This window comes from Phyllobates terribilis, unplaced genomic scaffold (assembly GCF_046119375.1).
Source record: "Phyllobates terribilis strain yellow unplaced genomic scaffold, ASM4611937v1 Scaffold_1__5_contigs__length_1240528914, whole genome shotgun sequence".
NCBI lineage: Eukaryota > Metazoa > Chordata > Amphibia > Anura > Dendrobatidae > Phyllobates > Phyllobates terribilis.
In genome coordinates, this window is record NW_027362761.1 from 741,010,223 (window position 1) to 741,154,401 (window position 144,179).

At 43.8% G+C, this 144,179-nt stretch overlaps 1 protein-coding gene across 1 annotated transcript; it reads right to left on the reverse strand.

Moving 5' to 3' along the window:
* Positions 1 to 1,996: 1,996 nt before the first annotated feature.
* Positions 1,997 to 102,546, reverse strand: LINGO3 (leucine rich repeat and Ig domain containing 3). The gene is made up of 2 exons (XM_073636855.1): positions 102,370 to 102,546; positions 1,997 to 5,367 (listed from the first exon to the last, which is right to left on the reverse strand). Exon 2 carries the CDS (start codon positions 5,333 to 5,335, stop codon positions 3,518 to 3,520), a length of 1,818 nt encoding a protein of 605 aa, XP_073492956.1. The 5' UTR covers positions 5,336 to 5,367; positions 102,370 to 102,546; the 3' UTR covers positions 1,997 to 3,517.
* Between the last annotated feature and the right edge of the window lie 41,633 nt (positions 102,547 to 144,179).

A 144,179-nucleotide genomic window follows, 5' to 3' on the forward strand; every position in this document is an offset into this window, starting at 1 on the left:
AACACTGCAAGGATATGAGTAGGTCAGATAATCCCCTAAAATTAAGTTGGAAGTAAATTGAACATAATAAAATAATTTTTTACATCTAATTTTGCCAAAGTATGCCGTAAGTTGCTTGTCTAGGGCAACATTTTATATTATCATGCTAAAATGAATGTAGGCAGGAATGTTGCCATTATTGTACCTTACACCCACCAGGAGAAATAATTGAGAGACCCCATTTTAACTATTCAGTACAATACAAGTGACTAATTATAATTAAAAACCCAGCACAGTATTGAACGCAGGTCATATTGTCAGTAAAGATTAATAACAGATTGTTTCTTAAGCAACTAATAAATGGTTAAACTCTCACCGGAAGTCCTCTGCTCTATGACAGCACTTTATGTAGGTGTCAACTGCTAGACTAAATGGGTCATGTAATAATGTTCTATATTGGGCCAGTCTGAACATAGTCTTGCAGGCTGTTCCTGGCAGTGGATAATACCTCCTAAAGGTAGTTCAAGGAAGGATAACCACTGAACCATGGTCATATAGACCCACAGCACAATGTGCACAAGAAGCAAAGGCTACCTCATCTGGTCAGAAAGAAGAGCATCTAAACGAATTGTTGAGAAGGTAGTGTTGGCTATGATAGAAAAGTACTTTTTGCATAGGGAGCTTCACGGTTGCTGAACAGTCAGAGTATTCATGTAAGCTGAGCCTTTAGTCTGCTACAATAGAAAAATGTACTTGGCAATACACTATAAGCCATTTTCAAAGATCCATATGGTTTTGTAACAATATTACAACATATTAATACCATTGTGAATGGACAAGTAAAATGATTTGAGCAACTTTAGCAAAAGCCAAATTGTGATGGCTGGATAATTTAAAAGATTTCCAAACAGCAGGTCTTGTTGGGTATCTAGTGGTTAGTACTAGAGATGAGAAAATCTCCCAAAAAGTATGCCCCAAAAAGACCTCGGGCCCAAAACATAATAAATGGAGAGCAAGGAATAGGTTAAAAATAATAAAAGATTATACTCACCTGTCTTGGACCTGCTATTCATTTGTGCTGCCGTCTCTGCTTGCTTTGGATTGGTCTTCAGATAGTTTTGTGGTCACTGTCCTCATGTGGTAACATAAAGCGTAATGCACATCTTTGACCCCACACCATTTGACTGCATGAGGATTAGGCAGCCATGGAAAATCATAGACAAATCTGATTAAGCGGAGAACCAGTGTGGGGAGCTGCTGCTGCAGGACAGTTTAGGGGTGGTCCTAGTACACGTGACCTCTTTTATTTAAAACTCTTCCTGGCCCTCAAAGGAATCCAATCCAATTTGATTCACTCATTCTAGTTACATTGTATATGTGCTCAAGGCTCTATGAGGCATTTAGTAAGAAAGACAGGTTAACCTGGCTGTTCAGATCCCACCGAAGAATTTTTGATAAGGTTAATGTTGGCTATAATCAAAAAGTTTCTAAATTCAATCAATTAATTTCAAATAAGTATTAACTCCTTTTTCCCACCGAGAACATCTACAATGGGTACGTGGGCATCAGAACATGACCATAGATCAAAGGCTAATTGAAAAAGTAGCTGCCAGCAGCGGATCTTGACGATTTATCTGCCCAAGTGCATTCAATGTGGCAGAACATTCCTCAGAAAACCATTATTAAATTCAATGATAGCAGCCAAGGCATGTAAGTGTGTGTATTTCTGCATGTGGCACTCATACACAATATTGAATAAATCGATATATTTAGAAAATTGTTTCTATTTTTCATAATTTGCATATCATTAACATGTCTATACATCCTGTGATTTCCATAAATCCACAACTTTTTTTTCTTGTTGCAATTTCAATGTTGAGAAGTGTAATTTTTTTCAGTAGAATATGGAAGGTAAGCAAGATATGTAAGTATCTCCTGCATTTCTGAACACCTTGCTGTATTTATTCCCTTCTGAATTAGGGAATATTGATGCCCACATGGAATGTAACAATAAGAGTTCTGTGTATATTTTGTGTACATCATTTTTATTCTGTTTATTTACTACAAGATGAACTTTCCAGCCAATGTAGCCATAATTTAATACAACATATGTGTACATTTGTAAACTATATGAGTTTTTGGCTATGAGAATGTCACCAGATCTCTGTTTTAACTGAATGTCAATCTTTTACCTCCAATTCTGAATATTTCTATGTTTTTGCCTACTAATACCTAGTAACTAATCTCTTATAGATTTTAATACTAACATCCTTTTATTAACTGCCCAAGTATACACAATCTGTACATTATTTGAATAAGATGTGATTTTACAATGGGATTTCAGATTAGAAAATAGTAATTTTTTTTCCATAGTTCATCTCAATTTGTCATGTGACAAAAGGTATCAATGTGACATTCAAGCCTCAAATTACCCATCTATCTAGTCTGTCCACATTACATGGTTTTCTGACACTGTATAGTTTTCTTTAAAATCCTTTATCTGTTTTTAGAGGCTCTTCTTGCTGATTTCTCTGCTCCTAGTGCATGCTTATTTGTACGCTTAGTCTACGCCAACCCCAAGCTTGCATATTGATGGCAAGCAAGCCAATAATCCTTCTCTCAATACACCTCTAGTGTTCAGCTGGTCATCTCCACCTTCGGGCACTATTCGCTGAGGATCCGCGTTTAGATTAACATTCTACTCACATGAGCGTGCTAGATGCTTTTTACAAAACCATACGTGGAGCAAACTATGGTGGTTGGAACCAAGCATTCTCATTGAGAGCTTGAGAAGTTTGGCTGTGCATGTCACCAATGATATCCATACATTGGAGTGACCGGAAGGGATTAACTGACTGGATATTACCAGAAGTTTGAGAAAGCTGAGGAGTTAAAATCACAAATGTTCAACATTATAATATTTTAATAATGTTCTTTTTTTCTCAGATGGCTCAATATGTCTGATAATTCCTGAGAAATCTCCCAAATGTGTTCATCATTGTTCTATATGTTTTATGAATATTTTACATTTGATATTCTTACATAGACCTCAATAATATTTTTTATGTGCTGGGATGAAGTTATTATTTATAAACCAGTTTCCATTTTTTTTAAGGCCAGTTATGTTAACCCTGCATGATTGTTGTATAATTTCTCAAACACAAGTAGACTTCCTTTTTAAATGCATTTTAATTTTTTGGAACTTGGCATCATATTGGTTTTTAAATTGATTGTAAGTCAGTGCTCATTACTTAATCGCACCTTATGGGAGAGGCACCTGGCTTCTGGAATGCTCAGTTTTAAATATCAAACCAACCCTGCTATAATTTACAAAAATAGCTGAGTTTAGCTGGTCAGGGCAACTTATTTGGCAAAAGCCAACAAAAAGCCCTTATTGTTTATTTTAATGGAAGAAAGATCATGGCATAGGTGAAAACACTATCTAAGCCCGTTAATGAGGCACTCCTTTGAACTCACTACTGTACATGTAATGAGCAAAATATCACAGTGTCCAATCCATTAAACATTCAGTAACTTTTCATATCATTTTCATATTAAACTTTCGAGCTCCACCTTGTCCTGCAGCAGAGGCCGGCCCATCGACCTTGCGGAAGGAGTACTCAACTGAGAAGTTATTTTTGTGTTGTCCTCTTCCTCTGCTCCATACAAATAGTAGAAGAAAGCAGAATAGAACCACTCCCAAAAAGGTAATGCAGCCCATAGCTGTTGATACTAAGATTGTTTTTAGGTCCAAAGTAAACTTTAAAAAAACATGTGTGTCATTGTGGTAGGTATCATTGTATTCTGCAAGGTACAGTGTTCGGTTAGCATATGGTGAATTATCACCTTTTACAGTCAGTGTAGCAAAGTAAGTGTCATTTCCTCCTGCATTTGTGGCAATACATATATATGTACCACTGTCTTGAACCTGAGCATATCTTATTTCAAGGGTACCCTCTGGCAGCACAGTAGATCTTCCTACACTCCTGCTAGTAATCATCCTTCTCTGTGGTGAAACCCAGACAATGAGTGGAACAGGTTCTCCATCAGCCCGGCAGTGAAATGATACAGGCTGTCCTTCATGAGCTATGATATGTTGGAGCTTCCTGTCCCTTATTTTGGGTTTTTGGCATGTAAAGTATTCAAAAAGTATTGAATCTGGGAAGTCACACAATGCATTACCTTGGATTTCAGTAGGGGAAGCACATACGGGCTGGTGGCCATCAAAATTTAATGTTTTCCTTCTTTGCAAAATCCATAGCAAACGGCAGTCACAAGCTAGAGGATTGGCATCTACTCTTAGTGTCTCTAGAGTATTGACCGACTGAAAAGTGTTCTCTTCCAGAGTTGAAAGCAGATTATTGGAGACATTCAGCAGGCGAATCTGTCTCAATCCATAAAATGATTGGGATTCCACAACAGTTAGAGAAGCTCCAACCACATGGAGCTCCCTTAGCCTTACAAGATCTCTGAAGGAGCCGCGCTGAATGACTCGAATGGGATTGTAGGAAAGATTTAGATATTCTAGGTATGTAAGACTCCTTAGAGCAGCTGCTGGCACTGAGGTGAGATTGGTATAGGTGATGAAAAGAGAAGTAAGATTTAATCCTTGGAAAGCAGTTGGGCAGACTTCTTCTAAAAAAGACCAGCAATCAATTTCTAGTTTTTTGAGGTTGTAAAGCTTCTGAAAATTCTGTTCCTCCAAAGAACTGATGCCCAGGTGGCGGAGCTTCAGGATCTCAAGGCCTTGCAAATAGAAAAGGGAGTCAGGTGATATAGTGGTTAGATTGCATTTCTCAATTGTCAGTTCCTCTAGGCCTACCAATCCAGAAAAGGCTTTCTGTGAAATATACAACAGTTCATTGTCCCCAACCTCAAGGATTTTCAAATTACGAAGGTCCTGAAACATAAAGTCTAAGAGTATGACAATTTTATTTTCACTGATATCCAGTAATGTTAGATTGCTCAGTCTGCTAAACACTCCAGTTGGAATAAGTTTCAGTTGATTGCCTTTCAGTCTAAGAGTTTGAAGATAAAAGAGGTTGGCAAAAGCTCCTGGCTCTATTACTGAAATAATATTTTCACTTAGATCTACCTCTTCAAGCTGTGGGTATGAGGCCAGCTCACCAGGATTCAGGCAGCGTATTCGGTTCTTGCTGAGGTCAAGGAGTTTTGTTTCAGATGGAATCCCTTCTGGGATAGAAGTGAGGCGTTTACGGTGGCAAATGACTGACCGGATCTGAGGTGCACAATCACAGCGAGCAGGGCATCCCAAAGCCTTTCTTTCTGAATATAGCAGCAGAAGGTGGAAAACTAGGATGGAGGGCCAACATGATGCTATTTTATTAGGCATCATATTATCAGCGGGGCTACCATTTTGTCAGGCACCTAAAAATTAGAAACAGAAGTTAATGTACTAAATTAACAAATAATGAGTTACAATGGTTTTTTAAAAATCCCAGAGTACCCCTTAATGTCACAGCTGTAAATGTGTTAAAGGGAATATCTCAGCAGGTTTTTGCTACCTAACCTGAGAGCAGCATAATGTAGGTGCAACAACTCACTTACTGATTTGCTTGGTGTAGTTATGATAAAATCAATGTTTATCAGCAGGAGATTATCACTTGCTCTCAGATTGTCCTCTATATTCATGAGCGCTGTGTAATCTGCTCCCCACCACTGATTGTCAGTTTTCTGCCTATGCACAGTGTACACAGAAAGCTGCCAATCAGCATTCAGAGCTCAGCATTCAGAGATCTGGTAGACCTGCAGCAGATAAAATACATTTTAATCAAAACTGCAGCAAACAGCTCAATAAGTGACACATCGCTGGAATCAGGGTCTCTGTCCCTACATCATGCTTCTCCCAAGTGGGGTAGCAAAATCCTAGTGACAGATTCCCTTTAATATAATAGATTTAGTATTACCTCTTGAATCCTCCTCTGCTCTAGCACTAATAGCCCCAATGTTCCTGCTGTGATGAGTTCATGTCCACCATTCACTTGACCACTGCTGCCAATTACTGGCCTCAGGGATTAAATGCAGTAAACGCCGCTGAGGCCAGTGATTAGCTGCAGTGCTCAAGTGAGCAATGGATGTGCTGAAAATCTGCAGGACTGGCAGGGACCACCAGAGTGGCCAAGCTGAAGCGGAGGGGGATGTACTAGATAAATAATGCTTACTTTATTCTTTAAGTATATTAGCAACTGTTATCCTACTAAAAAAAAAACCAGACACTTTACACATGGATATACAAGTTTTTAAAGCATGCAGCCATTTAATTTGGATGCATAACATTTTTGGCTTGTGTAATATGGTTTATGCACAGTGTATAATGGTTCTGATCGCAGCACTGAATGCGCTCACTACTATGCAGTGCTGATGTGTTCACCTTGATAGAATAGAACGTCTGTAATGTAATGAGCACGTGCTTCATTTCATTTCTATAAGCCAACATGGCTAGTAAGTGAAAGGGTTAATTCTCTTAGCAAGAGAGAAAAAAACAGGAATTTTCCAACTAAAAGAAAATGGCATCTGTTGCTTTCCTCTAATCCTGTCTAATGTCTGAAAATCTGCAATATTATGTTACATATAAATCCGAGAGATATAATCTGCAGGAGCACCTTCATGAGGCTGCAGTCTGAGTGTCTCTAAAACCCCGAAGATTTGTGTTTTGTGCCATTTAATCTGCTCAATCTTTTACACTGGTGCTCAGAAAGTGTTACATACAGTAGATCGTACATTCTATTTTATATATTATAGAGTGGATGAAAGGTAAAAAGGTGAATGACCACATAATCATATAGAATCCTAGAATTTTAGAGTTGGAAGGGACCTCCAGGGTCCTCGTGTCCAACCCCCTGCTCAATGCAGGATTCACTAAATCATCTCAGACCCTATATTCATAGGTCTTTATATGATTGATATTAGCCATAAAATGATACTTAAAGATTAAGTGGAAACTAAACTGGAGTCAATTGAAGTTATTGTCACATCAGTACACCCCTAAAATCAAGCCTTTTTCCACGATTTAAAAAATAAAAATGAAGATCTACTCTTAGAAAATGAGAGTATCATCATATGAGAACCCCCTATTATTCAATCTATCGTAAGGAAAAAACAAAATCACTCCAGCATAGTCCATGCTCCACACAAGAGCTGTTCTATTTGAAAGATAATGTAGTTAAAGAATAATCAGAGAAGATTACATGTACTACAGAAAATCGCATCATTCACATGTAACTTCTTGATCTTGAATATTAATTATAATGTCACCATAAATGATTGCATCCCTGCTGCTGCGGCTGCTGGCAAGATAATGTATTCCAATTTGTGTGTCTTTTAGTCAAGGATTATAAAATGGCAGTTTATTTGCTTCATGTCTTTGGCTTCCAGTATCACACGGAACTAAATCCTACAAAGCACAGCGGGATTTATTATGCATTAGAGTGTGCAATATCATGATGCACAAATGGATTCTAGGGGGATGGAGGTCACTTAACCTGAATGCAAGTGTTATGCCAGTCACTGTGAGGTTTGCCAGAATACTGTTTTATTTCATCATTGCAATATAAGCGTGATATGGTTGTGCATGCTTTTCAAAATGTCCTATTAAGTTGCATGATATCATTGCTGTTGGCTGGTGAATCTGTGCAGATTATCTACAATAACCCGTATGCTTTTATACTACGGGATAAAATAATAGGTTACTCACTTAAGCTGAATGATATGATGATGGTGCTGCAGTATCTTTGAAAGGAAAGACCCAATAGCCTTGAAACATGATGTTTACAGTGAATATGAAATTTCCTTATATCTTAAAAAGCATATATGCAGGTATGTTTTTTTATATTCTGCACCTTTCATTTCTGAACATTAAAGACAGTAAACTATTTGCATAGCAAAATAATATATCCAGTGAATGGTTACAGTTCTCACCTCTCTTACACTCTCTCTATTCATATTTATATAATGTGGCGGTGTTACACTTACTGTAAATCATAAGTACAATTAACGTCAGTTGCTGTTCCTAACCTCCTCTTCCTGCTCCATAGTAAATATATACATCTTACAGCTCTTCTAATGTAGCTAAACCAGTATGAATAAGACAGCAGCACAGATCTCTACTGGGTTTCCATGTTGCACACATCAAGTCTATCCCTTGTCTCTCTCTCGTTAGGTGCAAGAAGTCTCACACAGTTGTCAAAATAGTGAGACAGTAGAGATCCGGGACTTCAGCCACTTAGGTCTCCTTCTCTTGCAGGGCCAGATAGTTCATTACTAAAGACAAAAAATGTTTAGATTTCCTAATAATGTATATTTGAGAAAGTTTTTATATATTCACAGTCATTGAAGAGGAGCGGACCAACATTCCACAGGCCACAATCAACAATCTGATCAACTCTATGTGAAGGAGATGTGCTGCACTGCGTGAGGAAAATGGTGGTAACACCAGATATTGACCCCCCACCCGGACCTCCCAATACTGTAAAACCGCACATTTTAGAGTGACTTTTATTGTGGCCACCCTAAGGCACACCTGTGCAATAATCATGTGTCTATTCGTCATCCTGATATGCCACACTTGTGAGGTGGATGGATTACCTTGACAAAGGAGAAGTGCTCACTAACACAGATTTAGACAAATTTGTGAACAATATTTCAGAGAAAAAGGCCTTTTGAGTATATAGAAAAAGTCTTAGATTTTTGAGTTCAGCTCATGAAAAATGGGAGCAAAAACAAAAGTGTTGTGTTTAGATTTTTGTTCAGTGTATGTAAATGTCATTGGTTTGAAGGGTATAAGTCACTCAAACATTTAGGAGGCATGTTTTATGTAACATAGGCTTAATTGATTTTATGGCTAAGTCGGTTATACATTTTATGGTTTTAGATTTGAATATAGTACTATATTATCTATTACCACAGTACTAGGTTGGATATCATGTCAGCCCATGTAGACTTGGGTTGTATAAAGCAAAAGTGATGCTATCTAATGTCTATCAGAAAACTCCTTCAAGATTGTTGGAAGACCATTTCCGGTGACTACCTCTTGAAGCTCATCAAGAGAATGCCAAGAGTGTGCAAAGCAGTCATCAAAGCAAAAGGTGGCTACTTTGAAGAACCTAGAATATAAGACATATTTTCAATTGTTTCACACTTTTTTGTTAAGTATACAATTCCACATGTGTTAATTCATAGTTTTGATGCCTTCAGTGTGAATGTACAATTTTCATAGTCATGAAAATACAGAAAAATCTTTAAATGAGAAGGTGTGTCCAAACTTTTGGTCTGTACTGTATATATATATATATATATATATATATATATATATATATATATATATATATATATATATACATACATACATAAAAAATGGTACCAATAAAAACTGCAGCTTGTTCTGCTAAAAAGCTCTGAAAACAATAAAATAAAGTGGTTATGGCTCTCTGAACATGATGGAAGATATACATTTTTTTACAATAAAAAGTGATTTTCTTATGCAAAAGCAGCAAATTGTAAAAGTTATATAAAATGTGTATCACTGTAATTGTATTGACCTATACTATAAAATTATACCATTATTTCATATGTCAGTTGAAACACAACTATTAACTGAAACAGCTGTGTAGGAGGCTTAAAACTGGATGAGGAACAGTCAAACTGTGATACAAAGGTGAAGTTGTGGATGACAGCTTCATACACCATGGCAACTGAGCACAGCAGCAAAGCACAAGGTAGTTATACAGCATCAGCAAGAACTCTGTCTGGCAAAGATTTTAATCAGGCTGCAGTTTGAAGATGTGCTCTTTAAGCTCTTTTGAAAAAGCAGTGAGAAATGGGCAACGTTGACCACTAAAGACACAGTAGTCCACCAAGGAAGTTTGTGCAGCAAATGTAAGACACACCATGCTTAATTCGGGCCTTAACAGGGCTACCTGTGTTGTGTCTATGGAATAGCTGCTGGCCAAAGGAGAGAGCCTAAGGGGAGAGTAGTCAAACTAGCCAGGTCAGTAACTGTAGGGACAGAAATAGGTGCAGAATCAGGGGACAAAACTATAGTGAGGGAAATAGCCAGGGGTCAGATAACAGAAGGTCAGTCAAGAGCGGAGTCAGACAAGCTGTAGTCAAAATCAGGAGGGATTACGGAGATTATGAGATCTGAATTAAGGTGGGTTAGAAACAGGAGATTATCAAACAAATGTCTAAGTTAAACCAGAGTAAATGCGTTGGTGCTTGGTGACAAATGTAGACATTGATGAAGTAGTTCCAGCTAAGGATGTAACACATTGGTGATACATGAGATTAAACCCCATTTGGACTCCATTACCCTGTACTTTCTGTAGATAGTTAACAATTAAACCTTAAAAAAGATTAAATACTGCATTTTATAGCAAGCACCATTAATGAGAGAGTGGTTTAAAAAAGCTGTGATACTAGGGGACATCTCAAGGGGAATGTGCTACAGCACATCTGTTGTGTTTTTAATGAGAGTCCTAGCAAGTGAGCAACGTGCTTTGATTTATTCTCTCATTTTAATACAACATTAATGAATTGCCAAGAGTCAGTTAATTATGATTTCCAGTCTTACAATATGTTGTACAATTCATGTTACGCGGGCTAAAAATCATAATATTAACACAACACAGTGGTTACATCATGTCCAGTCACGTAAGACAAGCTGTATTCATTTCATATTAACTAAGAAAGGTCATTTTACTTTTAGGAGTTTTGAAAATTGTCCCTAGTCTGTATCAGCCTTCAAAACATATTGTGATATTATATGAGAATAATTGTGCCAAATAGTGTAAATCTTTGAACTGAATGTCGAGGTGGATAAAAGGACCATCGAAGAGGGCAACATAAAGCTACATGACATAACCTCCAGGACTACATTGCCAATTCTGTTGCCAAGCAACCAAACAAGGGCGACTTTGGGCTTTGTGACTGCATAAATAATGTGTCTGGACATAAGAATCCGAAATCCCCTTATTGAAGAAATAGATCAAGACATTCCGTGAGAGTGCCGTACCCACAGAACCTATGTAAGCATTCATCTGCTAGTTCTACATGGAAAAGATATTTTCCCTGCAGAAATAAGTATACATCATGTATCCAAAACATTGGCACTGCTTATACACAAGCTGAAAGTGTTAATGTCACCATACGATAAATAAGCCCACATTACAGCACAAGAATATAAAGCTACTCGGGGAATATATCATGTAGTGCACTTTAGCTATTTTCATCATCATCAGTGCAAAAATATGAATGAAGCCTAATAATAACCTCATACATACTGTACGTACTGTATACAGCCTCACGGTGCCAGTCACTAACACAGTTGGTTGTGGCTAGATATACCAACTCTATTCATTCACACTTCGCCTATTCCGAGTTACCCTCAGCCGCACTGATTTTCCAAAATAGTTGATACCAAGGTCAGGGCAAAGCAATCTGAGTGCCAAGTGAGAAAATGTAATATTGTCATATTGCCACATTGATTTGTATCTATCTGTAAATATCCAGGATTTAAAGGAGTTATCTGGTTAAAACAAGTTATCACATCCTCAGAATAGCAGTTAACTTGTTGATCGATGGGGGCCTGCACTGATCAGGAGGATGGGGCACTTTTTTCCCTGTTAGAGTGGAGCAGCAGTACACATGCTCGACCACCGCCTCCATCATTCCCTAGAAGGCTGCTGAGTGATGGGCTTGGCTTTCTCTGGTAGCCCAGAATGAATGGAGCAGGGGTCAGGCGTCTGACCTGCTGCACCATTTTGTAATGAGGATAAAAATTCCTATAAAATAAAAGTTCCCAAGTTTACTGATCAGTGTGGGTGCCAGCAAAGGATGGGTGAAAACACTGTTCCACATATTTTCAAAAGTTGTCAGGTTCAGGTATGAAATGAGCCATATATTAATGATTTTCACCTCCTGAATTCAAATCTGACAATGAAACTTTTTAGTTGACTCTTGTTTCTATGATATCAAAGACTTTTTCTTATACTTCTATATATAATTAATGCATAAAAGTTTAAGTACTTTGAAACATTATTATTTTTGTAAACATAAAGATGCAGAATATTTTGTTATGCTAATTTTCTGATATTTATTTAGAGGAACATTAACAACAATTCAAATAACTAAAACATGTCTAAACACTATTGAGAATTATAAACAGTTATAAACAGGTATAGAAACTGCACTACAAAATTTGGTCCTCATTCAGTGACAACTCTTTTTTGCTTGTCTCTTGTACTCCTGCATCAGATTATTTCTTGCAAGTAATCTGCGAGCATTGATGGATTCCTTTTTTCTTGATATCTTTTCTCCATATCTACAATATCTTGGTGAAATCTCTCACCGTGTTCATTGCTCACTGCTCCGCAGTTTGGTGGAAAAAAATCTAGATGCGAATGTAAGAACTGAATGTTTAAGGACATGTTACAGCAAAGCTGCTTATACAGTTACTGTAGGTCCATATATATTTGGACAGAGACAACATTTTTCTAATTTTGGTTCTAGACATTACCACAATGAATTTTAAACAAAACAATTCAGATGCAGTTGAAGTTCAGACTTTCAGCTTTCATTTGAGGGTATCCACATTAAAATTGGATGAAGGGTTTAGGAGTTTCAGGTCCTTAACATGTGCCACCCTGTTTTTAAAAGGGACCAAAAGTAATTGGACAGATTTAATAATTGTAAATAAAATGTTCATTTCTAGTACTTGGTTGAAAACCCTTTGTTGGCAATGACTGCCTGAAGTCTTGAACTCATGGACATCACCAGACGCTGTGTTTCCTCCTTTTTGATGCTCTGCCAGACCTTCACTGCGGTGGTTTTCAGTTGCTGTTTGTTTGTGGGCCTTTCTGTCTGAAGTTTAGTCTTTAACAAGTGAAATGCATGCTCAATTGGGTTGAGATCAGGTGACTGACTTGGCCATTCAAAAATATTCCACTTCTTTGCTTTAATAAACTCCTGGGTTGCTTTGGCTTTATGTTTTGGGTCATTGTCCATCTGTAGTATGAAACGGCAACCAATCAGTTTGGCTGCATTTGGCTGGATCTCAGCACACAGTATGGCTCTGAATACATCAGAATTCATTCGGCTGCTTCTGTCCTGTGTCACATCATCAATAAACACTAGTGACCCAGTGCCACTAGCAGCCATGCATGCCCAAGCCATCACACTGCCTTCGCCGTGTTTTACAGATGATGTGGTATGCTTTGGATCATGAGCTGTACCACGCCTTTGCCATACTTTTCTCTTTCCATCATTCTGGTAGAGGTTGATCTTGGTTTCATCTGTCCAAAGAATGTTCTTCCAGAACTGTGCTGGCTTTTTTAGATTTTTTTTTAGCAAAGTCCTGTCTAGCCTTTTTATTCTTGATGCTTATGAGTGGCTTGCACCGTGCAGTGAACCCTCTGTATTTACTTTCATGCGGTCTTCTCTTTATGGTAGATTTGGATATTGATACTCCTACCTCCTGGAGAGTGTTGTTCACTTGGTTGGCTGTTGTCAAGGGGTTTCTCTTCACCATGGAGATCATTCTGCGATCATCCACCACTGTTGTCTTCCGTGGGCGCCCAGGTCTTTTTGCATTGATGAGTTCACCAGTGCTTTCTTTCTTTCTCAGGATGTACCAAACTGTAGATTTTGCCACTCCTAATATTGTAGCAATTTCTCGGATGGATTTTTTCTGTTTTTGCAGCTTATGGATGGCTTGCTTCACCTGCATGGAGAGCTCCTTTGACCGCATGTTTACTTCACAGCAAAACCTTCCAAATGCAAGCACCACACCTCAAATCAACTCCAGGCCTTTTATCTGCTTAATTGAGAATGACATAGCGAAGGGATTGTCCACACCTGTCCATGAAATAGCCTTGGAGTCAATTGTCCAATTACTTTTGGTCCCTTTAAAAACAGGGTGGCACATGTTAAGGAGCTGAAACTCCTAAACCAGTCATCCAATTTTAATGTGGATACCCTCAAATGAAAGCTGAAAGTCTGAACTTCAACTGCATCTGAATTGTTTTGTTTAAAATTCATTGTGGTAATGTCTAGAACCAAAATTAGAAAAATGTTGTCTCTGTCCAAATATATATGGACCTAACTGTATGTTTTGAGGAGATTTTCCACCAACTCTTCATAGTTATCTGCTCTTGAGTTTCCCAAAAATTTGCTACCACTAATGTGAATGCTACCCATGCAGCCTTTTCCTTGCCCTGCAACAAATGGAGAAACTCCTCATCTTGAAGAAGCTTACAAATCTGAGGTCCAATAAAGACTCCTTTCTTTATCTTTGCTTCATTCAACCTTGGGAATTTATCAATGAGATACTTGAATGCTTTTGCAGTTTTATCCATTGCATTTACAAAGTTCTTCATTAGCCCCAACTTGATATGCAATGGTGGTAACAAAATCTTATGTGGGTCAACAAGTGCTGGATGCAGGACATTTTTACTGCATGGCTGAAGTGAATGCCGGAGAGGCCAGTCTCTTTTATTGTAGTGATACTTTCTTGCACAGCTAGCTCACTGACACAGAAAGCAGCAGTACTTTGCTCATCCACCCTGGAGACAAAGTTAGAGGGCAACCTCCTTTAAGTCACCACAGAGGGGCCACAAATGTTGGTCATAGTTCAGGCACCTCAACAGCTGTTTCATGTTGTCATAGGTTTCTTTCATGTGAAGTGCATAACCGAGTGGAGTTGAAGGTAGCTCATTACCATTATGCAGCAAGATGGCTTTTAGGCTTGTTTTGGATGAATCGATGAAGTGACTCCTTTCCTCTGGATTATGACTTATCTTCAGAGTTTCCATTGAACTGTTGATATTGTTGCATGCCACAAGATCGCCCTCTATAAAGAAATATTCAACAACATGATTTTTATCACAGTTGTGGAACAAAGAAATCCGAACATTGCTTGCTAGGAGATTCCACTGCTGTAGCCTGGAACCTAAGAGCTCAGCCTTATTGTTGGGCAGATCCAAATCTCTAAGAAGATCGTTCAATTCACTTTATGTTATAAGGTCTGGTTCAGTTAAGGTTGCTGACAGAAAGTCTGGGTCGTGAGAGGAAGATGTTTCATTACACCGAGCGCCCTCTTCTTCCTCACTTGACTCAACTGAAAATGCTTTTGGTGCTTTTGGAACTGGCAGTTCTTCTGTATGTGGTACTGGGCTTATTGCAGATGGAATGTTTGGATACTGTAAAGTCCATTTCTTCCTTGTGCGGGGGGTCACGCGTGCAATAGATTTTAAGTGCAATAGTTAAAAGTGCAGTTATACAATGACCTGAAGCTGATACTCATATTCTCTAGCAACATTTTTCCATGGTATTTAATTCATCCATCCGTTTGTGTGCTGTCTGATAAGTGTGAACAGAGTCATATTCTCTAGCAACATTTTTCCATGGTATTTAATTCATCCATCCGTTTGTGTGCTGTCTGATAAGTGTGAACAGAGTCATATTCTCTAGCAACATTTTTCCATGGTATTTAATTCCTTGCTCCTGTGTCTTTTTGTCTTTTTTTTGCTTTTGTTTTCTTATTTCTATTTTAAAGTGTTCAAAGCCTTCTATTTCACTGTTTTATGGCCTTTGTGTTTATCTTACATAGCATTGCCTGCTCTGGCCTTGTGCTAATTGGTTAATTACTCAGTATGACCAACTGGTGCTGGAGCTTGTAGCAGACATTTCATTTCATATATATTCAGCTCTGGCTTGGGATAGCACGCGTGCGGGGTCACGCGTGCAATAGATTTTAAGTGCAATAGTTAAAAGTGCAGTTATACAATGGCAGTTGGACAGGGCAGGAGTCAGTTAAGGTGCATAAAATATTCATACAAACATGCTTCTCGGTCAGTCATATTGCATTATGCATTAGTCTTATCAATCTGCTTTTTATTTGTTTTCACTGCTGCTTCCTCACAACTCACCCGCCCTTTAACACATTCTGTGCACTTTCTCTATATTCACCCCTCCCTTCTCCCCTGTCCCATATATAACTCTGAGGCTCTACTGACATTTCTCACCCACTGCAATCCATCCACTACCTCCATACAGCACTCAAAACGTTCATACAAAACATTGCACCACCTGCTCTTTCTCTTTTTTCTTTTACTTGTCGTAGGCGACATCTCCCCCAACCCTGGGCCCCCCTCCACTAGCATACATTACTCTCCTCCAGCTGCATATAGAAACCCTGCTAATCTTATTAACGTTCAGTGCATGCCCTCTCCTATCGCTTTCCATTGTGCTCTCTGGAACGCACGGTCTGTGTGTAACAAACTAACTTACATTCACGATCTTTTCCTCTCTAATTCCCTTAACCTTCTGGCTATCACAGAAACCTGGATTCATCAGCCAGTCCCCACCGCTGCTGCTGCTCTCTCATTTGGTGGGCTGAAATTTTCACACACCGCCAGACCTGGCAACAGACAGGGTGGAGGTGTAGGTTTGCTCCTTTCCTCACAATGTGCCTTCCAGGTCATCCCCCCGGTTCCCTCACTCATGTTTCCTTCCTTTGAAGTGCACACCATCAGACTCTTTAAACCCTTTTCCCTGCAAGTGGCGGTCGTGTATCACCTCCAGACTCCTCCCGCCAGTTCTTGGATCACTTTGGCACCTGGCTTCCTCACTTTCTATCCTGTGACATCCCCACCCTCATCATGGGCGACTTTAACATCCCCATCGATGATCCCCTCTCCCAATCTGCCTCTCATCTACTTTCTCTAACCTCTTCATTCCGTCTCTCACAGTTTACTAATTCTCCTACCCATGAAGACGGGAATACTCTGGACCTGTTTTTTTCCAGTCTCTGCTTGCTGGATGACTTTACCAACTCTCCTCTCCCGCTCTCGGACCACAATCTTCTTTCCTTCTCTGTCAAGAATTGTCTCCTCACCCGGGACACCCCCATTTACCACACTTATAGGAATACACTTACCATTAATACCCAGCAGCTTATGGACAATCTCCACGCATCTTTAGCCCCCATCTCCTCCTTCTCCTGTCCAGACTTAGCATTGTCACACTACAATACTACACTGAAGAGTGCCCTAGATGAAGCAGCACCTTCTGCATGCAGAAAGACCCAACACAGACAACGGCAGCCCTGGCACATGATGCAAACACATTTTCTTCAACGTTGCTCAAGGTGTGCTGAGCGTCAGTGGAGAAAATCTCTTTTAGCAGAGGATTTCATCCACTATAAATTCATGCTCAAAACCTATAACTCTGCCCTTCATCTGGCCAAACAATCCTACTTCACCATCCTCATCACTTCAATGTCCAACAATCCAAAACGACTTTTCGAAACCTTAAACTCCCTCCTGAAACCTCAAGCACAGGCCCCCATCACCAACCTCAGCAGTGAGGATCTGGCCACTTATTTCCTTGAAAAAATCAACCACATCCATCAGGACATCTCAGCCCAATCTCCTCAGCGCCTGGATCCCCTTCCCTGCCAGACTTCAAGCTCACTTGACATCTTTGAGCCTGTTACAGAAGAAGAAGTTACCAACTCCTCGCTTCTTCTCGGCCTACAACCTGCAACAGTGACCCCATTCCTTCACATCTCCTGCAGTCTCTCTCACTGGTGGTCATCGTTCACCTGACTAAAATATTTAACCTCTCTCTTTCTTCAGGTATCTTTCCCTCCTCATTTAAACATGCCATCATAACCCCTTTACTGAAAAAAACATCCCTGGACCAGAACTGCACTGCTAACTACAAACCTGTCTCTAATCTTCCTTTCATCTCTAAACTCCTGGAACGCTTGGTCCACTCCCGTCTAATCCGCTATCTCTCAGATAACTCTCTCCTCGACCCTCTACAATCTGGTTTCCGCTCTTTACACTCCACTGAAACTGCCCACACTAAAGTCTCTAATGATCTACTAACAGCTAAATCTAATGGTCACTGCTCCCTGCTAATTCTCCTGGATCTCTCTGCAGCATTTGACACTGTGGATCACCAGCTCCTCCTCACTATGCCCCGCTCTATTGGCCTCAAGGAAACCGTTCTCTCCTGGTTCTCCTCGTACCTCTCTGACCGCTCCTTCACTATATCTTTTGCTGGCTCCTCTTCCTCTCCTTGTCCCCTTACTATTGGAGTTCCGCAGGGCTCAGTCCTAGGCCCCCTTCTCTTCTCTCTATACACTGCCCCTATTGGACAAACTATCAGCAGATTTGGGTTCCAGTATCATCTCTATGCTGACGACACCCAATTATACACTTCTTCCCCTGGCATCACCCCTACCCTAATACAAAATACCAAGGATTGTTTGTTTTCCGTCTCTAACATCATGTCCTCCCTCTATCTTAAACTGAATCTCTCCAAAACTGAACTTCTTGTGTTTCCCCCCTCCACTAACCTAACTCTACCTAACATCGAAATTACCTTGGAGGGTTCAACCATAACTCAGAAGCAGCACGCCCGCTGCCTTGGGGTCATATTCGACACTAACCTTTCCTTTACTCCCTATATCCGATCACTCACTCGCTCTTGTCACCTGCATCTTAAAAACATCTCCAGAATCCGATCTTTTCTCACCTTTGAAACTGCTAAAACTCTGACTGTCGCTCTTATTCACTCTCGTCTGGACTAATGCAACTCTCTTCTGATCGGTCTCCCTCTTACCAAAATTTCCCCTCTCCAATCCGTTCTGAATGTGGCATCTAGGGTCGTATTTCTGTCCAGCCTCTTCACCGATGCCTCCACCTTGTGCCAGTCATTACACTGGTTACCCATTCGCTACAGGATCCAATATAAACTCATTGCTCTCACCCACAAAGCTCTCACAGTTCTGCACCACCTTATATCTCCTCTCTCATCTCAGTCTATCGTCCTACATGTGCCCTCCGTTCCACAAACGACCTAAGACTAACATCCTCCATAATCCGAACCTCGCACCTCTGTCTCCAAGACTTCTTCCGTGCTGTGCCAGTTCTCTGGAATGCTCTACCCCAGACGATCCGATTGACGCCTAGCCCCCATGTCTTCAAGCGCGCTTTAAAAACCCATCTCTTTAAACAGGCCTACCACCTCAAATACCAAGTTAACTAACTTTCCCCTTTTCCCTCCTAAATACTATTCAGAATCTACTCCCTACTGTTTATCTGTCTCTACACCCTCCATGCACACGATAACTGCACTCGATACTTTATTATTGCACTTTAACATACTGGCTGATGACCGGATCATGCAGCTATATATGAAAATCCCTATTTACTATAATTGCCAGACCTGAAAGAACAAGCACTTTTCATCTATTGTGTCCCCCCTTTTCCTCGTAGATTGTAAGCTTGCGAGCAGGGACCTCACTCCTGATGTAACTGTTTAAACTGTCTCACCTTGTATTGAATCTATTGTCTGTACATGTCCCCACTTAATTGTAAAGTGCTGCGGAATATGTTGGCGCTATATAAATAAAAATTATTATTATTATTATTATTCCTTGAAACTCCTTTCCTCATGGGGGGCACCATGCAGAAATAGCAATTGGTAGTGTGACTGGTTAACTCTCTCTAGATAGATTGCCTCTTTCCATGCAACCACTGGGTAAGATGTTACGCACATCAATTGCCCCATGTGTGTAAAGCCCAACTCTTCTCCTTATTTCCTATTCTGCAGCTAAAATACAAGTTGTAAGCTTTCCTTATAATGGTAGTTAAATTTCTCCTCTGTGACGCAAATGTGACTTCTCCGTATATGTAGAAAATAATATCCACTTGGTTAATGCAAGAACGAGGCATAACTGAAAAAAACATATAGAAACATGTCAATATAAAACTGAGCTATGAAATCCTAAAATTGTATACCTTAGGCGTCTTTCAAACGTCAGTGCTTTGAGTACATGTGGTGTCTGTTTCCACACGTACTGGAGACACTGATACACATAGACCCATTCAAATTAGTGGGTCTGTGCACGTCAGCGTGTTTCCACGGACCATGTGTCCGTTGGCAAAACACACTGACATGTCCGTTTTTTACCCACAGCACAGACTGCAAAACGTCCCACACACATGCACACTGATGACACACGGATGACATCCGTGTGGCATCAATGTGACACTTACTGGTGCCTGGAAATCAGTGGAACAGTTAGCGCTGTTCCCATGCACCGGGTGCTGAAGCGATCACTCATCATTGTCCTCTGCCGGCGCTGCGATCAGCACTAGCAAGGGACATGACCGCTCATGCCGAGGAGCCAGGGAGAATGACTCACTGCAGCGAGTGGGCCTCGGAGCTGCGCTCAGTGAGTGACAGGACACCGCTCGCTGCAGCGAGTCATTCTCCCCGGCTCCTTGGCGTGAGTGTTCAGATGGGTTACATTGGGGGACATCTTCGAACAGGTGAGTATAAGGATTTTTTTTATTGTATTCTTATTTTTACACCAGGACACAGCAGGAGCAGACTACTACTCTCATCATTGTCCCTTGCTAGCACTGATCGCACCGCAAGCAGGGGACAATGATGAGGGCAGCGTTCAGCACCCGGTGCTTGGGAACAGCACTAACTGTACAGCTGATTCCCAGGTGCCAGTATATGTGATCCTGATGCAACACATGGACGGCACACGGTTGCCACACGTATCACACACACAGATACAGATATCTCCAGTACTGTTTTTTCCAGTACCAGAAATATCCGGACGTCTGAAAGAGGCCTTACTCAGAAAGCATGTACAGTTGAAACCAGAAGTTTACATACACTATATAAAAAGACACATATGCATGTTTTTCTCAATATCTGACATGAAATCAGAATAAACCTTTCCCGTTTTAGGACCATTAGGATTACCATCATTTTTAATATTTGCCAAATGCCAGAATAATGAGAAAGAAAATGTTTTAAGCCATTTTTATTACTTACTGCAAAGTCAAAAGTTTACATACACTAAGATTGCTATGCCTTTAAACAATTCTGGACTGCCCATATGATGATGTCATGTGTATTTTAATACACACCTGAAACACAATGCTTCTTTGTGCAGCATCATGGTAAAGTCTAAAGAAATCAGCCAAAATATCAGGAAGAGAATTGTGGACTTGAACAAGTCTAGCTCATTCTTGGGTACAATTTCAAGATACCTGAAGGTGCCTCGTTCATGTGTACAAACAATTATATGTAAGTACAAACAAGATGGAAATGTCCAGCTATCATACTGCTCTGGAAAGAGATGGGTTCTGTGTCCCAGACATGAACGTGCTTTGGTCCGACATCTGCATATCAACCCAAGGACAAAAGCAAAAGACCTTGTGAAGATGATGGCGGAAGCTGGTAAGATTGTGTAAATAACCACAGTGAAACGAGTATTGTATTGCCATAGAAAATATTAGAAATCTCTGAAATCCCTCTCACCCAAACCCCCTCCCCTATCCCATTTGCTGTAAGGATGGGAGATAGCAATCTAAAAAGCTGCTTCTATGTAAAGTGGCAGTGTACACCAGAAGTGCCAAACTTAATTATCCAGGATATGTCAATATAAAGGAAAAAAAAAAATTCTTTCAGCTCACCATTAAATGAATTCCTATGGCTTTGGGTGTGGACTCCAGGATGGTGCTCGGATAAAGCGGCTGTGGTAATCAACAAAAAACAGGGATCCAGCAACAGACATCCAAGTGAGAATATGAATGTGTGTTAAAACTTCATGTTTATTAGAATTCCTTTAAAATCATGCTGTTAAAATTCTGGATCCAGGGGATTACGCGTTTTGACCACAAATGTCTTTAGTCATAACCAGACTAGACTAAGGACAAAAATGTCCTTAGTCATAACCATGACTAAGGACATTTTTGTTCGAAACACGGAATCCCCTGAATCCACAATTTAAACTGCATGATTTTAAAGGAATTCTAATAAACATGAAGTTTTAACACACATTCAGATTCTCACTTGGATGTCTGTGGCTGGATCCCTGTTTTTTGTTAATTATCTAGGGTATTTACCATACGAAAGGGACATGTGTGACAAATAGACACCTTTGAACATATGGGTCGGGGACGGAAGGAGTTGTGTATCTTATTAAGTGGTAATGAGTATGCCACCTGAGAGAGATAGTCAACTTCTCGTTAAGGCTTCAAAGGGAATCTATCTCACTCCTTACAATAGCCAGGACGTTCCCAGCTTCACATGAGGCAGACGCTTGGGCAGCGTAATGAAGTATGGAATATTGTAAGTTCTATAATTCCGATTGTGATGGGACACATTTTTAGCGGCGGGGTTAACTAAGGAACAGTATGCATATTTTTCCATATCTGTGAGCCCCGCTGTGAGCTGTAGCGCAAGAGGGCAAACATAATGGACAGCAGTCATGTCATGTTTGGTCTCTAAAGAAAGGTAAAATAACAATGAAAAGTATGGCATCACTTGATAACTTCTGCAATCATCGAGCGAGGAGATATCACCGAAATTAGAGATTTGATAAAACCATGAAGGGTGGAGACCAGCCCACGTGAAGTCAACACAGGGGTGTGTGTGAGTAGGGATCCCCTTCGGCATAAAAGAGCAAGCTGAATATTGATCTATGCTCATGCTGGGAGATACATATTTGTGTAAGCAGAGGTCACGTTCCATAACGGTCCATTGGCGTGCTCCCCTTCAGCTAAACTGCATTGTCTCTGCGATCGGTATAGCAAGTTTCTTCTGTTAATCCAATTTATTTTGTGTAACTGTATATGCTGTATTGTTTTGTCCCAATTTGTAAAATTTGTATATTTTTCATAAACACTGCCTCCCTTTGAATTAAATATAAAATGTAATAGTTTTGTTTCTTCAGTTCTCTAATCGTTCCTTCCCCGAAGCCACACGCTACCGATAAGGCGCCCAATCAGGCCTGTGTTTAAAACTGATTGGTGGTGGCTGTAGATAATCTTTCTTGGGTTATCGTGAAGCTAGCAGTGATCGTACAAGGGTGTATACATATATTCCATGTGTTGGAAGGAGATGTGCATGCGCTCACTGTTATCTCTCCAATAACAGTCTGTGGTTCCCTCGGTTGATCGTCGGCCAATCGTGGCAATTGTCCGGATGATAGGGGTGGCAGAGAGCTGTTCACTCCAGAGATCACAGTGGGTGGTCTCTGCGAGTAATCGGGATTGTGTGTGACGATCCCTGACATGTATCAACATGGGCTGAAAGGCCACTCTGCCAGGAATAACCCATTACTCCAAAAGAAACATAAAAAAGCCAGATTAATGTTTGCAAATGCACACAGGAACAAAGACCTTAATTTTTGGAGACATGTCCTGTGGTCTGATGAAACTAAAATTAAATTTTTTGGGCATAATGACCATCATTACGTTTGGAGGAAAAAGGGAGAAGCTTGGAAGACTAAAAACACCATCCCAACTGTGAAACACGGGGATGGCAGCATCATGTTGTGGGGTTGTTTTGCTGCAGGAGGGACTGGTGCACTTCACAATATATATGGCATCATGAGAAAAGAAGATTATGTGGCAATACTGAAGCAACATCTCAAGACATCAGCCAGGAAGTTAAAGCATAGGCGGAAATGGGTATTCCAACTAATGACCCAAAGCATACTGCCAAAATGGTAACAAAGTGGCTTAAGAGTAACAAAGTCAATATTTTGGAGAGGCCATCACAAAGACCTGATCTCAATCCCATTGAAAATTTATAGGAAAAACTGAAAAGGCAGGTGTGAGCAAGGTGACCTACAAATCTGGATCAGGTACACCAATTTTGTCAAGAGGAATGGGCCCAAATTCCGACCAACTATTGTGAGAAGCTTATGAAAGGATATCCCAAACGTTTGACCCAAGTCATTCAGCTTAAGGGCAATGGTACCAAATAATAATCAAATGTATGTAAACTTTTGACTTTGCAGTAACTAATAAAAATGCCTTAAAACATTCTTTCTCTCATTATTCTGGCATTTGGCAAATATTAAAAATTATGGTAATCCTAATTGACCTAAAACGGGAAAGGTTGATTCTGATTTCATGTCAGATATTGAGAAAAACATGCATATGTGTCTTTTTATATGCTGTAGTGTATGTAAACTTCTGGTTTCAACTGTAGGTGACAGAGCTGTAATTAGGATTATGTCATCGGAGCTGAGTTGGTGTTTTTTGATTGGTCACCCTAAGATGATAAAATACTGAAGGCTCAATAGACTAAATAGATGATAATAGCATAGCTACAAACAAGGCAATAATGAGGAAGAAATAATAAAGACGCAATTCTTCAATAAGCCTGCATGAAAGGCGTCATAAATAATTACAACCTCCTTTGGATCTTGAAAATTTGAGCCAATCAGCAAATCTAAGCATCATATTCGTTTTCAGCACCACAAAATTAGCTGAGTTCAACTGTTTTCGTCTTTGAACCAATTTGGCTGTAGAACAGTGTCATTTGTGTTAGATGGAGAAACCCTTTAGAGTTGTAATGTTTCAATGGATCACAGCAGCACAGTTCCAATATTGTCTTCAAAAGTTGGTCAAGCTCTCTTTGTGTAAGTGCTGTTATTTCAGAATGTATTCTCAGAGCCTGTAGTGCAGAAATTCTTCAGTCAGCTGTTTTCTCTGATTTGTTACAGTGGGTGCAAGTCACATAGTGAAAGTCTATCATAACAGCTTGCTAATCAATACACTAAAGGGGAGCATCTATGGTATTATTGGCAACTCAGACATGCTGTCCAATTGGTAGTACAAAAAAACCCATGTTCAGCCAAGGATACATAGTGTGCAAGGCTCCACATATATTCCACTTCCAAGTATGTAGGCTTATAATATTCTAGTAATACTTTTAATAAGCTTGGAGCGCTTCTGTATTTCACTTTTCTCTAAATATATGTGTTGTTCAAAATACTATATTAGCAATGTTTATTGCTAAATTTAAACAATTGTGAATGCTCCCGCTTAAAGAAGATCTATCAACTTAAACCAAATTTTCACCCTTTCTTAAATGTGTATAATTAGAAACAGTAAAAACAAATCCTAATTTAAGTTTAATCTGTTTTCATTTATTATTTTAAAAGGAAATGACAATGCAATGATGTATAACAGTCTGCAGTAATAGAAGCAGAATACATTGCATGTTAGGACAACAGGACATTCCAAGATATCCATAAAGGATCATGGACATACAATGTGAGAATACGGAGAAAAAACTTAAAGGAATTGTCTATAGTTCTATCTTCAGATTTTCAGGAGCACACCGCTTCTCTGCCTTCCAGCTTCTTGATTGCTGGGGCATAGTGTGTTTCTGAAAATTGACAGTTCAGACAAGAAGCATGGTTGTGCCACTAGTCTAAACTGTGTGCTCTCCAAGTCATTAATATTGCCCCTGTTCTTGAGAATGGAGAGGATTTTAAAAAGGAAGTAAATTGAAAAATTGATTGCTTTTACAAGCACTGTGCAAATTTACCAATTTTACAGGATGCCTCAAACATAATTATGGACTAATCTCCATATTATATGGCTACTCCAGTTATCAACTACTAATATAGACTAAGACCCATTTGGTACTCACTCAGCTGCTTTAGAGGTAGGCAGGAGTCGGTTTCTTTAAAAATGTAAAAGGCAGGTTTATTCAGAATTCATAAACCGCACTTGCAAAGTAAACAAAACACAGCCTTGTCTGGCAGAAAGTAACAAAACAGAAAGAAGCATCCAGAAACTAGAGTGGTTAACACAGTCACAGGAGAAGGGGAGTGCTTTAGCAAAGCCCCAGGGGGATTGTGGGGAAGTTGTTTACTGTCTGGCTGGAGCCGAAGAGAAAGGTGGTGTGTGTGATCTGTATCTCACAGAAGCGCCCCTGCAAGTGAAAAGGATTCAAGTCAGGAGTGAAGCTAAGCACGGGTCAGGTAGAGTTCCTGAACTAGCAGTGCAGAGTATTGTCAGGCAGAAAGATAAGGAGTAGAAGAAATGGTGTCACAGGGATCATCTCCTTCAGCAAACCCTCCCCCCTCCTCCATCTCACTGTGCTGTAAAGAATGCTGTGTTCATCATTGTGCCTTTGCTTTACAACTGTGTTTTGTCCTGTACTACTGGGAAGACTGTGAACTGCAGTGCTGCTAAGGAAACTGTACTGTTTGTCACTGGAGCCTGTTGCTCATAAGACTTAACTTGCACTGGCTGTGCGGCTTCTTATTAAATGCTACTGTTCTACCATTTATGAGGACTTTTGTCAAGTGTGCCTGGTCAGCAAGTGAAACAACCTAAGTGTCTGTGCCTGAGGGTCAATACCCATGTGTGCCTGAGAGAAGCGGCAGCATATGGTCTATGGTTGCCCTGAGTAACAATTCCCCCAGGATTCAAAAGAATTAATGTAACCTGTCTCGCCCGTATCTGAACCTAGCGGCGTGCGTGTACCATTGGTGGCCCGTACGGGGAATCGTGAGCGGGAATTAGCGTGTAGAGGGAGAAGAGGAAAAGTGTTTGGAAAAACACAGCAGCACAACACCTCAACTCAACTCTGCTACACCAGTTAAAGGGGACCAGCCCTAAAGAAAAACTCACTAGCAGCAATGGATGTGGAAATACAAATGGACAGAATTAGTGAGCTGCTTCTTCAGTTAACCTGTGAAGAATTGAGAACAGTAGCAGAACATATAAAAATGTCAGTAGAACAGATTTCCAAAGCACACAACCGCAGGCAACTGTTAGCTGCCATTAATGCAAAAATGGATGAGCTGGGGGAGAAAGAAACTGAAGACGTCATGAGGACATTCCTCCAGTAACAAACTCAGTTTCTAAGCAGGTTGAAGTTGGAGAATGGAGGGGCGTCACCAATTACCAAAAGCGGGAATCTCCATCCACATGTCTGGAACTACAGGAATTGAAAGAACAATTCAAATCCCTAATAACAGCCCTGCAGGAATCGACCAAAACCTCTCAACGGGTGATAGACTCAGACAGGACCTTTAACCTTCCTGGGTTAGATAAATCAGGGAGACAGTCCTCTCTAACACCACAAATCACCATAAGGAAATAATTCAAGATCCTGATACAAATTGGAGAGTGTGAACAGAAAGAGAGACTGTCTTATATGAACTTGTTGCACCAGATCGATGCAGGCTTACAGATGCAGGCTTACAGGGGTGGTGAAAGCGATCAGCTCAGGACTGAACCTCCGTAGTATGCTAGAAATGAAAAGTCAATTGACCTTGCAACAGCTGAAGATGATTTTAAAAGGGCACTATAAAGTCACCCCAAAGAAGTGTGAAGTGTTCAAAAGACAAGTCTGATTTCTAGGGAAAATTGTGTCTGGAGAAGGATATACCATGGACCCAGCAGAAATCGCTCGGTACTGGCCTTAAAAGACAAGCGGCCCTCTACTGTCGGGGAGCTGAGGCAGATCTTGGGATTCCTCTCCTACTATCATACTTACGTTCGGAACTTCTGCAGGATTGCCGCCCCACTATACCTGTTATTATCTGCAACATGACTAAGGAAAGATAGGGGAAAGCTGTCCCTACAGTAAGACTAAGCTGAATCCCTACGATGTAGCAGGCTGCCTGTTCCTAGTGAACAGACCTGCCTTAGTCCTCGGCTAGTCTGAACGAAGACCTATAGCATTAAGGTCTGGGACAAAAATGGGACACCTCCTAAACAGAGAAGTTGTTGCAGAACACAAAAAGACAAACTGACAAAAATGTACTAGAGGTTCCAGAGGACCAAGCGAACTTGACAGAGAAAGGCACCGAAGCACCAAGCTAGAGAAACAGTCAAACACTGAAGTCCAGCACAGCCACAAGGGCGGAGCTGGAAAATAAAGGCAGATGGTCACGTGACCGCAAAACACAAGATGGAAAAAACAAACAGGAGGGTTCTAACAATACCTCCTCTTGAGGGAGGGGGGGACAGAGACAGCAACACCCACAGAGAAAAAGAAGAACGCAGGTAGGACCGGGCTTAAAAGAAACAACGCCATTTCGTGCCAGCAGCCCATTCTCTGAACAGCAGACCACCAGGAGTTATTGGAAGAACTAGTAAACTACCTGGTAAAACCACCTATGGGCAACATCCAAACTATGTATCCGTTTGAGATGGTCTCAATAGACTTTCTACATCTCGAGATGTGCAAGGGTGGTTACGAATACATCTTGGTGGTGATGGACCATTTCACTCGATTTGCTCAAGCATATGCCACCACCAATAAATCAGGTTGAACAGCGTCAGAGAAGATATTCAATGATTTTGCTTTGAGGTTTGGGTTCCCTACGAGGTTACACCATGACCAAGGAAGAGAATTTTAGAGCGAGCTCTTTGCCAAGCTAGGAAAATACTGTAGAATTCAGAGATCCAACACAACGCCCTATCACCCAGAGGGTAATGGACAAGTGGAACATTTTAACCAAATATTATTGTCGATGTTGCGCACTTTAACAGCTGATGAAAAGAAAGACTGGAAGAGTTCTCTGTCAAAAGTGGTACATGCTGATAACTTTACAAAGCGCGATGCAACGGGTTACTCACCCTTTTTTCTATTGTATGGACGATCGCCAAGACTGCCAATCAACCTCATGTTCGATACTCTGGTGTCAGAGTCTTACAGAACGTATCCGGAGTACATTTGGAAATGGAATGAACAGATGCCAGAGGCATACAACATAGCGCCCAAAGTGGTTACGCAAGACAGAGCAAGAGTAAGGAGTACTATGATCGAAAATGTTATGGAGCAGAATTGGCACCGGAAAGCCGGGTGCTAGTCCAGAACGTACGTGAGAAAGGCGGTCCAGGAAAACTTTGTTCGTACTGGGAAGACAAGTTTTATGTGGTCATAAGGAGGAAAGCTGATGACAGCCTAGTGTATGAAATCCGATTGGACATGGGAGACAAGTAAACCAGAATAGTCCATCGGAATTTACTTCTACCCTGTGATTATCTCCCACCACAACAAGACTTCCCAGAAGTAGACCGACATCGTCCGAGATCGACTAAGGAACCACCACAGACTGAAGCTCCGGAGGTGGATAGTGACCTTGAAAGTTCCGATGGAGAAGAACACACTCTTGTATTTCTCGGACCGGCAAGGAGAGGGATGTACTATCCTCAGGAGAGTGAACTAAGTCCTGAGGCTCCAGAGTTCGTACCAAGGAGTACAGATGAAGTCCAATTCAGATCTGATGATCGAACACAAGCCCCTGAAGAGACCGATCGACACTTAGGAGGAGCGGAATTACCAGACCGTGCGGAAACAAGCGACTCAGGAGAAGTACAAGAACTGACAGAGGCAGCTCCAAGAGCATCTGAGGAAGCACGGGAAATGAGTGCGGCGGAAGCAACTTCTGTGACCAAAGAACCCGTGGTCTCTGAGGAACAACCCACCAGGAGGATGTCGACTCGAGAAGTGAGGAGGCCCGTGATGCTGACGTATGAGATACTTGGTGAACCGCATCAAGGACTGTCGACTGGAAACAGGTAACTCTGCTTGCGGACCAGGTAAGTCCACTTGAGTGGTATTCACCACCGAGAGGCAGTATGGAAGATGTTGCCTGCTGGAAAGACTTGTTTTCATGCTTTGATTTAACTTAAAAGACTTTGTAGAAAAAAATAACTGTTAAAGCATAGAGAGAGAGAGCTGGTTGAAGATGTACGAAAAGCTCCAGCTGAAGATATGCTGATTGTTTTAATTGTGTTAATTGTTTATTTCTCACAGGCATCCTACAAGAAAAAGGTCGTAAGATTAGGTTGTTATCAATGTTTATCAACGTTATACCAACTTCACAATGCCAATTTGTATATAACGTTATCCAACTTTCATCACTGTCTCAGAATTGGTCAGATTGACCAATTAAGACGAATGTCAAGGACGACACTCAAAAAGGAGGGAGGAGTGTGACATGCAGAAATAGTGCTGTTGCAGAGTGTGACATGCAAATGTAGTGCCGTTGCTTTAAAAGCATTCAGCAACTATTAGAAATAACACAAGCACAAGAGACAGGAAGGGTTGTGCTCCAGAAGCATCCAGCAACTAGAGGGGTTAACACAGTCACAGGAGAAGGGAATGTTTTAGCAGAGCCCTAGGGGGATTGTGAGAAAGTTGTTTACTGTCTGGCTGGGGCCGAAGAGAAAGGTGGTGTGTGTGATCTGTATCTCACAGAAGCGCCCCTGCAAGTGAAAAGGATTCAAGTCAGGAGTGAAGCTAAGCACAGGTCAGGTAGAGTTCCTGAACTAGCAGTGCAGAGTATTGTCAGGCAGAAAGATAAGGACTGGAAGAAATGGTGTCACAGGGATCATCTCCCTCAGCAAACCCTCCCCCCTCCTCCATCTCACTGTGCTGTAAAGAATGTTGTGTTCATTATTGTGCCTTTGCATTAGAACTGTGCTGTCCTGTACTACTGAGAAGACTGTGAACTGCTGTGCTGCTAAGGAAACTGTACTGTTTGTCACTGCAGCCTGTTGCTCATAAGACTTAACTTGCACTGGCTGTGCGGCTTCTTATTAAATGCTACTGTTCTAGCGTTTATGAGGACTCTTGTCAAGTGTGTCTGGTCAGCAAGTGAAACAACCTACGTGTCTGTGCCTGAGGGTCAATACCCATGTGTGCCTGAGAGAAGCTGCAGCATATGGTCTATGGTTGCCCTGAGTAACAATTCCCCCAGGATTCCAAAGAATTCATGTAACCTGTCTCGCCCCTATCTGAACCTAGCGGCATGCGTGTAACACTTACTTCAGTTCCTGGAAGGCCATCTCAGCTTCTGGAAACTACTTAGCCATAGCTGATTTTGTCCCTTTAAGGAGGTCTGTCAAAGGGGCGGCTATCATGGCAAAGTTAGGGATGAACCGACGGTATTAGCCCATGATGCCCAGGAACGCACTGACCTGGTTTTTTGAGAGAGGTTGTGGCCAACCCTGGATCGCCTCAACTTTATTTATTTGGGGTTTTACCACACCTTGGCCTACGACATAGCCCAAATATTTGGTTTCCTCCATGCCCAGGGCACATTTCTTCGGGTTGATGGAAAACCCTGCCTTCCGTAGAGCATTGAATATTGCCTGGACTTTGCTTAGATGGCTTCCCTAATCCTGGCTGTAGATCACAATATCATCTAGGTAGGCCGCTGCATACTTCTTGTGGGGAGCTAGGATCCAGTCCATGACTCTCTGGAAGGTAGCTGGCGCTCCTTGCAACCGAAACGGCATCCTTGTGTATTGCGTTGAGAAGGCTGTCTTCTCATTGGACTGTTGCTACATCGGGATTTGCCAATACCCTTTTGTGAGGTCAAGGGTGGTAATGTACCTGGTTGGCCCTAGTCTTTCAATTAGTTCTACCCTTGACATTGGGTAAGAATCAAAGTTAGAGACCTCATACAGTTTCCTATAGTCATTGCAAAACTGCCATTCTCCGTCTGGTATCGGCACTAAAACTATGGGACTGGACCAGCCACTTTTGGACTCTTCAATGACTCCTAGGCCCAGCATGCTTTTCACCTCTTTCGAGTTTACCTCTCGGCGGGTTTCAGGAATCCAGTATGGCTTCATGTTTACTCGGACATGAGGCTCCGTAAGCACCTCATGCTCTATGATCTGAGTAGACCCTGGTAGATCCAAGAACAGGTCCCTGTTCCGCTGTTGCAACAGTGGCACTGTTGCTTTTGGGCATGTGACAGCGACTCTGCCACCTTGACCTCTCCCACGTCGGCTTCCGACTTCGCCACCAAACAGGGAGCTTCCACGGGCTCCCTATTTCGCTATGGCTTAATCAGATTGACGTGGTACACCTGTTAGGGCTTCCTTCTCCCAGATTGGTAAACTTTATAGTTGACATCGCCAACCTTTTCCACCACTTCATAGGGGCCCTGCCACTTAGCCAGGAATTTGCTCTCCACTGTAGGTACAAGCACCAGTACCCGATCTCCAGGGTTGAATTGTCTCACCCTCGCCGACCTATTGTACACCCTCGACTGTGCCTCTTGTGCTTTGAGGAGGTGTTCTTTCACGATGGGCATTACCTCTGCAATCCTCTCTTGCATCTGGGCCACACGTTCGATTACACTCCTGTAGGGTTTAGACTCCGCCTTCCAGGTCTCCTTTGCTATACGTCCAGTAGTCCATGGGGGTGTTGGCCATATAACAGCTCAAACAGGGAGAACCCAGTAGAGACCTGTGGAAGGTTTGAGTATGGAATTCCTCTATAATTCAGTAATAAAAGCTCTAGTCCTTTAGACCCTGGTGAAAGTTGGCTGAGGTTGGGCTAAACACTGTTTCACTATCTTGACAGCTCTGTGTGACTTCTTCTCTGAGCTGCAACGTACCATTATGTGGGGAAAAATGTTGTTCACAATGTAAACACAAAGGAGATTTGTACTGCTGTCTTCATGCTGAGTGTCACTGTATAACAAGCAATGTAAAAAGCAATTCCTGTCTATAATGGAGCAGCAAGTGGAGGAGTCTAGTAGGAGCAACTGGGGTAATCCTGCCACAGCTTCTCCCCCGTGAGTCTTTTGTGGGCTCTGTGTGCATGTAGTGAGAGATTCAAACCCTTTAGAAGCAGCTATATCCTCCTCTGGTAGATTAGTCAGTCAGTATTGGTGGCTGTACATTTTTGCTTTATGGGGTTGTTAAATGTGGTGCAGTTCCCAGTCAGTTCCAGCCTCCAAGACCAAAGTGGTGGAAGTGAAGAAACTTTTACCTGATTTGCATTTCACTTATTCACTGCACATTGGGGTGCATTAGGGAAAATATTTACAATGTTTGTTCTTCACTTTTGAAGAACTTATGAGAAAAACAGGTGAATTAATTTTCCAATTGTATTATTGCGATATCTGTGCATTGCTTGTCCCCCCATTTCTGCTTCCGTAGTCAGGCGACACAGGGCAACTATATGATAGCCATGTGTTACTACTCGGACTTATGGATCCGCCCAGCCTGGAAGTTTGGCGGTTAACTCCTGGATGGTTAGTATTCCTGGGCAGGGCTACTCCCTACTTAAACTCCTGAAAGTCAGTTTATTGTTCCAGTCTTAGTGAATACTACCTCTGGTTATCTGCAACTTGTTCAGACTGTGTTATTTTTGTCCTGACCTCGGCCTAACCCTTTTTTATAGCCGCCATTTGACCACTGACAGACTCCCGTAACAATTAGATACCAGCAACAAATTTCAGATCAGATCTGAACACAAGCCTCTATTTACTATTCAGATTATGTACAGAATCACATCCTCCACCCTTGTAGTTGGCAGTTCTCAAGAAAGCCACCAGATTCTGGTTAAATGACAGTAAAACATGGGTAGCTGTAAGGCTTAGAGTAATTGTTGAATTTGCTAATAAAATGTATTTGAAAAACATTATTTAATCTTTCTCAGAAGAGATGTCTTCTTTAGTAAAGTCTAGAAAAGGAAAATCAGGTATGTATTGTAAGGTGGCTACCGGTCGCATAGTCAATGGGAGGTATGTATCATAGAGATGGCTGTCCTTTGTGATGTAACCCAGAGTGTTATAGATGGAGTGTGTTGGACATGGTTCATTCACATATCTTGGGGGGACATCAGGGAGTGTAAAAAATGCAGGAACGGATCGTGCAGAGGTTCTATTGGTCCGGATGTCCCCGGGAAATATTGAAGTATTGCAGATCCTGTCCTACGTGTCAGTTAACTGCTCCCAACTCTCACTTTCGAAGTCCCCTTGTACCATTGCCCATTATTGAAATACCATTCGAGAGAATTGCTATGGACTTTGTTGGTCCCTTAGTTAAGTCTGCTCGGGGGCATCAATATATATTGGTCATCTTGGACTATGCCACCCGCTATCCTGAAGCGATCCCTCTGAGAAAATCCTCCGCCAAGAGTATAGCTTGCGAGTTGGTCCATGTTTTCTCCCGGACACGGTTGCCAAAGGAGATCCTGACAGACCAGGGAACACCCTTTATGAGTAAGGTGATGAGGAAATTGTGCAAGGTCCTGCAAATCTCCCCATTGAGAACATCAGTATACCATCCTCAAACAGATGGCCTCGAGGAGAGGTTCAACAAAACTCTGAAGAGTATACTGAGGAAGGCCATAGAAAAGGAAGGGAGAGACTGGGACTGTCTCATGCCATATTTGTTGTTCTCTATCTGAGAGGTTCCACAGGCCTCTACTGGGTTCTCGCCGTTTGAACTCCTGTATGGCCGACATCCTTGGGGTCTCCTGGACGTAGCAAAGGAAACTTGGGAAGCCAAGGTCACACCCCACAGGAGCATCAACGAGCACATTGCCCTGATGCAGGAGAGGATTGCGAAGGTGATGCCCATCGTAAAAAAACATCTCCAGGAACAGGAGGCGCAGGCCAGGGTCTACAACCGGTCAACCAGAGTGCAGCAGTTCAATCCTGGTGACAGTGTCCTTGTGTTGATTCCACCGTGGAAAGTAAGTTCTTGGCCAAGTGGCAAGGGCTGTATGAAGTGGTGGAAAAGGTTGGTGAGGTGAAATACAAGATACATCAACCAGGACGACGTAAGCCATACCAGATATACCACATCAACCTCATCAAGCCGTGGCAAGACAGAGAGGCTTTTAAAGCTCCACGCTTGCTGGTCAAACCAGAAGGTGACGTTGGAGGAGTTGCAATAGCGGAAACACTAATGAAGGCCCAAAAACCGCAGTGCTGGGAGTTGCTGCAGAAGAACAGGGATCGGAGCCACATGTGCGGGTGAACTTGAAACCCTATCGGACACCTGAGGCCCGAAGAGAGTTGATCTTCAAAGAGGTGGCTCATATGCTGAAACTCGGGGTCATTGAAGAATGTAAGAGCGGTTGGTCAAGTCAGATTGTCTTGCCCGATGGTGAATGGAGATTCTGTAATGACTATCAGAAGTTGAATGAGGTCTCCAAATCCGACACATGTCCGATGCCACATTTCAATGAGCTGATCGAGAGACTTGGACTAGCAAGGAACATAACCACCTTGGATTTGATGAGAATCTTCTGTCTGGTAGTAGAAGGTGCCAAGCCCCACAATTTTAGGCAGAGGGGGGAGGTATGTAAGGTGGCTAACGGTCACATAGTCGATGGGAGATATGTATCACAGAGATGGCTGTCCTCTGTGATGTAACCCAGAGTGTTTCTCTAGTGCACATAAGCACTAAGAGGACTGATTGGTGCACCTCGGACTGGGTACGGGTAGTTTGGAGAGTTGGGCGGGTCCAGCTATCCACATACCTCACCTCTGGGTGTGGTTAACAGCCTATAAAATGGAAGCCATTTGTTTGGCACATGGTCTGTATGTTTGGAGGGAGAAGGCCTCCTGTGTGTTGTGGTCTCCGAACCGAGCCAGGATGCTGGATGCAGCCCAGCCTGTGTGCCCACAGGACTGGTTAAACAGAGACTTGCTTAAGGGACACTTTGCTTTGTTGGCCTGAACTAATGGCTGTTTGTTTTCCTTTTTGTTTTTTTGGTTTATGAAGCAATAAACCGACATGGACTTTTAAAGGAAACACGCTTCCTGTTCGCCTCCCGTCGCACCCAAGTGAGTAAAAACTCCACAGTATCTATCACAAGTCAGGAGAAGGATGACAGGGTAACCATGTTAATTTGTTCGCTCACATCTGTGTGTTTTGTGAAGGACACCATGCCTTTTTGCATGAGAGTCAGTAGTATTACTGCTTCTGTGTAGAAGCTCTGTCTCCAATGATACTAAGAAGTCTAAGTAGATCAAGATGTTCTTTTGACTGCACTACTTTTTAAATGAACACTATGATGTTTTTCATCCTGTACATCAATAATAAGATCATCTTCATTCTCTACTATTTGTGGAACATAGAACGCCATTTAAACTGAAACGCAGCCAAAACAACATCCCTATCTTCTGAAACTTCTCCCAAAGTCCTCTTTAAAGGCACCCTAACTCCTCAATTTGCTGCCCTGGCCCGGCAATGTTTTTTACAACACAAAACAATGCATGTGTTGTTCCATGATTGCTAAAGCATTGCAAACTGTTCACAGTGCAACAGCTATGCTATTGATAATGCAGACTTAATGAAAACACCATACCGAATAAAACTAGAACTTTTTTCATTTTTTGCATATATGGATTTGAGTGGATTTACAAATATTCAAAGAGAATACATAGTTAGTCCTTAGAACAGAGACATCAAACTCAAAAACACAGAGGGCCGAAATTAAAAAGACAGTCGCGGGCCAACCTTGATGTTTTTTGTTTTTTTTAAAAAACCTTAATATTCGGTGGGGTGACAGAGGAGCATACCTCACAACTTGGCAGCGTTTACAGAGTAATTTTCCTCCTATTAAAGCCCCTAGATTGCCCCCATAAAGTATGCTAACAAAAGTGCCCCCCAAACACAGTATGATACCCCCACAGTGAATTTCTCCACAGTACCTTCCACATGTATGATATGATGACCCAACTCTACCCCCCCTCAACTCACCTGGCAAAGTGTGGTGACCCCAACACATTATGATGCCTAGTGATCCCCATACAGCCCTCCATACAGTATAATGGCCCCCACATAGTCCTCCATACACTATAATGCGCCCCACACAGCCCTCCATACAGAATAATGACCCCCACATAGTCCTCCATATGGCTTTGTGGGCCAAATATAATCACCCCGAGGGCCAAATTTGTCAAATAAGAGATGAGCTTACATTTACATTTTATGTAACCTTGGTGCATCATGTAATATGGAATAGAGGAACATCCGAGAAACATGTCTTTCCTTTTAACAAGGATTGCTGTGATAGGATTAATGCCAATGATGACCTTCATGCTGTTTATTAGATTACTTGTTAATATACATATACGACATTGGGTGCTCTTTGCAGAGCTGTTTGAGAGTCAGGGCCCCATTTCCTATTTGGACAGGGGCCCTTTGTCGCCAACATCTACCTATGGTTGAATGAACCATACATGACAAAGCCATGTGGAAAAAGGTAATGTACTATTTTATTTATGTTCTGCACTTTCCCTGTTAGGAAAAAAGTATTACAGCAGCAGCTATCCTTTGATTTTCATATATGTAGAGGACTCTAAACCTAGAAAAGAATTAAGGAAAAAATAAATCAGAGAGAAAACATTCACCATTGTGACTCTGCAAGGATTTCTGTAGACACTTTCTCTGTTGCTAAAGAGGACCTATTACAGCTGTTACTTTTCATCTATTTAAAGAGACATTAATTCTAGAAATAAGAGAGGGAGAAAAAGAAAAACAGAAAGAAAACACTTATCACTGTGAATGTGCAAGGATTTCTATAAAATTCTATCTGAAAGAAGGTACAGAGGCCCTACAACTGCTGGTTCTCTTCATGTGTCATAGGAACCTTGGAGGGAACCTGGCACCATGAAAATGCAGTCCAATTTGCTGACACCATGTTATAGAGCAGGGGGAGCTAAGCAGATTGATATATAATTTTGTGAAAAATTTTCAGTATAACTGGTGATTTAATAATTTAATCCTCTATTCTTTCTGGAATTTATGGTCCAGTGGGCGGTCTTATCAATGACTGACAGTTACATCTGTATGCACACTTACACACTTATACAAAGAAAGCTGACAGTCAGTAATGGCACCGCCCACTGGACCGAAAATCACAGAAAGAATAAAGGATTAAATGATTAAAACACAAATTATACTGAATCTTTTCTCACAAAGCTATATATCAATCCACAAAGCTCCTCCTAGTCTATAACATTATGCCTGCAGCAGATTGGACTGCATTTTCATGGTTAGAGGTTCTCTTTAAAAGCAGCTGATTAGTCATAATGTATCTATGGGATAGGTGATCAATATCAGATCAGTGAATGTCCACCACCTGTCACCCTGATCAATCAGCACTTACATGCTGTCCTGCAGTATCCAGCAGCGGGCACTACACATTGAATGAAGGTGCAGTTTGTAAAAGCTGATTATATAGATAGGTCATCAATATATTCTGATTGGGCAACCCATTTAACAAGAGGTGGTGCTTAGGTAAAAAAAAGGTATGTCAATAAGGAAAAAGAAAAGCCAATAGTTGACTAACTGTAATGAAATATCCATGGATTCAGGAAATATCCGATGCACAGATCTTTGGGAATGGTAACCCTGAGCAGACAAAATGTGAAAAGGGATAGTGGAATCCAGCATCGGAACCATAAAAAATTAATTCTTTATTGGATCACCATTAAAAACAAGAATAAAACAAGCCAAATGGGACACGTAACACCTTACGTGTTTCGGACAATAATGTTCTTACTCATAGGTGTAGTAAAGTCTAATATACTAGAGAGATATACGGCACGCCTGGTATAGAGATGAGGTGTTCAAGTGGGGTTCCAACCCGTAATTAAAGCAAATGAGAAACTTGGCACTCAAAAGTAGCAGTGAATGAAACAATATTTATTGGTAATCCTTATAGTTGTTAACGTTTCGGTTCTGAAATTGGACCTTCATCAGAACTGTACAAAATACATAAGAAAGGACAAAAATAAGTGATAACAATATTTTTACATATACAAAAATTATGTCTTTCACTCGGTATTTTATAAAATACAGGATACAACGACAATACATTCATTATTGTATTCTGTTTTTTTACTATTTCTTTAAAGGGGTTGTCCAGTCTAAACCGATAAGTCTACAGTCACTCTGTGTGACTTCAGACTTATGAATCCCTCCACCGCACACACTGTGCACTGTGGGGATTTGCTGGTTTCAGACCCGGTAACAGAGGGTATATATGAGGTATACATACCCCAGCTAGTGGGCGTGGCCTCACTTTATACACTTGTATTGACAAGTGTATGGAGCAAGTCCATGCCCACTGGCCGGGGGTATGTATACCTCATACATACCCTCTGTTAACTGGTCTGGAACCGGCGAATCTCCACAGTGAACAGTGCGTGCGGTGGAGGGATTCATAAGTCTACAGTCTTATTGGTTTTGACCAGACAACCCCTTTAAGGAACAGTGATTCATAGTGCATACTCACCCTCTGACTAACAAATCAGGTATCTTTACTATTGACACCATCACTGTTCCATAGCATTTCACTGCCTCTTTTTTTCCTTGGACAGGCTACCACTTTGTGACAGGTTCTGGAACCTCATTCTAGATCACAGCTAGATCACTAGCTTATCCTTTCTTGGATATCTTTTAACGTTATAGAAATTCTTACTTATGATATGCATCAGTGTATGGAAAATAATGTTCCTTAAAGAAATATGAAAAAACAGCATCCAACAATGAATATACTATACAATCCCGGGCGAAAGACATAATTTTTGTATATGTAAATATGTAGATATTGTTATCACTTGTTATCACTTATTTTTGTCCTTTCTTATGTATTTTGTACAGTTCTGTTAAAGGTCCAATTTCAGTACTGAAATGTTAACAACTCTAAGAATCGCCAATAAATATTGTGGTAAGGTCTAAGTTATTTTATTATCATTCTAGATTTAATAAAATTCACAGTATGTTCATTCATCTGGAAGATTAAGTTTTACAAAAAAACAGTTTTAGCTCAATTGAATTATAGCGGGGCTAAACAGGAGTGGATCCATTGGCCAATCCATGGCAGAAATCTAAGTTTGAGGTGTGCCTCAATTTTATGCTGCTGGTCCTTGATGTTGAGGTTGATAGATATCTGGAAACACAAAATGGAGCAGCTAAGGTACTTTGGACTAGATTTTGTATTTCTGATTGAAAAGAGAAAAGACTCTGCACCATAGAGGTACATTTTTTGCTATTTGATATCATTACAAATGCCGATGCTGGTAGAGCCAGCAATAAGCTGTTGTGGTTTTGTGTCAGTAAATGAAACTCCATTGCTCTGCAATGACAAGACATTGGGGGTTGTCTTTTGAAAGCTAATGCAAGAACAGTGCAGAATATACAGTAATTGGAGAAAGAAAGTCCAGTGCCTGGGATAAAATCATTACTTATATCATTATTTACTGCACATATTGGCAGTTCCAAATCATGTAAAAAAATCCAATGTGTTTCAAGCTGAACATAACTCTTGTTCACAACATAAGGGAAAAACAACCAAAAACAACTATTTATAAAAACATGGATACCAATTATCAATCGGAAGCAGCTATTATTTCTGTATGTTGTCAGAAATGCATGTAAAGTTTAGGTTTAGTAAATTATTGCAAATAAAACCAGTTATTCAAAGTGAAAAAAATTGTATTGGAGAAGCTAGCCTATGCATCATAGCATATATTCTTGTAAACTATGTGCATATAAGCTATATTTCTCTAAATGAAAGTATATTACTGGTAGTATCTTATAATGTGGAATACATGAGTAAAGGTTAGCTACCTCACAAATAATTATCCAAAAATAATTGTCACACAAATAAAATTTAGAAAAAAAATAGCTGTAAAGACCCTCAATCCAGGGACCGAATGTCTCATTGAAAGATCCAATGCTTTGCTATGATAGGTCATAAAGGTCATTACTCACAGTGTGCTGATGCATCGTGTATGTATGTGTTTATATATTGATCACATAGCGTATTTATGCAACTGTACATTTATTTAAGGTAACATTCACACGTTCAGAATTTAGTCAGTATTTTACATCAGTATTTGTAAGCCAAAACCAGGAACTAACGTTTTACAACAGTCCACAAGATTCCCTCCTCGGGGCCGGTAGTCCCACTGCCCCCGTACCAGGCCATATTCACTGTCCCCCAACTTTTGTTTGGCCCACAGAGATGTTCATCAATATCCAAGGAGTCCTTTTTGAACTGTGGTATATACCGGTATCTTAAAGATGTGGGCCCCTCTTTTCTGTTGTCCACTGTCCTCTGAGCTGTGGCGGGTAGAGGTACTGCTACATGCACACCCAGATATTTGCTTAACACTACCACCTGCTCTATCTCCGTGGTGGCCCACTTTCCTACCATGTCCAGCATCCGTCTCAACTCAGTCGGTCGATCTCCCGCCATCTAGATGGCAGCCTTAGGGTTAGGGTCCCTCCACGGAGATGCCCTCCTCCAAGTTTGAACTGACTTCCTCCTGTGGTGTTCACGGTCCCAGCTGGCCAAGCGTTGTATTAGGGTTGCCCGTTTGTCCTCCGGCAACCACTCTAGCTCTCTCCCAAAGCAAAGGGTTCTCAGCTCCTCCTTCTTAAGCCTCTTATAGATGGAGTCTGCCAGCTCTTCTGCCAAGTCACCTCTCAGTAACTTTCCCTGGTATTCTGTCCAGAAATAGGTGATCCCACTGCTGCCACCCCTTGCGAAGTTCTGAGGTTGTGGGTTGTAATAATCACCTAGGCAGGTTAGCGATTCAACTATTTTTTATTCCTTACATCCATGATTTTACAACAACTACAGGTAGATGGCCAAAATACATTGCCCCCGAGTCCACAAGATCCCCTCGCTGGGGCCAGTAGTCCCACTGCTCCCATACCAGGCGATACTCACTGTCTCCCAACTTTTGATTGGCCCACAGATTTCGTATCTCCCGCCAGTATAGTCTGTAGTCACAGTCCACGCTCCTCCAGGAAACAGGTAACACTACTGAAGAACATGTTTATAGCAGCAGCAGTCCTTAAGAAAGTTCCTCAAATCCAAATGACAGATCCCTCAACCGTAGCACGTGTGTCCAGCTCAGCCTGCAACTGATCGCCAAACTCCATAGGTCATCCATCCATGACCTCAGCAATCGATCCTAGCTCCTCGACGTCACTCCATCAACTCCTCACTAAGCATGTGGCATAAATGTCCTCCCTCCCTGGGATCAGCCCCCTGAATGGGCAGGAGTTAGTGCTCTTCAATTGATGAGCAAGCAAATCTCTAATAAAACACGACAATAAGATTGACGGAACTGGTGCTCCGTGCTGGAAAAAGTCTGCATCCCTTAGAGCCATGGACTCCGCTCTGCGTGCATTGGTCCAATAATCTTTAGTAAGTGTCTAGCTCCTCACAGAGGGCTTACAGATATTGGCCTTACCTCACATGAGAAAAACCTGATGACAGGTTCCCTTTAATAATGCTAATACATACCTCAACATTGAAATTGCAACACTTAGAAAAAAAATGAATGGAATTATGGAAATGACAGGAATGATAGACATGTTAGTGATATGCAAATTTTAAAAAATGGAAATGGAATTTTTTAAAACATCTCAATGTATTCAGTATCAAGTGTGAGAGCCACGTGCAGAGATACTCGCACTTACATGCCTTGGCTGTTATCAATGATCTTATCGATGGTTGTCTGAGGAATCTTCTGCCATTCTGAGTGTAAATGGACATGCAATTTGCAATTGCCAACCAATGATATCTGAGATGTGCTTGATGGGAGACAAATCCAGAGATACTGTAGGCGATTGTAGCATGCTTTGGCCACCCAGGCAGCTCACAGGAACCTGAGCAACATGTGTCCTGGCATTGTTGTGTGAAAAAATGGCTCCTTGGACACTTTGTAAAACAACCATTGTGTCCAAAATCAAGATTCGACCTCCATTTCACTTTCTATTGCTTTATTCCAGCCTCTTGTTGTCATCTGTAGCCAAAATTACCAACTCTATGAAGGGGCTTTCACAGGGAACGTCACACTGATCCTACTCCGGGTGGGATTATGGTGTGATGTGGCATAATATTAGCTGGACCACTCTAGTCTTCATTCCAGGTACACCAACAGCTCTTTGTTACATTGTTTTGGTGGTGGAACCAGTAGTACGGCCATTTCTACAAAGTGTTTTTCAGCATGATAGTGTTGCTTATGAAACTGTGAGCAGTCTGTGAGGCCTAAACATGCTTCCACTGCCTGCTAGAGATGATCAAACTATTTGAAATTGAATTTCAAATTTACCAGCTTTTCCAAATTTTCCCTCAAAACTTTATTAGCTGCAAATAAATTTGCTGTGAATATGGATCGCAATACCGCAAAGCCTCTAATTGACATCAGCCTATGTGGCTAGTTGAAAACTGATGGCAACTGGTGGTAAATAACAGACTATTTAACAAGACACTGCAGTATCAGACTTGTTAGACTACTCATATTATAGAAACAGTGTTAGGGGACGGTTGCAAACAACTTTATTAAATAATGGAAAGCAACCGAACCCGGGGTCCGCGATGCAGCCTGGAGGACTGCGTCCGAACACCTTCCGGGTAAGAAGGTGAACAACCAACTTAAATAACAATCCATTCCGTGTTACTGCACACCGGACCGGGAATAGGGATTTGCACTATCTCCGTTAACTGCACGAGAGATGTGCGATAAATAATGTATCTGTAGCCCTGTTTACAGCACAGGGACTACACAGCAGGTGCTAGGATGCGTGTGTGATACACGCCGGCGTATACGTGCTCCCAGCCGGCGTGCTACCGGACTGAGGAGTATCTCTCCACGTGGCTTACAGGCGGTGCCGGGAATACGGCGTTTGCAGATTGCTCGGGGTGTATGGCGACCCCTTTGTCGGAGCCAGACTGTCAGACGAAGCTACCTGCCTCCCTCCATCTAAGGCTGCCTATCCCCCGCTAAACCTGCCTGACAGAAGCTAAAGCACACGTGGAGCCCAAACGACCAAGCGTCCACACAACAACCCCATCACAGCTCAATGATCAGAGCGCGCTGCCATGTTTATGGGCGGGCTATTTAAAGATTAAGCCCTGCCCACCATCACCCTATTGGTGACGTCACCCGCGACCAATCAGGCGGTGCCAGGTCACTGGATCAGCTGATTCCCAAACCACAAATCACGGTCCGTCATGTCACGGGCATGCTCAGTGCAGTGAATCCTGGACTTCGGCTGTAGCAGCCCTGTCTCCCTCCGCAACCTACGCTTCATGTTGCTAGGAACAAAGACCCAAGAGACAGCTTGTACATCTCGTGCACCAGCTAGGCATTGGGACTGATGACAATGCTGAGCAGCATCAGCCCCGGCTGGACCAGAATAGGAAACCACAGAATCCACTGATGGTTCTGAACCCATTTCAAATCCAGCAAAAGCCTAACATTATCCCCCTCCATTTGATGCTCATATTCCTCAACAAGCAGGGGAGCATGAATGTGGTCCACCAGTTCCCAGGGATGATCCTCTGATACATGGCCCCTCCAGTGTACTGGGTAACCTTTTTTTCCACAAACCATCTTAGACCCCATAATAGCCTGCACCTCAAGATTATCACCCCTGGTGTCTGTAGCAGGTTGGGGTTCAGCGAGTTTTGTCATGCGAACGGGTTTAAGGAGCGACACATGAAAGGTGTCGTGGTAACCGTAAACGGTACATTACTGGGTTTACTTGGGCCAAAATTTTGAAAGGACCAATAAAGCGGGGGGGGGCAAACTTAGCAGATTCCCTGCATACTTTAATATTGCGAGCCGTGAGCCACACTCTGTTGCCCGGATAGAATATGGGAGCAGGACGACGAAGATTGTCAGCCGACTCTCTCATTCGATTCTTGTAGGCCAATATAGCATCCTGGGTATGGTCCCAAACCTCCCGCGTTTCCAGAGCAAAATCTCTGACCCCAGGTTCCATAGAGGGAACTAGCATAGGAACCGGAAAGCGCGGATGTTGGCCATTATTCAGAAGAAGCGGAGTCAGATCTGTGGAATCCGCCACGGGTAACGGGTGGAGAAGACCAGCCGGACTTTGACGGGATGATTTATCTCTCGCACAGGAGACACACGCTAGAACATATTCCTTAACGTCCTAGCGCCACCGGGGCCACCAATACGACCGTTGAAGGAACTTTGTGGTACGTTTGACCCCAAAATGACCTCCGATCTTAGGGGCATGTGCCCAGGAGAGCACCTCATTTTGTAGATTAGGGGGAACGAACGTCCTCCCAGAAGGAAGAGTGAGCCTGGGCTCGTCATCGTCCTCAGCCGTATCCATGGACCGGGACAAAAGGTCTACCCGAGGGTTCTTTTTGATATAATCTGACATGACCTGGGTCTCGGGGACAGACAGAGGATTTGTGCCGGGGACCAAATCAATAGGACAGCCATACGGTTGGTGGCGAGGTAAAGAGTCTGCAGCCTTTTTGGGAAAGACATCCGCAAAGGTCTGATTTTGCACAGGGAGAACGGCCAAGTCGGAAGAAGGCTCAGAGACTACCCTCCGGGTGACTGTAACCATACACTGAGACACACAATTCTCACTCCAGGAAGAAATTCTCCCCGAATTCCAGTCAATGTGTGGAGTGTGACAACGTAACCACGGGAGACCCAATAGCACCTCATCTAATCCACCGGGAATAATAAGAAAGGAGATAACCTCCCGGTGACCCTGAGGAAATGACATGGTGAGGGGAATCGACTGGTGGGTGATTTGTGTCCAGTAGTGAACCGTTGACTTCCCTAATGTTCATTGGTTTTGGAAGTAACTCCATAGGAATGGCGCACTTCTGGGCAAACGTAGATGACAAAAAATTGCCATCGGCACCAGAATCCACCCACGCCTTGGCAGTAACCGTGGTTGTTCCGAAGAATAATGTCACCTTATACAATAATTTGGAGGAAGGAGCCCCGGAATCTAACACACCTCCTCCAATGGCGGTTAGACACACTCGTTTTCCCGACTGCTTGGAACCCTTATTAATGGGGTACTCCAAGAGATGTGCAGGTCGGGAACGAGAGGGGCTAGATTCCGTCCGGGATACATCCATAGCCTCAGGCTCTGGGTCGGGAGTCGCGGGTTTGGAAATGGGTCTAGAGAATGAAGGTGCCAACTGACACTGAGGTCTGGGGACCTCCAGCTCTAACTTGAGCTTAACTCCTCCAGGGAGGTTGGAATCTCTCTGGTAGATAGAGCATTTTTAATATGCCCAGCCAGACCCTTCCAGAACACCGAGATTAAAGACCGCTCAGACCAATCCAATTCAGCCGCTAAGGTTCTGAACTGGATGGCATAGTGGCTGGCGGTGACCGAACCCAGGACCAACGCAAGAAGCTTAAGAGCCGTATCATGCGTGACCTGAGGACCTAGGAAGACATTTTTTAGGGCTGTAAGAAAGAGACCCGCATTAGCCACTACCGCGTCACTCCGCTCCCACAGGGGTGTAGCCCACTCCAAGGCCCTGTGGGAAAGTAACGAGATGACAAAACCCACTTTGGCCCTTTCGGAGGGGAACCATGCCTCCATCATCTCCAACTGAATGGAGCACAGATTAATAAAACCTCTGCAGGATTTGCTGTCACCAGAATTTTTTTCCGGGAGAGCAAAACAGGGTAATGGGGCGATTGCAGCTGCCGCAGCATTCACAGCGGCCAAGTTAACCAGATTAGCTGTTGAGAAGCTGCCTGGGTAGCTACTGCAGTGATATCAGCCACCGGGTCAGCTTGTTCCAGAGTCCTAAGTCTGGCCTCAAGTTGCAGTATATAGCGCTGCAGTTGCTGGTTGTCAGCCATGTTCGGCAAGACCCTGGCGCTCTGATACTGTTAGGGGACGGTTGCAAAACAACTTTATTAAATAATGGAAAGCAACCGAACCCGGGGTCCACGATGCAGCCTGGAGAACTGCGGCCGAACACCTTCCGGGTAAGAAGGTAAAACAACCAACTGAAATAACAATCCCTTCCGTGTTACTGCACACCGGAAAGGGAATAGGGATTCGCACTATCTCCGTTAACTGCACGAGAGATGTGCGATAAATAATGTATCTGTAGCCCTGTTTACAGCACAGGGACTACACAGCAGGCGCTAGGATGCGTGTGTGATACACGCCGGCGTATACGTGCTCCCAGCCGGCGTGCTACCGGACTGAGGAGTATCTCTCCACGTGGCTTACAGGCGGTGCCGGGAATACGGCATCTGCAGACTGCTCGGGGTGTATGGCGACCCCTTTGTCGGAGCCAGACTGTCAGACGAAGCTACCTGCCTCCCTTCATCTAAGGCTGCCTATCCCCCACTAAACCTGCCTGACAGAAGCTAAAGCACACGTGGAGCCCAAACGACCAAGCGTCCACACAACAACCCCATCACAGCTCAATGATCAGAGCGCGCTGCCATGTTTGTGGGTGAGCTATTTAAAGATTAATCCCTGCCCACCGTCGCCCTATTGGTGACGTCACCCGCAACCAATCTGGCGGTGCCAGGTCACCGGATCAGCTGACTCCCAAACCACCAATCACGGTCCGCTATGTCACGGGCATGCTCAGTGCAGTGAATCCTGGAGTTAGGCTGTAGCAGCCCTGTCTCCGCAACCTACGCTTCATGTTGCTAGGAACAAAGACCCAAGAGACAACTTGTACATCTCATGCACCAGCTAGGTGTTGGGACTGATGACTGATGCTGAGCAGCATCAATCCTGGCTGGAGCAGAATGGGAGACAACAGCATCCACTGATGGCTCTGAACCCATTTCAAAAATAACAAAAGGTCTATTGGGGGCAGATTTCTGTCTTGCTGGAGTTTATTCACAGGTAAAGTAAATGGAAGAAGCTGTAGCTTTTTGACATTGGGTGGTGCAAAAATTATCCCTGTTTGGGGAGTTTCAAGATCCGTTTTTTGTGCGCTAAATGAAGAAATTAAAGATTTTTCACAAGGCATCCAAAATTATCCCTTTATTTATGGAGCAAAAACAGTTGTGCTCAGCACTGTTGAAAGTAAAGAAGAAATGGCTTCCAAACTAGTAGTGGAAAAATTATTGCTTTTTCAAAATTAGTAAACAACTACACAGACTTTTTCTCAAGGCTTCCAAAAATTCAATCTTTGTTCAGGGAGCAGTAACCAGCTAGCTGTTTTCAAAGTGAAGAAGTAATGGCTTGTTGTCAACAAGCCTGTCAAAAAATTAACCCTATTGTATGAGCTGTTTGATGCTAGTTTACTCTCAAGAGAGTACATTTCCATCAGCAGTACATTCTAGAACTATAAACACAGTGGACAAGCAGCCAGGGACACGCCGCTAGCATGGCTTTGCAGTGGCAGTGGTATGGGCAGAAGCAGCGCGGTAGAGTATTAGGACGTGGCAAACATGGGGATGTCTGGCAGTGTAAGGCCAGCAATGGCAGCCCTGGCAGCAGCAGAACTAAAGCATAGATGTCATGATGGAATGGGAGTAGATTTTTGACTGAGAATGGGCCACCAGCACTGGCAGCAGCAGAAGGGTGTAGTAGAAGACAAATAATGGACAGGCAGGCAGATGGTACAGTAGATCTATTCAAACACATCAGCCATAGGTGAATGAAAGTTGGCACTGATCCATGCCTGATTAATGCAGACAACTATAAGGTCTTCCACACATGCAGAGGATAACTTAATCCACTTGGGTGTAACAAAGCCACCAGGGACTCTGAATACCCTCTCTGACATTACTCTGGAGGTTGGACATGGCAGTAAGCCAATCGCAAACTGTGCCAGTTCTTACTACTGGTCCAATCTGCTTACCCAGAATTTTTCTCATGGTGCTAGCGGTGACATTATTGAGGTCACAGCAGTTCATCGGCCAGCTCGCAGCAGCTCATTCTCCCCTGGTTTTCAGCATGAACGGTCGCATCATGCCACTGTTCATTTTGAAAACCAAATGTTGCACAGATGGATTGCGGTGTGGGACAGAATGGCTTATTTTCACGTTGGACAGGTGAGGGATATGGTTGTTTATTATTTTTGTTTTCTTACAGGGGACATTGGCTTCAATGGATTAGGCGTTAAGGTGAGTATAACTGTTTTTATTTTTAAATAAATGTGTAAAACAGGGAGTTGAGTTTTATTTCAAATAAAGGATTTTACTTTTGCTGTGTGTTTATTTCAAAACTTACTATGGGGTTAGTAATGATGTGTCTTATAGATGCGTCTCCAATACTAACCCATGGGCTTGATGTCAGCTGGAAATACAAAGCTAACATCAACCCCAACCCTATTACCCCACTTGCCAATGCACCAGGGCAAGTGGGAAGAGCGAGGCTAAGTGCCAGGATGGGTGCATTTTATTGATGCAGCATTTTTGGGGCCTCTGATGGCTGATCTTATTAGGCTCAGAGGGGGCCTTTCTTGGCTATTAATATCAGTTCACAGCTGTCTGTTTAGCCTTTGATAGTTAGAATTTATAGGGGGACCCTACATCAATTTTTTTCTGGGGTCCTCTTGTAATCTAACCACTAAACGCTGATCAAACAGCTGTGAGCTGTTATTAATAGCCAGGGAACATTTTTGGCTAGTAATATCAGCCCCCAGCGGGCGGCTTTTCCTCTGCTGGTTATGAAAATTAAGCGGGAGCCCATGCCATTTTTTTAATAAAATTTTTAATTTCACATAGGATGTACACAGCGGGTGCTGAATAGAACTCCCATCATTGTCTCCTGGTCACGCTGATCCCAGTGCAACCAGGCAAAAATTATGAGAGTTGCCTTCAGCAGCCAGTGCCTGGTATTAGAGCGAACTGTACTGCTTTTTCCCATGTCATCCGTGTGCCATCAGTGTGCACGTGTGCGGCACGCATTTTGTCCGTGCAGTGCAAAAAAACCTGACATGTCTGTGGGTTTTTCACACGGACACACGGTCTGTGTAAAAAACCTGACATGTGCGCACCACCATTGAATACAATGGGTGTACATATGTCCGTATTTGTGGTCCTTAAAAAACAGACCACATACGGACATAAAAAACGGACGTGTGAACGGGGCCTTATTAAGTAGGTAACTACACAGAAAGTAATTTGCAACAACAGCCAGCAATATTGTCTGTAAGGTTGTTAAATTCAACTGCTAAATCAGTTATTAAACCTTAACTTAAAAAAAAAAAAAAAAAAGATTAAAAAACAACAAAATGCAACATAAACGTGTCTGTTATATAAAAGATTTATAAAAAATACACCCTGTGTAATTTCCAAAAACAAGAACAGGGCAAGAAAAGCTTGTTAGACCTGGCCGAGTCTGACGTCCTTAGCCCACCCTGTGACTTTTCAGCAGTGTGTGAAATAGTGGCAGGCATTTTTTTTTTGGCCGACCTGCGCAAATTAATTTGCATTGGAGAACTTACTAACTGTCCATGCAGTTTCAACATACAGGAAGTTTTGGTGACTGAGATGGTTCTTCCTTCAGAAAACATAAAGCTATGTAATTTTCAGGGAGGCAGAGTGGGGTCACCATGTGATCAAATGACCCAACTGAAGACAAGGATACCATGAATTTAAAAAAAGAAAGGAACAACTACATAACGTAACACTAACTACATTATATATACTGGGTGACTATTGACAAGATGGATTAATGAAAAAAAACACTGCAATGCTACTTTGTTGGCTTCTAAAAAAGGCTAAATGATTTTTTAGAACAAAATGACATTCTTAATTATGTAAATATACATAATATCCTTGTATGAATGCTGGTTTAGTTTGATCACCAATTGGGGTTTGGGAAGGAGCATTTTTTTCTATCTTCAGACTTCAGGTGCAGATTCATTCATGATTTATAGGATTTTTACCTTCCTTTAGATCAATGGGAAGGTATACACATTCTATCACTTAAAGTATTACTATGGCTGTGCGGAGATTGTCACTCCCCCACAAAAAAAAAAAAAGCAAAAAAAAAATATGCTGACAGGTTCCTTTTAATCCCTTTCTTTTTCTTCATTCACATCCTCCTCTCTTAGCTGAACTTGATGGCGTTTTTTGTTATTATTCTTAGTGATGAGCGAGCATGCTCGGGTGCTCGCTGAGTATCTTCGGCGTGCTCGAATGTTATGTTTGAGTCACTCCATGCGCATGGTTTGCGACTGTTTGGCAGTTTTAATACATGTGAAGAATGTCTGTTTCTTCTCTTTCTTAGGCATTCCTCACATGTATTAAAGCTGTCAAAGAGTCGCAAATAGTGTTGAGCCACCCCCGTAGTGTTCGAGTTCGGTTCGGTTCGTCGAACACCCGTGTGTTCGCCGAACTGTTCGTCGAACTGTTCGTCGAACACCTTCGAACACCGTTAAAACCAATGGCAGGCAAACAAAAACACATAGAAACACATAGAAAACACCTTCAAAGGTGTCCAAAAGCTGACAAACTGCTCAGAAGACATAACTAACACATGGAAAAGTGACAAGTACATATAGTCATGCGAAAATAAAAGAGGTGGAGGAGTAAAAGGAGGGGGAGACACAGATATAGGCATGTCATGCCCTTCTAAAATCCAAAAAGTGAGAAGCCGACACGGCCAGTCCGCTCCTGCCCGTGCCACCTCCGTGTCGCCGGGTTTGTGCCAGAGCCGCGGTGAACCCTGACGGCCAGCCCCCCTCTCCCAATACTGGTGCCTGTCCGCTGGTGGGTCGAGCGAGCCCCCCTGTGGTGGAGGCAGCTCTAAGCTTTTTAATTTAAATTGTCTCTCTAATTTGAATGAATACACTTTAAATCCATTTACAAGGATCTATTGGAGGGCAAGTCTCATGCCAGCAGCCGCAGTAATTCCAGCTCCAGTAGCGTCCACTAAAGCTGCTGCAGTTAAAAAGCTTTTATAAGGATCGAGCTCGGCTGTCCACCGCAAGGCATCCTACTGCCAGTCCCAGCCCCTATGCCTTGGGGTGCCTCCTGATGCTCTTCACTAAGTATCCCATGGTCCCGAAGCATTTCCTTTGAAAAAATTAAGTGTCTAAACTACAGGTGGTGTAGCTTGCTTAACAGCCGGGATAATCCGCTGACTAGCAGACACTGCTACTAGGCACAAAGTATTTCCTGGGCTAGATGCAGTTAAAAATTTGTAATTAGATACTCTCGTTGGATGCTGAGAAAGCATTCCATAGAGTCTCCTGGCACGCCATATATGATTCTCTTAAAAAGCTTGGGGTAGGGGTCTAGGGGACCCTTTTATAGCCAAAATCACGGCCCTGTATCGCAATACGTCACCTAGGCTGAAGATAAATGGAACTGTAGCACCCTGAGGGCTCGGTTGATACAGACGTATTGCACCTCACCCAGAGGTGTGATATCTCACTCTCAGGTAAGGATGGAGTGTGGATCAGGACCCGACACCTGCATGCATTACACCACATTGCCGTGGGGCAGGGCGACCAATATGCCCCTGAGATGGGCACGACAGTCCCTGTCCCTGGCTGGAGTGGGGGGAGGGAACACTGAGGAAGGGGAACCCTGTAGTGCAGGAGCAGGGAGGAAGCAGTTCCTGGGTGCATTGAGAAGGGAGTATAAAAGGTGGGCACCATCTTAGTTCAGTGCAGAGAAGTCTGAGCAGAAGTGGCAGGGAGCAGGGGCTCTGCATGAGCTCTGCTCCGGAGGCGGGCCTAGTAACAGAGGCCCAGGCCTGGAAGAGGGAGAAGGAAGGAAGAGGAGCGGAGAAGGCTCCAGGAACGAGGAATGAAGGGATCCCAGGGGTGCGGACGGGCGAGTCGCCACCGCACGCCCGAATCCACCTGCGTGGAGGGGTCAGGCCAAAGGGGGAGACCGGTCCCCGAACTAGTGGAGGCAGGAAACGACCCTCAGCTAGAAACCGGAGGCTCTGACATTTTATGTGGCGCAGCCCCTCGCTACACCCGCTAGGAAGGCACCACATAGGGTCAGGGAAACTGGCGCCAAGTTTACCAAGAGGAGGCCCGAGGCAGCCGGACAGAAGTGTTGGTAAGAAAGGCCAGACAAAGGACACACAAAGGGGGTCCTGTGAAGTGCTCCAAAGTTATCTGGGAGTTGTCTGAGCCCCTCACCTGGTGAGCACAGTACGACGTGGGCAGCCGTTACCTGCAGACGTGGTCTGGATAATAAGAACTGTGAGTAAAGGCCCTGGACTGCATCACTGACTCCGTGTCGTTACTGCTGCTGCCCTGCACCATCACCCCCATCCTCCGCATACACTGCCCTGAGGCTATACTCCTCCCGTGGGGAGTTATGCTACGCTCTGCTGCACCCACAACACCAGCCTCAGCGGTCTGCCCTGTAGCGGCGGTTCACTCTGACCGCAATCCACGGGTGGCGTAGTCGGACATTTAAACATCAAAACCACATAAATAGTTCCGCCACTGGTTTGACCGCCCTGAGCCACGGAACCGGGTCGCCGCCACGAAGACTACAACCACCAGCATCCACCAAAAAGGGTCCGGCTCCGGGTGTCCCAAGGCCCAGGGGGTGCGTCAGAACATTTTCATCACCTTTCAAAATCACCAATGGGACAAGGCAGGGATGTCCTCTGTCCCCTCTCTTATACATCCTAGTGACGGAGCACCTGCTCTCATCAATTCGCCATAACCCCAATATTAGGTGGATTGAGGTGGGAGGCACCGAGTACAAGTGCTCTCTATTTGCTGATGATGTCCTAGTATATATCACTCAATCACATATATCCATCCCTGCTGTTATGGCTGAAATAGATCACTTTGTTACATGATAAAATTTTAAAATCAATGCAGCGAAGTCTGAGGCCCTCGATGTCTCCCTCCCCAAATCCATATAGGATTCCATCCAGTCCAACTTTCCCTTTGCCTGGCCCTCACAGGGTATCAAATACTTAGGAATTCCTATTCATAGAGACCTCTCCCATCTATGTTATCTTAATTTTGGGCCCTTTATTGAACAATTCCATACAGACCACGGTTGGCAAGTTAGAACTGTAAGATTCACTACGTGAACCACTGGTGTTTTGTGGAAAAGCACATGTACACTGCGTTCCAAATTATTATGCAAAAAGTGTTTAGGAGTGATAAGGGAAGAATTTGTTTGTTTGTCAGTTAAACTCATTGATGGTGATGTGTGTCAGGGCTCTTTATATCACTGTAAGCAATTGCAGACACCTGTGCTAATTAGTTTGGCAGGTGTGTCCAATGAAAGGCAAGACTACTTAAGAAGGCTCTCTCACATTATTAAGCAGCCTACATTTTCTGCCAAAATGGGAAAGAAAAAGGATGTGTCGGCTGCTGAGAAGCAACAAATTGTGGAGTGTTTAGGTCAAGGCATGACTACAATCAACATTGTGCGATGATCAGGATGAAGTGTCTTGGCAATCAAGAAGTATGTAGCTGATTCACAGTACACACGTGTGCGTGCTGATAAGGGCAAATTGAGGACTCTTTCCTACAGGCAATTACGTCAGGTTAAAAGAGCAGCGGCAAGAAAGCCTTGTCATAGCAGCAGACAAGTTTTTGAAGCTGCTGGTGCCTCCAACGTCCCCCGAACAAGAAGATGCAGGGTCCTTCAGAGGTTTGCAGCTGTGCATACGCCATCCTGTCGACCTCCTCTATCCACTTCACACAAGCAGAAACGGCTCCAGTGGGCCAAACATTACATGAAGACTGATTTCAAAACTGTTTTGTTCACGGATGAGTGCCGTGCAGCACTCGATGGTCCAGATGGATGGAGTGGAGGATAGCTGGTTGATGGACACCCCACGCAAACACGGCTACAGCGCCAACAAGGAGGAGGTGGAGTAATGTTTTGGGCTGGAATCATGGGGAGAGAGATTGTCGGCCCCTTTAGGATCCCTGAAGGCGCTAAAGATGAACTCCATAATGTATGTGGATTTTCTCAAACAGCACTTCCTGCCATGGTTCAAGAAGAAGAACCGTGTATTTCACAGCAAGATCATTTTTCTGCATGATAATGCACCATCTCATGCTGCACATAAAACATCTGCATCTCTGGCTGATATGGGCATAAAAGGGGACAAACTTATGGTGTGACCCCCATGCTCCCCTGACCTCTACCCCATTCAGAACCTTTGGAGCATCATTAAAAGGAGTGTCTATGATGGCGGAAGGCAGTTCACATCTAAGCAACAGCTCTGGGAGGGTATTCTGTCCTCATGCAAAACAATTGAAGCAGAAACCATCCAAAACCTGACAAATTCAATGGACGAGAGAGTTCAGAAGCTCCTTTTGAACAAGGGGTCCTATGTGAAAATGTAACATCACCTACAATAAAGTTTTGAGTTGAAAACTGTTTGATTTCAGTTTCTAACAACCTGCTAATGCTTATAATTTCAAAAATGACCATTTTTTTGGTCTTTATTAAAATGAAAAGGTTGATCGAAAAGTTTGGGGGATCTAAGAGTGTGGCAACCCAGTAGTCATGATTACTTCGAATTCTGACAATATGAGGGTCATGCTGCAGGTAGTGCAGCAAGAAGGCACTTATGTGTCTTGCGCATCTCGGAGCCCCAAAATTATTTTCCGGGCTAGATGCAGCTAAAAATTATTTTTAATTTTAAATCTGGTGGAGCTTATTATAGATGGCCTAATAGGATCAGTGCTGCACACTGCTACAAAGCCCAAATTATTTTCCAGTCAAGATACAGATAAACATGATTAGTAATTTGAAAGCTTAAAATGGTTGGTAGGGTGATTTTAACCAATCATCAAGCTTTTACTCTCCCCAGGATGACACAGGGGTAGAAAAGTCGTTTCGGATCCATGATTTGTTCATCTTTATGAACGTGAGTCTGTCTACATTATCAGTGGAGAGCCGCGTGCGCTTATCTGTCAGCACACCACCAGCAGCGCTGAACACACGCTGGCTGTCGCGGGTAAAGAGGTGGCAGGTCTGCGCCCCAAAACAGGTGTGACTGCTGTCCCCCCAGTCACAGAGGATGAAGAGGCCGCGGATGCACAAGATATGGCAGACGGTGGTTGGCCCGGCCGGCTAGGCCGCATTGTAGCACACTGAGCTTCCCACTGCAACTTATGCTTCATGTCCATGTGCCGGTTCATGCATGAAGTACTCAAACTATGTATTTTTTGGCCTCTACTTAGCTTTTGCTGACAAATGTTACAGATAACACGAGTTGGGTCTTCTTTATCGATCTGAAAAAATGCCCAGGCTATGCAAGGCTTAGCACCCATGCGACCTGAAGAGCCACCACGACTTGTGGTGAGAGGCAGAGTTGTGTTTGAGGATGCAGTTGTTGACGTGCTTCCAGTACTACGTCTCTGTCCAGGAAGGCGCAACCTGACCTCGTCGTCACTAGCATCTTCCTCCACCTCCTCTGCTGACCTCATCTCTTGGCTGACTGTGGGTTGACAGTAAGTGGGATCTCCAACCTCATCATCATCACCCTGTGTGTTATCACACCCGTCGTCCTCAGAGCCAACCTGTTCCTGCCCTGACAAAAAACTAAAGTTGTCGCTCCAATCAAGTATTTGAGTCTTATCATCGTCTTCCTCATTGTCTCCACCAACAGGAGTTAGAGTTTGGGAATGAGGGTCTACATTATGGTCAGAACCTTCTGCGTCTGGTCCTGGATCCGACTCATAAAGATTCTGGGCATCAGTGCAGATCATTTCCTCGTCTGGATTCACAGAAGCGCTGGAGTCGACCTCTGATTCCCAGGCTATAGTATGAGTAAACAGCTCTGCAGACTCAACCATCTGTTCTACCTCATACTCAGACGGGCAGCTGGAGATTTGGGAGCTGTGAGGAAGCAAGTGCGATTTGGGTGACACCTTTGAGGACTGGAGTATTTGTGATGTTGAAGTTGATGTGGAGGAGAGCCCACTTAAAGGAGCACTTGATATCTGTTGAAGCACCTGCTGTTTTTGTGCCTCATCTGGAATTTGTAGCGATTGGCGTGGCCGTAAGAAAGGGATCTTATCACATTGTCCGCTAAAAGAAGTAGACATTTTAGTTTGGCTGGAAGATGGTCTTTCTTCTGCAGATGTTACTGTTGCTTTAACACCTACCCCACGGACACAACCTTTTTTCCCCTTCCCAACACGCCTATTCCCCTTTCCACCAGCAGCAGGCCTTTTTCCACTCATTTTGGTGGTTAACTAATTCACAACTCTGGAGTTGTTTGCACAAAAAAACAATGGATGGTAACCGAGCAGAGCTGAGTGGCCAAACTGTGGTATTAGGCCAAAACTATTGGCTGGGTTAGATGCAGAAAAAAATTATATTCAATTTGCAACCTGATGGAGGTCAGTATAGATGGACTAATACAACAAGTCCCACACACAGCTAGAAGCCCAATATTTTTTCAGAGGTAGATGCAGAAAAAAATATATTCAGTTTGCAACCTGATGGAGGTCAGTATAGATGGACTAATACAACAAGTCCCACACACAGCTAGAAGCCCAATATTTTTTCAGAGGTAGATGCAGAAAAAAATATATTCAGTTTGCAACCTGATGGAGGTCAGTATAGATGGACTAATACAACAAGTCCCACACACAGCTAGAAGCCCAAATATTTTTTCAGAGGTACTGTAGATGCAGATAAAAATTATTTTTAATTTGCAACCTGATGGAGGTCAGTATAGATGGACTAATAGAGAAAGTCCGACACACTACTAGAAGGCCAAATATTTTTTCAGAGCAAGATGCAGAAAAAAATTATATTCAGTTTGCAACCTGATGGAGGTCAGTATAGATGGACTAATACAACAAGTCCCACACACAGCTAGAAGCCCAATATTTTTTCAGAGGTAGATGCAGAAAAAATATATTCAGTTTGCAACCTGATGGAGGTCAGTATAGATGGACTAATACAACAAGTCCCACACACAGCTAGAAGCCCAATATTTTTTCAGAGGTAGATGCAGAAAAAAATATATTCAGTTTGCAACCTGATGGAGGTCAGTATAGATGGACTAATACAACAAGTCCCACACACAGCTAGAAGCCCAAATATTTTTTCAGAGGTACTGTAGATGCAGATAAAAATTATTTTGAATTTGCAACCTGATGGAGGTCAGTATAGATGGACTAATAGAGAAAGTCCGACACACTGCTAGAAGGCCAAATATTTTTTCAGAGCTAGATGCAGAAAAAAATTTGATTCAGTTTGCAACCTGATGGAGGTCAGTATAGATGGACTAATAGAATGATGCTATGCCCAAAAGATTTTACTTCACTAGGTGCAGTAAAAAAATTGGTATTCTATACACAGGTGGTATATCTTGCAACACAGATAGGCTACTCCACTGACTAACACACTCTGCAATAGGCCAAAAAGGATTAGGTTTGCTAGATTCAGCCAAATGCTGTGAAAAAAACTTGCACAGCACTGGCACAGACCTGCCTGGCAAAAACTGATAGGAACTCATGTAACCTAGTCCTGAAAAGGACTGCAATTACAATTAGTCTTTACTCCCACAATCTATCTATTTAAGAGCACAGACCTGCCTGATAAAAGTCGTAGGAAATGCTGTAACCTAGTCCTTAAAAGGACTGCAATACAACTATTCCCTACTCCCAAGCTATCTGTTTATTTGTGCGAAAATTGGCTTGAAATTAACAAGGTATAGCGCACACAGCAACAGCGGTGCCGTCTAACACGCAGCTGCAGCAGTGAGAAAATGGTGGCGACGGGGAAAATGGCTTGGTCTTATAGGGCAAGGACATGTGACATACACTGCCAATGACACATGCCCTTGCTTGTGTGAAAAAAAGCACTTCGCTCCGTGTGTGCGCTGCTGATAGGCTGACAGATTGCACCTCCCCACTGTAAATGCGGGAAAGAGAAAAAAAAATGGAGATCTTCATTGTTCCTGCAGAGATCCATCCCCTGCCCCTCCCCCCACCCCGCTGTACACTCAAACTGCGTATTAACATTAATTTTCATCATTACTGAGAAAAAATCTAGTTATGATTTTGGTGCACGAACAGTTATCGAACATAACCTCGAACAGCCGAATTTTTCTCAAATTGTTCGTGTTCGCCGAACGGCTCGAACACCGCCCAAAACAGCTCGAATTTGAGATTGGCGAACAGTTCGAGTAGAACAACGCTCATCTCTAGTCGCAAATCATGCACACACGGTGACTGTAACATAACATTCGAGCACGCCGCAAATACTCGGCGAGCACCCAAGCATGCTCGCCGAAAGGGATAACAGAACACGCTCGCTCATCACTAATTATTATACTTGTTTTTTTGTTTTATTATATTATGTAATTAGCACAGTGTACCCAAATTTGCACATGACATTCCAATATTCAGCAAATTATATAATTTAAAGGTTAGCAGTCCATTCCACAGTATATGTTGTAAAAATATCCTCATGCCTTTTACAAATACAATTTTTTGTGTATCCATTGCGGGTCCTTCGTATGAAAGCAGAATAAAATAGTATATAATTTAAAGCTGAAAGTGTGACCTCCTATTGATGAGTAGATGTTTACCATCTGTATTTTATATTGAATAGCATACCTGGTATATGGACTGCTATTTATCTATCTATCTATCTATCTATCTATCTATCTATCTATCTATCTATCTATCTATCTGCCTATCTATCTATCTGTCTTTCTAACTATCTGTCTGTCTGTCTGTCTGTCTGTCTATCTAATATAATCTATAAAATCACAAATGCAAAAAAAAAGAGTTTAAACAATACAAAGTCAAAGCATCTTATGTTACAAAATAGATAGTATAACATTGCTACAATATTTAAATTAATAAATGAATTATCTACTCTCATATTACATAAAAAGCTAATTGTTTCTGGCTTTAAATACCTGAGGGATTATGGTAAGATGATAGTGCTATATATAGGTAACATACATAGTTAATACAGTTGAAAAAAGACAAATGTCCATTAAGTTCAACTGAGGGACAGGAAAGGACAAGGAAGGTACACAGGCACTACCACAATGCATGATCCAGTCTTCCCAAAAAGAGCTAATCTTTCCCTCCTAATCCCAATTGTCGATCCACTGGGCCAAACACTCAGAAAATAACTTTTTGACATAGGAAAGTTAAGGTTTTCAGTGATGCCATTATTTTTCTATATGACTTTTTATTCTTTTTAATGGTGTTTATCATATGGGTTATGGTACAGGCCTTCTCTTTTACTTCAATTTTTACATAAAACAGCACTTTTATTCCCCAAATATTATTCCATTATTTTTTAATTCTTTATTTTACTTTTTTTTTAAATGTTATTCTTAGGTCCCCTGTCCTGTAATAATGTCCCCAATCCTGTAATAATATTCCCAAGCCTGTAATAATGCCCCCTGTCCTGTAATAAAATCCCGAAACCTGTAATAATGTCTCCAAACTTATAATAATGTCCCTCAGCCTGTAATAATGTCCCCTGTCCTGTGATAATGTCCCCATCCTGGTCCCATCTTTTAGTAATGTCCCCATCTTGGTCTCATCTTATAGAAGTGTCAAATCCTGATCCCATCTTATAGAAATGTCACCATCCTGGTCCCATCTTATAGAAATGTCCCCATCCTGGTCCCGTCTTATAGTAATGTCCCATCCTTGTACCATCTTATAGAAATGTCCAAACCTGGTCTCATCCTGTACTAATGTCCCATCCTGATCCTATCTTATAAAAATGTCCCATCATGGTCCCATCTTATAGAAATGTCCCATTCTGGTTCCGTCTTGTAGTAATGTCCCCATCCTGGTCCCATCTTGAAGTAATGTCCCCATCCTGGTCCCATCTTATAGTAATGTCCCCATCCTGGTCGTTTTTTGTAGTAATGCCCTCGTTCTAGTCCCATCTTATAGTAATGTCCCCATCCTGATCCCATCTTATAGTAATGTCCCCATCCTGGTCCTTTTTTGCAGTAATGCCCTTGTTCTAGTCCCATCTTATAGTAATGTCCCCATCCTGATCCCATCTTATAGTAATGTCCCAATCTTGGTCCCATTTTATAGAAATGTCCCCATCTTGGTCCCATCTTATAGAAATGTCCCTATCCTGGTCTCATCTTATAGTAATATCCCCATCCTGGTCCCGTCTTTTAGTAATGTCCCCATCCTGGTCCCATCTTGTAGTAATTAGAGATGAGCGGTGTTCGACTCGAACTGTTCGCCAATCTCAAATTCGAGCTGTTTTGGGCGGTGTTCGAGCCGTTCGGAGAACACGAACAACTTGAAAAAAATTCGGCTGTTCGAGGTTATGTTCGATAACTGTTCATGCACCAAAATCATAACTGGATTTTTTCTCAGTAATGCTGAAAATTAATGTTAATACACAGTTTGAGTGTACAGCGGGGCGAGGGGAGGGGCAGGGGATGTATCTCTGCAGAAATAATGAAGATCTCCATTTTTTTTTCTCTTTCCCGCATTTACAGTGGGGAGGTGCAATCTGTCAGTCTATCAGCGCACACACGGAGCGAACTGCTTTTTTTCACACAAGCAAGGGCATGTATCATTGGCAGTGTATGTCACATGTCCTTGCCCTATAAGACCCAGCCATTTTCCCCGCCGCCACCATTTTCTCACTGCTGCAGCTGCGTGTTAGACGGCACCGCTGTTGCTGTGTGCGCTATACTTTGTTAATTTCAAGCCAATTTTCGCACAAATCTACAGATAGCTTGGGAGTAGGGAATAGTTGTGATTGCAGTCCTTTTGAGGACTAGGTTACATAATTTCCTACGACTTTTATCAGGCAGGTCTGGGCTCTTAAATAGATAGGTTGGGAGTAAAGACTAATTGTAATTGCAGTCCTTTTGAGGGCTAGGTTACATCAGTTTCTATCACTTTTATCAGGCAGGTCTGTGCTCTTAAATAGATAGGTTGGGAGTAAAGACTAATTGTAATTGCAGTCCTTTTGAGGGCTAGGTTACATCAGTTCCTATCACTTTTTGCCAGGCAGGTCTGTGCCAGTGCTGTGCAAGTTTTTTTCACAGCATTTGGCTAAATCTAGCAAAGCAAATCCTTTTTGGCCTCTTGCAGTGTGTGTTAGTCAGTGGAGTAGCCTATCTGTGTTGCAAGCTACACCACCTGTGTATAGAATACAATTTTTTTTACTGCACCTAGTGAAGTAAAACCTTTTGGGCATAGCATCATTCTATTAGTCCATCTATACTACCCTCAACCAGGTTGCAAATTCAATATAATTTTTTTCTGCATCTAGCTCTGAAAAAATATTTCGGCTTGTAGCAGTGTGTGGGAATTGTTCTATTAGTCCATCTATACTAACCTCCACCAGGTTGCAAATTCAATATAATTTTTTTCTGCATCTAGCTCTGAAAAAATATTTCGGCTTGTAGCAGTGTGTGGGACTTGTTCTATTAGTCCATCTATACTAACCTCCACCAGGTTGCAAATTCAATATATTTTTTTTCTGCATCTAGCTCTGAAAAAATATTTCGGCTTGTAGCAGTGTATGGGACTTGTTCTATTAGTCCATCTATACTAACCTCCACCAGGTTGCAAATTCAATATCATTTTTTTCTGCATCTAGCTCTGAAAAAATATTTCGGCTTGTAGCAGTGTGTGGGACTTGTTCTATTAGTCCATCTATACCAACCTCCACCAGGTTGCAAATTGAATATAATTTTTATCTGCATCTAGCTCTGAAAAAATATTTCGGCTTGTAGCAGTGTGTGGGACTTGTTCTATTAGTCCATCTATACTAACCTCCACCAGGTTGCAAATTCAATATCATTTTTTTCTGCATCTAGCTCTGAAAAAATATTTCGGCTTGTAGCAGTGTGTGGGACTTGTTCTATTAGTCCATCTATACTAACCTCCACCAGGTTGCAAATTCAATATCATTTTTTTCTGCATCTAGCTCTGAAAAAATATTTCGGCTTGTAGCAGTGTGTGAGAATTGTTCTATTAGTCCATCTATACTAACCTCCACCAGGTTGCAAATTCAATATAATTTTTTTCTGCATCTAGCTCTGAAAAAATATTTCGGCTTGTAGCAATGTGTGGGACTTGTTCTATTAGTCCATCTATACTAACCTCCACCAGGTTGCAAATTCAATATAATTTTTTTCTGCATCTAGCTCTGAAAAAATATTTCGGCTTGTAGCAGTGTGTGGGAATTGTTCTATTAGTCCATCTATACTAACCTCCACCAGGTTGCAAATTCAATATAATTTTTACCTGCATCTAGCTCTGAAAAAATATTTGGGCTTCGGCTTGTAGCAGTGTGTGGGACTTGATCTATTAGTCCATCTATACTAACCTCCACCAGGCTGCAAATTCAATATAATTTTTATCTGCATCTAGCTCTGAAAAAATATTTCGGCTTGTAGCAGTGTGGGACTTGTTCTATTAGTCCATCTATACTAACCTCCACCAGGTTGCAAATTCTATATAATTTTTATCTGCATCTAGCTCTGAAAAAATATTTCGGCTTGTAGCAGTGTGTGGGACTTGTTCTATTAGTCCATCTATACTAACCTCCACCAGGTTGCAAATTCAATATAATTTTTTTCTGCATCTAGCTCTGAAAAAATATTTGGGCTTCGGCTTGTAGCAGTGTGTGGGACTTGTTCTATTAGTCCATCTATACTAACCTCCACCAGGTTGCAAATTCAATATAATTTTTATCTGCATCTAACCCAGCCAATACTTTTGGGCTAATACCACAGTTTGGCCACTCAGCTCTGCTCGGTTCCCATCCATTGTTTTTTGTGCAAACAACTCCAGAGTTGTCAATTAGTTAACCACCAAAATGAGTGGAAAAAGGCCTGCTGCTGGTGGAAAGGGGGAATAGGCGTGTTGGGAAGGGAAAAAAAGGTTGTGTCCGTGGGGTAGGTGTTAAAGCAACAGTAACATCTGCAGAAGAAAGACCATCTTCCAGCCAAACTAAGATATCTACTTCTTTTAGCGGACAATGTGATAAGATCCCTTTCTTACGGCCACGCCAATCGCTACAAATTCCAGATGAGGCACAAAAACAGCAGGTGCTTCAACGGATATAAAATGCTCCTTTAAGTGGGCTCTCCTCCACCTCAACTTCAACATCACAAATACTCCAGTCCTCAGAGGTGTCACCTCAATCGCACTTGCTTCCTCACAGCTCCCAAGTCTCCAGCTGCCCATCTGAGTATGGGGTAGAACAGATGGTTGAGTCTGCAGAGCTGTTTACTCATACTATAGCCTGGGAATAAGAGGTCGGCTCCAGAGCTTCTGTGAATCCAGACGAGGAAATGATCTGCACTGATGCCCAGAATCTTTATGAGTCGGATCCAGGACCAGACGCAGAAGGTTCTGACCATAATGTAGACCCTCGTTCCCAAACTTTAACTCCTGTTGGTGGTGACAATGAGGAAGACGATGATGAGACTCAAATACCTGATTGGAGCGACAACTTGAGTTTTTTGTCCGGGCAGGAAGAGGTTGGCTCTGAGGACGACGGGTGTGATAACACACAGGGTGATGATGACGAGGTTGGAGATCCCACTTACTGTCAACCCACAGTCAGCCAGTCGATGAGGTCAGCAGAGGATGTGGAGGAGGATGCTAGTGACGACGAGGTCAGGTTGCGCCTTCCTGGACAGAGACGTAGTACTGGAAGCACGTCAACAACTGCATCCTCAAACACAACTCTGCCTCTGACCACAAGTCGTGGTGGCTCTTCAGGTCGCATGGGTGCTAAGCCTTGCACAGCCTGGGCATTTTTTCAGATCGATAAGGATGACCCAACTCATGTTATCTGTAACATTTGTCAGCAAAAGCTAAGTAGAGGCCAAAAAATACATAGTTTGAGTACTTCATGCATGAACCGGCACATGGATATGAAGCATAAGTTGCAGTGGGAAGCTCACTGTGCTATAATGCGGCCTAGCCGGCCGGGCCAACCGCCGTCTGCCACATCTTGTGCATCCGTGGCCTCTTCATCCTCTGTGACTGGGGGGACAGCAGTCACACCTGTTTTTGGACGCAGACCTGCCACCTCTTTACCCGCAACAGCCAGCGTGATTGGCAAGTCATCATTTTCTTTGGAGGTGGAAACACCAGCTGGTGTTCAGCGCTGTCCGACATCGATAGCACCACCTTTGGATCAAGGCAACCTAACATGTCCGCCTGCATCTTCCTCACAGACCGGCAGTTTGCCGGGGACACCCTTCTCAACCCCGTCTAAGCACAACAGCCAGCCCTCGGTCCCTCAGAAGTGGAAGAGTAAAAGACCATTTCCTCCTAGCCATGAGAAAGCTAAGAGGTTGAATTTCACCATCTGCAAGCTCTTGGCTACAGAAATGCTGCCTTTCCGCCTAGTGGACACAGAGGATTTTCGAGACCTTATGTCCATCGCAGTGCCCCAGTACCAGATGCCCAGTCGGCACTACTTCTCAAAGAAAGGTGTGCCTGCGCTCCACCAGCATGTCGCACACAACATCACCGCTTCTTTGAGAAACTCTGTGTGTGACAGGGTGCATTTCACCACAGACACTTGGACGAGTAGGCATGGACAGGGGCGTTAAATGTCGCTGACTGGGCACTGGGTAACTATGGTGACAGCAGGACAAGGGGCTGCTGTCCAAGTCTTGCCGTCCCCACGAGTTGTGCGTCAATCCTCCTTATCTCGAAGTTCCTCCACTGCTTCAGCCTCCTCAACCTCCTCTCGGTCCTCCACCTGCACCCAAAGCCTGTCTGGTCATGCCACAAGCTTTCTAACTGCGCAGAAGGGATCCTGCACACCTCCTTACTATGCTGGCAGCAGGGCTCAACGTCATCAGGCGGTTTTTACTTTGAAATGTCTGGGAAATGTGAGTCACACAGCTGAGGAGTTGTGGTCAGCTCTGGAGAACCAGTTTCATGAATGGTTGTCTCCACTGGACTTGAAACCAGGGAAGGCTGTGTGCGACAATGCTGCAAACCTCGGTGCGGCCCTTCGCCGGGGCAATGTCACACACGTGCCTTGTATGGCTCACGTGTTGAACCTGGTTGTCCAGCAATTTTTAGCCCACCATCCCGGACTAGATGGCCTTCTGCAGAGGGCACGGTCGCTGTGTGCTCACTTCCGCCGTTTGCATCCCGCAGCTCAGCGACTTACATCTCTACAGAAGTCGTTGGGCCTGCCACTTCACAGGCTAAAATGCGATGTGCCTACCCGGTGGAATTCAACTCTGCACATGTTGCAGCGACTGTGGCAGCACCGACAAGCCCTGGTGCAATACGTTCTGACGTATAGCCTGCGCCAACGAGATCCAGAGGTGGGGCAAATCACGCTGGAGGAGTGGTCTTAGATCAGGGACCTATGCACCCTTCTGCACAGTTTTGAAATGGCGACGAAGCTGTTTAGTGCTGACGATGCCATTATCAGCATGACTATTCCGGTGATTTACATGCTGGAGCACATGTTAAACAGAATTCGGAGTCAGGTGGTGGCACAAGAGGAGGTGGAGGAAGTAGAGGAGGAGGAGTTGTATGCGGAAGGGCTAACATCTGCAAGGTCCAGACGGTCGGCAGCACCAAGGCGGCAGGCATGTGAGGGTGGGGGAGATGGATTTACCAGGGTGCATGGTAGCAGCCAAACTAGTGAGGAAGGTGCAGGAGCCCAGGAAGAAGTGGAGGACGAACTGATGGAAGACTCATCAGAAGAGGGAGACCTTGATCACATTTCTGTTGTGCGAGGTTGGGGGGAGAGGGCAGAGGAAGGAAGCGTGAATATTACCTCGCCACCCACACAACAGGGACTTGGTGCTCCTGGATGCGCAAGACACATCAGTGCCTTCTTGCTGCACTACCTGCAACATGACCCTCGAATTGGGAGAATTAGAAATAATCCTGACTACTGGGTTGCCACACTGTTAGATCCCCGGTACAAAAGTAAATTTGCAGAAATTATTCCTGCCATAGAAAGAGATGCACGCATGCAGGAGTATCAGCAGAGACTGTTGCAGAATCTTACATGTGCTTTTCCCCAAAACACTAGTGGTGCACGTACTGAATCTCACAGTTCCAACTTGCAAACCGTGGGACCGTCGAGTGTTCAGCACTCAAAACATAACAGAAACACAGTATCTGCTGGTAACATCAATTTTGTGGAATAATTTCACCACTTTTTTAGCCCATCCCTTGCAAGGCCACAGGAGACAAGAAGTCTGACACATAGTCAACGCCTAGAGACGATGGTACAGGAGTATCTCCAAGTAAACATTGAAGCCATGACTGTGTCACTGGACCCTTGCTCTTTTTGGGCTTCCAATCTGGATAAATGGCCGGAGCTCGCCACTTACGCCTTGGAGATCTTGTCATGCCCCGCAGCCAGCGTTCTGTCTGAACGTGTGTTCAGCGCTGCTGGTGGTGTGCTGACAGATAAGCGCACGCGGCTCTCCACTGATAATGTTGACAGACTCACGTTCATAAAGATGAACAAATCATGGATCCGAAAATACTTTTCTACCCCTGTGTCATCCTGGGGAGAGTAAAAGCTTGATGATTTGTTAAAATCACCTCACCAACCGTTTTAAGCTTTCAAATTACTAATCATGTTTATCTGTATCTTGGCTGGAAAATAATTTGGGCCTTGTAGCAGTTTGCAGTACTGATTCTATTAGGCCATCTATACTAAACTCCACCAGATTTAAAATTACTAATCATGTTTATCTGTATCTTGGCTGGAAAATAATTTGGGCCTTGTAGCAGTTTGCAGTACTGATTCTATTAGGCCATCTATACTAAACTCCACCAGATTTAAAATTACTAATCATGTTTATCTGTATCTTGGCTGGAAAATAATTTGGGCCTTGTAGCAGTTTGCAGTACTGATTCTATTAGGCCATCTATACTAAACTCCACCAGACTTCAAATTAATAATAATTTTAAGCTGCATCTAGCCCGGAAAATAATTTTGGGGCTCCTAGATGCGCAAGACACGAGTGCCTTCTTGCTGCACTACCTGTAACATGACCCTCAGATTGTCAGAATTCAAAATAATCCTGACTACTGGGTTGCCACACTCTTTGATCAACCTTTTCATTTTAATAAAGAACAAAAAAATGGTCATTTTTGAAATTATAAGCATTAGCAGGTTATTAGAAACTGAAATCAAACAGTTTTCAACTCAAAACTTTATTCTAGGTGATGTTACATTTGTACATAGGACCCCTTGTTTGAAAGGAGCTTCTGAACTCTCTCGTCCATTGAATTTGTCAGGTTTTGGAAGGTTTCTGCTTCAATTGTTTTGCATGAGGACAGAATACCCTCCCACAGCTGTTGCTTAGATGTGAACTGCCTCCCGCCATCATAGACACTCCTTTTGATGATGCTCCAGAGGTTCTCAATGGGGTTGAGGTCAGGGGAGCATGGGGGTCACACCATAAGTTTGTCCTCTTTTATGCCCATATCAGCCAGAGATGCAGATGTGTTATGTGCAACATGAGACGGTGCATTATCATGCATGAAAATGATCTTGCTGCGGAATACACGGTTCTTCTTCTTGAACCATGGCAGGAAGTGCTGTTTGAGAAACTCCACATACATTATGGAGTTCATCTTTACCCCTTCAGGGATCCTAAAGGGACTGACAATCTCTCTCCCCATGATTCCAGCTCAAAACATTACTACACCTCCTCCTTGTTGGCGCCGTAGCCGTGTTTGCATGTGGTGTCCATCAACCAGCCATCCTCCACTCCATCCATCTGGACCATCGAGCGTTGCACGGCACTCATCGGTGAACAAAACAGTTTTGAAGTCAGTATTCATGTATTGTTTGGCCCACTGGAGCCGTTTCTGCTTGTGTACAGTGGATAGAGGAGGTCGACAGGATGGCTTACGCACAGCTGCAAACCTCTGAAGGACCCTGCATCTTGTTGTTCGGGGGACGTTGAAGGCACCAGCAGCTTCAAAAACTTGTCTGCTGCTATGACAAGGCTTTTTGGCCGCTGCTCTTTTAACCTGACGTAATTGCCTGTAGGAAAGAGTCCTCAATTTTCCTTTATCAGCACGCACACGTGTGTACTGTGAATCAGCTACATACTTCTTGATTGTGCGATGATCAGGATGAAGTGTCTTGGCAATGTTGATTGTAGTCATGCCTTGACCTAAACACTCCACAATTTGTTGCTTCTCAGCAGCCGACACATCCTTTTTCTTTCCCATTTTGGCAGAAAATGTAGGCTGCTTAATAATGTGGGACAGCCTTCTTAAGTAGTCTTGCCTTTCATTGGACACACCTGCCAAACTAATTAGCACAGGTGTCTGCAATTGCTTACAGTGATATAAAGAGCCCTGACACACATCACCATCAATGAGTTTAACTGACAAACAAAAAAATTCTTACCTTATCACTCCTAAACACTTTTTGCATAATAATTTGGAACACAGTGTACATGTGCTTTTCCACAAAACACCAGTGGTTCAGGTAGTGAATCTTACAGTTCTAGCTTGCCAACCGTGGTCTGTATGGAGTTGTTCAATAAAGGGCCCAAAATTAAGATAACATAGATGGGAGAGGTCTCTATGAATACGAATTCCTAAGTATTTGATACCCTGTGAGGGCCAGGCAAAGGGAAAGTTGGACTGGATGGAATCCTGTATGGATTTGGGGAGGGAGACATCGAGGGCCTCAGACTTCGCTGCATTGATTTTAAAATTTGACCATGTGACAAAGTGATCTATTTCAGCCATAACAGCAGGGATGGATATATGTGATTGAGTGATATATACTAGGACATCATCAGCAAATGCAGAGCACTTGTACTCGGTGCCTCCCACCTCAATCCACCTAATATTGGGGTTATGGCGAATTGATGAGAGCAGGTGCTCCGTCACTAGGATGTATAAGAGAGGGGACAGAGGACATCCCTGCCTTGTCCCATTGGTAATTATGAAAGGTGATGAAAATGTTCCATTTATCTTCAGCCTAGGTGACGTATTGCGATACAGGGCCGTGATTTTGCCTATAAAAGGGTCCCCTAGACCCCTACCCCAAGCTTTTTAAGAGAATAATATATGGCATGTCAGGAGACTCTATGGAATGCTTTCTCAGCATTCAACGAGAGTATCTAATTACAAATTTTTAACAGCATCTAGCCCAGGAAATACTTTGTGCCTAGTAGCAGTGTCTGCTAGTCAGCGGATTATCCCAGCTGTTAAGCAAGCTACACCACCTGTAGTTTGGACACTTAATTTTTTCAAAGATAAATGGTTCGGGTCCCCGGGACACTCAGTGAACAGCATCGGGGAGGCACCCCAAGGCACAGGGGCTGGGACTGGCGGTAGGACGCCTTGCGTTGGACCGCCAAGCTCGATCCTTATAAAAGCTTATTAACTGCAGCAGCTTTAGTGGACGCTACTGGAGCTGGAATTACGCTGGCTGCTGGCATGAGACTTGCCCTCCAATAGATCCTTGTAAAAGGATTTAAAGTGTAGTCATTCAAATTAGAGAGACAATTTAAATTAAAAAGATTAGACCTGCCTCCACCGCAGGGGGGCTCGCTCGACCCACCAGCAGACAGGCACCAGTATTGGGAGAGGGGGGCTGGCCGTCAGGGTCCACCGCGGCTCTGGCACAAACCCGGCAACACGGAGGTCGCACGGGCAGGAACGGATTGGCCGTGTCGGCTTCGCACTTTTTTGGTTTTAGAAGGGCATGACATGCCTATATCTGTGTCTCCCCCTCCTTTTACTCCTCCACGTCTTTTCTTTTCGCATGACTATATGTACTTGTCACTTTTCCATGTGTTAGTTGTGTCTTCTGAGCAGTTTGTCAGCTTTTGGACACCTTTGAAGGTGTTTTCTATGTGTTTCTATGTGTTTTTGTTTCCCTGCCATTGGTTTTAACGGTGTTCGAAGGTGTTCGACGAACAGTTCAGCGAACACACGGGTGTACGAAGAACCGAACCGAACTCGAACACTACGGGGGTGGCTCAACACTAGTAGTAATGTCCCCATCCTGGTCCCATCTTATAGTAATGTCTCCATCCTGGTCCTTTCTTGTAGTAATGCCCTCGTTCTAGTCCCATCTTATAGTAATGTCCCCATCCTGATCCCATCTTATAGTAATGTCCCAATCTTGGTCCCATTTTATAGAAATGTCCTCATCTTAGTCCTATCTTATAGAAATGTCCCTATCCTGGTCTCATCTTATAGTAATGTCCCCATCCTGGTCCCATCTTATAGTAATGTCCCCATCCTGGTCCTATCTTATAGTAATGTCCCCATCCTTGTCCCATCTTATAGTAATGTCCCCATCCTGGTCCCATCTTATAGTAATGTCCCCATCCTGGTCCCATCTTATAGTAATGTCCCCATCCTGGTCCCATCTTATATTAATGTCCCATTCTGGTCCCATCTTATAGTTATATCCCATCCTGGCCCCATCTTATAGTAATTTCCCATCTTTGACCTCTTCTTGTAACAATTATTTTGCTGCTCTTTATATACACAAAAAAAAATTCTTCACACCTGACCTCACTCCCCAGGCAAATAGCATCCTTTTCCTCCTCCATAGCCGGCGCGCTTAGCAATGACGTCATGTGCGGCTGCGCCGGGACATCAATGTCAGCTGCTGACCTCTGTCTGATTGCCCAGTGGCAGGTATTGGTGTTGTGATGCAGAAATCTTGACTCTGTGCTGCAATACATTTCAATTTGGTGTGTGTCTGAAAACACACATTTAGTAGAAGAGAAGCACTGACATCGACAGGCCCCTGGCCCGTTGGATGTGATTGTCTCAGGGACCCGAGGGCAGCACAACGGAGCCTCAGGGACCGCATTTGGCCAGTGGGCCTCGTGTTTGAGACCTCTGCTCTGTGGCATTCTTACTATGAACTGGTGCCCAGAACTGAACTGCCAATTCCAGATGGTTAACCCCTTCACCCCCAAACCTGTTTTCACATTCATGACCAGGCCAAATTTTACATTTCTGACCAGTTTCACTCTATGAGGTAATAACTCTGGAACGCTTCAACAGATCCCACTGATTCTGATAATGTTTTTTTCGTGACATATTTTACTTCATGATAGTGGCAAAATATGGCGAAAATTTAGAAAATTCCACAATTTTCAAACTTTTCATTTTTATGTCCTTAAAGCAAAGAGGTATGTCACACAAAATAGTTAACACCAGAACAATTTTTGAAGCATATTTTTTTTTGATAGGAAGTTAGAAAGGTTAAAATTTGATTAGCGATTTTTAATTTTTACAACAAAATTTACAAAACCATTTTTTTAGGGACCACATCACATTTGAAGTGACTTTGAGGGGTCTATATGACAGAAAAAAATAAACATTTAACTTTTCACAAAAATTTTTCTTTAGACCCAATTTTTTTATTTTCACAAGGGTAAAAGGAGAAAATGGACCCCAAAATGTGTTATGCAATTTCTCCTGAGCAAGCCAATACCCCATATGTGGGGGAAAACTACTGTTTTGGCGCACAGCAGAGCTCGTAAGGAAAGGAGCGCCATTTGACTTTTTGAATGCAAAATTTGCTGGAATAATTAGCGGACACCATGCTGCATTTGCAAAGCACCTAATGTGCTTAAACAGTGGAAATCCCCCACAAGTGACGCCATTTTGGAAAATAGACCCCTCAAGGAATGTATCTACATGTGTGGTGAGCACCTTGAACCCCCAGGTGCTTCAAAGAAGTTTAAAACATGGAGCCGTGAAAACCAAAAAAATCACACTTTTCCCACAAAAATGTTCTTTTAGCCCCATTTTTTTTATTTTCACAAGGGTAACAGGAAAAATTTACCACAAAATTTGATGTGCAATTTCTCCTGAGTATGCAGATACCCCATATGTGGGCGAAAACCACTGTTTTGGTGCACGACAGGGCTCAGAAAGAAATCAGTGACATTTTAGAATGCAGACTTTGATGGAATGTTCTGCGGGTGTCATGTTGCGTTTGGAGAGCCCCTGATGTGCCTAAACAGTCGAAACCCCCCACAAGTAACCCCATTTTGGAAACTAGACCCCTCAAGGAATTTATGATGTGTAGTGAGCACATTGAACCCACAGGTGCTTCACAGATTTTTACAACGTTGATCTATGAAAATGAAAAAATATATTTTTTTCCCACAAAAATTTTATTTTAGCCCCAATTTTTTCATTTTCACAAGCATAACAGGAGAAAATGGAACCCAAAATTTGTTGTGCAATTTCTCCTGAGTACACCGATACCCCATATGTGGTCAAAAACTACTTTTGAGGCACAGTCCAAGACTCAGAGGGGAAGAACCGCCATATTGGAGTTCAGATTTTCTGGACTGGATTGAGGGTGCCATGTCACATTGACAGAGCCCCTGAGGTGCCAGAACAGCAGAAACCTCCATAAGCGACCTCATTTTACAAACTACACCTCTCAATGAATTCATCTAGGGGTGCAATGATCATATTGACACCACAGATGGGTCACAGAATTTTATACCATTGGGCAGTGAATAAAAAATAATTACATTTTAACCACTAAAATTTTGTTTTAGCCCCAGATATTACATTTTCACAAGTGGAAATAGGCAAAATCGCACCAAAATTTGTCCCACAATTTATGCTGAATGTAGAAATACCCCATATGAGGGTATACAGTACTGCTTAGCCATAAGGCGAGACTTGTGAGGGACAGAGCACTATTTGTCTCCTGGAGCGCAGATTTTCCTAGAATAGTATGTACACTCCATATACAGAGGAATTTCCAGCGTCAAGGTCTTTTATAAAAAATCAATTTATTAATCCAATTAAAATATAGTCCAAGTAAATCTCTAATTCACAACCGTAGCAAGGGTAGGGAAAGAAATTAGCAGCAAACGCGTTTCGGATAGCAGTCCTTATTCATTGCATATCCACATGTGCCAGAAGGTTAGCGTTTTATGTCATATCCTCCAGTGCATGTGACCCAGAACCTCCAATCCAATACAGATTAAAATCTAATGGTACATAATATACAAAAACTTTTAAAATACAAATAACAATGAAGGATAGCACAATTCATTCATAATGATAAATTAAATCCTGTTTTAGATTCATCCCTTTTGGGTATCTGGTGTTTACTTCATATATCCACCAGGATTCCCGATTCAAAAGCTTTCTCTGGTGATCTCCACCCCTGTAAGGTCTTTTAACCTTTTCAATCCCTGTTACCAAGCAGTCAGAAGTATCACCTCCATGTGTTAGGCATCAGGCAGTTGCTAGACCTGAAATTGGGTCAGAATCAGCTGGGGCAGATGCTGCTTAGCATCACTGTCAGTCCCAACACCTAGCCAGTGCACAAGAAGTACAGGCTGTCTCTCGGGTCCTTGTTCCTAGTAGTGTTAAGCATAGGTTGCGGAGGGGAACAAGGGCTGCTACAGCCTAAGTCCAGGATGCACTGCACTGAGCATGCCCGTGACATGGCGGACCGTGATTGGTGCTTTGGTGTCAACTGATCCGGTGACCTGGTACCGCCTGATTGGCCGCGGGTGACGTCATCAGTAGTGCGACCAATAATGCGACAGTGGGCAGGGCTTAGTCTTTAAATAGGCCGCCCACAAGCATGGCGGCGCGCTCTGATTATTGAGCTAAGGTTGTGTTCCTCTGTGGATGCTTGTCTGTTTGGGGTCCACGTGCTCTCTAGCTGCTCTCCGTGACCTGCTGATGCCAGAGTTCACTCGGCTGATTAGCACAGGTTGCTTAGGCAGGCCTAGCTTCGGATAGGTTGGTTTAGCTGGAGGGAGGCAGGTAGTTTCCGTTTGACAGTCTGGCTCCATCAAGGGGGTCGCTATACACCCCGAGCAGACTGCGGACTCCGTATTCCTGGCACCGCCTGTTAGTCACGTGGAGAGTTACTCCGCAGTCCGGTATCACACCGGCTGGGAGCACGTATACGCCGGCGTGAGTCACACACACTTCCTAGCGCCTGCTGCGTAGTCTCTGTGCAGTTAACAGGGCTACGGCTACGTTATTTGTCGCATATCTCTCGTGCCGTTAACGGAGATAATGCGAATCCCTTTTCCCGTCCCGGTGTGAAGTAACACTGGAGGGATTTATACATTAGTTGGTTGTTTTACCTTCTTACCCGGAAGGTGTTCGGCCGTAGTCCTCTAGGCTGCATCGCGGACCCCGGGTTCGGTTGCTTTCCATTATTTAATAAAGTTGTTTGCAACCGTCCCCTTAACACAATGTTCTGTACTAAACTGCAGGCTGCTGAGTATTTAGTAATCAACCAATTACTAGCATCCGATAAATGCTGTCTTAGGCTATGTGCCCACGATGCAGAAATGCTCAGGATTTTTTCCTGAGTGTTTCGGCATCTCCCCTGGCAGAAAAAAACGCATGCGGATTGTACATGCGTTTTCCTGCCAGGGACATTCGGAAATGGAGCGTTATTCACTGACATTTCCGCATGCGGATTGACAAGCGCTTTCCAAGCGATTAGCATCACTTGGAAAGTGCTTGTGACAACTAGGTCACACTATATAAATCCATGCAAACTGCATGGATTTATATAGTGTGACCGAGAGAGTGGTTAAAAATAAAAAAATAAATGTATACTTACCCTCCGATGGACCGCGCTGTCTTGTTTCGCTCGGTCCCGGCTGCCGGCAGCAGTGGATTGAAAGACCTGCCAACATCAGCGTCGCGTGACCCGTCACATGACTCTGACGTCAGCGCAGGTCCTTCAATCCACTGCAAAGTGCCGGGAAGCAAGCAGGAGCGCAGCGCGGGCCGCCAGAAGGTAAGTATACATTTATTTTTTATTTTATTCTTTTTTTTACAGATTTTTTAATGGTACCTGGGTGTGGATGAGACTCTCCTCTCCTCTACACCCGGGTACCATCCGCACATTAGAACGCTTGGATTACGCATCTACATATATAGTGATGCGCAATCCATGCGATCTAATGCAAGTCAATGGCGGCGAAGATGCAGCACTTCCGCAAAATAATTGGTAGTGCTGCGTTTTTTTCCGCAATGATAATCCGCAGCGGAAATTTCCGCAGCATGTGCACAGCACATGCGGATTATCATTGGGGAACATTGCTGCCCTTCTACCATGCGTTTTTAATGCGTTTCCGCAGCTGCAGAAACGCTGCGGAAACGCATTAAAAACGCATCGTGTGCACATAGCCTAATGCGGGTTTTTATTGAATTAGTAGTACACCCTACCTATTGAACATTGCATTTCTTACAGGTTATAAGATATACTATTGTGTAGAATTACAATTAATTATTTTTTTATATTGTATACTTTGTTAGTAATGGAAGGAGAGAACGTTTTTGTATTCTCTATAAGTCTACAGCAGCCGCATACATTGTGACCGCACTTATAGAACCCGGTCATGTGCAGCCAAGTTTCAGAGGCAGACGCCGTGTTATTCAAGTACAGACTAGGGGAAAGAAGACTTCCAAGTGTAGGGGCTTTTTTTTTTCTAGAAAAGATATGATAATTAACCTTTTGGCACATGTGGATATGCAATGAATAAGGACTACCATCCGAAACGCATTTGCTGGTAATTTCTTTCCCTACCCTTGCTGCGGTTGTGACTTAGAAATTTACTTGGACTATATTTTAATTGGATTAATAAATTGATTTTTTATAAAAGACCTTGACGCTGGAAATTCCTTTTCCCTGGATGGCTTCTACGTGACACCATTGTTCAGTGCGTTTGGTCTCTATATGGGTGAGCTGACTCTTTTTTGCCCTTTTTTCTAATTATTGTGTGTTGTCTTGCTCCTCATTTCTCCAATAAGCTTACAGATACATTTCATACTTTTGAAATAGCTTATATTCTTGGAGATTATTTTTTCATGCCATATGTTTATATATATATATCTTTGTGGATAACAGAATAACTTTGTTGGGTAAAGAAGATTTGTCACCCGCACCAGAAATTTCCAAGATATATATTATAATATGTCACAACCATCAAGCTCTAACAAAGGGAATGTACCACCTGATCCCCCTGATGAGGAACAATATATGGATAGATGCAAGAAAGCGGCCTCAATCTTTACATGGGGAAATAAATCAGATCAGGGGTTGACAGTAAACGAATTAGATTCACATATGAAAACACTGGAAAACCTCCTTACAAAGGAATTAAAAATTTGGCGGGATAGTACCACACTTCATTCTTATTTGGAGAAACCTATGATCCCGAGAGGGCTTCGTATTAAAAAATTTCCCACGTTGGTCTTCTCTGATGAATTCCATAAAAAAATGGTATGATATCCTGGACCATTGCTCCAATTAACTTATGCAACTGATCATGGAATACGAAGAGAAATCCTTGGTCTCAGTAAAATTGTTTATACAAAAGACTATGACCACTTTGATTCCCTTCAATACCACAAAGGAATATGAGACCTGGGACTGCTCAATTAAAAATAAAAGTGCCTGGAGGAACAAATTATTGCTACAAAAAAATCTAAATTTGAGTGAGATTTCTTGGACTATTCAAATAATGAAGTATATGTTTGGAAAATAAACAAATCCAAATTATGGCAAACTAATAAATCTATATTAAAATATGATGGAGAACATAGACACACTCGTAAACCTTTTTCTTCTTTTTCTAAAAGAATCAGCTTCATGGATACAGACCCCTCATTTGAGGATTCAGATAAAACTACATCAAAGGACCTATCGGATTCATCGATGGATAATCAACATCACAGTATGACTAGGAGAAATGCTATATATATTAAAAATCCCTCAGAACTTAATTTTGCAAATATGGACCATACAAAGAATCCAAAAAACGGAGAAGTAAGAGACGTGGGGGCAGGAAACATAAGAGAATACAATCGACCAAATATAAAATTCAAGAAGAACCGCAATACCCAGTAATCAATATTTCAAGTTATATTTTAAATGACTCACAAATATCACTTCTACCAAAAGGACTCACATTTGCCCCTACAAATGAATTTAACATCTATAAGACTATTTTAGATGTCAATAGATTCGCTAGATTGCTGACTCTCAGATGCCATTTTGAAGATACCACAGATACAGTAGATATTGATGAAATAGAATCCCGGTGGTCCTATTTACCTGAGGTTACTGATATATGGAGTTTCCAAGAACAGACATCAATATACAATTTAAATATATTGGAAAATGAAAATATTAGTGAAACTAGGAACTTGAATACATTTTTTACTATCAAAACTCCATACTACTACCCTATTCAGTCTCATCCCCAGATACATTTCAAGAAACTGTCGAAAAAGAACTGCACAATCTTAGACTCCTTGAAATTACAACATGTGAAATCTAACTTAACAAAAAAAGAGAAAAAAATCTATCAAAGAACTAATGGATAATCGAGATCTACTAATCCACCAAGCGGATAAAGGGGGAGCAATTGTGTTAATAAACGCTGGTTTATATGAACAACTTAACCTTTCTATGCTGCAGGATCGGACTGTATATGAAGAACTGAGCTCCAACCCTACTGCTAAAATCCTAATCAAAATGGACAAACTCCTGAAAGAGGGATTAAAGATGGGAGCATTGAGTAAAAAATGATCTGAAGACCTTTTAGTTAAATTCCCTGTTATGCTGATCTTCCATTCGTTCCCAAAGACACACAAAAATAAATCCCCCCCTCAGACCAATTGTAGCAGGAATTGGCAGCCTGGGGGAACAGCTCAGCTCCTCGGTGGACCTATACCTTCAACTGTTAGTGAGAAAGCTACTTAGCTTTATACGAGACACTAAGCATGATCTCGTCGTTGGACCAAATTAAGTGGCCAAAAAATAGTATCTGGCTGAGCTGTGATGTAATCAGCTTATATCCTAGTTTATTACATAAAGAGGTCACATATATACTATCAGAACATCTACATACATATAGTGACTTCCCTGAGAATGTACAAGAATTATTAGTTTTGGCTACTGATTTAATAGAGAATAATTATTTTTATGGTGTTCACTTAAGGGATTAACTAGTGGGACAGTTTTATAGGTTCGGACGTACCGGACGCGGCCATACCAAATATGTGTACCTTTTTTGTCTATTTTTTTTCCATAAAAATGTTTATTTATGGGTACAATATATATATATATTTTTATTATTATTTTGTGATTTTTTAAAAAGATTTTTACAACTTTTTTTTACTTCGTTTTACTTTTTTACTTAGTCCCGTTATGGACTTTCACTTTCTTTCACTTTGATCACTTATAAAGCTTTGCACAGACACAAGTTAGTTAGATCATGCACTGCGCATGATCTAACTAACTTGCTAGCCTTAGTGACTTGGATATTGTCATGACGACATCGGGTCACCATGGCAACCCCTCCCGCTGCCTTCTAAATTCTGTGATCAATATCGATCGCAGCATTTAGCAGGGTAAATTGCCGGAAGTGGTGTGGGCACCGCTCCTGGCAGTGAGTGTTGGGTGTCAGCTGTCATATCAGCTGAACATCCGGTGGCGTTGCCCGCATTCAGCTCCTGTGCATGGTTGACGGCCATGACGTATATATACATCATCGATAAGGAAGTACTTCCCAACCATGACATATATACATATACTTCAAATGTCGGGAAGGGGTTAAGTTTTGTAAAAGGCAATTTTTTATGAATTTGGTGTACCTCTTTTAAACATTTTGGAATAAAGCATTGAAGAAATTTCAAAACATATTTGTTGAGCCGGACAATTCTTTCTTTGATTCCAGATGGTGTAGTATTACGTCCCTGTCCTGCAACTTTATACCTTTTTTAATATATGACAGTATCCTGCTGGCTTTAGAAGCTGCTGATTGACATTGCATGCTGTTAACTAGCGACTCTCCTAGTTGTACTTCTCCTTCAACATATGATGCCTGCATATCATTAGTGTCCAGGTGAATAATTTTAAATATATCCACATTGAACCTCATCTGCCAAATAGATGCCCAAACACTCAGTTTGTTCAAGTCAACTTGCAACCGTAGGTTACATTAAGCTAAATAGCTTGGTGTCATCTGCAAAAAAAACACCATCAATCCCACCTTCTGCATCATTAATAAATAAGTACGCACCCAGCATTGATCATTGCAGTACATTACTTATAACCGGAGACCAATCAGAGTAGCAGTCATTCACCACAATTCTCAGGCTGGGATCTTTGAGACAGCTTTGGACCAATTACACACCTTGCTTTCTAAGCCTATGAACCTTAATTTACTCATTAGGCATCAGTCCAAAACATTATATCAACAGCTTCTCTTTTTTCCAGGTTTCTAGTCACCTCCTCATGAAAACTTAATTTTTTAAATTAACCAGGTTAATTTGACAAATTCTGTCCCTTTGTAAAACTACACTGGCCATCACTTATAACAGGAGCACACCACGGCAGCTATAGGGTCCATGAGCTGGTAGGGCCGGGTCCGAGCAGCACTGACCTACTCCACACTGTCCTTCTGTTAGCCATTTCGATTTCATAGCATTATATGCAATGATGGAACAGGGAGACATTATTTCCCTGTGCAACCATTCTTCCAGTTTATCTGAGCTCTGAGGCCCAACACAGCAGGCACAATGACATCATTATATCGCGCCTGCTGCATAGATCCTCAGTCCACACAGTGCACAGACCAGAGCAGTGCGCCGGGGAGACAGGGACAAGGAAAGTAGTATTGGTGTTGCAATTTCAAATAGTTTGTGTAGACAATGGTTTATACTTTAGAGACATCAGGTTTGGTAAGTGATGTTTAATTTCACTTGCAGTACAGAATGGATCACTGCGCGCCATTCTTTAAATCTGATAAGACCATGTGAGCAACATCATAAAGAGGTCTTAACCAAGGAATGTCACACTGTTTCTAATCTCGGGATTATGCTGTGAGGTGGCATAATATAAGGTAGCTGGACTCATCTTGTCTTCATTCTAGGTACACTAACAGCTCAGGGATAAATTGATTTGGTCATGGAACTAGTGGTATGAAAATTTTTCCTAAGTAACTCCAAAACCATTTTTAATGTTTTTTCAATGTTCAGTCGCATGTTGCAGGAGTTACTGTAAGCAGCCTGCGTGGCCTAAACTTACTATCCTGGCCTGCCATGTCTCTGGACTTGTCTCCTTTCAAGCACATCTGGAATGTCATTGGTTGGCAATTGCAAAGTGAGCTGCCAGCAGCGGATCTTGATGATAATTTGCCCAAGTGCATTCAGCGTTGCAGAACATTTTTCAGACAACCCATAATAACTTCATTGATAGCAGCTAAGGCTATAAATGTGAGGATTTCTGCATGTGGTGCTCATACTCGATGCTGAATAAAATTAAAATGTTTTGAAAATGTAGTTTTTTTCTTGCTGTGGGGCCCTATGATTTTCATGTACACTTCTAACTTATAATATTATTTTCTACCACATACTTACATGACAGTAGTTCCTTACAAGCACCTCGAACATTGTTACCACAATGTATGTTAAGCTTATTTACTTTAGCGGAATAAGTTACGCCAGAAATGTTACTGCAGTCCCTGGCTGGAGTAGCACTTCCAATGAGGAGCACGGAGGAGCATGCCACTAAGAAGATACGTCAAATTCATTATGTTGGGTGCACCTTTTAATGAATTTGGTGCATCTTATCCCACCACACCCATTCATTAAGACTGGCGTGTCCAACGCCAGTCTTAATTAATCGATCCCTCAGTGTTTTTTCCCTGCCTGCCCTAGTATGTTTTTAGTGTAAGCAAAATGAAAGGACATTGTGGTCACTGGTACCAAGGTGTTTGCGAACAGTGACATTTCTAACAAGCTTTGCATCATTAGAAATGATCAGATCCAGCAGAACATCGCCTCTTGTCAGGTCTTCAATGAACTGACCCATAAAATTATCCTGTAACAAGCTAAGAAATTTTTTCCCCTTTGCAATTGAAGTAGAGCCATGACCCCAGTTAATATCTAGGCAGTTAAATCTCTTACCTCTATAAGTCTGCAGTCCTCACTATCTGATTTTGCAGCTGACCTTCCAACTCCTCAGTGATGTTGGGTGGTCTAAAGATTATACTAAAAATTTCTTTCTCAGTGTTTAGCTCCGTATGTGATTCCATCCACAAGGTTTCAACTTCTTCACAACCTTCCTATCCTAATGCTTCTGTCTCTCTCCTTTTCATATTACTCCTAACATACGGACATACTTCTCCTTTTCTATTCGACCTGTCTTTCTTAAAGAGTGTAAATCAAGGAAGATTTACAGCCCAATTATCTGAACAGTTTAATCATGTCTCAGCAACACCAACCAAATCAATGTGTTCCTCAAGTATTTGCTCATTAAGCTCTTTCATTTTGTTTTCTAGACTTCTTGCTTTTGTTAGCATATATTTTAGGTTTCCATTTAGTTTCTTTCATTTATTTTCAAAAGGGCTAACTCCTGAAATTGTGTGACCACATGTTGGCTCAGTGGTTAGCCCTGTATCTTTACAGTGCTGTAGTCCTTGCGTTCAAACGCCACTGTGGCGCCCCTGAGGGTTCAGTCGCCACAGAGGTACTGCACCTCACCCAGAGGTGTGGTGTCTCCTTCTCTCAGGTAAGGAGGGAGTGCTGCCAGGAACCCCAACACCCGCATTCAACACTACACTACTCCAGGCCGGCTGGAAGGGCAAGATGCACTGTGTTTCTGCTGAGCCCTGTCCCTGGCTGGAGTGGGGGGAACCAAAGAGAGGGGGAACCAGTAGTGGGTGTGGGTGGAGGATGTAGAGTAGGGGAGCACCATAATAGGTCTATATAAGGGAAGCCATCTTATGGTGGCAGGGGAGTAGTAGTGCAGAGGACAGAGAGTGTGTGTGATTCAGTGAAAGGAGAGGAGGGGAGCAGAGTCTCTTCAGGAGCTCTGTTCCAGACAGGGGCCTAGTAATAGAGGCCCAGGAGGGGAGCAGAGGAGAAAGGCTCCGTTAACATAAGGGATCCCAGGGGGTACGGTGAGTGCAGGACAGCACCCGTACGCCAGAGTCTGCCAAGTGTCAGAGGGATCAGGCCGCAGGAAGGGAACCGGTCCCTGAGCCAGCCGTGTTACTCCAGGTCTCGGCTGGAAAACCGGAGGCTTCTGCACTTCCATGGTGCAGTTGCCACAGCCTAACCCTAGTAGCCGTGAAGGGCATCAAGTAGGTCCGGGAACTTCAGGTTGCCCAGAGGGACTTCAGAGCACCCGATTGGGACTGTGTGTGGGGAAGCGCAGGGCAGGAGGGAGAAGACCCAGCGCGAGAAGTCGGTCTAGTAAGGAACATAAAGAAAGTGGGGTTCCGTCAAGCGCTCCTGATATACTTGAGAAAGTGCTGGACCCCTTATCTGGTAGACGCAGTGCGACGCGGGAGGCTGACACCTGTACAGTGTACCTGAGGAACTTGAACAGAACTGTGAGTAAACTCGGATGACTGCACTCCATTGCCTCCGTCAGTTATTTCCGCTGTGCCATCTCTCCTGCACCACAAGCCCCAGCATCACCATCATCAATACTACACTGCCCCGGGGGCTCGCTCCACCTGTGGGGAGCAGAAACATCCCAGCTGCCATTTCATCACCCCCAGAGGTCTGCAGCAGCGCCGGTAACCATTACCGGAAACCACAGGTGGCATCACGAAACAAACCATACACTAAAAATCCCCATTTTCAAGAGAGAGCCCAGAGTACAGGCCCGGGAGCCGACTGCCATGACATCCTAAGCAAGGTAAAAGGCCCGGGTACCGAGTCCCCCTATTTCCCCCCCTGAGTGACACACCACTATGGACAACATTTACAACATTTACAAGGAGTTTATATGTTCTCGTCATATTTGCGTATGCTTCCTCCGGGTTCTCCGGTTTCCTCCCACACTCCAAAGACATATTGATAGGGAATTCTGATTGTGAGCAATGATGATGTTTGTAAAGTGCTGTGGAATAATGGCGCTATATTAGCGAGTAAAATAAATAATGATGCATATGGCACAGATAGTATTCCAGTATTCTTCCCTTCAGCTTGCAGCCTATTTCTTTAAAATTATTCTTAAAGAAGTTGTCGACTACTTTATATGAACCCACCAATGTATCCCCCCGGGGCCCAGAAGTGTTTATGTAAATACCTTGCGGTACCTTTTCTGCCTCTGAGCGGCGCTATCGCTGGCCGCTCAGATGCATCATGTGACCCGTCACTGATGTTACGTCAAGTGAAGCGTGATATCAGTGATGTGTTCCCCGCAGTGGACGCTGGGCTCTGGGCAGGGTTACCCCATGCGTCACACCCAGCATCCACCGGTGGAACGCGGAAGAGGGAACCTCGGCTGCAGCCTGGACTTGTCGTGACGTCAGCGGATGTCAGAGCCGGCAGCAGCCGGGGATCATGTGATGCCTATGAGCGGCCAGTGATAGCGCCACTCACAGGCAGAAAAAGCAACACAAGGTATTTAGAGAAACACTTATGGGCCCTGGGGGAATACATTGGGGGATCATATAAAGTAGTGGACAACCCCTTTAAGTATCCTCTACCTACCACTTATTCTGTCATTGGCTCCCACATGCGTGATGACAGCTGGATCAACACCAGTCCTCTACAGTAGTTTATCAACCCATTCCACCCATTTTCCCTGGTGATGAACCCTGGCACCAGGTAGACCGGAAACCATTCGGTTGAGGCGGTTTTGGCGACAAATTATTTTCTATCAGTCTTCCTAGTTATAGAATCCCATATAACAAACAACTATGACTACCTATATTATCTTCCCCTGACTACTAGTTAGGTAGTCTTCCAGGCTGTTCGGGATCGTTCAGATAAGCGTATTAAACGGTCATGTGCTGTCCGTATGAAGAAGGGGTAGGACGCAATGCAAGTCAATGTGGTAGTTCACATGAACATTTTAACACTTTGGCCAATGGTCTGCGTGTAAAAAATCAAAGCATGCACTACTTTGCTACTTTGATGTATTTTGGATCACACTCGACCATTATAAGACAATAGATGTGCAAAACCCAAAACCAGATCACATATAGGTTACCATCCATATGTCAAGCGTTTTTTGCATGGTTTCATTACAGTTATTAAAGAAGTGCACCCATGAATATTTTTTTGCATTAAATGTGTGTATGTGTATGGTATGTATTAAAATACTCTCCTATCGCCGCTCTCTACGGTATCCAGTGTTCTGCATGACCTGAAAGTGGCTTTTACAATGTAAGTCTATGGAGCACCAGAATGAGGCTCCATAGACTTACATTGTAAAAGACTTCCAGCTCACGCATAGCGCATAGAGTGACCGGGGGAGTCTGAAGAATGGTGACGTCACTGAGAAGAGAAGCAGAATGACGCTGGATCTCGGAGAAGGCAGCGATATGTGAGTATATTATTACACTCACAATATATTACATGCACATAATCACACATTTAATATAGGAAACTGTATTTGACTTTTTATTATTTATCAAATTATTCATGTAAAAATGAGATGCTATATGGCATACAAAACTGGCATATGGCTAGCATATGAATAAAAAAAAACCACATAAGGATTGCATATGACTGAAAATGCAAATTAAAAATCGTCTGTTTTTCCTAACCACTAAAAGGTATAACTACAAGATTATTATTTTGTTTCTCCTGCTGAGAACAATCAATCTTTTTTCTGAAGGAAAAAAAGGATGATCCTTTTCTTGGACCCCTTTCCACTTCCCCTTACTACATTAACCTGGCTAATTCCCTGTTTGTCCTGACACACTTCTCCACCATCCATGTCTTTCCTACTAAATGTTCAGTGAGCTGCATGCACCTCTCAAGATCATCAATCAGCCCTCAGTATTGCAATTAGCTCCTCCAGATCTCTAATACGTGATTCCAGGTGGACAACATCTGCCTCAGCCATATTCACCACCAGGAGATCTCCTGCTCCAGTTGTATATATATATATATATATATATATATATATATATATATATACAGTACAGACCAAAAGTTTGGACACATCTTCTCATTTAAAGATTTTTCTGTATTTTTATGACTATGAAAATTGTACATTCACACTGAAGGCATCAAAACTGTGAATTAACACATATGGAATTATATACTTAACAAAACAGTGTGAAACAATTGAAAATATGTCTTATATTCTAGGTTCTTCAAAGTAGCCACCTTTTGCTTTGATGACTGCTTTGCACACTCTTGGCATTCTCTTGACCAGTATCCTGTACGGAGCGTTTTATGGGGGCCAGTATTCTGTATGGAGCGTTATATGGGGACCAGTGTTCTGTATGGAGCGTTTAATGGGGGCCAGTATTCCGTATGGAGCGTTATATGGGGGCCAGTGTTCTTTATGGAGTGTTATATGGGGGCCAGTATTCTGTATGGAGCGTTTAATGGGGGCCAGTATTCTGTATGGAGCGTTATATGGGGGCCAGTATTCTGTATGGAGCATTATATGGGGGCCAGTATTCTGTATGGAGTGTTGTATGGGGGTCAGTATTCTGTATGGAGTGTTATATGGGGGCCAGTATTCTGTATGGAGTGTTGTATGGGGGTCAGTATTCTGTATGGAGTGTTATATGGGGGCCAGTATTCTGTATGGAGCGTTATATGGGGACCTGTATTCCGTATGAAGCATTTTATGGGGGCCAGTATACTGTATGGAGCGTTATATGGGGGCCAGTATTCTGTATGGAGCGTTATATGGGGGCCAGTATTCCGTATGGGGCCTTATATGGGGGCCAGTATTCTGTGTGGAGCGATTCGCCGGTTTCTGAACTATTGTGGAATTTACAATAGATATCGCTCATGTAATGTAAGAAGTGAAATCTTTGCATTGTACTATACAGTATATATTTCTCTGTGGTATCTGTGCATCATGAATCGTGGTATGTGTTAAAGGGACCCACTGAGACTCTTTCGCCCGGGGCCCAGAAAAATCTGGAGCCGGCCCTGCATACATCCCATATAAGTATCCCACTACCCAGAATGTTTTTTAAAAATATGAATAGAAATTAGGTTTATATTGAAGTGGTGATTACAAGATCAAGTGTGAGAGGTGCCACTTGGTGTATGTGCACACAACGCCTTTTAGACGCCGGCATAGCCACTGAGCTCTGCAACAGGAAAATACTTCCTGAAATGTCTTCTGTTTTATCTTTTCAGTTGTTTTTGCAATAGCTTTGCAGAGGGCATATTTTGTATTTAAGTTGTATGTATAAAATAATGAGCCCGAAGAATGGACCGGTTACTTCTTTTAACCACTTCACATCTTTGGAAACCTGACACTGTTAAAAGAAGTTGAAAAGACTGAACATCTGCACAGCAAGTCGTTTTAGCATTGCAGTGTTTATGTTCATTTTTTTTTATGTTTATTGAGCGCTTTTTCAGGGGGGTTATGACGCAAACGCACTTGAAAAAGCTGTCAAGTGCAGATACTGTAAAGTCATTATTTGTGGCAGTGCAGTGATGTTCTATATAGTTTGCATGCTTTAATATATCATTTTGTACCTCTTTTATTACTAAGTATACTGTGTAAATAATTGTCTTAGACTTAGGTATACACTGTGTTCCAAATTATTATGCAAATAATATTTTCTCAGATTTTCCCAAATTACCTATATGAATTGCAGTCATTGTAATTTTCCAGTCAAATAACTATTAGAGTACAATTGAAAGGTTTTTGTACAAACTGCCTATGATAACAGTATATTTTTAAAAAAATAAAAAACTCAAACTGCACTCAAAATGCATGTTCCAAAATATTATGCACAGCAGAGTTTTCAACCTTTTCATTTTAATAAAGAACAAAAAAATGGTCATTTTTGAAATTATAAGCATTAGCAGGTTATTACAAACTGAAATCAAACAGTTTTCAACCTCAAAACTTTATTCTAGGTTATGTTACATTTGCACATAGGACCGCTTGTTCGAAAGGAGCTTCTGAACTCTCTCGTCCATTGAATTTGTCAGGTTTTGGATGGTTTCTGCTTCAATTGTTTTGCATGAGGACAGAATACCCTCCCAGAGCTGTTGCTTAGATGTGAACTGCCTCCCGCCATCACAGACACTCTTTTTGATGATGCTCCAGAGGTTCTCAATGGGGTTGAGGTCAGGGGAGCATGGGTGCCACACCATAAGTTTGTCCCCTTTTATGCCCATAGCAGCCAGAGATGCAGATGTGTTATGTGCAGCATGAGACGGGGCATTATCATGCATGAAAATGATCTTGCTGCGGAATACACGGTTCTTCTTCTTGAACCATGGAAGGAAGTGCTGTTTGAGAAACTCAACATACATTATGGAGTTCATCTTTACCTCTTCAGGGATCCTAAAAGGGCCGACAATCTCTCTCCCCATGATTCCAGCCCAAAACATTACTCCACCTCCTCCTTGTTAGCGCCGTAGCCGTGTTTGCATGGGGTGTCCATCAACCAGCCATCCTCCACTCCATCCATCTGGACCATCGAGATCATTTCATGCATGATAATGCCCCGTCTCATGCTGCACATAACACATCTGCATCTCTGGCTGCTATGGGCATAAAAGGGGACAAACTTATGGTGTGGCACCCATGCTCCCCTGACCTCAACCCCATTGAGAACCTCTGGAGCATCATCAAAAGGAGTGTCTATGATGGCGGGAGGCAGTTCACATCTAAGCAACAGCTCTGGGAGGGTATTCTGTCCTCATGCAAAACAATTGAAGCAGAAACCATCCAAAACCTGACAAATTCAATGGACGAGAGAGTTCAGAAGCTCCTTTCGAACAAGGGGTCCTATGTGCAAATGTAACATCACCTAGAATAAAGTTTTGAGTTGAAAACTGTTTGATTTTAGTTTGTAATAACCTGCTAATGCTTATAATTTCAAAAATGACCATTTTTTTGTTCTTTATTAAAATGAAAAGGTTGAAAACTCTGCTGTGCATAATATTTTGGAACATGCATTTTGAGTACAGTTTGAGTTTTTTATTTTTTTAAAAATATACTGTTATCATAGGCAGTTTGTACAAAACCCTTTCAATTGTACTCTAATAGTTATTTGACTGGAAAATTACAATGACTGCAATTCATATAGGTAATTTGGGAAAATCTGAGAAAATATTATTTGCATAATAATTTGGAGCACAGTGTAATGAGAAGTTTCTGAGTACATATTAGTCCCACTGTGGGATAATTTCTGATAATGAAAGAGATACAATATGGTACAATATTTGAAGAAATATGAGCATAAATGTATATGAGACCTGTCACCAGGTCAGAAGTGTCCAGATCTCATACTTTATTCTGCTATTCTGTTTTTTTTTTTTGCTAAATCTATCCAAACAGTTCCAGAGATTTGTGCCTTTTTATTTGGTGCTAATTTTTATGGTGTTTATGATGCGCCCCCTGGGCCGTGGGGTACCCGGAGCCGGGCCGGTAGATGCGGAGGGTTGTAGTCACCGTGGCGGCGACCCGGTCCGTGACCCAGGGCGGTCAAACCAAGGGTAGTCTACGTGTAAAGGTGTTTAATGTCCAACTACGCCACGTGTGGAATGCGGTCAATAGGAACCGCCGCTGCGAAACAGTCCTCTGAAGCTGGTGGTATAGCAGCTAAGGTAGTGTAACTCCCCACAGGAAGAGTGTAGCTCCAGGGCAGCGTGTATAGATGATGGCGGTTATGGTGCAGGTAGTCAGTAATAACATGGAGTCAGATAGTGCAGTCCCAGGGTCTTTACTCACGATTATAGCAGTTCCAGTTACAGGCGCCAGAGCAAGGCCCACGGCGTCCTGTGTTCACGCAGTGAGGGGTTCAGCCGACCCTCAGGTAACTCTGGAGCATTTTACAGGACCCCCTTCTGTGTATCCTCTATCTGGCCTGCTCCCTGCACCTCACACCCAGTGGCACTTCTATCCGGTATCCTCGGGCCTTGGCGGGCGACGTGTGTTACGTCCCCTGGGTCCTATGCGGCTACCTTCTTAGTGTACTGGTGTGGACTTGTGGCCTGCGGTACTTGAAGTGCTGCAGCCACCGGTTTCCTAGTTGGGCCTTGTAGCTCAGTGCTAGTTGAGGGACCGGTTCCCTTTTTCTGGCCTGACCCCCCTACTTTCTAGTAGCGGCAGGCGTACGGGTGGCTTGCTGCATGACCCGTACCCCTGGGGTCCCTTCTGTTCCTGGAGCCTTCCTGCTCCCACTCCTCTCAGGCTCAGGCCTCCTAACTAGACCTGCCTGTGGAGCAGAGCTCATACAGAGCCCCTGCTCCCTGTCTTCACCTCAGTCCGTCTGGACTAGAACTCTCTGTCAGGACGCCCTTGATCTAAGATGGCTCCCATACTTATACTCCTACTCCAGTGCTCCCAGGATCTACGTCCTCCACCCATCCACTACATAGTTCCCCCTTTCTAAGTGGTTCCTCTCCACTCCAGCCAGGGACCAGGGACTGTGCTCTCCCGTAGGAGCAATCTCGCCCTGTCCCCCGGAAATGTGGTGTAGTGGATGTAGTGTTAGGGTCCTGAGCCATACTCCTTCCTTACCTGAGAGTGAGGTACCACACCTCTGGATGAGATGCAATAACTCTGTGGCGACCGAACCCTCAGGGGCGCCACATTTACCAAGAGGGTGGTGCTCACAAGGTAATTATGCAGCGTAATATAAAGATATGCCAAAAGAGAATAATAATAATAATCCTTGGTAAAGACCCTAAAAATGAGCATGTTGGAAGCACTACATAAAAAGGACCAAATCGTATGGTGGATTTGAAAAAAAACCCAGATTACTCAGGAGGGCAGCGGGAATAAAATAAGAGCATGAATTGGTCCACTTTTGACCTGGTGACAGGTCCTCTTTAAAGAACACTGTTGGGGTTGTGTTTTGAGCTGCGTACGCCATGTGACAGGTATTGGTGTATACCAGCTGGTAACCTAACTCCTGCTTACCTCACAATGGGTATGGTGAGGGAAGCGTGAATGAAATTATTCATGTCAGACAGACAGGTCACTCTGGTTCTTTTTCTGTATTGTGCAAGCAGCCAAAGAGAAACTAGAGAACTTGTAATACATGAAAGGAACAGAAACCTTATACCTGCCCCTGCTGTGTAACCTGTTCAAATACACAGATAATGGCTCATTTAGCCTGCGCACACTGCAGCATTGAATGGAACCGCTGGTGTAGAGCCATAACTACTAATTCACTACAGTAGAGCTATATCATGAGTGGCATCAATTCATACTCTTTGTATACTTGACTGATGGGAACAGCTGCAGATGGCACAAAGGAGCCTGTAATTATACCTTACACTGTGGGTCTGCTTCTGGCGCATGAACTTATTTGCTGCTGAGGATGTTAACCCCACAATGTTTTAGTGGAGCAATCACTTCAATCACAGTTGACAACATTTGACAATTTTTCCAGGGACACTTGGGCGTTTGGGTCAAGCGGTGCAGGGCTTGCCAGAATACACATACAAAAGATTGTTGTGCCTAAATTTTGCACTCATATTAAACAAATCTTTGTGCCTCACTCAACACTTTAGTTTTTCAGCTTCAAAAGGGGTGTGGTAAGTGCAGTAAAATGTATAATACTTATTATTGGCATGTGCCAAATTTTAGGCAAAAATGAATGGTCTAAAGCAGGGGTGGGCTATTTGGAGATTTATAACATCCTTCGGGGGGCCGTACAAATGGCGCGCCAACTCCGCCCACAAAGTACCACCAGTGATAGCGTCAAGATGTAATCCTTCATTGCACACGCCTCAGCGTTCAGTAGTGAAACACTGCGAACACGTGCTCACAGAGGAAGTAGAAATTAATGGGCTGGTGCCAGCAAAATATAACTGCCGGCCTAAGCACTGCGGTCCCCGGGAATCTGACCGGGGGCCGGATATAAGGACATCGAGGGCCGTAAACGGCCCGAGGGCCTGAGGTTCCCCAACCCTGGTCTAAAGCAAGCCATCTAAAAATGTGAATCTGTTAAAGTGCCTAACTCCTAGCAAGATGTGCCAAATTTATCACAACGTGTGACACTGTGCTAAATTTTGCACATCATCAGACAGCTCATGTTGTCTAAATTGTATACAGCAAGTGATAGGAACCTGTCTGAACAACACATTTACCATTCAGCAGCGAAAGCAAAAGCAGTCAGGAGCCAGTGGTGCAGGATATGTAGAAGGTAGCAATGCAGTCTTATAATTTTTTGTATTTGAACCAATATTTTATACATTTATTTTTTATAGGACACTAAAAACTGACATCAGTTTTCAAGGTTTTTGTCACTAAGTTCTTTCAGTAGGAAAACCTAGGGGTCTTACACTCTTGTCATTAATTTTCGTTCAATAAGGTTGGTTGGGGTACCTCTCATTACTTTTTTGCACCAGGTATTCAAGGGTTTGTCCGGTCTAAAGCGATAAGTCTGTAGTCACTCTGTGTGATTGCAGACTTATGAATCCCCCCCAGGGCATTGTGTGCTGCGGATTCACTGGTTTCAGACCCAGGACTGGAGGTTTGTTTTTGGAAGAGCGTGGAATAAAAATCTACAAATTCTGCAAATTTATAAGTGAGTGCCGGTCTTCTTATGTTATTTGCAATGGGATGTCAACCCTAGACACGAGCACCACAGATTTTGAGTGTCGCCTGGAATTGATGTTTATCATACTCAGATCAGATATCCTGTAAAGATATAGCATGCAGGAGATCATGAGGTGGTTCTGCTTGTTTTACCAACACAACAAGGGAACAGAAGGATAATGATGTTTCTGACAAAATTACTGATTTTGCTTGGCAGACATATGTGGCTATAAATGTAGCAGTTCTTTTGGGAACATCTAAATCAGGAGATTTGCCTTTCTGTAACAATTTGAATGTAAATCCATAAACTCTCTCTTAAATTGTCCATACCCTACAATAGCTGTTGACTAAATGGGCCAACAACTGTTCTTCTCGGTCCCCATACAAATGTACATTTGGCCCAACCAAATGCGCATGTGCTTTCAATGGGGAGATGACAATAGACCACTCACAGACACCTTTGGCATTGGCTTACCTACCTTAAAAACAAAGGATTCAGTATTTTAAGTTTCAGCAGTTATCTACTGTGATGTTCACAGGTCATAATTAAAAACCATCGGGTGTTTTCCGAGTATCTTCGGTGTGCTCGAAAGTTATGTTTGAATCACTCCGTGTGCATGTGAAGCGCCCAGGGTGGATATAAGGGACTCGGTACCCAGGCCTTTACCTTCTTGGGAAGTCACGGTGATCGGCTCCCGGGCCTGTACCCTGGGGTCACTCTTTAAAAGGGGGTTTTGTTTACAGTTTTGTCTCATGACGCCACCTGTGGTTCCCGGTAATGAGTACCGGCGCTGCTGCAGACCTCCGGGGGTGATGGGATGGCAGCTGGGATGTTTCTGCTCCCCACATGCAGAGCAGGCCCCCGGGGCAGAGTTGATGGAAGGGATGCAGGTGAGAGGTGGCCCGGTCGGGTCAGTGGGAATGACGGACACGCACACAGGGGATTCGCTTCAGTACCTTTACTGGTGTAACGACAGGTATGGTCCAGGGTACCTAGTAGGAAAGGTGCACTTCTGGACTCTCCCCAGTGAGCAGGTAGTAGGCCCCCTGGTCCATTTCTTCCTTTCTCTAAAGCTTCTGGCCAGCCTGGAACTAGGCCTAGCTTCTATGCTGTTTCACTCTCTCACCTGTCTGCTTGGTAATAGAACTTTTCTCCGGCTACCACTATCCCTGGACGCTGGGGCCTTCGTGGTTCTTAGTTATGTAAAATGATGGTAGCTTCAGGTTGACCAGGGATCTGGAATCCTCCTGGTATGCCAGCTGTACCTACTGGGTGTAGAGGACCCTGTAGGCGCAGACCCGGTGTCCGGCTTGTGTCCTGGGGTGAGCTTCAGATGCTCCTCTGCCCCCTTAACTCCTCTCTCCTCTCCTTGCCTCGGCCACACTCGGGGCCCTCAGCACAGCAGCAGACGTGCTGCTCCTTCACTGATCTAAAGTGTCAACACACTCTCCCTACCTAACTCCACCCTCCAGTTTATATATCCCTAACAGGGCTCCCTCTGGTGGTATGAGGTGGAAGGGTGGAGGTGTCTGTTATGTAATGAGGGCCTCTGGTGGAGAAGTCCGTCCTTGCACCCTTTTGGGTTCTGTGGTACCTGTGGGTAGCAGGGTGCCAAACAATGATTTGCGACTGTTTGACAGCTTTAATACATGTGAGGAATGCCTGTTTGTTAGGCATTCCTCACATGTATTAAAGCTGTCAAACAGTCGCAAATCATGCACACGGAGTGACTCAAACATAACATTCTAGCACGCCGCAAATACTCAGCGAGCACCCAAGCATGCTTGCCGAAAGGGTTAACATAACTCGCTCGCTCATCACTAGTTGGCTTCACAAATATGAAGTAACTATTGAAAATATGAATTATCTATTAAAAACTTACATTTATATATCTAAACTCCTTTAACAACTTGTCTATCTTGAACTGTCTTCCCACCTCTCATCCAACTTGCATTATGATCAGCTATAATGCAAGTTCTGACATCACTGTTCAACTAAAATGGCCTTAAAGGGGTTGTCTAGTTTCAGGAAAGTGTGGGTCTTAAACTGTGTAAAATACATAAAATAACAAGCTCAACAGGTATTTACCTTTCCTGGGTCCAGTGTCAACTCTCTGCCTCAGCTCTGGTCCCTGTGTTTAGATTATAGGGTGATGTGACATTAACAGAATGCATCACCACCCTAGCAAGTCATTGAGTGCAGTGCATGTGCACTGTGGTTGATGGTACGCGACGCTGAGCTCAGTGCACAAACCATTGAACAAAGTGTCTGGCTAGATTGGTTACAGGTGCTGCAATAGCCGCGGAGAGCCAGCACTTGACCATGGGAGGGGGAGTACCTGCTGAGTTTATTTTATGTATTTTATATAAGTTTGGAGCCCACTTTCCTGAATTTGGACAACATCTTTAACCAAAGTTACTAATTTGCTATCTGCCAATCCTCTGCCTGAAACAATTGACCACTCCCTCCTGTGACAAACACTCTTATCCCTTGGAATCATTGGTTTAGCCCTCTCCTGGATCTCTTCCTAATTTAGCAATCAGATATTTATTGTCTCCAATTCACACAAGACCTCTTTGTCTCATCCTTTCCCTGCTGAGGTCCTTTAAGACTTTGTCCTGGAAACCCTACTCTTGTTCATCTAAGACTTTGGCCTAAGGCAGCTCATAGAATCTCATGGCTTTTAGCACCACTTTTATGCTAATGACAGACTCAGATTTACCTCTCTGATTCATATATTACCTGTTTGCTATTCAAAATCCAAGAATGTCAGCTATATCCTTCTACTTCTCCTCTCAATTTCTAAAACTCAAGAAAAAAAGTGAATTCGTTATCTTTCCACCTTCTCACTCACCTCCTTCCTCCACTAGACTTATACTGTGGATGGGTTCCACATCTCACAAATCCATTGCTTTGGGATAACCATTGACTCTGCCTTGTATTTCAAACTGCACACCCAAACCTGTAAAACTTCCCTACACGCCACCTTCAACTGTAACATTTCTCACATCCACTCTTTCCCCAACTTTGAGTCAATGAATATACTAGTAAATTCCTCCCACATAGATTACTGCAATGTTCTTCTCGGTGGCTACTATTTCAACACTTTAGTGCCCTCCCAATCCATTCTCAACTCCTCCCTTCCGCCAATACCCTCATAGGCTGAACTCATACACTTCTGATCTAATTTCCCAATAACTCCTCACAAGTAATCATAAAGAGGACCTAACACTGTTTTTATTTTAGGTTAAACTGACTACCTTCTCAAATTGATGCTGTTCCTCTGATTCTAGAACATTTTTTTTTCTTCTTTTTGTCTGCTCCTCTGTTCCAAAGTTATGCTCCTCTTAATAAAGGTGAACATTTTTCCATTCAACTAACTGGGTTAGTACCCCAGAACCTCTCTGTGGGCGTGGTCATGTTTTGATTGGTCAATGTCAGAGGAGAAATAGCAAACACCCACAGAGAAGGTCTGGGGTATACAACCAGTTGATTGAACGGTAAATTTGCATCTTTATTGCCACGGGGTATAATTATGGAATGGAGAGATGCAGAAGAAAAAGAAAAACTGTTCCACAATCAGTGGAGAAGCGCCAATTGGAGGAGGTATGCAGTTGAAAAAAAAATCCATTGAAAGGTCCTCTTTAAATATGATCTATATTTTTGTTAAGTAGGCCATGTGCATCAAGCTTGTTTTGTGGCACATGGATTACCAAAGTTTTGCAATATGGAGTCAAAGGCAATATATTTCCTTCCATATGGTGATTCTGTATGGTATGTGTTACCTTTGCCATTCAGCATACAATGGTCCAATGGCATCATTTTATTTCTCACAGATTCATCCATGAGACATAATTCAGCTGTTGCATGAGCCTACAAATATAGTAGAAATTTCAGATGTCTACTAAATGGATCCATAATATAGCTCTGTGCATCAGTGATGAACCAAAAGTAGCTGCATCATACTGTAACTATGGCTGGGTACTAACCAACTAAAGTTTATCCTAATTTATTGAAACAAATATTGTACACTATTGGTGATGAATCATTATTCACTAGATATCTTGATTGTCTTCCTAATTTTACATTTATTTTTATATCAATTATTGAGTATATCTATCTATCTATCACATGGGCTGATTAAAGTCCACTTTATCTTTGGTAATATTTGAGTGCTGCCTGCTTTTTTAAATTTCTATATGTTTTGCAAAAAGTGGATATTTTGCTTGGGAGGCCTTGCACCCATCTCCTATGTGTTACCAGTGAGCTGCTCCAATTTTCTATACTCTATCTATCTATCTATCTATCTATCTATCTATCTATCTATCTATCTATCTATCTATCTATCTATCTACCAATGTAATATACTATATCATGTAACAGACATATATTTTTTATTATTATTTGTAGTGCATTATCCTTGGGTATATTACGTACCGCTATCTACTTACTAATTTTTCAGAAAAGTGATTGAAGATTAAATTATATCTCCATTTCTTACAGTTTCAGCTAGTGTTCAATTAAGGAGTTCAGTGGAGTATTGCAATATCACATTTAGAAGTCAAATAAGTAGTTAGTTGCAAGATTTATAGTCAAAGGGGATTTGGCTGCTCTTCTCAAGAAACAAGTAGTAAGTTCTTAGCCAAATATAATGGCTAATGCAACAGACAATCAGACAGTAAAATAAAGCAATGTAACAGGTTAAAATGGGCATCTATTCCAGTTTTTCTTTACCCAGGTTTTTCAGCAACTACAAATAAAAGAGATGTTTATTTCCTACAATAAGCCCAATTAGTAAAATAATAATTGCACTATAGTGGGTCTTTTATTTAATTTTAATATTGTGACCCCACTCCTGGGTCATAACTCTGTTATCTGCTCTAAACTTTCTGCACCAGCCAGTCTGTACAATACAAAGAAAATAGATAATATAGGTAAAAATAGAAATCTACCGTTTAGGTAAATCCCCTTTCCCCCACAAAAAATAGAATAGTGAAATATTTTCATGCAATTAAAGAAGCAAACATAAACTGATCAAAATAAAAAAAATAAGTGCAATACAAAGACTGCTATTTACAACCACAATGCTGTCTTCTAGTTACCACCTATTAACTTGCCATTGGTGAACCATGAATTCTGCATCTGGCCATCTGTTCATGAGATGGAGCTTAATTGGGTTATATTCAAGTGAATAATGCAAAATTAAAGATAGAACTCTACAGCTGAATGGCCGCCGGAGAAAAATGTTTTGCTTTGGACTGGCCTAAAGTCTTGACCCAAACCCGATCAAGGGGCTCAAACTGAAAACTAGCAGTTCATGCAAGAAAATTTATAAAGAAAATTGTGCTAAATTATCCACAGGGATATTGTGAAAAACTGGTTAAAAAATTTGAGAAGCATGTATTTCACTTTCATGATAAGGTCATCTTATAGTGAGATCTGGGGTTAATGGCAATGTCAAAGAGGGATCATTTTAGTTGCAATTATTGCTGGTGATGCAACCATTTCTTGAATTTGGTGGGGCATTTATTCACATGGATGATATGTGTTTAATCAACTTGTTTTGTAAATTAAGTATAATTAAAAAAAACAAAAGAAAACTGCTCTCTCCGGGCTTGATGCACTTTACTGTATTTCAAAACCAAGGGAAAATCAAGTAAAAACAAATCCCAAACTTTTCTATTTGAATAATATTGTGTCCCGTAACATTAGTTGTGATTTTGGACAGAAATTGCTATTATTAAGTTGGGGAATTACTTTGAATTGTACATAAACAAGTAATTGTATCAATTCTCAATAATATTCGCAGATTCCAACTACAATTTACCTTCCTTTGTGCTGCTAGTAAAAGTGTGGTTGGCTTGTTGGACTTCAACATGCACAGTCCTTTGTTAGTTGGGATTACTTGAGAAAGGGTAGAGAGTGAGACCCCCAGGTGGCGGAAGGCAATTGCCCCTTTTTTGTACTATAAAATCTGACCCTTTGGCTAGTCTCGAATTGCTTCAAATACTGTTTTTGATCTTCCTTTTATATGCCCATAATTATCTAAAGTGGTATTTGTTCCGGGAGTTCAAATGGCTTGGACAGTCACGTCTTTCTCTATGGATTTATTTTCTGGTAACACATTAGCCTAGGGTTTCTAACAAGGGATTATTCCCTTTCTGGCACTTATAGCCAGCACTGTTCCTAATATTTTGGCACTAATGAATTTGATATTGCAAAGCACTGCTTATCATTTCACTGTTGTACGTGAAGTCCAGTTAAAAGTATCAGCCCCATCGGCACTTCTTCAAACCCTAGCACCGAGTGGAGGACCATTCTATATATAAATATATCTATATACAGGGTGGTCCAAAACTAGGTGGACAGAAAGTGTAATAAGGTTATGAAGGGGGAGATTTATCAAACATGGTGTAAAGTGAAACTGGCTCAGTTGCCCTTTTGCCCTTAGCAACCAATCAGATTCCACTTTTCATTCCTCACAGACTCTTTGGAAAATGAAAGGTGGAATCTGATTGGTTGCTAAGGGCAACTGAGCCAGTTTCACAGATCTAGTTTTCACAGATAGATCTCCCCCAAATCTGTTTTCTTTTCAGATAATTCAGATAACACATAATGGCAAATAATTTAAATACAGATCAAAGAAAATGGATTTTAACAGAGTATTGGAAATCTCAAAATGCTGAAACCGTTAGAGCAAATTGGGTTAGAGCCACTGGCTCAATCCTTAATGCTCCAAAAACTGGTCGACCCAAAACAGTCTGTACAGAAGATAATAAACAACTTGTTGCTGAAACATTTGCTCAGAGTCCAAAAAAGTCCACCAGAAGAGCCTCTTTGCAATTGGGAATTTCACGAGCTTCTATCATGCGAATCCTGAAATCTATTGGGTGGAAAGCTTATCGTCCACGTCTAATTCATGGTTTATTGGAGGATGATGGCGGCTGCAATTTAGTGTTTGATAAATCTCCCCCTTCATAACCTTATTACACTTTCTGTCCACCTACTTTTGGACCACCCTGTATATCTAAATACCTACATATGGTTAGGTTCGTATTTGTATTGGAGGCTCTGAACTGATTCTTTCACTTTTGCACGAAGAAAATATCACACCATAACAGAGCTTGGACATAACCCCTTATAGACAATGGGTCTGACGGCAACATTGGTGTCTATCATATGACAGATCGGGAACACCATCATTTTTTGTTTTCTGATACTATGATAAAAAAATGAACTGCAAATGCGAACCTAGCCATCTATGATACAGTTATATGAAAAAGTTTGGGCACCCCTATTAATCTTAAGCTTAATGTTTTATAAAAATTGGTGTTTTTGCAACAGCTATTTCAGTTTGATCTATGTAATAACTGTTGGACACAGTAATGTTTCTGCCTTGAAATGAGGTTTATTGTACTAACAGAAAATGTGCAATCTGTATTCAAACAAAATTTGACAGGTGCATAAGTATGGGCACCTCACCAGAAAAGTGACATTAATATTTAGTAGATCCTCCTTTTGCAAAAATAACAGCCTCTAGTCACTTCCTGTAGCTTTTAATGATTTCCTGGATCCTGGATGAAGGTATTTTTGACCATTCCTCTTTACAAAACAATTCCAGTTCAGTTAAGTTTGATGGTCGCCGAGCATGGACAGCCCTCTTCAAATGATCCCACAGATGATATTCAGGTCTGGGGACTGGGATGGCCATTCCAGAACATTGTAATTGTTCCTCTGCATGAATGCCTGAGTAGATTTGGAGCGGTGTTTTGGATCATTGTCTTGCTGAAAGATCCATCCCCTGCGTAACTTCAACTTTGTCACTGATTCTTGAACATTATTGTCAAGAATCTGCTGATACTGAGTGGAATCCATGCGTCCCTCAACTTTAACAAGATTCCCGGTGCCGGCATTGGCCACACAGCCCCAAAGCATGATGGAACCTCCACCAAATTTTACTGTGGGTAGCAAGTGTTTTTCTTGAAATGCTGTGTTTTTTTGCCACCATGCATAACGCCTTTTTGTATGACCAAACAACTCAATCTTGGTTTCATCAGTCCACAGGACCTTCTTCCAAAAAGAAATTGGCTTCTCCAAATGTGCTTTTGCATACCTCAGCCGACTCTGTTTGTGGCGTGCTTGCAGAAACGGCTTCTTTCGCATCACTCTCCCATACAGCTTCTCCTTGTGCAAAGTGCGTTGTATAGTTGACTGATGCACAGTGACACCATCTGCAGCAAGTTGATGCTGCAGCTCTCTGGAGGTGGTCTGAGGATTGTCCTTGACTGATCTCACCATTCTTCTTCTCTGCCTTTCTGATGTTTTTCTTGGCCTGCCACTTCTGGCCTTAACAAGAACTGTCCCTGTGTTCTTCCATTTCCTTACTATGTTCCTCACAGTGGAAACTGACAGGTTAAATTGCTGAGACAGCTTTCTGTATCCTTCCCCTGAACAACTATGTTGAATAATCTTTGTTTTCAGATCATTTGACAGTTGTTTTGAGGCACCCATGATGCCACTCTTCAGAGGAGATTCAAACAGGAGAACAACTTGCAAGTGGCCACTTTAAGTAGCTTTTCTCATGATTGCATACACCTGGCTATGAAGTTCAAAGCTCAATGAGGTTACAAAATCAAAAAAAGTGCTTTAGTAAGTCAGTAAAAAGTAGGTAGGGGTATTTAAAACAAGAAAATGATAAGGGTGCCCATACTTATGCACCAGTCAAATTTTGTTTGAATGCAGATTGCACATTTTCTGTTAGTACAATAAACCTCATTTCAAGGCAGAGACATTACTGTGTCCAACAGTTATTACATATATCAAACTGAAATAGCTGTTGCAAAAACACCAATTCTTATAAAACATTAAGCTTAAGATTAATAGGGGTGCCCAAACTTTTTCATATAACTGTACATATGGGAGATTTCTCAGCATTCACAGACATCCAACAGACAACATGAGACCTATCGCTGTTTCCTGGTATAATTAAAACAAGCATAAAAGTGGCAGACATTTTCCTAACAGCATCAATGAGGCACAAATTGATTCTCAGCAGTATAGAAAAGTAAGACATGTCAGTCTCTTGAGCTGGCATTTTCAATGCGGCTGACACAACCTGGCTGCGTACAATGTTTTACCAGTGGGTTACCAAATGCTGTGTGTCACATATTATCAAGGAAAGCTATACTAGAGCTTCATGTACTATATTATTAGCAGCCCTCGCATTTGTTCCCAAGTCATTTTTTTATGTAATTACTTTTCAAACTATACAGAGACCACATTTTTCTATTTCAAAGAGCTGGCTATGCCTAATTGTGTATGCACTGTGCGGAGAATCACAATGGCGTATCCAGCTCATGTATAATATCTAATAGTTCACCCTTTTTTCCAATAAATAATGGACGTGAATAATTTCCATGAATTGTGTATAATGTGACTTTACACAGGCGAGAAGCTTGTCACTTGAATGACATCTAAAGTCAAATGCTTGTGACAAAGCGGATTTAGGAGGCAGATTATTGCTAGATTTTCACTTCAAATGACCAAAGGTAATACAAGTTTGGAATATAATTGACCTATTTAATGACTGTGAGTGTAAAAGAAAATCTCATTAGGGGGAATAGAAGCATTTTATTCTGCTGTAATGCTAATGACTTTTCCCATTGTAAATGTTTCTGTGTGTTAATGGCAGCTCAGGCAAGCATTTTGATAATGAATTTTCTGGACAACAGTCTGATTGGGGGCAAAAATCGCTTGTGTAAACCTAGCATTAGTTACATTCCTCCATACAATCCATTGAGGGTGATTTACTCATGTTATTATCCTTGACATATAATATGCCCTTATTATCAAACGAAGCATGAAATACTGTTATTAGAGGCTGCGTGATGTCATGTATTGACTGCCTATGAGCATGATATACTGCTATTAGCAGTGTGTGTATGATGTTCTGGTTGCAGTGCAATACTTTTAATAGCTTTTAAATCATGAAACGTCTACATGATGGATAGTTTACGCTTGGCTACATGTGTTTGGCTCTAGTGGTGTGGTAAATGGGCTTGTTTGTTGCGCCAGTGTATGTGCTATTCGCCTTTTCTGTGCATAGTAGCAGGAACAAAAACACTTGCCCTGAAGTCTTTTCCGTACACACCGAACATGCAAAGCTTTTGCGGTTATTCTTAAAAAACAAAGCGAGTAAGATGGGAATAAATCTCCAGCCAACACAGCAAGGCATGCACACATTCCTCTACAGCGTGCGGTCCCAATTATAGCTTTTGTATAGGCGATAATATCTACTCATCAGAAGGTTTTGCTGAATGCTTGCATTAAAGGATTACGAAGAGCATAACATAGTAGCCTTCTTTTTTCTCTATGGGAAAATGTGTACAGTGTACCATTGATGAATTTTCTCTGTATGTGGATGCTACACTACATTATGCTGCAAACCACTGTTATCATTCAAGTATTGATGCCCAATGCATCCCCCTTACTGCACCCCAGCCTGCACTGCAGCTCCCTCTGCTCATCATGTCCTGACCCCATATGCATGCATCTGATTTAGTGTGTCCGCAATACAACCAACACTCACTGTGCTTGTGTCCTTCTTGTGTTTCTCTCCCTCCTCATCCTCGCACAGCTACACTCAGTGTGTGTCCCAGTGTCTCCGCCACCGTGTGTCCCTCCTCCCAGTCACTCTGTGCTGTTCCCTTGCTGCTCAAACATATCACTGGGCTGCAGCATGCCTCAGTCAGTGACTCCCCCTCCTGCCATCCCTTTCCTCATTCTCATTCTCCCCCTGTCTATTCTCATCACCCCTTCTCTGCATTCCATTTTACCTATTGTCTTACTCATTGCCTCATCTCCTTATAGGTATACTGTACCTTTTTTTTCCCCATCTTTACGTGTCATTCTTTAAAGTCCACTTTCTAAATAGAGGTTAGAAAAACTTTGAAATTTGCTTCACCAATATTTCTGCAAATCTGCTGGTCGAGTTTAATGTGGCTAAAATAATAATTAAAAAAATATATGTGAAAAAATTAAACAAGAAGATAATGATAACCACTGCAAATAAATGTAAAAATATCAGAAAAGAACCTCCAAATGTACACTGTGTCGAAAGAGGACCTCATGCTGACCAGATAATTTGGCTTTAAATGAAATATTTGGTAAGGAGAAGAAGATAAATGAGAAGATAATGTGACTAGATCAGTTGTCTAAGTAAGAAAAACAGTCCAAATAGAAAGACTGGGCTCACTATACAAAGTAGGTGCCAAGAACCAAAAATTAAACATAAATCAGAATAAGGTTCTGGCACTCAAAAACCACAATAGCATTGGGGTCAAAGGTTATATATGTCCTTTTATTGATGCACATACAGCAAAATCCAATTTAAAGGAAGATTTCTGCCCAACCTTTCAACCCACACGGGTTTTCCTCAGGGGCTTCAAAAACTAGTTCCATAGTATGTGAAAAGAAACAGCAAAAGACAGAAGTATCAATAACAATGTACGTACATCATCAAAATAACTTAGGTATATATATGAAGAGTAAATATAGAATATGAAAGAGCAGACATTCCCCAAAGAAAGACCCATAAGGTTTCAATATTAAAGCTGTTTTATCATGAGAACCTAATCAACGGGATAGGAGAAAAGGTCAAGCGGCAAAATTTATAATAACAATGCGCAGTGAAAATTAATAACGATCATGATCCTGTATTAATGTCATTGTGATAATAGACATGAAAAATTTCATGTAATCAATATTCTATTTTTCTTTTATTTTTTACATTCCTCTTCCCCCTTATACTTACCTTATGAGCTCTCCTTCCTACCACTAATTTATTCTTCTCTTTTTCAGACATTTCACAGTTAGATCCGCATTGTTCCTATTACATTTACAGCCTTGCGGCTTAATCTTGTATCCTTTGTCATTTGAATCATCTCAATACTTGTGTACCTTGTGACCGTCTCACATTGTTTACCCCTCCCTCTTTTCTCCTTATTTGGGTTCCCCACTCCTTCTCCCTGCACACATTCATGCTGACACAAGGCGGGAACATGCGCTCATCGCAAATAGTAGCAGCACACACAGCGCATGCGCTAGCTTGTGTTCCACATACCGTATCCTGCGCTACAGTAGACCGGAAACAGGAAGCAGACGCACCATGGAGCGCTGTATTTAAAGCTGCTCTGTCAGCACAGTGAGCGCCACAATATCCAGGACTCCCTCTGCACAAACAGGTAATCTCTATATACCCAAGGGAGCATTTCTATCCGTTCTATTTTGAAACCGCTTCTATGGATCCTCTCTAGTGGGACATGTTACCTTTTATTATCCTCTTTTTTCCTAGGACCATTGCCTGTCATTCCTAAGTGCCACATATTAAACAGGTAAATCATTGAGGGACCCTCACAATTTAGATATATGGACTATGTGCTATAGACACTGAATGGTGTGTCATTTCATTTCAGCTACACAGGGAGAGAATGCCAAGAGTGTGCAAAGCAGTCATCAAAGCAAAAGGTGGCTACATTGAAGAACCAAGAATATAAGACATATTTTCAGTTGTTTCATACTTTTTTGTTAAGTATATAATTCCACATGTGTTAATTCATAGTTTTGATGCCTTCAGTGTGAATGTACAATTTTCATAGTCATGAAAATACAGAAAAATCTTTAAATGAGGTGTGTCCAAACTTTTGGTCTGTACTGTATACCTAAGTTATTTTGATGATCTACGTACATTGTTATTGATACTTCTGTCTTTTGCTGTTTTTTTCACATACTATGGAACTAGTTTTTGAAGCCCCTGAGGAAAACCCATGTGGGTTGAAACGTTGGGCATAAATCTTCCTTTAAATTGGATTTTGCTGTATGTACATCACTAAAAGGACATATATAACCTTTGACCCCAATGCTGTTGTGCTCTTTGGGTGCCAGAACCTTATTCTGATTTAAGTAAGAAAAACAGTCATAAGTCTTCATGCTGCTTAGGGAAAGTCAACGCTCTGAACTTTATCCACTGTGATACCAAGTTTCAGCCCCACCCAAAAAAATTGCAGGATTACCAGAAATTATGTATAATAGAGAATGTTCCTGAGACCATTCTCCCTTAGAGGCATAGCCTTGATAAAGTTTGAGTGTAGGCCCAATGGTTGGATAAAAATGTAAGGAGTCTCAGTAGAAGGAATCAAATGAGTCAATCGATATAAGGTGAAAAGAATTCACCTACATTTTAGCTGGATTATAAAACACTGGGAAGAGACTAAAAAAAACCCCTCTTATCTGTCCATGGCCCTTCCTGTTCATGTCTCGCCACTGCCGGTCCTTCGATCGACTCTTCAATGTTCTATTTTCCTTCTTGCCAGGTCTTCCATTCACTAAGCATTATGCCATCTGGTAGATCACGCCCCACATTAATGGTGTGTGTTGTGCAACATGATGACATGGGGCCAAGTGAATGGGAGACCTTGATGGAAGGATTTTTTTTAACCTTTTCCTGGCCAACTCAATTCACATGGAATTTATTAAATATGAATCGAATTTCCCACATTAATGGAGTGAATCTGCCCAAATTGAATTAAAGAACTTTCGTTTAATTCTAGAATCTATCCATGTAGCGAAGTGTAAAAGGCTGTTAAAGTGCTCACAGAAAGCAGCCCAGACTATTCTGGTCATATTGGATGCCACATAGTATTTCTTTTGTCACAAAAGTTTTTAATTATTTGTATTAAAGTGAAAGGGTAAAACAGAAAAATGTGAAAAGGTTCACCATAAAGGGGATCAGAAATACATGAGACAAATTTGATACATCAATAATAAGTAGAAAAATATCTAGAATACAGTTATAATATCTGAGACATCAATAAGAGCTGGAGCGAATGAGCCAAGGGGAGAAGGTTTCTTGGTCACAGGAGTTCAGTGCGGCTTGATGGAACAGTGATTTCGGACAAAAGGAGTTAGATTCATGCAGATTCCCAAGTTTTCCAATATAATTAATCTAAGGTTGCTACGGTAAATTTTCAAGAAAAGGTCAATTATGTCTACGTAAATGGCATGAATTTTTAAAAGTCATAATGTGGTTTATTGTAGATATTACCATGTCCACAAAGAGATGAGGGGACTTCCATTGGGAGACAATATGGATATATGCTGCAAGACGTACAGTACAGACCAAAAGTTTGGACACACCTTCTCATTTAAAGATTTTTCTGTATTTTCATGACTATGAAAATTGTACATTCACACTGAAGGCATCAAAGCTATGAATTAACACATGTGGAATTATATACTTAACAAAAAAGTGTGAAACAACTGAAAATATGTCTTATATTCTAGGTTCTTCAAAGTAGCCACCTTTTGCTTTGATGACTGCTTTGCACACTCTTGGCATTCTCTTGATGAGCTTCAAGAGGTAGTCACCGGAAATGGTCTTCCAACAATCTTGAAGGAGTTCCCAGAGATGCTTAGCACTTGTTGGCCCTTTTGCCTTCACTCTGCGGTCCAGCTCACCCCAAACCATCTCGATTGGGTTCAGGTCTGGTGACTGTGGAGGCCAGGTCATCTGTTTAGCACTCCATCACTCTCGCTCTTGGTCAAATAGCCCTTACACAGCCTGGAGGTGTGTTTGGGGTCATTGTCCTGTTAAAAAAGAAATGATGGTCCAACTAAATGCAAACTTGATGGAATAGCATGCCGCTGCAAAATGCTGTGGTAGCCATGCTGGTTCAGTATGCCTTCAATTTTGAATAAATCCCCAACAGTGTCACCAGCAAAGCACCCCCACACCATCACACCTCCTCCTCCATGCTTCATGGTGGGAACCAGGCATGTAGAGTCCAACCGCTCACCTTTTCTGCGTCGCACAAAGACACGGTGGTTGGAACCAAAGATATCAAATTTGGACTCATCAGACCAAAGCACAAATTTCCACTGGTCTAATGTCCATTCATTGTGTTCTTTAGCCCAAACAAGTCTCTTCTGCTTGTTGCCTGTCCTTAGCAGTGGTTTCCTAGCAGCTATTTTACCATGAAGGCCTGCTGCACAAAGTCTTCTCTTAACAGTTGTTGAAGAGATGTGTCTGCTGCTAGAACTCTGTGTGGCATTGACCTGGTCTCTAATCTGAGCTGCTGTTAACCTGCGATTTCTGAGGCTGGTGACTCGGATAAACTTATCCTCAGAAGCAGAGGTGACTCTTGGTCTTCCTTTCCTGGGGCGGTCCTCATGTGAGCCAGTTTCTTTGTAGCGCTTCATGGTTTTTGCAACTGCACTTGGTGACACTTTCAAAGTTTTCCCAATTTTTTGGACTGACTGACCTTCATTTCTTAAAAGTAATGATGGCCACTCGTTTTTCTTTACTTAGCTGCTTTTTTCTTGCCATAATACAAATTCTAACAGTCTATTCAGTAGGACTATCAGCTGTGTATCCACCAGACTTCTGCACAACACAACTGATGGCCCCAACCCCATTTATAAGGCAAGAAATCCCACTTATTAAACCTGACAGGGCACACCTGTGAAGTGAAAACCATTTCCGGTGACTACCTCTTGAAGCTCATCAAGAGAATGCCAAGAGTGTGCAAAGCAGTCATCAAAGCAAAAGGTGGCTACTTTGAAGAACCTAGAATATAAGACATATTTTCAGCTGTTTCACACTTTTTTGTTAAGTATATAATTCCACATGTGTTAATTCATAGTTTTGATGCCTTCAGTGTGAATGTACAATTTTCATAGTCATGAAAATACAGAAAAATCTTTAAATGAGAAGGTGTGTCCAAACTTTTGGTCTGTACTGTATATATTGAGAAATGTTTTGAACCTGATTACAGAAACCCATTTGTTTATCACAAAGTAGAACAGATGAGAATACTGAAAATGAAACAGATAAACCATGGATAAGTTGGGATGTACCATGGAGCCAAGAGCCAGAGCATCCTCGAAAGCAGAGTGGCGAGGACTCTAGAAAAAATGATGAACCCTGGTTGGGACCACATAGGTTCTATGCAATATCGTTATGAAAGATTCAACCAATGTAACTTGGTGTTTGCCTTTAGAAATTGTGGTGCAGCAGTGCTACCAACATTGCAGTGATGCAGAAATCCTGCTCCCACTAGAGCATGAATTGGTTAAACCCCAGAATATTTAGTCCCTCCTCTAGACAAAATGTCCCTTGCCACTAAATCTGAAATTACTCATTGCGATTTTCCACTTTTCTATTGTTTTATGGAGACCTATAATAAACTGTGAGTAATCAATGGCCTGGGAGGGGTATATTGATAATGTATTTACAAAATGGGAAGAACCCCAAAAGTGACCCCTCTCTAAAAAGCCATAAAACTTAGCTTTTATTTCATATTTGATTAAAAACACCTATGGGTCTATATACTCCTAGGCGTTTTTAATCAAATATGAAATAAAAGCTAAGTTTTATGGAGACAGGTTAGATGTCACTTTCCTCTTATTAGTGATTTCTCCAAACTCACTAGAATAATTGCAAATGTTATGTTCCCCCTAGTCTCTAGTTCTTCTATTCAAATTGGTGGATAGGTAAAGGTGTAGTTTCCTTAGAATATTTCACATCAGTCCAAAAATGTATCAAGAAATATGAGCTCTCCTGAGCAGATCAATTTAAATGGCATCAGATATTTTATTATATACGCCCCTCAATAACACTGGGGTTCTCCCAGCCTAAGGCTATGTTCACATGTCCAGTAATTATCAGTTAGAACTGATCCAGCAGCAATTCGTTAAAAAACTCTGATTTCAATTGGATTTGTTTTTTAACATTTAAGTCTATGGAAAACAGATCCATTAAAAAGCCACTCATTTTGATTCATTTGAAAACTGATGGCTACTTAAAAGATTACTGTTGGATCCATTCTAACTGATGATTACTGGACATATGAACATAGCCTAAGGCTTAAGCGGAGCTACCACATGCATGGTATATTTAAGATCACGGAGTCCTAAACACCCATCCTCCTTTTAAATATTTGAAAGCCAAATTTAAGAAATCAGAAGGCTAATACTATTGATGAGCGAATGTGCCCGCCACTATTCAATACTCGATCAAGCATCAGAGTGCTTGGCTACGCTCGTTACTCGATTAAGTATCGCGGGTGCTCGAGCTCCATGCTCGAGCCCCCGCCTCGGATATTTTGGGGCTGTTAGACAGCCAATAGACATGCAGGGATTGCCTGCCTTACACGGTAATGTCATAGCCATGTTGGTTACTGGCATTACTGTTATTGGCCGGCCACACTGGGTCATCATGTCTTATATAAGACCCGGTGATGCGATGCTCTGCACACTCTCCTCTGGAAGCAGTTCAGGGAGAGTTGATCTAGGAGGGAGAGCTTAGATTAGAGCAGTCATATAAGCAGTGTTTAATTTCTATTGCAGTACTTGTATACCACTGATGCACCATTAAAATAAAAGTCCTTTTCAAGGCTAGATACTGTCCTTTCTCTAGTAAAACTTCTGTTACCTGCATTCAGTGAAGGGATAGCTGGTGGAGAATGGTTAGTTTTTGATTAGAGGCATATAGGCAGGGTTTATTGCCTTACAGTCCTTCTATAGGTAAACTACTGATGCAACCTAAAAATTAAAGTCCTTTTCAGGGCTACATACTGTCCTTTCTCTAGTAAAACTTCTGTTACCTGCATTCAGTGAAGAGAATGCTGGTGGAGAAGGGTTAGTTTTGGATTAGGGGCATATAGGCAGGGTTTATTGCCTTACAGTCCTTCTATAGGTAAATTACTGATGCAACCTAAAAATTAAAGTCCTTTTCAGGGCTACATATTTTCTTTTCCTTATTAATACCGGAAAGTTTGCAGGCATATATTACATACCTAAGTTAAAATGCGCAAGGAGTGTGGTAAGGGAGAGAGAAGTGGATGTGCTACTGATGGTGCACGCAGAGGCCGAGGCCGTGGGCCTGGTGAAATTGTGCCTGCTGCGGGAAGACAACAAACACACTCATCCACGAGACCTAGCTTCCTGTCCCACTTTCTAGGGGGGCACTGGTCAAATAATCCTCACCCTGATCCTCCTTCCTTCTACCAGGAAACAAGTGATCCCACACTTGGACACTCCGAGGAGCTCTTTACATTACCATTTATTGATTCTGGCCTCTCGCCATGCACGTTTCAAGAGGGACATGAGGAGCTCGTGTGTAGTGATGCACAAATATTTGAGCCTCCAGGGTCAGAAGAAGACTATGGTGGGGAACGGCAATTAGTGTCTCAAGAGGTAGATGATGAGGGGATACAGTGTATAAGGCTCTCCTTTATGTCTAATAAAAGGTGTATTGGAGTACCTCTTTTTTTTCTGAGGCCTAAAAATTTTGATTGGCCTGGAAAGGACATGTATCTTCAGCAGATACAACAGACATTCAATCAAAATTGGGACTATTTAGCTTTTTGAAAAGATACCTGAGGGGTATCCTCATAAGTATGTGTAAATATGTCATTGCAAAAATCTCTCTAATGATCTAAGGATTCTGAGGAATGTAACTTACATCAAGGGTGATTTCTCTATGTCTAGCGGAAACCAGCTTTCTAAATCACTAAGACTATGGAACCTGTGATAATTGGTTAAATGCAAAAACTTATCTAGATATACTGTAGGTTTTAAGTTTCGATTTAGATTATGCCAAATCTCGCATCACGGTTAGAACTATTCTATTGTGGGGAAACACCATGGGCTTATTTATCTTTTTAATGCCACTTTCTGCATATATCATTTTACTGTCTGTATTGTTCCTTTGATTACATGTTTACTCAATAGAAACTACATTATGACTTACATTTTCAATGCTGTTTTTGTAGTATGCACATTATATCAAGTATCTATAATATAACAGGAGATGCGTCCCTCTGTCTGAAGCCTTTATAGGCTGCTCAAGCGCGACACGCCTGTGCAGTCTGGCTCCAGACAGAACACTACATCGAGTCGTTACAGGTAAGAGGAGTGTGTATGGAGCTGGAGATCACGGTATGCGTAGACACTGAACGCATACCACGATCTCCGGCGCCATACTTACATACTTACCTGACGGGGAGGAGCGTTGCTGCTGCACCTCTCCTCGCCGGAGACCGGAGAATGAGTGAGGCGTCGGAATCGGCGCATGCACATAGCGCTATCCGGCGCCATTTTACTGACGACACATTTGCAGTGTGTCTTCAGCAAAATGGCGCCGGACAGCGCGATATGGGCATGCGCGTACTCCGCCACCACACTCCTCCCCCGGCTCCGGCAGAACAGGACACAGCAGCGCTGGAGCACAGGGAAGAAAGGTGAGTATAAGTGTTTATTTTTTTGTATGTGTGCAGTGTGAAAGGGATGAGGGGTGCCATACATACCAGGATTGGGGGGTGAGGGGGCCACACATACGAGGATTTGGGGATGAGGGCTACCATACATACCAGGATTGGGGGATGAGGGGTACCAAGCATACCAGGATTGGGGGGATGAGGGGTACCATGCATACCAAGATTGTGGGGTGAGGGGACCATGCATACCAGGATGAGGAATGGGGTGCCATGAATACCAGTAAGTGTTTATTTTTTTGTATGTGTGCAGTGTGAAAGGGATGAGTGGTGCCATACATACCAGGATTGGGGGGTGAGGGGGCCACAAATATGAGGATTTGGGGATGAGGGCTACCATACATACCAGGATTGGAGGGTGAGAGGACCATGCATAACAGGTTTGGGGGGGGTGAGGGGACCATGCATTCCAGGATTGGGGGGTGAGGGTACCATGCGTACCAGAATTGGGGGGTGAGGGGACCATGCATACCAGGATTGGGGGTGAGGGGTGCCACATATACCAGGATTGGGGGTGAGGGGTGCCACACATACCAGGATTGGGGTTGAGGGGACCACACATACCAGGATTGGGGGGAGAGGGGACCATGCATACCAGGACAGGGGGGTGAGGGGACCATGCATACCAGAATTGGGGGGTGAGGGGTGCCATGCATACCAGGATTGGGGGGTGAGGGGTGCCATGCATACCAGAATAGGGATGAAGGGTACCATACATACCAGGATACGAATGCAGGGTGCCATGCATACCAGGATGAGTGATGGGGTGCCATGCATACCAGGATGATGGGAACCATGCATACCAGGATAAGGGATGGGGTGCCATGCATACCAGGATAGGGATGAGGGAGCCATTCATACGAGGATTGGGGATGAGGGGTGCCATGCTACCAGGATGAGGGATTGGGTGCCATGCATACCAGGTTTCTGGGATGAGGAGGCCATACATACCAGAATTGGGATGAGGGGTGCCATGTATACCAGGATGAGGGGTACCATACATACCAGAATAGGGATGAGGGGTACCATGCATACCAGGATAGGGGATGAGGGGTGCCATGCATACCAGGATTGGGGATGAGGGGTGCCATGCATACCAGGATTGGGGATGAGTGGACCATGCATTCCAGGATTGGGGGGTGAGGGTACCATGCGTACCAGAATTGGGGGGTGAGGGGACCATGCATACCAGGATTGGGGGTGAGGGGTGCCACACATACCAGGATTGGGGGTGAGGGGTGCCACACATACCAGGATTGGGGTTGAGGGGACCACACATACCAGGATTGGGGGGAGAAGGGACCATGCATACCAGGACAGGGGGGTGAGGGGATCATGCATACCAGAATTGGGGGGTGAGGGGTGCCATGCATACCAGGATTGGGGGGTGAGGGGTGCCATGCATACCAGAATAGGGATGAAGGGTACCATACATACCAGGATAGGAATGCAGGGTGCCATGCATACCAGGATGAGTGATGGGGTGCCATGCATACCAGGATGATGGGAACCATGCATACCAGGATAAGGGATGGGGTGCCATGCATACCAGGATAGGGATGAGGGAGCCATTCATACGAGGATTGGGGATGAGGGGTGCCATGCATACCAGGATTGGGGATGAGTGGTGCCATGCATACCAGGATTGGGGACGAGGGGTGCCATGCATACAAGGATTGGGGATGAGGGGTGCCATGCATACCAGCATTAGGGATGAGGGGGTTCCATGCATACCAGGATAAGGATGAGGGGTGTCATGCATACCAGGATTGGGGATGAGGGGTGCCATGCATATCAGCATTGGGGATGAGTGGTGCCATGCATACCAGGATTGGGGATGAAGGGTGCCATGCATACCAGTATTGGGGACGAGGGGTGCCATGCATACCAGGATTGGGGATGAGGGGTGTCATGCATACCAGGATTGGGGATGAGAGGTGCCATGCATACCAGGATTGAGAATGAGGGGTTCCATGCATACCATGATTGGGGATGAGGGGTGCCATGCATACCAGGATTGGGGATGAGGGGTGCCATACATACCAGGATTGGGGATGAGGGGTGCCATACATACCAGGATTGGGATGAGGGGTTCCATGTATACCAGATTTGGGATGAGAGGTGCCATGCATACCAGGATTGGGGATGAGGGGTGCCATGCATATCAGGATTGGGGATGAGGGGTGCCATACATTCCAGGATTGGGGGGTGAGGAGGCCACACATACGAGGATTTGGGGATGAGGGCTACCATACATACCAGGATTGGGGGATGAGGGGTACCAAGCATACCAGGATTGGGGGGATGAGGGGTACCATGCTTACCAAGATTGTGGGGTGAGAGGACCATGCATACCAGGATGAGGAATTGGGTGCCATGAATACCAGTATGAGGGGTACCACACATACCAGGATTGGAGGGTGAGAGGACCATGCATACCAGGTTTGGGGGGGTGAGGGGACCATGCATACCAGGATTGGGGGGTGAGGGGACCATGCATTCCAGGATTGGGGGGTGAGGGTACCATGTGTACCAGAATTGGGGGGTGAGGGGACCATGCATACCAGGATTGGGGGTGAGGGGTGCCACACATACCAGGATTGGGGGTGAGGGGTGCCACACATACCAGGATTGGGGTTGAGGGGACCACACATACCAGGATTGGGGGGAGAGGGGACCATGCATACCAGAATTGGGGGGTGAAGGGTGCCATGCATACCAGGATTGGGGTTGAGGGGTGCCATGCATACCAGAATAGGGATGAAGGGTACCATACATACCAGGATAGGAATGCAGGGTGCCATGCATACCAGGATGAGTGATGGGGTGCCATGCATACCAGGATGATGGGAACCATGCATACCAGGATAAGGGATGGGGTGCCATGCATACCAGCATAGGGATGAGGGAGCCATTCATACGAGGATTGGGGATGAGGGGTGCCATGCATACCAGGATGAGGGATTTGGTGCCATGCATACCAGGTTTCTGAGATGAGGAGGCCATACATACCAGAATTGGGATGAGGGGTGCCATGTATACCAGGATGAGGGGTACCATATATACCAGAATAGGGATGAGGGGTACCATGCATACCAGGATTGAGGATGAGGGGTGCCATGCATACCAGGATTGGGGATGAGGGGTGCCATGCATACCAGGATAAGGATGAAGGGTGCCATGCATATCAGGATTGTGGATGAGAGGTGCCATGCATACCAGGATAAGGAGGAGGGGTGCCATGCATATCAGGATTGTGGATGAGGGGTGCCATGCATACCAGGATTGGGGATGAGGGGTGCCATGCATATCAGGATTGGGGATGAGGGGTGCCATGCATATCAGCATTGGGGATGAGCGGTGCCATGCATACCAGGATTGGGGATGAGGGGTGCCATGCATATCAGGATAGGGGATGAGGGGTGCCATGCATACCAGGATAAGGATGAGGGGTGCCATGCCTATCAGGATTGTGGATGAGGGGTGCCATGCATACCAGGATTGGGGATGAGGGGTGCCATGCATATCAGGATTGGGGATGAGGGGTGCCATGCATACCAGGATTGGGGATGATGGGGTTCCATGCATATCAGGATAAGGATGAGGGGTGCCATGCATATCAGGATTGGGGATGAGTGGTGCCATGCATACCAGGATTAAGGACGAGTGGTGCCATGCATACCAGGAAAGGGGATGAGGGGTGCCATGCATACCAGGATTAGGGATGAGGGGGTTCCATGCATACCAGGATAAGGATGAGGGGTCCCATGCATACCAGGATTGGGGATGAGGGGTGCCATGCATATCAGGATTGGGGATGAGTGGTGCCATGCATACCAGGATTGGGGATGAAGGGTGCCATGCATACCAGGATTGGGGACGAGGGGTGTCATGCATACCAGGATTGGGGATGAGGAGTGTCATGCATACCAGGATTGGGGATGAGAGGTGCCATGCATTCCAGGATTGAGAATGAGGGGTTCCATGCATACAACGATTGGGGATGAGGGGTGCCATGCATACCAGGATTGCGGATGACTGGTGCCATACATACCAGGATTGGGGTGAGGGGTGCCATACATACCAGGATTGGGATGAGGGGTGCCATGTATACCAGATTTGGGATGAGGGGTGCCATGCATACCAGGATTGGGGATGAGGGGTGCCATGCATATCAGGATTGGGGATGAGGGGTGCCATGCATACCAGGATTGGGGATGAGGGGTGCCATGCATTTCAGGATTGGGAATGAGGGGTGCCATGCATATCAGGATTGGGGATGAGGGGTGCCATGCATACCAGAATAGGGGATGAGGGAGTTCCATGCATACCAGGATTGGGGACGAGGGGTGCCATGCATGCCAGGATTGGGGATGAGGGGGTTCCATGCATACCAGGATAAGGATGAGGGGTTCCATGCATACGAGGATTGGGGATGAGGGGTGCCATGCATACCAGGATGGTGATGAGGGGTGCCATGCAGACCAGGATAGGGATGAGGGGTGCCATGCAGACGCGGATAGGAATGAGGGGTACCATGCCTACCAGAATAGGGATGAGGGGTACCATGCCTACCAGAATAGGGATGAGGGGTACCATGCCTACCAGGATTCGGATGAGGGGCCATGCATACCAGGATAGCGATGAGGGGTACCATGTATACCAGGATAGGGATGAGGGGTACCATGCATACCAGGATGAGGGATGGGGTGCCATGCATACCAGGATAGGGATGAGGGGTACCATCCATACCAGGACGAGGGGTACCATACATACCAGCATAGGGATGAGGGATGGGGTACTATGCATCACAGGATGGGGGTGCGGGGTGCCATGCATACCAGGATTGAGGGTGAGGGGTGCCATGCATACCAGGATGGGGATGAGGGGTGCCATGCATTCCAGGATAGGGATGGGGGGTGCCATGCATACCAAGATAGGGATGAGGGGTGCCATGCAGGGGCGGAACTACCGCCCGTGCAGGCGGTTCATTGAACGGGGGCCCCGAGGGAGAGGGGGCCCCTCCAGCCTCCAGCAGGGCCGCCATCAGGGCATGACTGCCCTGACTCCAGCATGGGGCCCAGCCGGTAGGGGCCCCCTTGGGGGCCCCCCTCTTGTGCGTCTCTCTCCTCATGGGGCCCCCGGCCCCATGCTAAGCGCCGGGTCCGGGACATCTCAGCGCTGCGCTGCTGCGGCAGCGCTTTCATGATTCCCCTGACTTCCGGTCATGTGACGGCGCCGTCACATGACCGGAAGTCAGGAGAACCTGGTGTCAGCGATTTGGACGAGCGCCAGGATTCTGCAGGGATCGCATGGGGGTAAGTATAACAAGTTTTTTTTTTTTTTAAATACAATTTACTAGGAGTGGGGGGAATGGGAGATGCACATGTGGGGGAGGGGAATGAGAGAGGTGCACATGTGGGGGAGGGGAATGAGAAAGGTGCACATGTGGGGGAGGGGGATGAGAGAGGTGCACATGTGGGGGAGGGGAATGAGAGAGGTGCACATGTGGGGGAGGGGGATGAGAGAGGTGCACATGTGGGGGAGGGGGATGAGAGAGGTGCACATGTGGGGGAGGGGGATGAGAGATGTTGACATGTGGGGGAGGGGGATGAGAGATGTGCACATGGGGGGGGTGAGAGAGGGGCACATGTGGGGGAGGGGGATGAGAGATGTACACATGGAGGGGAGAGAGCTGCACATGGGGGAGATGAGAGCTGCACATGGGGGAATTGGGAGAAAATGAGCTGCACATGGGGGAATTGGGAGTAGGGGGATAATGAGCTGCACATAATGAATGTGGGGTGGGGGACAGTAAATGATAAATGATGATGGGGTGGATGGGGTGGGGAGAGCACGGACATGATATAATGAATTGAGGCAGGGGGTGCATGTAAATAATGAATGCGGGGAGCAGGAAGTATAGAGTAGGGGGCGTTGCGGATGCAGGAGTGTAACTGGTAACAAATTGGAGGAAAGAGTAGAGGTTCTAATTAAATTATATATTAAGTGCCTATTTACAGTTAATGGGGGCACCGTGGTGGATTACAATTTATATTTGGAATGGTAGGTTGCATAATAACTAACCATATATTGATGGTGGATGCACGTCTGTATTCAGCTGCGTAATGTAGAAGTTGGGGAATGTGCTCTAGATAACTGTGTTATTTTATGCAGAGACGAGTCCTGGCTGGAAGACGTGATGGCGGTCTGTGCTGGATGAAGGAGAAAAGCGTAGCTGAAGGACTTCACCTAGAGACGTCACCAGTGAGTCAGTGCATTACATGTACACTTACATAGTAACATAGTAATGTGGCACCCCAGGGGTCTGGTTTCCACAGTAATGTAATGTTATGTCTGAGAGCAGGTGGGAGGTCCTTTGGTCAGGGATCCTGTGCATGCCACACCTCCTGCCCAGTCTTGGGAGGGGAAGAACTTCCCCTATATAAACCCGGGGCTGAGGCAGGGTTAGGAGTAGAGAAGAAGCAGAGACAAGAAACAGTCATAGGAAGAAACAGCAGAAGCTCAGTGGGAGCAATACTACTACGAGTCAGGGGCTGGCAGCTGCAGAGCTCGCCCTGACTGAGAAGCTTTCTTACCGGACCCGGCGTCCGAGGCTGTGGGGACTAACTCTTACCCAGCAGCAGAAGCCGACCGGCAGGGGATTGCAGGTCCTCTGGCCCAGAAACTCGAAGGCCCCGAGTCACCGGCCATACGGGTGAGCACCACACGGTACACTCAGGGACGTGGGCTACTTATATCTGCTTCTAGCAAGGTAGCCAGAAGAGTACAGTCAGTTTGGGAGGCCTACAACTCCGCCTGGCCAGGGGAGATCCCATCTGCTCAAGGACTGACCAGGCCCCGTTCGCTAGCAAGTACTCCGGGAGGGTCTATCGTTGTTACCAGTAAAGACCCTGAATTACACCGTACCGTCTCTGAGTGGTTCCTGCTACCCCCATCTTCCACGTCGGCTGCCCTGAGGCCATACCCCTCCCGTTGGGGGTTATACTATCACGCTGCACAATTCTACATCGGCCTCAGCGGTCTGCCCTGCAGCGGCAGCTCCATAGCTGCAATTCAACGGGTGGCGTAGTCGACACTCAAATAACCCCTATCAAGACTGCCACACACTGAGTTTGACTCCCTGGGCACGGACCGGGTCCCCGCCACTCGGAGACTACAACCCTCATCTGATCCGGTTCCGGGTAAGCCCCCGAGCGCGAGACGCTGCGCGACACAGCAGGCCCAGGGGCGCGTCAACTTTGGCGTAGTCGGCAGGATTTCGTGCCCGCAACCACCGGGTACTGCGTGCCTGAAAAAGAGACTTTCAAACTCACCTGTGGTGAAGATTCCCGCCATCCGGCGCCATTTTCAGCCTTCTTCCCGCCATCTGTGAAGATTCCCGCCATCCGGCGCCATCTTCAGCCTTCTTCCCGCCATCCGTGGAGTTTTCCCGCCGTTGGACGCCATCTTGAGGACGCCGCGCGGGAAGAAGAGGGGCGTGGACTCCGAAAAGCCCGCGAGAACTGAAGCCCCGCCTCACGTCCGGACGTTGCGTAAGGTCCTGGAAGGAGCCCAGCAGACGCCGACGTCACCGGAGCGCGACGGAAGGTCCTCAACCCTGACGATCCACTGCGGAGCCGCGGCCTACGGAAGAGGATCATCGCAAGGTAGGCCACGGTCCACTAGGGGGGAGAAGGATGTCGGATACGGAGGAGAGCTTCACCGCTTCAACCCCCGCCAGCGCCACCGCTGTCGCGGTCATGCCTTTCACCATGCCCTATTTCCCGGGGGCAGCCTGGCTACCCCAGTACTCAGGGGAGTCACATACCCTGCAGGACTTTAGAGAAAGGCTGGATAGCCTCTTCCAGGTGTACCCCCTCGCAGAAGAGCAAAAAGTGAGCATCCTGGTGGCCCAATTAACCGGAGCAGCCCGAAGGGAGGTAAAGTCCTGGCCACCTGGGGGGAGGACTGTCGCAGGGATACTAACCCGGCTGAGGGACACCTTTGATACCCGCACCTCAGCCGAGATCAAGCTTAGATTCTACGGGTGCAAACAGCGGGCCCATGAGAGTATAAGGGACTATGCCCTGAACCTACAAGAGGCCCTGAGAGCCGTTAAGCAGACCGACCCTGACGGCGTGGGAGACGAGGACAGGCTGTTGACTGAACAATTTATAGAGGGTTTATATTGCAATGCCCACCGAACCCAGTTGCGGGCAATGGCCCTACAGGACCCTCATCTGGGATTTGCACAGTTCAAGGACAGAGCCATCCGGGTGCTCCGAGAACCGGCACCGGATGGCGTTGTGACCCACAGGCGCCCAGCTATCACTTACCACCAGGAGGCGGCGCCCTTGTCGGCAGGGCCTGTAGGGGCTGATGCGCAGGCTTTGAACAATGACCCGGCTCCAGACCTGCACCATCAGGTCCAAGAGCTAGCTAAAAGCGTTGCTGCGTTAACCCGAACTGTGCAGTCTTTACAGGCTTCCACTCCAGGGAAGATCCAGCTGGCATCCGGACCGGAGGACATCCCGTGGCGTCGACCAAGGAGGACCCCACCGGCCAGAGGAAGACCCAGTGACCGGTACAACGAGGACGGACGACCCATCTGCCGCCGCTGCAATCAACCCGGACATATGGCAAGGTACTGTCCTTTAAACTGGCACAACCTGGGGGTAGAGGGCCAACCCCCAGGAAAAAATCACCAGGCCCATCGAACTGGCGCGACAAATATGTCGGAGGACGTCCAGTCTTGCCTGTGGTACTGGATGGCATCCCTATGAGTGCCCTACTGGACACCGGGTCACAGGTCACCACCATCCCGTACGTGCTCTTCAAGCAGTACTGGAATGACTCGGATATAACCCGCTACCCTGACAACGACTTGAGTATCATCGCCAGCAATGGTCAGCCCGTGCCACAGATCGGATTTAAAGAGTCGACCATTAAAATTGGTAGAGTCGAACTGGCAGCACAGGGACTGATTATTGTAGACATTGACAAACACGAGAGTCACCCAAAGATAACGCTAGGAACTAATGTAATTGAAAATTGTCTTGCAGAGGTGATTTTCCTTTTACAACAGGTTGCCAAGAACGCCAGCTCCGGCGAGCAGCGAGTGCTCCAGAAAGAGATCCGGGCACTGATGCGACGGCAACAGGTGGAACTCTCCGGCGGTGAGATTGGTAGCGTAAGAATGTGTGACCCTTTCCCTATTGCCATGCCCCCAAAAAGTGAAATGATGATTTGGTGCCGGGCAGCTATTGGTCCGAGAGGTAGGGATTACCAGGCAATGGTAGAACCAGTTTACTCAGACAGTAGGCCCACCATTTTGACAGCACGGGGGGTGGTTAATGTATGCCATGGGAGGGTGCCCGTTCGCCTAATAAATATCGGGAAGAGGGAAGTATACCTACCCCGGTATGCCACGCTAGCCAAATTATATACCATCAACCAAAACTCTATACAGTCTGTGGAACCCTTGCCTCCATCTCACCCGGAGGAAGGTAACGGCTCTAAGAAAGTAATGGAGGATTGGTGTCAGCAACTACACTTGGGAACTGACTCCACTCCCTCCCACCAGAAACAGGGAGTCTACCGGGTGGTTCAAGAGTATGAGAGAGTGTTTAGTAAACACCCGTTAGACTTCGGGCGAGTTAAGGGGGTAGAACACCGCATCCCCACGGGAGATCATCCTCCCATAAAAGAGAGGTATCGACCCGTAGCCCCTGCACATTACCAACACGCCAAGGGGATGCTTAGAGACATGAAGGAGGCTGGGGTAATCCGGGATAGCTGTAGCCCCTGGGCAGCCCCACTAGTTTTAGTCAAAAAGAAAGACAACACTATGAGGATGTGTGTAGATTACCGGAAAATCAATCGTATCACACACAAGGATGCGTACCCTTTACCAAGGATAGAGGAGTATTTGGCTGCTTTAAGATCTGCTAACTTCTTCTCTACCTTGGATCTCACTAGCGGGTACTGGCAGGTTCCTGTAGCAGAGGCGGACCGGGAGAAGACCGCATTCACCACCCCGATGGGACTTAGCGAGTTTACCTGTATGCCGTTTGGACTTTGTAACGCACCCGAAACCTTCCAACGATTAATGGAGTGCTGTCTGGGACACAAAAACTTCGAGACGGTCCTGTTGTACCTGGACGATGTCATCGTATATTCCAAGACTTATGAGGACCACCTGAAACATCTGGCGGAAGTGTTCGAAGCCCTGGCAAGTTACGGCCTGAAGGTGAAACCCTCTAAGTGTCACCTCCTGAAGCCAAAGGTGCAGTACCTGGGACACGTGGTGAGCGCTGATGGAGTGGCTCCCGACCCTGATAAGATCACCGCAATTAAGGAATGGCCAAGTCCCTCCAGTATAAAGGAAGTGCGGCAGTTCCTTGGGTTGGTAGGCTATTACCGCAGATTCATCCCCGGTTTCACCAAAAAGGCAGCTCCCATGCAGGACCTCCTGATAGGTCAGTCCCGGAAGGCCAAGAACCAGAAGCCGCCCTTCAGATGGGAGAAGTTAGAAGAAGAGTACTTCCGCCAGCTGAAGATGGCCCTCACGGGGGATGAAATCCTGGCGTACCCCGATTACAGCCAGCCCTTTATCCTCTACACTGACGCAAGTAACATCGGGCTAGGAGCTGTGCTGTCCCAGATCCAGCAGGGGAAAGAACGAGTAATCGCATACGCCAGCCGAAAACTGCGACCCACCGAGAGAAACCCGGAGAATTACAGCTCCTTTAAGCTAGAGTTCCTGGCAGTGGTGTGGGCAGTCACCGAACGCTTTAAGCACTACCTCGCTTCTTCCCGGTTCATCGTGTACACGGATAACAACCCGTTGACACACCTGGACACAGCAAGACTCGGTGCCCTAGAGCAGAGATGGATGGCTCGTCTGTCCAACTACGAGTTCACAATCAAATACCGGGCAGGACGCTCCAATACCAACGCGGACGCCCTGTCCAGGATGCCAAATCTACCGGACGTAGGAGAAGATCCAGAGGAACTGGAAGAAGTCGAACTCCCTGCGTTCCACCGTCATGGGACTATCCAGTGTTCCCACCGGGTAGGGAGTAAGCAAGCCGCTACGTTTAACCCCTTGCCTCACTACAACTGGGCGGAAACGCAAGACAGCGACCCTGCCGTCCGGCTGGTAAAGGAGATGCTGACTCGGCCAGAGGCTCGCCTTGACCCAGACGCTCCGGAGGAAGCCAAGCAACTGTGGGCAGAAAAGAGTAGACTGTTCCTTTACAAGGGGAAGTTGTGCCGCAGAATGGTTAACTCCCGGACGCATGAACTAATCTGGCAAGTGGTGGTGCCACGAAGAGACGCAGCCATGGTGATGGAGGCATACCACGACGGGGCTGGACACTTCGGATGGAAGAAGCTGGAGTTCCTGCTGCGCGAGCGGTTCCACTGGGTAGGCATGAGGGGAACCATCGAGAGGTGGTGCAGAGACTGTGGCCCGTGCAACCTAAGAAGGAAGGACCGTGCCAGCCAAAAGACTCCCCTGCAGTCCATCGTCACCCGGCAGCCGTTGGAACTGGTAGCCTTGGATCATGTAAAACTGACCCCAAGCAGAAGTGGCTACGTCTACGCACTAACCATCGTGGATCACTACTCCCGGTTCTTGGTTGTCGTCCCCGTCAAGGACTTAACAGCTCGAACAGCAGCTAGAGCCTTCCAGCAGCATTTCTGCCGTCCACACGGGTATCCGGACCAAGTGTTGACAGACCAGGGACCTGCCTTTGAAGCGGAGGTCTTCCAAGAATTCTGCACTCTGTATGGCTGCCGGAAGATAAGGACGACACCCTATCATCCGCAAACTAATGGACTTTGTGAGAAAATGAACCAGGTGGTAATGGATCTTCTGAAAACGTTGCCCCTGGAAGAACGCAGTCTGTGGCCTGAGAAGCTGCCCGATCTGGTGGACCTATACAACCACATCCCGGTAGGTTCCACCAACTGTACCCCGGCTTACCTAATGAGGGCGAGACCTGGTAAGTTACCTGTTGACCTGGAAATGGGAGTCCTGACACCCGAGGACACTTCACCAGAAGCAGACTGGGACACAGAGAGGCAGCAGCAGTACCGGAGAGTACAGGAGAGCGTGGAGCGAAGTCTCTGTCAGGCTAGGGAAAGACAAGAGAAAACTTACAACCAGTATGCTCCCGCTGTTCCCCTGGTACCCGGAGAGCAGGTCTTGAAGAGAAAAAGACGGCTCCACAAGTTGGACGACCAGTGGGAAAAGGACCCGTACACCGTACTGCCCTCAAGCCACGACAACCCAAAGGTCTGTACCATCAGTAAAGACGGAGGGGAAACCACAACCATTGTATCCCGGGATCACCTGAAGAAGTGTCCCGAACAGCTACGGAACCCTGAAGAGGAACAAGAAGACCCTCGACCCGTAGAGGAAAGGGAAGACATGGTTAGTACTGTGCTCGGAGACTTCCCTCGGTCTTGGACTCAAGTCAATGGCGCAGTTGTGGTACCCGTACTCACCTTCCTCCAACCCGCATCCCAAGCACCTACGGAGCGACAGGTAGAGCTGGAAGAGCAGCCGGTCCAGGAGGCAGAAGAGTCCACACAAGCAGAACAGGAGGATCAACCCTCTGCTTATAGTGAGCCTGCCGTACCCCTAGTGAGCCAAAGAGCCGGTAGACAGCTGCCCAGTTTACCCTTGACAGCTCCTACACCCTGTAGTTCAGGGCTAGACAGTCAGCTCCGTAGGTCCACTAGGGCCACTAGAGGCCAGTTACCCGCACGTTGGAGGATTTGAAGTGTATAAATTGTTTTATTTATGTTTACCTGTGTATTGTTGCTTGTGTATAATTTTGTGTTTCTAGTTATTTTTAGGAGTCCTTGGTGGATTTACCGGGAATCCTTTGTACATAGTTGGAGCGTAACCCAGGACGGACTAAAGACTGTTAAGGACTCGGGGCAGGACAAACCCCTACCTGGTTACGTCTCCCTGTTTTGGTGAAATGGACACCTTGCTTTCTTCAAAGACTGCACCCGGTTACGGACATGCCGTGACCACCTTTATGTGTTTCTTCTTATTGTACTATTATTGTTGTTATATCTTGTTATGTTTTTCTAAAATATGTTTAGTCCCGGAGTACTAAATTTCACTAGGGGGGAATGTGGCACCCCAGGGGTCTGGTTTCCACAGTAATGTAATGTTATGTCTGAGAGCAGGTGGGAGGTCCTTTGGTCAGGGATCCTGTGCATGCCACACCTCCTGCCCAGTCTTGGGAGGGGAAGAACTTCCCCTATATAAACCCGGGGCTGAGGCAGGGTTAGGAGTAGAGAAGAAGCAGAGACAAGAAACAGTCATAGGAAGAAACAGCAGAAGCTCAGTGGGAGCAATACTACTGCGAGTCAGGGGCTGGCAGCTGCAGAGCTCGCCCTGACTGAGAAGCTTTCTTACCGGACCCGGCGTCCGAGGCTGTGGGGACTAACTCTTACCCAGCAGCAGAAGCCGACCGGCAGGGGATTGCAGGTCCTCTGGCCCAGAAACCCGAAGGCCCCGAGTCACCGGCCATACGGGTGAGCACCACACGGTACACTCAGGGACGTGGGCTACTTATATCCGCTTCTAGCAAGGTAGCCAGAAGAGTACAGTCAGTTTGGGAGGCCTACAACTCCGCCTGGCCAGGGGAGATCCCATCTGCTCAAGGACTGACCAGGCCCCGTTCGCTAGCAAGTACTCCGGGAGGGTCTATCGTTGTTACCAGTAAAGACCCTGAATTACACCGTACCGTCTCTGAGTGGTTCCTGCTACCCCCATCTTCCACGTCGGCTGCCCTGAGGCCATACCCCTCCCGTTGGGGGTTATACTATCACGCTGCACAATTCTACATCGGCCTCAGCGGTCTGCCCTGCAGCGGCAGCTCCATAGCTGCAATTCAACGGGTGGCGTAGTCGACACTCAAATAACCCCTATCAAGACTGCCACACACTGAGTTTGACTCCCGGGGCACGGACCGGGTCCCCGCCACTCGGAGACTACAACCCTCATCTGATCCGGTTCCGGGTAAGCCCCCGAGCGCGAGACGCTGCGCGACACAGCAGGCCCAGGGGCGCGTCAGTAACATAGTTTGTAAAGCCGAATAAAGACTTGCGTCCATCAAGTTCGACCTGTTAGTTCTGTAATTGCTAAAGTTGATCCAGAGGAGGGCAAAAACCCCAAATGATTTGGCCAATCTTCACCTGAGGAAAAATTCCCTCCCGACTCTGAAACCAGCAGTCAGAATAAATCCCTGTATCAACCTACTATTTTATTTTATTTTTAAGTATACGCTGAAATCTGCCTGGTATCTAGAAATGCATCCAGTCCCCGCTTGAACTGGTGTAGTGAATCCGACATTACCGTCTCCTCACTCAGTGAATTCCATATTCTCACTGCTCTTACCGTAAAGAACCCCTTCCTATGCTGGTGCTGAAACCTTTTCTCTTCCAGTCTTAGTGAATGCCCTCTTGTTACCGTAATATTCCTCCTTTTGAACAAATCCCTGGCAAGATCTCTATACTGTCCCCTAACATATTTGTACACATTTATTATGTCCCCCCTCAACCTTCTCTTTTCCAGGCTGAATAGTCCTAGTTTTGCCAACCTCTCTGGGTATTGCAGTCCCTCCATTCCCTTTATTAATTTTGTTGCCCTCCTTTGTACCTTTTCAAGCTCATTTATATCCTTTCTATATATTGGGGCCCATAACTGAGCACAGTATTCCAAGTGTGGTCTGACCAGTGCGTTGTACAGTGGAAGAACAATGTTCTCATCCTTTGCAGCTATACCTCTTCTGATACATCCCATTACCCTGTTTGCCCTTACAGCAGCGGCCTGACTTTGGGCACTCCAATTTAGTTTGCTATCAATCAAGATGCCCAAGTCCTTCTCCATCTCTGAATTCCCCAATGATTTCCCATTCAGTGAGTACTGGTGACTTCCATTTTTCCTTCCCATATGTATGACCTTACATTTCTCCTCGTTAAACCTCATTTGCCATTTAATGCTCCACCTACCCAGCTTATCCAAATCCCTCTGTAGGTCTGCACTGTCCTCTTTTGTATTAATTGTTTTACATAACTTTGCGTCATCTGCAAATATTGATATTTTACTATTTATCCCGTTGACTATGTCGTTAATAAAGATATTAAATAACATTGGGCCTAGTACAGACCCCTGTGGTACCCCACTAGTGACGCTTACCCAATCTGAGTATATTCCATTTATAACCACCCTCTGCCTTCTATCCTTTAGCCAGGTAGCTACCCACTTGCAGACATTTTCCCCCAGCCCCATCATTCTCATTTTGTATACCAACCTATTATGTGGCACGCTATCGAACGCTTTTGAGAAGTCGAGATACACGACATCCACTGGTTCCCCCTGATCTACTCGAGAGCTAACCTCCTCGTAGAAGTCAATCAGGTTTGTTTGGCAGGAGCGATTCCTCATGAATCCATGTTGGTTCGGGATTAAAAGATTATTAGCATCAAGATGCTCCGTAATTGCCTCTTTAATGAAGCTTTCAAAAACGGACGTCAGACTCACCGGCCGATAGTTTCCGGCGTCACTTTTCGCTCCCTTTTTGAATATTGGCACTACATTCGCCTGTCGCCAATCAAGTGGCACAGACCCAGTCTCAACAGAGTCCTTAAATATAAGATATAACGGTCTGTCTATCACATTACTTAGTTCCCTTAGTACCCGTGGGTGTATGCCATCAGGTCCTGGTGATTTGTTTATTTTAATGTTACTGAGGCGTTTCTGTACCCCAGCTTGGGTTAGATTTGTCATACTTAGTGGAGAATTAAGCTTGTCACTTCTCATTTCTCCTGTTAGTTTGATTTTCTTTGTGAAAGTTGTCGAAAAAAAATTATTTAATAGATTAGCTTTATCCTCATCTTTCTCTATGATTTTGCCTTCCTCACTTTTTATCGGTCCAATATTATCCGATTTAATCCTTTTACTATTTATATACGTAAAGAACAGTTTGGGATTTGATCTACTTTCCCTAGCAATACGTCTCTCTGTTTCCTCCTTCGCTATTTTTATTTGTTTTTTACAGGTTCTCATTTTTTCCTTGTAATACATTAGTGCCTCCTTACTGTTTTCCTGTTTTAATCTCTTGAATGCCTCTTTTTTGCTATTTAACGCCCCTTTTACGTTCTTGTTCAACCATATTGGTTTCCTCTTATTTCTGGCCCTTTTATTCCCATACGGTATATACCTCTCGCACTGAGTATTCAGAATTCTTTTGAAGGTTTCCCATTTACTATTCGTATTCCTTTGATTAAGAACTTTGTCCCAGTCAATAAGTTGAAGGCTTTCTTTCAGCTGATCAAACTTCGCCCTCCTAAAGTTTAATGTTTTTGTTGTTCCCTTATTGATAACCCTACTGAAGGGCATTTTGAAGTCGATAATATTATGGTCGCTATTACCTAGGTGCCCCCCTATCTGTACCTCAGTTATTCTATCAGGCCTATTAGTCAATATTAAGTCCAACACGGCCTTCCCTCTCGTTGGTTCCTGCACTAGTTGGGAGAGATAATTATCCTTAATATTTGTCAAGAACCTTTTTCCTTTCTGAGATCTACAGGTTTCTGTTTCCCAGTCAATATCCGGGTAGTTGAAATCCCCCATTACAATCACTTCATTATTCATTACACTATATACTATGTACCGGGCTCCTGTGTATAATGTCACTGGTGATCACTGTATTACCTGTACACTGACACTATATACAGAGCTCCTGTGTATAATGTCACTGGTGATCACTAGATTACCTGGACACTTACATTATACATACCATGTATAGAGCTCCCGTGTATAATGACACTTATGGTAATATTAGTAATGTGGTGGTAATATTAGTAATGTGGTGGTAATATGTGGTCTGGTCATGGTGTGGCAGTTTTTCCCCCTTCTGTGTGGTATTATTCGGTCACTATGTTGTGGTAATATGTGGTCTGGTCATGGTGTGGCGGTATTCCCTGTATGTGGTATTATTGGTCATTTAAAAAAAAAATGTATATGACACATTCCCTTAAAGAAAACTAAATAAAAATATATCTAAAAAGAGTATTGGATATTTTAAGAAAATTTTAATAGGTTAGAGTAGGGCCCGGCCAGAAGAGTCTACCTTATCGTGGTGGCGGCTTTAAAAATCTTTTGGCCAAAACAAAAGCTGATGGCTATGCATGTGGCACCGTCACATGGCCGAAAGTCAGGAGAGCCTGGTGGCAGCGACGTGGATGAGCGCCAGGATTCTGCAGGGATCGCATGGGGGTAAGTATAACAAGTTTTATTTGTTTTAAATACAATTAATTAACTAGGAGTGGGGGGGATGAGAGATGCACATGGGGGGGGTGAGAGATGCACATGGGGGGGATGAGAGATGCACATGGGGGGGATGAGAGATGCACATGGGGGGATGAGAGATGCACGGAGGGGGGATGGGAGATGCACGGGGGGGGTGAGCTGCACATGGGGGGGGATGAGAGCTGCACATGGGGGGGCGAGAGATGCACATGGGGGGGGTTATGTTTACATAACTTTGTTGCCTTATGAAGCGCAGGGGGGGGCCCCCAAAAATTTCTTGCACAGGGGCCCACTACAGTCTGTGTCCGCCCCTGGTGCCATGCATACCAAGATAGCGATGAGGGGTGCCATGCATACCAGGATGTGGATGAGGGGTGCCATACATACCAGGATAGGATGGTGGGGACAGTTTAGGGGCAGCACAAATACCAGGATGGGGGCAGCACAAATACCAGAAGGGGGCAGCACATACCAGCATGGGAGATATATACCAATAAAAATGCTCGCCACCCCGGCGTAGAATAGGTTCAATAGCTATAGTATTGACGTTATCGCGTTCTCTGTCTCAGTCAGACACGCTGATTGGTGGAAGAAGAATCTGACGGTTCCGTCTTCCACCAATTTATTCACCTCTGTCTGCATATGAGGGTGCGGATAGGGATGACAGTGGCAGCAGTGGACCGACAGCAGGCAAGGGCATGGTGCGGCCGAGGACCACTGTTTCAACCCTTCCGCTATCTCGGTTCGCGGGCCAGGCTGGAGCAGCCAGAGGGCCATATGTAGCCGGTGGGCCACATTTTGCTCAGCTCTGCTCTGTAGAGATTTTCTTCTATCTTAAGAAGATTTTATATATCTATTTATTTTACTCACTTATATAGCACCATTAATTCCACAGCGCTTCACAGACATTATTGGCACTGTCCCCACTGGGGCTCACAATCTAAATTCCCTATCAGTATGTCTTTGGAGTTTGGGATGAAACCGGAGAACTGGGAGGAAACCTATGCAAATACGGGGAGAACATACAAACTCCTTGCAGATGTTGTCCTTGGTGCGATTTGAACCCAGGACCCCAGCACTGCAGTGCTAACCACTGAGCCACACTGCTGCCCATTCTGCTAGCTGATGCTAAGTCTGTGACTCATTTTTAGACTTGTAATATGAAATTAAATGAATTGTGACTTTTTTTATAATTCAAAATGTAAGGCTCAGATTTTTTTTTATAAGGTTTGTTAAAGAGATGAGCATATCTTTTGTAATTCAAATTGACCAACTTTGCAGAATTTTACCCCAAAATGTGATTTGCAACAAATAAATTCATGTAAATCGCATAATTAAAATGTCTCCAGTTGCTTGGAAAATACAGTATATCTAGAAAACTGTGAGTTCCCCTTGGAGTCAATTGAACATGTTTTGAGCTCTGTAATGCAAACACAGACTTTTTAATGTCAAAGTCACTTCAACTTATCTAGCTAGGGGAAAAGGGATGGTAACCAACACCATATTTAAAAACACACTGCAGTATCAGACATTTTAGGCTACCTAAATTGTGTAACAGACCTAAAAAATATCCCTTTGCATCCCTTGGCATTTTCACATAGTTGGGTGCAATATTTATCCTTGTTTGGGGAGTATAAAGCACTTTGCTAAATAAAGAAGTGATAGCTTTTTTATAAGCTGTTCAAAAATTACCCCTTTAATTAGGGAGACAAAAAGGCGTACTATGCTATTTTGAGCGTGAAGAAGTAATGGCCTCTTAAGTAGAAGTGAAAAAATATTCCTTTTTTGGGGTACGCAACTGGTTTGATAATTACAAAATTATTATGCATTTAAAAAGGCTTTTTATCTTGCATTTCAATTTTTTTTTCTGGGGACAAAACAGGAGTACTGTTTGAACATGAAGTAGTTTTTTTGTTGTCACCATGTCTTTTCTTAAATTAGCCCTATTTTTATAGCTGTTTTTTGAGAGTACAAAAACAAGTGCATCTATCAGCATCAATTGTATTATCTAGCATGAAAAACAGTGGCTATGCAGTGGTTGCGGCGGGAGAAGCATTGTTGAGAGTTACAGTAGAATGGGGCAGGCAAAGAGATGCTTGGGAGTTTAGGGCTAGCAACGACTGCCCGGGCAGCAGCAGTATAGTCTAGCACTATAAAGCCCAGTGGGCACTTAGGACGTTTGTGGCACGCATGGGTCTGCAGTGGCTGCGGCAGGAGCAACACAGTAAAGAATTTAGAGGCAGCTTGCAAGGAGATCCTTGACAGTTTAGATGGCATGATGAACAGAGAGTAGATGCTCTTCAAAGTGTGGTCCATCGGTACTGGTAGCAGCAGAACAGCATAGTCAATGGCCAGTCAGGCAGGCAGACAGATGGTATGGCTGATTTAATCATTGGCATCAGTTGTCACTTGTCAGTGCATGAAAGTCTGCTCGGATCCATGCAAGATTCATTTTGACAAATGTTAGGTTTTCCACACATGTGGCATATAACTTAGTCCGTTTTGGTCTGTTTCTCACTTGACACTGAAGGCTAGACACTACAGTACTGCCATTTTCAAACTGGGCCTGTACTTGCCACTAGTCCAATTTGTTGACTGAGAAATCCATGGGATCAGAATTTCTGCCTGAGAAAGGACATAGTCTACGTACGACTGAACATGGCTATTCACATGTGCATCTATGTTTGCTGAACTGTGCCAGGAAGTCGCAATGACAGAAAAAATATCACAGTTTGCCATGCCCACAATCACGATCGAAAGGCCCATTGTTTTATTGTTGTAATCCTACGGCAATGGTTGGCTCTCGTGGCCAACATCGTAGTCATCATCATTTTCACTCTGACTATTTGCCTCTTTCCCTGCCTGTGTCAAGTATTTGTCCTCTTGCACTTTCAACTGCTGCTTCTCCTCCTCTTCCCCTCCAAATCCTGCAGCATATGACATGGACCTAGAGGGTCAATGACAGACAAAGGGTGGTGCTGAACAGGTGAAAAATTTGTGTTCTTCCTCTTCCTGCATATTGGTGAGTGCTTTTTTTCCACGATAAATATTAGTAGGATTACCTTACTAATTCCACACATTTCCTTACTTATAAATTTTACTGCCTCTTCAAAGGGCTTCAGTAGGCGACATGCATCCCTCATTAGCTACCAATGTTGGATCTCAAAATAACCCATGTTCCAGTTTGACTGCTGCATGATGTAGTTAGTAATGAGCACTAAAATGCTCGGGTGCTCGTTGCTCGGGTCGAGCAAATTGGAATGCTCGAGTGCTCTGTCCAAGCGAGTAACAAGCCCAATGTAAGTCTATGGGAAACTCAAGCATTTTTCCAGCGGCTCTCCCCCTCCCAGCGGTCTGCAGAGGGCCTAAAAATTGCCAAAATTGATGGGAACAGTACTCAAATGACATGGGAACAGCATGGGGAAGACCCCTAGAAGCATCTCTGACTCCCAGGTCACTGCTGTCAACAACGTTGTCAGAGGTATTATGCCACTTATATGGACTCACAATTAAACATACAAAAACAAAACCAAAATGGATTTTCCAGGGAAAAATGTTAAGGAACATCCTTTCCAGTGTAATGACTTGTAAATAAGGCAAAATAAATAACCAAAAACAAAAATGCTCCTCCACACCTTGGGCTATTGTTACACGCAAGCCGCTAGGTTCAGATAAGGGCGAGACAGATTGCATGAATTCTTTGGAATCCTGGGGGGAACCATTACTCAGGGCGACCATAGTGCATGTGCTGCAGCTTCTCTCAGGCACACAGGGGTACTGACCCTCATGCACAGACACGTAGGTTACTTCACTTGCTGACCAGACACACTTGACAAGAGTCCTCATAAACGGTAGAGCAGTAGCATTTAGTAAGAAGCCGCACAGCCAGTGCAAGTTAAGTCTTATGAGAAACAGGCTCCAGTGACAAACAGTACAGTTTCCTAAGCAGCACAGCAGTTCACAGTCTTCCCAGTAGTACAGGACAGTACAGTTCTAATGCAAAGGCACATTAATGAACACAGCATTCTTTACAGCACAGTGAGATGGAGGAGGGGGGAGGGTTTGCTGAGTGAGATGATCCCTGTGACACCATTTCTTCCAGTCCTTATCTTTATACCTGACAATACTCAGCACTGCTAGTTCAGGAACTCTACCTGACCTGTGCTTAGCTTCACTCCTGACTTGAATCCTTTTCACCTGCAGGGGCGCTTCTGTGAGATACAGAACACACACACCACCTTTCTCTTTGGCTCCAGCAAGACAGTAAACAACTTCCCCACAATCCCCCTGGGACTCTGCTAAAACACTCCCCTTGTCCTGTGACTGTGTTAACCCCTCTAATTGCTGTATGCTTTTAAAGCATGTCACACTCTGCAAAAGCATTACTTCTGCATGTCACACTATGTTCACACGTAGCGTTTTTAAATAGCAGGCCTGTAATTTACTAATATTATTCTTCACAGAGACCTAATGTGAATAGCTTGACCGACACACTGCAACGAAGTGGAAGGCAGAAATGGCTGATTTTGGAACACTGTAATATGTGATAGGTCTGACAGAGAACCACGGTTTTAAATAGCAGGCCTGTAATTTACTAATATTATTCTACATGGAGTCCTAGTGTGAATAGCTTGACCGACACACTGCAACAGAATGGAAAAGGAGGCCAATATTTTCCAATTCAAATTTCTGGATTTTTATCGCTAAAATATGTAACAGATCTGACTGTATTCTGTAATGCTAACAAGCAAATGGAGCAGAAAAATTGTGTACTCTAGATTGCTTTTTAAGCAAATAACCAGGATTAAGATTAAAAAAAATTTGCCCTGGCCCCTGATACCTGGGGCTATGTCTACAAATATCTGTAAGAACAGCAGAAGCAGGAACATGCTATGGATCCTCTTGCACTATATGCACTGCAGTCTACCACATACACTGCCTGCCTGCCTAACTCATGCAATCACCATTGAAAATATGCACCTGAATTAGTCCTCAGGAGGACTGATAGTTCAGATGGATATATAGATATATGTTGTGGAATACCTATACTAACTCTAAACAAGCAAATCTCTTCCTGACACAGCAGCAGCTCTCCCTACTCTGCCTGATTCCGGGTTAGACTGTGATGAGCATGGCAGCGCCAGGTCTTATATAGACCTGATGACGCTGTGCGGCCAGCCAATCACTGTAATGCCCACAACCAACATGGCTACGGCATTACAGTGCGTGGCAAGCAATTCCCGCATGTTCATTGGCTCTCTAAAGAGTGCCAAACATGCAGGGTGGGGACTCGAGTTCTCACCCGAGCAACCCGGAAATCTTGCCGAGCTTGTCGAGCACCGTGATGCTTGGGCGAGTACTGAGCAGTGGCGAGCACGTTCGCTCATCACTAGTAGTCAATCACCTCTTTAAGCTGTTCATATAAATGCTGAAACACGTGCAGTGTCAAATGTATAGCATCAAATTCCATGTTGTAATGTCCCAAACCAGGTGGTGGTCGGGCAGCTGTTTTTATATTTGCAAAGCCAGGAGGGCATGCTTTGCCAAATAAGACCTATTGAAATGGGTTGACAGTTTTGTGGCCATAGCCATGACCTTTCTCAATGGTCTATATTTGCAAAAAAAATCTTGCACTATTAATTTCAGGACAAGGCCATGCATGGAGCATAAGTTATTTTGCTTGACTGTAATGTAGCCAGAATATTTCGGTCATTGTTGCTCATGACAATTCCAAGTTGCAGTTCACAGGTAGCCAGACAGCAGACAAGTTGCCTCTTTATACATAGCAGCAAATTTTCTGCCATGTTGCTTTTCTCCCTTACTAGATGTAAAACTGCTTGGTAGTGTTTTGCCTTGCATATATTAATAGAATGAGGATACTGTGTGGAATCAATGATGTGCTCTATGCAGATAAACGACACCTGGAGGTGGAAAAAGACGTAGATCCCAGTCATGGAAGACTCACCACTAGTGTTGAGCGAGCATGCTCGACACTGCTCGTTACTCGCCCGAGCATCACGCTACTCGGGATGTTCGGCGAGCACCGAGCATTTCCGGGTTATTCGGGTGAGAGCTCAGGTCTCCGCCCTGCACGCTTGGCCCTCTTTACAGAGCCAATGACCATGCAGGGATTGCCAACCAGTCACTGTAATTCCGCAGCCATGTTGTTTGTGGGCATTACAGTGATTGGCTAGCCGCACAGCGTCACCTCGAGTATTTAAAACCGGGCGCCGCCATCTTGGACACAGTCGCTCCGGATCAGACGGTGTAGGGAGAGTGCTGCTGAGTTAGGGAGAGATATATACTGCGAAATAGGTAGTGTAGGGTCACTAAAGCCTGCCAAATCAAACAAACAGTCCTTCTTAGGACTAATATCCATCCCAGATATCAGGATCCCTGACTGGTCAGACACCAATATATCTGTTTAAAAGAGTCTGGTGTAGGCCAGAAAAATAGAACTGTGGTTTTGCAGATCCACGGGTCAAATCTCTGTATTATCCTGCTTTTTGCATTTTTTGCCGTAAAAAAAACAGTAACAGTGTCTCCCTGACTGTTCAGACACCAATATATCTGTTTAACAGAGTCTGGTGTAGGGCAGAAAAATATAACTGTGGTTTTGCAGTTCCACGGGTCAAATCTCTGTATTATCCTGTTTTTGGCATTTTTTGACGTAAAAAAAAAACTGTAATAGTGTCTCCCTGACTGGTCAGACACCACTATATGTGTTTAAAAGAGTCTGGTGTAGGCCAGAAAAATATAACTGTGGTTTTGCAGTTCCACGGGTCAAATCTCTGTATTATCCTGTTTTTGGCATTTTTTGCTGAAACAAAAACTGTAATAGTGTCTCCCTGACTGGTCAGACACCAATATATCTGTTTAAAAGAGTCTGGTGTACGCCACATAACTATAACTGTGGTTTTGCAGTTCCACGGGTCAAATCTCTGTATTATCCTGCTTTTTGCATTTTTTGCCGTAAAAAAAAACTGTAATAGTGTCTCCCTGACTGGTCAGACACCAATATATCTATTTAAAAGAGTCTGGTGTAGGCCAGAAAAATATAACTGTGGTTTTGCAGTTCCACGGGTCAAATCTCTGTATTATCCTGTTTTTGGCATTTTTTGCCGAAAAAAAAAAAAACTGTAATAGTGTCTCCCTGACTGGTCAGACACCAATATATCTGTTTAAAAGAGTCTTGTGTACGCCACATAACTATAACTTTGGTTTTGCAGTTCCACGGGTCAAATCTCTGTATTATCCAGCTTTTTGCATTTTTTGCCGTAAAAAAAAACCGTAACAGTGTCTCCCTGACTGTTCAGACACCAATATATCTGTTTAAAAGAGTCTTGTGTAGGCCAGAAAAATATAACTGTGGTTTTGCAGTTCCACGGGTCAAATCTCTGTATTATCCTGTTTTTGGCATTTTTTGGCATAAAAAAAAACTGTAATAGTGTCTCCCTGACTGGTCAGACACCAATATATCTGTTTAAAAGAGTCTGGTGTAGGCCAGAAAAATATAACTGTGGTTTTGCAGTTCCACGGGTCAAATCTCTGTATTATCCAGCTTTTGGTATTTTTTCCTTAAAGAAAAACAGTAATAGTGTGTCCCTGATTGTTCAGACACAAATATATCTGTTTGAAAGATTCTGGTGTACGCCACATAACTATAACTGTGGTTTTGCAGTTCCACGGTTCAAATCTCTGTATTATCCACTTTTGGGCATTTTTTACATAAAAAAACAGTTTGAGTGTGTCGCTGACTGTTCAGCCCCAAATATATCTATTTAAAAAAGTCTGGTATATGCCAGTAAATTAGAACTGTGGTTTTGCAGTTACACGGTTCAAATCTCTGTATTATCCAGCTTTTGGTATTTTTTCCTGAAAGAAAAACAGTAATAGTGTCTCCCTGATTGTTCAGACACAAATATAACTGTTTGAAAGAATCTTGTGTATGCCACATAACTATAACTGTGGTTTTGCAGTTCCACGGTTCAAATCTCTGTATTATCCACTTTTGGGCCTTTTTTACATAAAAAAAACAGTTTGAGTGTGTCGCTGACTGTTCAGCCCCAAATATATCTATTTAAAAAAGTCTGGTATACGCCAGTAAATTAGAACTGTGGTTTTGCAGTTCCACTGTTCAAATCTTTGTATTATCCAGATTTTGGCCTGTTTTACGTAAAAAAAAAAACTGTAATAGTGTCTCCCTGTCTGTTCAGTCACAAATATATGTGTTTAAAAGAGTCTGGTGTAGGCCAGAAAAATATAACTGTGGTTTTGCAGTTCCACTGGTCAAATCTCTGTATTATCCTGTTTTTGGCATTTTTTGCCGTAAAAAAACTGTAATAGTGTCTCCCTGACTGGGCAGACACCAATATATCTGTTTAAAAGAGTCTGGTGTAGGCCAGAAAAATATAACTGTGGTTTTGCAGTTCCACGGGTCAAATCTCTGTATTATCCTGTTTTTGCATTTTTTGCCATAAAAAAACCTGTAATAGTGTCTCCCTGACTGGTCAGACACCAATATATCTGTTTAAAAAAGTCTGGTGTAGGCCAGAAAAATATAACTGTGGTTTTGCAGTTCCACGGGTCAAATCTCTGTATTATCCTTTTTTTGGCATTTTTTGCAGTAAAAAAAACTGTAATAGTGTTTCCCTGACTGATCAGACACCAATATATCAGTTTAAAAGATTCTGGTGTAGGCCAGAAAAATATAACTGTGGTTTTGCAATTCCACGGGTCAAATCTCTGTATTATCCTGTTTTTGGCATTTTTTGCCGTAAAAAAACCCTGTAATAGTGTCTCCCTGACTGGTCAGACACCAATATATATGTTTAAAAGAGTCTGGTGTACATCACATAACTATAACTGTGGTTTTGCAGTTCCACGGGTCAAATCTCTGTATTATCCTGCTTTTTGCATTTTTTGCCGTAAAAATAACAGTAATAGTGTCTCCCTGACTGTTCAGACACCAATATATCTGTTTAAAAGAGTCTGGTGTACGCCACATAACTATAACTGTGGTTTTGCAGTTCCACGGGTCAAATCTCTGTATTATCCTGCTTTTTGCATTTTTTGCCGTAAAAAAAACAGTAATAGTGTCTCCCTGACTGTTTAGACACCAATATATCTGTTTAAAGGAGTCTGGTGTACGCCACATAACTATAACTGTGGTTTTGCAGTTCCATGGGTCAAATCTCTGCATTATCCTGCTTTTTGCATTTTTTGCCGTAAAAAAAAACTGTAACAGTGTCGCCCTTACTGTTCAGACACCAATATATCTGTTTAAAAGAGTTTGGTGTAGGCCAGAAAAATATAACTGTGGTTTTGCAGTTCCACGGGTCAAATCTCTGTATTATCCTGTTTTTGGCATTTTTTGCCGTAAAAAAAAATTGTAATAGTGTCTCCCTGACTGGTCAGACACCAATATATCTGTTTAAAAGAGTCTTTTATAGGCCAGAAAAATATAACTGTGGTTTTGCAGTTCCATGGGTCAAATCTCTGTATTATCCTGTTTTTGGCATTTTTTGCTGTAAAAAAAACCTGTAACAGTGTCTGCCTGACTGGTCAGACACCAATATATCTGTTTAAAAGAGTCTGGTGTAGGCCAGAAAAATATAACTGTGGTTTTGCAGTTCCACAGGTCAAATCTCTGTATTATCCTGTTTTTGGCATTTTTTGCCGTAAAAAAAAATTGTAATAGTGTCTCCCTGACTAGTCAGACACCAATATATCTATTTAAAAGTGTCTGGTGTACGCCACATAACTATAACTGTGGTTTTGCAGTTCCACGGTTCAAATCTCTGTATTATCCACTTTTGGGCATTTTTTACATAAAAAAAAACAGTTTGAGTGTGTCGCTGACTGTTCAGCCCCAAATATAACTATTTAAAAAAGTCTGGTATATGCCAGTAAATTAGAACTGTGGTTTTGCAGTTCCACAGTTCAAATCTCTGTATTATCCAGCTTTTGGTATTTTTTCCATAAAGAAAAACAGTAATAGTGTCTCCCTGACTAGTCAGACACAAATATATCTGTTTGAAAGATTCTGGTGTATGCCACATAGCTATAACTGTGGTTTTGCAGTTCCATGGTTCTAATCTCTGTATTATCCACTTTTGGGCCTTTTTTACATAAAAAAATAGTTTGAGTGTGTCGCTGACTGTTCAGCCCCAAATATATCTATTTAAAAAAGTCTGATATACGCCAGTAAATTAGAACTGTGGTTTTGCAGTTCCACTGTTCAAATCTCTGTATTATCCAGCTTTTGGCCTGTTTTACTTAAAAAAACTGTAATAGTGTCTCCCTGTCTGTTCAGTCACAAATATATCTGTTCAAAAGATTCTGGTGTATGCCAGAGAAATAGAACTGTGGTTTTGCAGTTCCATGGTTCTAATCTCCTTTTTATTACCCTTTTTCCATTGATAGTACGAGTGTAAGCTATTTTACTTCATTTACAATGGGCAAGGTGCGTGGTAAGGGACGTGGAACTGGACGTTCTGGTGATGGTGCGTGTAGAGGACGGGGCCGTGGCCAAGGTGAAAATGTGCCACAACCAACAGCCACATCTTCTCGCTCCCACTTCCTGACTGAATTACTAGGGAAGCACACTAAAACACCAGTATTGCGAACTGATCAGTGTGAACAGGTTATTAATTGGATAGCAGATAATACTTCCAGTTACCCGGGCACCACCACCTCCGGTCTGTCTTCCACACGGTCAAATTTTAGTAGCCGTGAGTCTCGACCGCATACTCCTCCTCACCCTGATGCTCCTTCCTCCCACCATGCCGAGTGTCGTCAGACAGCAACTGATCCCACACTTGGACACTCTGAAGAGCTGTTCACTGGTCCATTTCTATATTTGTGCCCCTCGCCTGCTCCGCTTGAAGTGGTGGAAGAGGAGATCCCATGTAGCGATGCCCAAATATTTGAACAGCCACGGCCAGAGGAAGTCGAAGCTGGCAATTTGTCACAAGAGGTGGACGATGACGAGACACAATTGCCAGGAAGTGAGGAGGAGGATCGTGGTGCGCAAGTGGAAGAGGAGGAGGTGGTGGATGATCTAGTAACTGACCCAACGTGGCAGGAGGACACGCAGAGCGAGGCCAGCAGCACACAGGGGGAGGGAGGCAGAGTACCCCAACAGGCAGGAAGAAGCAGTGTGGTGGCCGCACACAGAAGGCGGTCAACCGTTCCCCGTAACACCAACACGAGGGACGTTGCCAGTACAACCGGTAGGTCTTCCAGAGTCTGGAATTTTTTTAAAGACTCTGCTGATAGCCCCAAAAAGGCCATTTGTACCACCAGCCATGCCAGCATCAGCAGGGGTGACAAAACTACCAGCCTGACCACCACCAGCATGATCAGGCACATGGCAGCAAAGCACCCGACTTTGTGGGGCGAACCCCAGGGTCCACGACCAGTGTCAGCGGGTGTCACCACTGCTTCTTCCGCTGTTGTGCGTGTAATAGAACCCCCTGTTGTGCATGCAAGGCAATCCCATGTCCATACTGCATGCAAAGCTGCCCCCTCCTCTCAGTCTTCACTTGTTATGGCAGTTTCTCAAGAAGCAGCATCAACGTCCACGTCCACGTCCCACCGCAGCGTTCAATTGTCCATATCCCAGAGCTTTGGACGAAAGCGCAAATTCGCAGCCATCACCCCACAGGCCACAGTCCTAAATTCGCACATTTCACGACTGCTTGCGTTGGAAATGCTGCCTTTTAGGCAGGTGGAGACGGAATCCTTCCACAACCTTATGGCGGTACTCAGTCCCCAGCCGACTCTATTTTGCCCGGTGTGCCATCCCCTCACTACACAAGCACGTGTCCCAAAACATCTGCCGTGCCCTCAACAATGCAGTTACTGGGAGAGTCCACCTGACAACGGACACGTGCCGTGCTTGTGGCCAGGGACGGTACATCTCCCTGACGGCACACTGGGTAAACACAGTGGAAGCCGGGTCCCAGTCGGACCTTGGGACAGAACACATCCTCCCAACACCAAGGATTGCAGCCCTATGTCAGTCAGAGTTGCCCCCACAGTGTACAGCTCCTGCGCATCATCCTCCTCCTTCTCCTCATGTTCAGCCTCCATCTCAGATATCACCACATCAGTTACAAGCTGGAAGCACTGCAGTACTGCCTCAACCAATCGGCAACAGGCTGTGCTGAAACTCATAAGCTTAGGTGATAAACCTCACACTGCTTGTGAGTTGTGGACAGCTGTGAAAGAGCAGGCAGATCTGTGGCTGAAACTGCTGAACCTACATCCAGGCATGGTTGTGTGTGACAATGACGGTAACCTGGTGGCGGCTCTGAGGCGAGGCGAGATCACACACATACCATGCCTGGCTCATGTGCTTAACCTCGTGGTTCAGCGGTTTCTTAAATCGTACCCCGAGTTGCCAGATCTGCTCGTCAAATTAAGTCGCCTGTCAGCTCATTTTCGGAAGTCGGCTACAGCTTCCGCCGCCCTTGCTGTGTTGCAGCAGCGTTTGCTGCTTCCAGCACACCGACTGGTGTGTGATGTCCCCACACATTGGAACTCTACCCTCCACATGTTGCAAAGGATTTGTGAGCAGAAGAGAGCAGTTGTGGTGAACCAGCTGCAACAAGGCCGTCGATATTCAGGTCAGACTCCACACATAAGATCTCAGGAGTGGACCTGGATGTCTGACATATGTACCATCCTGACAAACTTTGAGGAGTCCACCAAGATGGTAAGTGGTGATGACGCCATCATTAGCGTCAGCATCCCACTTGTCTGTCTTTTGCAACTCTCTCTGCAGAGAATTAAAGAGGAGGCATTGCAGCCAGAGTATGATTAGATGCATCAAGAACCCGTAATGGGCGATTACACACAGCCCAGCCTCATCTCATCCCAATGTGTATTGGGGGACAATGAGGGAGAGGAGGAGGAGAAGGAGGATGAAGAACAGGAGCTGGTATCATGCGCTGTAGATGGTAGTACCTGTTCAACTGTCATACAGTCGGTTCAGCGTGAGTGGCCTGAGGACAGGGGGGAGGGGGAGGAGGAGGAGTAGAGCATGGTCAGTCGTCATCTTGGTGAGGACACGCAAGTCTTGCCCGTTACAAGTCTGGCACGCATGGCTGACTTTATGTTACGCTGCCTTAACCGTGACCCTCGCGTTGCCAAAATGTTGGGTGACAGTCATTACTGGTTGGTGACACTTTTAGACCCCCGCTACAAGGAGAACTTTCACACTCTTATTCCTGCGGTGGAGAGGTCTACAAAAATGGGGCAGTACCAGAAGGCCCTTGCTGCAGAACTGTTAAAAAAATTCCCATCTGAACACGCTAGCGGCAGAGATCACAGTTCGTTGACCAACCAAGGCGTACAGGCGAGAGAGGCGCAACTCCAATCCAGCAGAGGCAGGGGAACACTGTCAACGTTCTGGGACAGTTTTCTGAGACCCGCCCAGCTTACAGGCCCTGAGGCGCGGGGTACTCTCACAAGGAGTGGAAAGTTTCAAAAGATGGTGAGGGATTACCTTGCCAACCGTACGAGCGTTCTCCGTGATTCCTCTGTGCCTTTTAATTATTGGGTATCTAAGCTGGACACTTGGAATGAACTCGCTCTGTACGCCTTGGAGGTCCTGGCCTGTCCTGCCGCTAGCGTGTTATCGGAGCGTGTTTTTAGTGCCGCTGGGGCAATTCTAACTGATAAGCGCACTCGCCTGTCAACTGACAATGCTGACAAGCTGAACCTTATCAAAATGAACAAGGGCTGCATTGGGCCAGACTTCTCATCACCACCAAATGACAGCAGAGTAACATAAAGTCAAATCCACTGTGTTGTTTCGGGAGGTGTATTCCCATGCACCGCTTCACACCCACACATGGGTATACACTTCCTCAATTCGGCTTTTTTTTGCTCTTCTTCTTATCCTCAGCCTCCACTACCACTATACCACCAGGGTGACCGTGGTCCGTGTTGCCAGCATTGCAAGTTCCTCCGTCCTAATTTTTGGCAGCTTTTGCTTGGAAGGCATAGGCAAAGACTATGGGAGACCCATTCCCCAATAATGGGAATAATGTTTTTAATATGCTGCACTGCATGGCTCTTGTAAGGGGCATTAAAACCGTCTTGTTAAACAACTCTGACCTCCACGTCTCTTCCAAGGGGCATTTAAACTGTCTTGTTAAGCTACTGTGACCTCCACGTCTCTTCCAAGGGGCATTAAAACCATCTTGTTAAGCTAATGCGACCTTCACCACTTTTCCAAGAGGCATTAAAGCTGTCTTGTTAAGCTACTGCGACCTCCACCACTTTTCCAAGGGGCATTAAAGTTGTCTTTTTAAGCTACTGTGACCTCCACCACTATTCCAAGGGGCATTAAAACTGTCTTCTTAAGCTAATGCGACCTCCACCACTTTTCCAAGGGGCATTTAACAGTCTTGTTAAGCTACTGCGACCTCCACATCTCTTCCAAGGGGCATTTAAACCATCTTGTTAAGCCACGGCGACCTCCACGTCTCATCCAAGGGGCATTAAAACCGTCTTGTTAAGCTAATGCGACCTCCAGCAATTTTCCAAGGGGCATTAAAACAGTCTTATTAAGCTACTGCGACCTCCACGTCTCTTCCAAGGGGCATTTAAACCGTCTTGTTAAGCTACTGCAACCTACACGTCTGTTCCAAGGGGCATTAAAACCGTCTTGCTAAACTAATGCGACCTCCACCACTTTTCCAAGGGGCATTAAAACCGTCTTTTTAAGCTAATACGACCTCAACCACTTTTCCATGGGGCATTAAAGCTGTCTTGTTAAGCTACTGCGACCTCCACCACTTTTCCAAGGGGCATTAAAGCTGTCTTTTTAAGCTACTGTGACTTTCACCACTCTTCCAAGGGGCATTAAAACCGTCTTGTTAAGCTACTGCGACCTCCACGTCTCTTCCAAGGGGCATTAAAACCGTCTTGTTAAGCTAATGCGACCTCCACCACTTTTCCAAGGGGCATTAAAACCGTCTTGTTAAGCTACTGCGAACTCCACCACTTTTCCAAGGGGCATTGATCTTGTCTTTTTATTCCACTGCGACCTCCACGTCTCTACCAAGGGGCATTAAAACCGTCTTGTTAAGCTAATGCGACCTCCACCACTTTTCCAAGGGGCATTAAAACCATCTTGTTAAGCTACTGCGACCTCCACCACTTTTCCAAGGGGCGTTAAAGCTGTCTTGTTAAGCTACTGCGACCTCCACCACTTTTCCAAGGGGCATTAAAGCTGTCTTTTTAAGCTACTGCAACCTCCACGTCTCTTCCAAGGGGCATTAAAACTGTCTTGTTAAGCTAATGCGACCTCCACCACTTTTCCAAGGGGCATTAAAGCTGTCTTTTTAAGCTACTGTGACCTCCACCACTTTCCAAGGGGCATTAAAACCGTCTCGTTAAGCTACTGCAACCTCCACGTCTCTTCCAAGGGGCATTTAAACCGTCTTGTTAAGCTACTGCAACCTCCACGTCTCTTCCAAGGGGCATTAAAACTGTCTTGTTAAGCTAATGCGACCTCCACCACATTACCAAGGGGCATTAAAACCGTCTTGTTAAGCTACTGCAACCTCCACCACTTTTCCAAGGGGCATTAAAGCTGTCTTGTTAAGCTACTGCTACCTCCACCACTTTTCCAAGGGGCATTAAAGCTGTCTTTTTAAGCTACTGTGACCTCCACCACTCTTCCAAGGGGCATTAAAACCGTCTTGT

What these genes read in the sequence shown, in the direction of transcription:
- LINGO3 (XM_073636855.1), bottom strand. Translation starts at nt 5,335, where the DNA reads ATGATGCCTAATAAAATAGCATCATGTTGGCCCTCCATCCTAGTTTTC.